Source organism: Choloepus didactylus, chromosome 4, assembly GCF_015220235.1.
Source record: "Choloepus didactylus isolate mChoDid1 chromosome 4, mChoDid1.pri, whole genome shotgun sequence".
NCBI classification, from domain to species: Eukaryota; Metazoa; Chordata; class Mammalia; order Pilosa; family Megalonychidae; genus Choloepus; species Choloepus didactylus.
Window position 1 is genome coordinate 70,489,567 of NC_051310.1, and position 144,179 is coordinate 70,633,745.

General features: G+C 39.6%; 1 protein-coding gene and 1 pseudogene across 1 annotated transcript; both read left to right on the forward strand.

The window, feature by feature from the left end:
• Positions 1 to 1,019: 1,019 nt before the first annotated feature.
• On the forward strand, positions 1,020 to 69,819 carry LOC119532681 (annotated as a pseudogene).
• Positions 69,820 to 136,308: 66,489 nt separating this feature from the next.
• LOC119533230 (60 kDa heat shock protein, mitochondrial-like) lies at positions 136,309 to 138,539 on the forward strand. Its single transcript, XM_037835319.1, has one exon. The coding sequence runs from the start codon at positions 136,359 to 136,361 to the stop codon at positions 138,084 to 138,086; it is 1,728 nt and encodes a 575-aa protein (XP_037691247.1). The 5' UTR covers positions 136,309 to 136,358; the 3' UTR covers positions 138,087 to 138,539.
• Positions 138,540 to 144,179: the final 5,640 nt, after the last annotated feature.

Here is a 144,179-nt window from a genome sequence, read left to right on the forward strand (position 1 = left end):
TCTCTTCATGCTACCTCCCACTCTTCTTTCCTTTCAGTGTGGCACTGGAAATGTCGATTTAGGTAAATCTGTGCTTTGTAAAATCTCCCACTACCTTGATGACTGATCCAATGTGGAATACCTATAAAACCTTTCAAGGGGACCAGTGTGATATTCACAATCCACTGCCCTATTTGCAAAGTAATTTATGGATTTATGAACTGTTTCCCTAATATATTGCACACTTCATCTCTATTTTCATAAGCACAAGTGATTCTACTCTATTTACTGAGCAGAAGCTCAACGTTTGCTGGTGATGATGACTCAGAATTGCTGACTTGCCATTTTCTGGATTTTTCCAACAGAGCCTCCATTTTAATCAGGGTCTTCCTATTTTCCCAGTTTAGAATTTTTCTAAAAGGATTTTTGCCCTCAATATGGAAACTCAAAAAGTTTAGGTTTTACCTATCATTGAGCATTTCAACTTTAAAAAAAACAAAAATCTGAGAAAGAAAGGATACTGCTTTTTTGCAAGAGTATCCTGACTCTGCTACATTGTTACTATTATGAGCCAGAAAAGCTCAGGAATTTATTAAAAGTTAAAATAAGCCTTATAATCTATTTATAAGGGCTCCCCTGTCTGCTTGATCTTCTCTTCCTATTATTATCAAGTCACCTTTGGTCCCAGCTTATATAATACTGGGAGCTGCTTGCCTGCAGTTATTTAGCCCTTGATATTGTCCGAGTGGCTTGTGGGAGCCTTTTGTAAAACCAAAGCACACGCAGACTGAATCCAGCCTTCAAAAGCAGAGCACGATTTAAATAGAGCAGAAGACGCAGAAGGAGGCAGACACCGGAGGTTCCTTTGCGCGCAGAGCTGGGAGGGGGGCTCAGCTCTCTCCCACCAGCCTCCCACCCTCCCCACGCCGCCTGGAATTTTCCAGCAGGCAGGGTCGCCTCTGCTTCCTTACAGCCCTGACCCCTTCTCTTCTCTGCGGGGTTCCCTCCCACGGTGACCCACGGGCGGGACCGACAGCGCCATGTGCAGCGCGGCCAGCCCTGGGGGGAGGAAAAGAGGCCCCTTCCTGCAGCCCTGGACCCAGACCCAGAAGCAGAAGCCATGGCGGCTCTGTCCCTTCCCTCAGTCTTCGGGGCCAAGCTCCGAGCCCCCTGCTGCGGAGTTCTTCTCCCCACGCTTCTTAGCACTGATGGCCATCAATGCGTGGCCAGGGCTTAGCTGCAGAGTCCAGCCTCACACGGCTGCGGGGACCAGGGCCCTTGCATCTGCTTTTCGGTCCCTGCTGCCCTTTCCAGTCTGTACTTTCTCTCTCCGTCCACACCCCACAGTCGTAGCTTCCTTCGAGGTCTTATGGAAAGGGTTGCATTTGAAAACATTTTTCCTCCTTTCAATCATAGTATTTAATTTTAGCCTCACATTAAATAACATCTATGAAGTAGGTAAACGGGGACTGTTATCCCACTTCACAGATAGGGGAACTTAAAGCCAGCTAAAAGGCAAAATGCTCAAGTCCACACAGTGAAGAGATTTCCTTGGCTCTTTCCTCTGAATGAGGGATCCCCAATCCTGGTCTGCAGACCCCTGGAATTTGGAATTTCAAAGGGGCTTCCAGTCAGTAAGCATCCAAGCCCTGTGCTGGCAAGGAGCTGGGCTGGCAGGCTCAGGAAAGCCCCAGTCTTATCTTTGCTGTCACGTTCTTATGACAATAAGTTATTCTGAAGTAATTGAGGCAATAGTCAGATACTCAAAGAACAATCAACACCTAGGGGAAGGCTACAGAATTTTTAAAATCTACATTCAAAAGGGCTCTTCACAAAAGCTACATGAGAATCCCTGGAAGGACAAGAAATTTACCCATTACCATTTTCCCAAAGTGGGGTATGTATTCTACTTCTAGTACAGGGTTAATTTTAGGAGCTGCACAGGCATTTTTTTACTTACATGTGTTAGCTTCTATTTGTGAAAGTAGTATTAACTGTTATTTTTTTTAAAATATTCAAGTAGAAAAGTAGGTTGACCTAAAGAAAGTTAAGTGAGTAATAGTGCAGGTAGTAGGGGGCTGTCTCAGTTTCCCAGGGATGCAATGACAAATGAGAATTTATTGGCTCACAGTTTTAGAGGCCAGAAGTCCTAAATCAAGATGTCGGCAAAGCCAGTCTTTTTCCTGGGGTCAGTTGCATACTGGTGACGGCCATCCTCCATGGTTGTGTCGTTGGTTACTCCTCTGGCTTTGTCCGACTTCTGGCTTCTGCATCTTCAGGCTTCTCTGATGACACCAAAACTTCCTGTCTTTATAAAACCTTCAACAATATGGATTAAGACACACGCTGATTCAGTTTGGCCACACATAAATAGGATTTTAGAAGATTCTATTCATAAATGAGTCCACACCGTAACAAATAATACATCTTCAAAGGGTTCTACTTACAAATCAGTTCACTACCAAAGGAATTTGGATTAAAATCAAGAACATGCCTTTTGTTGGGGCTCATGATTCAGACTACAACAGTGGCCATGACAATAATTTTTAAAACCCAAGGCCATTCTGGGGCATGTAACTAGGCAAATGGAACTTGAAAACAGTATGTTGAGTTCAAGGGAACTCAGGATTCAGCTGGCTTGTGGCGGCACACATGCTTCCTCCATGGAAGCCCATGGGGTGCACTGCCTAGAGGCAGGGGTGCTGCATGGAAGTGCCAGGAGCCCTACACCAATCCTAGGGACTTGTGGGCCCACAGCAGAGGGAGACTGTGGGGAATCTGTGCTGAAGGGTTAGACATGTGCTGCAGACCCAGGTATTCCAACTGCAGACATGGGAATGGCTGGGAGTACTGGGTCTTAAAGTTGCGTTCCTGCCAAACTGCACAGGGCACACCCCCCACCCACAGGGCTGGTGGTCCCCACTGCATGGAAAATTGGTGCACTGATTTGACACCCACATGTTTTGGACCCCCACTTGATGCATAAACAAAGTTGGGAAGAACTGGCTTGAGGGAAGAGGTGGCTCAGGAGCACTGTCTGTGGGTAGGTCAGGGAAAGTGCACCACACCAAGCTATAGCTCTGTCAGATTATAGATAATTGTTTAAATAAGCCTGCATATCCTAAAAGAACCCTATCAAGATAAGCAAATGCCAAGAGGCCAAAAACAACAGAAAAGTATAAAGCACATGAAGAAACCAGAAGATATGGATAACCTAAACATCCAAATTAGAAAGTAGAGGAGACACAGAACTTGGAGAAATTAATCAAACAAGTAGTCACAAACACCAATACCATGGCTCAGGAAATAAAGGACATCAAGAAGACCCTAGAAGAGCATAAAGAAAAATTTGCAAGAGTAAGCAAAAAAATAGAGAGGATCTTATGGAAATAAAAGAAACTATTGATCAAATTAAAAAGATTATTGAAACACATAGTAGTAGATAGATGAAGTAAAGGAATGAATAAGCAAACTTGAAGAAAGTATTTTGGAAAGTGAAAACACAACAGAGTGAATGGTGAAAAAAATTAAAAAAATTTTTAATGGATCTCAGGGATAAAATGGACAACATGAAGCATATGAAGATAAGAATCATTGGTGTTTCAGAAGGGGAAGAGAAGGGTAAAGGATTAGGAAGACTATTCAAAGATATTGTTGGGGAAAACGTCCCAACCCTTCTAACTTACATAAATACACAAATCATAGATGCCCAACAAACTCCAAACAGAATAAATCCAAATAAACCCATTCTGAGACATATTCTGATCAGACTGTCAAATGCTGAAGAGAAAGAGCAAGTTCTGAAAGCAGCAAGAGAGAAGCAATTCACCATGTTCAAGGGAAACAACATAAGAATAAGTAGTGACTACTAAGTGGGCACCATGGAGGCAGGAAGGCAGTGGTATGACATATTTAAAATTCTGAAAGAGAAAAATTGCCAACCAAGAATTCTTTATCCAGCAAAGCTCTCCTTCACATTTGAGGGAGAGCTTAAAATCTTCACAGACAAACAAATACTGAGAGAATTGGCTAACAATAGACTTGCCCTACAATAAATATTAAAGGGACACCTACCAGCTGAGAAAAAAAGAAAGGAGAGAGAGGTATAGAGAAGGGCACAGAACTGAAGAGCTTTAGTAAGGGTATGTTAAAGGAAATAAGGAGAGTGAGGGGGAAAAAATATATGTATATGAAAAACAAAAACCAAAGGATATGATGGCTGATTCAAGAATTGTCTTCACAGTAATAGCATTAAATGTGAATGGATTAAATTCCCCAATTAAAAGATATAGATTGACTGCATGGATTAAAAAATATGAACCATCAATATGTTGCTTACAAGACACTTATCTTAGACCCAGAGGCACAAACAAATTGACAGTGAAAGGACAGAAAAAAATATTTCATGCAAGATATAGCCAAAAGAAAGCAGGAGTAGCAATAATAATCTCAGATAAAATAGACTTTAAATGCAAGGATGTCATAATAGACAAAGAAGGGCACTATATACTAATAAAAGGGACAATTCAATAAGAAGAAATAACAATCATAAATGTCCATGCATTCAATCAAGGTGCCCCAAAGTACATGAGACAAACACCGGCAAATTGAAGGAAGCAATAGATAGTTCCACAATAATTGTGGGAGACTTCAATACATAACTCTCTCCTACAGGTATATCAGCCAGACAGAGGACCAATAAGGAAATTGAAAACCTAAGCAATGTGATAAATGAATTTGACTTAGACATATATAGAGCATTACATCCCAAATCACCAGAATACACATTCTTCTCTAGTTCCCATGGAGCTTTCTCCAGAATAGATCATATGCCGGGCCAGTAAACAAGCCTCAATAAATTTCAAAAAAATTGAAATTATTAAAAGCACATTCTCTGATCATACTGGAATACAACTAGAAGTCAATAACCACCAAAGATTTAGAACATTCACAAATATCTGGAGGTTAAACAACACACTCCTAAACAATCAGTGAGTTAAAAAAGAAATAGCAAGAGAAATTGCTAAATATATAGAGATGAATGAAAATGAGAGCACAACATATCAAAACTTATGGGATGTGGCAAAGGTGGTATTGAGGGGGAAATTTATAGCTCTAAATGCATACATTAAAAAGGAAGAAAGAACTAAAACAAAAGAACTAATGGAACAACTGAAGAAGCTGGAAGATGAAAAAAAACTAATCCTAAACCAAGTAGAATAAAAGAAATAACAAGGATTAAAGCAGAAATAAGTGACATAGAGAACGAAAGAATAAATAAAACCAAAAGTTGGTTCTTTGAGATGATCAACAAGATTGACAAGCCCCCAGCTAGACTAACAAAATAAAAAAGAGAGAAGACCCCAAAAAACAAAATAATAAATGAGAGAGGGAACATTACTGTGGATCCCAAAGAAATTTAAAAAAAAATCATGAGGACACTATGAGCAATTGTATGCCAATAAACTGGACAATGTAGAGGAAATGGACAATTTCCTGGAAACTTAAGAACAACCTAGACTGCCCAGAGAAGAAATAGAAGACCTCAACCAACCAATCACAAGCAAACAGATCCAATCAGTCATCAAAAAGCTTCCCACAAAAAAATGCCCAGGACCAGATGACTTCATAGGGGGATTCTATCAAACTTTCCAGAAAGAACTGACACCAATCTTACTTAAACTCTTTCAAAAACTTGAAGAAAATGGAGCACTACCTTACTCAGTTTATGAAGCTAACATCACTCTAATACCAAAACCAGGTTAAGATGATACAAGAAAGGAAAATTATAGATCAATCTCCCTCATGAATATAGACACAAAAATTCTCAACAAAATACTTGCAAATCGAGTCCAAAGACACATTAAATAAATCATACACCATGACCATGTGGGGTTCCTTCCAGGCTTGCAAGGATGGTTCAACATAAGAAAATCCGTCAATGAAATACAACACATTAACAAATCCTAAAGGAAAAATCAAATGATCATGTCGATAGATTCTGAAAAAGCATTTGACAAAATCCAGCATCCTTTTTGATAAAATCACTTCAGAAGGTAGGAATTGAAGAAAACTTTCTAAATATGATAAAGGCCATAAATGAAAAACCAACAGCTAACATAGTCCTCAAGGGTGAGAGACAGAAAACCTCTCTAAGATCAGGAATGAGACAAGGATGCCCGCTGTCACCACTATTATTCAGCATTGTGCTAGAAGTGCTAGTCAGAGGAATCCAGCAAGACAAAGAAATAAAAGGCATCCAAATTGGAAAGGAAGAAGTAAAACTGTCATTATTTGCAAATGGTATTATCTCACATTTGGAAAACTGTGAGAAATCAATGACACAGCAACTTGAATAAACAAATTTAGCAAAATAGTGGGATACAAGATTAATGCACATAAGTCAGTAATGTTCCTACACACTAGACATGACCTAACTGAAGAGACACACAAGAAAAAGATTCCATTCTCAATAGTAAATAAAAAAATCAAATACCTAAGATTGAACTTAACCAAGGATGTAAAGGGCTTATATATAGAAAATTACATAATTTTACTAAAAGAAATAGAAGGGTACCTCAAAAGGTGGAAAAATATTCCTTGTTTCATGGATAGGAAGGCTAAATATCATTAAGATGTCAATTCTACCCAAACTCATCTACAGATTCAATGCAAATCCTATCAAAATTCCAACAACCTAATTTGTGGACTTGGAAAAGCTAGTTATCAAATTTATTTGGAAGGGAAACATGCCTCAAATTGCAAAAAACATTCCAAAAAAGAAAAGTGAAGTGGGAGGACTTACACTTCCTGGCTTTGAAGATTACTGTAAAGCCATAGTAGTCAAAACAGCATGGTACTTGCACAAAGGTAGACATATTGACCAATGGAATAGAATTGAGAATTTGGAAATAGACCCCCAGATCTACAGTTGGCTGATCTTTGATAAGGCCCCCAAAGCCACTGAACTGGGACATAACAGTCTCTTCAACAAATGGGGCTGGTCAAACTGGATAGCTGCATCCAAAAGAATGAGAGGAGCCCTACATAACACCCTACACAAAAATTAACTCAAAGTGGATTAAAGACCTCAATATGAGGGACAGTACCAGAAAACTCCTAGAAGATAATGTATGGAAACATCTTCAAGACCTTGTATTAGGAGGCTGTTTCTTAAACCTTACACCCAAAGCACAAACAATAAAAGAAAAAATTGATAAATGAGAATTCCTCAAAATTAAAAGCTTCTGCACCTCAAGGGAATGTGAAAAAGGTGAAGAGGCAGCAAACTCAATGGGAAAAAAATATTTAGAAACCATGTATCTGACAATAGACTGATATCTTGCATATATAAAGAAATCCTACAACTCAACAACAGCATTACAAACAGTGCAATTAAAAAGTGGGCAAAAGATATTAAAAGACATTTCTCTGAAGAGGAAATACAAATGGCTAAAAGTACACATGAAAAAATGTTCATCTTCGCTAGTTATTAGGGAGATGCAAATTAAGACCAAAATGAGCTATCATCTCACACCAATTAGAATGGCTACCATTAAACAATCAAGAAACCATAAATGCTGGAGAGGATTTGGAGAAATTGGAACTCATTCATTGTTGGTGGGACTGCATAATAGCACAGCCACTCTGAAGGACCATCTGGCGGTTCCTGAGAAAATCAGATACTGAGTTAACCTTTGATCCAGCAATTTCACTTCTCTATATATTCCCAGAAGATATATCTGACTCCCTGGCATCTTCTTTGATCTTAGGACTATGTCAACCCAAGCCCTTCAAGAGCTGGATTGGAACACATACTGATGTTCATAGTGGCATTATCCACAATTGCCAAAAAAAAAATGGAAGCAACCCAAGTGCCCATCAACTAATGAATAGATAAATAAAATTTTGTATATACATGCAGTGGAATATTATTCACCTGGAAAAAGGAATGAAGTCCTAATACATGTGGTCTTATGGATGAACCTTGAAGACATCATGTTGCATGAAATGAGCAGACACAAAAGGACAAATATTGTATGAACTCATTGATTTGAAACAATTAGAATAAGCAAATTCATGGAGTCATAACTTAGAATAAAGGCTTCCAGGGGATGGTTCAGGATAGGGAATGGGAATTTAAGGCTTAAAATGTACACAGTTCCTATTTAGAACAGTGGAAATGTTTTGGTAATGGATGGTGGTGATGGTAGCACAATATTGTGGATGCAATTAACAGCATTGAAATACACATCTCAATATAATTAAAATGGAAAATGTTAGGTTGTATATATAGTAACAGAATAAATTTTTTTTAAAACATCCCTGGAGAGGAACTCCTGAAGATGGTGAAATTGTGAGGCATGACTTTTAGTTAGTCCTCTGGGGCAGCTGCTAGATAGCCAAGAACTGTGTGGAATGGATGCCTCACAGGAATGTGAGTTTGGACACATGGCACACAACAGTTTCCAGCATGTGGACCAGCTGAGATCAGCAACATCTGTAAGTTCTTGTGGCCAGAAGGTCCATGCCTCTCCCTGCCAGACATAACAGACAGCTTTGTGACTGGTATCCCAAGGCAGGAGGGGCTGCCAGTGCTGGGAACCAGGAGGGAGAACTGCAGTTGCAGCACTGATTAACAAACTCAGATTGCTGAACAAAAACTCCAACCATAGATAATCTGAGACCAGACACTGGAGAATCTGGGAGCAGTCAGCCCAGCAGAGAGGAGAGAGGGCTAGCAAAAACAACAGAAAAAACAAGAACACAGACAGAGACTTTTGGAGTTGGAGGTGAAAATAATATGGAGAAGGGCTGGGCTCAAACAGAACCTGGCACATTTGCAAACGGGAAACTTTCTCTGAAAAGTTGGTTTTCCTGATTTCATGTTTGCTACTTAATTGTCTTATCTTTTTACATTTCAATAGCCCATTAGAACTTCAAGGACAGAATTAAGGGCTTGTCTTTAAGTAGTCTAAACCAAGCCTTTCTTTTTCTATTGTTTTTTTTTTCATCTTTTTTTTTTTTTAAATAACTATTCTAAGTAATCCATTACAGAGAGCCTCAAAGACTTGCAATTTGGGCCCAGGGAAGAGCAGAGCTAAGATAGCTCTGAGAGACAAAACAATAAGTCTAGTGAAGGAGAAAACTCACTAAGGACCATAACTTCCCAAGAAAAGTGGGGGGGGGGGGCATGGCCCAGAGACACTGGCAGCTCTCCTTCAGGGATCTCAGACACTAGGGGTTGGAATTCAGAAATGAGCTTCAGTCAGCCATGCCCCCAACAGGGTCAGGGTCTCCTGGAGAAGTAAAGAAATGGTGCCTCCTCACAATGGTGTGGGAGCTGTGGGACAGCATAGGAAAAGCACTGATTCTAGAGGCCTCACAGGAGGGTCTAATTCTCAAGGAAATTCCATACCTTCCTTCTGAGACCTGGGCCTTTCTGGACTGATAAAACCTCACTAGGGTTGACCATATATGAGGAGATGCTCACACAAAAAGGCTACATAGAAGACAGGGCAAGAAACAGAAAACCAAGAGGTGAAAAACTCTGATCAACTAAACAGAATCTAAGTTAGAGGTCTAGAATAAGCTGAACTGAACACTAAAGGTTAGAGAACAAAGCCAACCAACAAGAAAACCATAGATAAAAGAGTGAAAATGAACTCCAGGATAAACTAATCAAGAAAGTCAGATGCCTAGACAGTTTAAGATAATGAGCCATACTAGGAAACATGAAAATGTGGACTAGACAAAGGAGCAAACTAAGAGCTCAACCAAGATACAGGAGTTGAAGCAATTATTGCTAAGTCAATTCAATGAACTGAAAGAAGAACTAATTGGAGATGTTCAAACAAATCTAAATTAGTTCAAAAATCAAGTCAATGAAATGAGGGAAGACGTAGCAAAAGAGATGAAGGATGTAAGAAGGACACTGGATGACCATAAGGAAGAATTCATGAGCTTGGAAAAGAAAATGGCAGAACTTTTGGGAATGGAGGGCATAATGGAGGAAATGAAAAAGACAACAGAGGGAAACAACAGTAGATTTGAACAGGCAGAAGAAAGTATAAGTGAATTGGTAGACCAGACATCTGAATACACACACACAAATGAACAGATGGTGAAAAGACTGGCAGAATGGATTAAAAAACAGGACCCATCTATATGCTGTCTATAAGAAACTCACTTCAGACACAAGGACAAAAATAGACTGAAAGTGAAAGGCTGGAAAAAGATATTTCACACAAACAACAACCAGAAAAAAGCAGGAGTAGCTATATTAATACCAGACAAATTGGACTTCAAAAGTAAAATAGTTAAAAGAGACGAAGAAGGACACTATTTAAAAAAGGGTCAATTCACCAAGAAAATATAACAATCCTAAATATTTATGCACCAAGCCAGAATGCCCCAAAATTCATGAGGCAAACACCGAGATCACTGAAATAAGAAGTAGACACCTCTACAATAATAGTTGGAGACTTCAATAGAACACTGTCATCAATAGATAGAACATCTAGACAGAGGATCAATAAGGAAATGGAGATGTTAAATTGTATGATAAATGAACTAGACTTGACATTTATAGAACCCTACACCCCCAAGATACACTTTTTTCTCAAGTGCTCATGGAACATTCTCTAGGTTAGACCACATGCTGGGTCACAAAGCAAGTCTCAACACATATAAAAATATTGATATTATAAAAAACACTTTCTCAGGTCATAATGGAATGAAGTTGGAAATAAATAACAGGCAGAAAACTGTAAAATTCACAAATATATGGAAACTAAACAACACACTCTTAGAAAACCAGTTGGTAAAGGAAGAAATTACAAGATAAATTAGTAAATACCTCGAGGCAAATGACAACAAAACAGAACGTATCAAAACTTATGGGATGCAGAAAAGGTGGTGCTGAGAGGGAAACTTATTGCCCTAAATGCCTCTATTAAAAGAGAAGAGAGGGCAAAAATTGAGGAATTAGCTGTTCACCTGATGGAACTAGAGAAAGAACAGCAAACTAACCCACCAGCAAACAGAAGGAAAGAAATAACAAACATTAGAGCTTAAACAAATGAACTTGAGAATAGGAGAAAAATAGAATCAACAAAACCAGAAGTTGGTTCTTTGAGAAAATCAACAAAATTGATAGACCTCTAGCTAGGCTAATGAGCGAGAGAGAGAGAGAGAGGGAGAGAAAGAGAGAGAGAGAGAGAGAGAGAGAGAGAGAGAGAGAGAGAGAGAGAGAGAGAGAGAGAGAATGCAAATAAATGCAATCAGAAATGGGAAAGGAAACATAACTACTGACCCTGCAGAAATAAAGGAGATAATGAGAACATACTATGAGGAACTATATGATAACAAACTGGAAAACTTAGAAGAAATGGACAACTTTCTAGAAAAGCATGAACAACCAGCCTTGACCTGAGAAGAAATAGGTGACCTCAAGAAACCAATCACAAGGAAAGAGATTGAGTCCATCATCAAAAAGCTCCCAAAAAAGAAAATCCCAGTACCAGATAGCTTCACATATTATTTCTACCAAGCATCCAAGAAAGAATTAGCATCAATCCTGCTCAAACTTTCCAAAAAAATTAAAGAGGTGGGAAAGCTACCCAATTCATTCTATGAAGCTGACTTCACCCTAATACCAAAATCAGACAAAGGCACTACCAAAAAAGAAAATTTTAGACCAATCTCTTTAATGAATATAGATGCAAAAGTCTTCAACAAAATACTTGCAAATCGAATCCAGCAGCAGATTAAAAGAATTATACAACACAACCAGGTGGGGTTTATTCCAGGTATGCAAGACTGGTTCAACATAAGAAAATCAATTAATGTAATACACCACATCAATTAATCAAAGCAGAAGAACCACATGATCATCTTGATTGATGCAGAAAAGGCATTTGACAAAATTCAACATCATTTCTTGATGAAAACACTTCAAATGATAGGAATAGAAGGAAATTTTCTCAATGTGATAAAGGCAATATATGAAAAACCTGCAGCTAACATCATACTCGATGGAGTGAGACTGAAAGCTTTCCCTCTAAGATCAGGAACAAGACAGGGATGCCCACTGTCACCATTGGTATTCAACATTGTGCTAGAATTTCTGGCTAGAGCAATTAGGCAAGAAAAAGAAATAAAAGGCATCCAAATTGGAGAGGGAGAAGCAAAACTTTCACTCTTTACAGATGACATGATTATATATGTAGAATAAAATCCAGAAAAATCTACAGCAAAGCTATTAGAACTAATCAATGAATACAGCAAAGTGGCAGGTTACCAGATCAACATGCAAAAATCTGCAGTGTTCTTATACACAAGTAATGTGCAGCAAGAGGAGGAAATCAAGAAAAAAATTCCATTTGCAATAGTAACCAAAAGAATGAAGTATTTAGGTATAAACTTAATGAAGGCCACAAAAGACCTATACAAAGAAAACTATAAGAAGCTGCCAAAAGAAATCAAACAGGACCTTAAAAAATGGAAGGACATACCATGTTCATGGATTGGAAGACTAAATATGATTAAGATGTCAATTCTACCTAAACTGATTTATAGATTTAATGCAATGCCAATTAAAATCCCAAGAACTTACCTTGCAGAAATAGAAAAACCAATAACCAAATTCATTTTGAAAGGCAAGGTGCCCCAAATAGCCAAAAACATCTTGAGAAAGAGGAACAAAGTGGGAGGTCTCACACTACCTGAGTTTGAATCATATTACAAAGCTACAGTGCTCAAAACTGCATGTTACTGGCATAAGGACTGAGATACTGACCAATGGAATTGAATTGAGTGTTCAGAAATAGACTCTCACATCTATGGACAATTGATCTTTGATAAGGCAGTCAAGCCAAAGCAACTGGGACAGAACAACCTCTTCAATAAATGGTGTTTGGAGAACTGGATATCTATTTCCAAAAGAATGAAAGAGGACCCGTATCTGACACCTTATGCAAAAATTAATTTGAAATGGATCACAGCGGTAACATTAGTGCTAAGACTGTAAGACTCCTAGAAGAAAATATAGGGAAATTTCTTAAAAATCTTGTGATAGGAGATTGTTTCCTAGACCTTACACCCAAAGCACAAGCAACCAAAGAGCAAATAGACAAATGGGATCTCCTGAAAATCAAACACTTTTGTAAATCAAAGGACTTTTTCAGAAAGATAAAAAGGCAGTCTACACAATGGGAGACAATATTTGGAAACCACATGTCAGATAAAGATTTAATAACCCAAATACATAAAAAGATCCTACAACTCAACAACAGAAAGACAAACAACCGAATTTAAAAATGGGCAAAAGACATGGACAGACACTTTTCTGAAGAGGAAACACAAATGTCTCAAAAACATATGAAAAAATGCTCAACTTCACTGGCTTTTAGGGAAATGCAAATCAAAACCACAATGAGATATCATCTCACACCTATAAGAATGGCCATTATCCAAAAAACAGAAAATTACAAGTGCTGGAGAGGATGTGAAGAATGAGGTACATTTAATCAATGCTGGTGGGAAGGTAGAATAGTGTAACCACTCTGGAAGACAGTGTGGTGGTTCCTCAGGAAGCTAAGTATAGATCTGCCATATGACCCAGCTATTTCATTGCTAGGTATATACTCAAAGAAAATGAAAGTTAAGACACAAACAAGCATTTGTAAATCAATGTTTACTGCAGCATTATTCATGATTGCCAAGAGACGTAAGCAGCCCAAATGTCCATCAATGGATGAGTGGATAAACAAACTGTGGCATGTACACATGATATTATACAGCTATAAGACAGAAAAAAGACATGGAACATATAATAACGTGGATGATCCTTGAGGACATTATATTGAGCGAAGTTAGCCAGAAAAAGAAATACTGTATTGTCCCTTTAATATGAACTAACATTAATAAACAAACTTTGAGTGTTAAAAGCTGATAACACAGGCTACCAGGAGATAGATAGAGGGTAGAGATTGGGCATTTGATGCTGAAGGAGTACAGAATGTCAGCAGAACTGATTGTATTGATCCAGAAATAACATAATACTGTGTAATGTAGCACAATGTTGTACTACATTTGAACAACATGTCCATGAACAAAGATGTCCATGAGTAAAGCTGAAAGACATGGGCTAGGGGCATGAATAACACCTGAGGTAAAGATAGAAGATAAAGACTTGGACCATTTAACTTAGCAAAAACTGGAGTGATTGGGGATTGTGCCTAAATGCACAAAGAGAAAACTGTTCTTGCATGTAGGAGAACAGATGAATATCAAGCATGCAGAGAGTTGGAAAGGGAATGGTATTGGGGAAAAGTATAATCAGGGCAAACTGGAGTCTGTGGTCAGCAGTGACACTGTAATATGCTTCCATTGAATGTAGTGAAGTCAGTATACCAAAGCTAAATGGGTATGAGGGGGAATATGAGGGAGGGATATGGGATTCTTGCTAGTGGTGTTGTTTTCTGTCCTTACTAAAATATTATATTGTATGACACTTTATTTTTCTTTTTATTATCTTTTTTAATATTTGTTAAAAAAACTTTTTTTTTTGTAGTAATTGATATGTTAAGTGCTAACTGTGGTGATAAATGCACAACTGTATGATGACACCATGACAAACTGATTGTACACTGTGGATAATTATATGGTATGTGAATATAGCTCTGTAAAATTGTATGAAAAATACAAACAAGAATAAAAGTGCTGGAGAAAACATGGAGAGAAGGATGTATGTATTTACTGTCAGTTAGGAGGTAGAATGGTATAGCCCTTCTGGAGGACAGTGGGGTGGTTCCACACGAAGCTAAGCATGTAGGTGCCATAAGGTCCTGCAACCTCATTAGGGAGCATTTACTTGGAGGATCTAAGAGCAGGGACATGAATGGACATTTGCACACTGGTGTTTATGGGGAGAGTAAGCTTGATTTGCAATGGGTGGAGGTGGCCTAAGAGTACATTGACTGGGGAACAGAATTGTGAACTGTTTTATGTGCATACAATGCAATATTGAGGAACTGCAAGAAGGAGTGAAGATGTGAGACACACAATGAGGTGAATGGAACCTGTAGACAGCATTTTGAGTGAACTGCACAAGAAACAAAGGCAAACTCTATAATGCCAATATGGACTAACTACAATGTGTAAACTCAGAATTGAATCTTAGAGCACAGCCTAACAGGGGAATAATTATTGTAATGGTCCCTACATTGTAAGCTCTTACAGCAGTCAAATCTATTCCTGAATAGTAATGGCTATCATCAAACTCTGAGATGCTGATCCCTTTGTGTATAACCTGATTGGTCTCTGGAACTTTGGCTATCTGTGTGACACCTGAAACTCAGAGCTAGAACTCGGCAGATATGAATGTCAGTATTAGAACATATAGCAACTGTTAAAAAATCTGAAAATGAGTCCAGACTTCAACTAGAGATATGAGTGAAGCAGATGTGGTTAGGACTAGAGCAAATCAGGCCAAAGGGTAAAGGACAATACTGACTGTATTTTAATACCTCAAATTCCAAGTAAGACCAAGGGAAGAGATGTTTAGTTGGTGCAAGAGCTATATTTTCTAAACAATTTAACTCATACAGTTTGTTCAAATACCATAATTAAATGGAACTTTTAATAGGAAGTGAGACCTGGTAGGTTTGCATAGGTTAGTGTGAAATAGTGACACATCCCAAAGTAATTTGGGCATGGAATACAAATGTATATGCAGGGCCCCCCAGAGGAGTTGGGGGAAGGTGCAGAGGTGTTGGGCTTCCTCACCTGAATTGTTGCTGATGTTCTCACAAACACTAATGATGGTTTGATGTGCTGAGCCCTCTATAACAGGACTTGCCCTTATGAAGCTCATCACTGCAAAGGAGAGGCTAAACCTGCTTGCAATTGTGCCTGAGAGTCTCCCCCTGAGTACTTCTTTGTTGCTCATATGTGGTCTTCTCTCTCTAGCTAAGCCAACTTGGTGGATGAACTCACTTCCTGCCCCCTACATGGGACCTGACTCCAAGGGGTGTAAATCTCCCTGGCAATGTGGGATGTGACTCCCAGGGATGAATCTGGACCCAATACCATGTGATTGAGAACATCTTCTTGACCAAAAGGGGCATGCAAAATGAAATGAAATAAAGTGTCAGTGGCTAGAGGTTCCAAATGGAGTCGAGAAGTCACGCTGGTGTGCATTCTTATGTATTATATAGACAGCACTTTTTAGGTTTTAATGCAGTGAAATAGCTATAAATACCTGAAATTATCAAACTGCAACCCAGTAGCCTTGACTCTTGAAGGCGACTGTATAACATCATAGCTTACAAGGGGTGACTGTGTGATTGTGAAAGCCTTGTGGATCACACTCCCTTTATGCAGTGTATGGATGGATAAGTAGAAAAATGGCAACAAAAGACTAAAGTAAAGATAGGGTGGGGGGGGAAGATTTGGGTGTTCTTTTTTACTTTTACTTTTTTTATTCTTTTTTTCACTTTTTCTGGTACAAGGAAAATGTTCAGAAAATAGATTGGTGTGATGAATGCACAACTATATGGTCATACTGTGAACAGTTGATAGTGCACTTTGGATGATTGTATGGTATGTGAATATATATCAATAAAAGTGAATTAAAAAAAATCAGCTGCCTAAATAGAGATTAGTCTCAACTATTTTTGCTTGTGGAGAAAATGAGGCTTAAATGTAACTCAGAAGAGTGCCAATAAAAGATTTGGTAGAAAAAAAAAGTCCCTGGAACTACTCTATACAAACAATGAACTCAAAGTTAAATCATGGATTTTAATAGTACAATAATAAAAATTGGCTGTTATCAATTGTAACACATTTCCCACACCGATGCAAGGTATTGGTGGTAGGGTGGTGTGCCAGTTTGGATGTATTAGGTCCCCCAAAATGCCATTTTATTTAATGCAATCTTGTGGGGACAGATGTATTAGTATTGATTAGGCTGGAATCCTTTGATTGTTTCCATGGAGATGTGACTCAATCAGCTGTGAGGTAAACATTTGATTGGATTATTTCCATTGAGATATGGGCCCCACCCATTCAGGATGGGTCTTAATTTAATTGCTGGAGTACTCTAAAAGAGCTCACAAACAGAAGGACCTCAGAGCAGTTGAAGCTGAGAGAGACATTTAGGAGAACACCATTTTGAAATGCAACTAGGAGCAAGCAGACACCAGCAATGTGCCTTCCCAGCTAACAGAGGTTTTCCAGATGCCATCAGTGTTCCTCTGTGAAGGTACCCTACTGTTGATGCCTTTCTTTGGATATTTGCACAGCCATAAGGCTGTAACTTTGTAACCAAATAACCCCCTTTATATATTTCTGGTATTTTGCATAACAGCAGCATTAGAAAACTGGAACAGGTGGTATATGGGAATCCTATATTTTATGCATGATTTTTCTGTAAGTCCACAACTTCTGTAATAAATGAAAAAATTAAGTAGGCATTAACAGAATAATTGAGCGTCAAAAAATTATAATACTTACAAAGACTAAATAGCCAAAGGAAGTCCTGCATTATCAGCAGTGATTTTAAATATAAATGAATTAAACTTTCCAGTCAAAAGGCAAGGAGTTAATTCTTGTTTTATTGCAATTTAATTGAGATTCGTTCACACACCATACTATCCATCCAAAGTAATTAATCAATAGCTCACAGTATCATCACATCATACAGTTGTGCATTCATCACCACAATCAATTTTAGAACATTTTCATTACTCCCCCCAAAATATTAAAAATAAATAGATAAAAGAACACCCAAACCATCCCATATCCCTTTCTCCATCTGTGATTTCTATATTTTTGTCTTTATTACTCATCTGCCCATACACTGGATACAGAAAGTGTCAGTCACAATGTTTTCACACACAGTCACATGACAGAAGCTATGATCTACTGTTAATAGTATACTTATAATACTTTTGTTTCATTATTTATAACAAAGGTACCACTCTAATACAAAATGTTAATAATATGGAAATCTTTGGGATGGTATAAGGGAACTCTATACTTTCTGTAAACCTACAACTACTCAAATAAAAAAAAATGATTTGATGGATTCTACTCTAAGAAAAGAAAGTAAGAAGAAGCCCTTTTTGCAAATAATCACCTCAAAGCAGATGACACCTGGAGGACATATGGGAATGAGGGCACTGCTGAATGGGGAGATGCCCCCTGTGACCTCCTTATGGCGCACCCGACACAGGGGTTCTGCCCAGCACCCCATTCAATCCCAGGTCATACCCATGTCTCCTCAAGCCTTGATATTTTTCCCCTTCTACACTTTGAATAATGAGAACAAAATAGCCTCTTGTTTCTCAGTGCCTGTCCTTGCTGTTGTTCACCAAAGGCATTTCACATTGAGACTGCAATCATCAGAATTCTGCAAGGCTATGTCCCTGGAGGCAACTTCAAAAAGCACCCAGGTGTAAAAGGGGTAATTTCCACTTGCAGCAGCACCTTCCAAGGAGATATCAAAACTGAACACTGGCCCACCGTGGCTATTTCCAACCAGCCCAAGGGGGATGCCAGACCCTCACTGGGGCTAATGTAAGATGCTTTCTGACCATGAACTACAGGACCTGTAACCAAGCATTTAATCCAGGGTGTCACCCTCAATCCCCAATTAGCATGACCACGATAAATCCCCTTTCCTAGAGTGTAAACATGCCTGACCTTTTCCTCTGAGAGACACTTGGGGATTGGATTTTCTCACTAGCGAGGAAGGCTGTGCCTGCTATGTAATGCTCCCAACTCTTCCCTTTCCATAGAGCCCCATGGAGCTCCTCATCTTTCCTTTGCATAAGGAAGCCTCAAATATGGGTTAGGAGTGGTCAGCCCCAAGAAGCTCATAGTCAAAATCCAGAGATCGACATGAACTGAAAATAATACTATTCATGGTTATCATTGACTGTGTTCTTACTCTGTGCCCTTCATGGAGGGGAACCCACATATTATCTATTTCAACTTAACCCCCCCAACATTGTGGAAATCAAAGGCCAGTAGAGTTTGGTAACCTGCCACAGTCACAGGGTCATGGCATGGATCAGCTGAGATTCAGGATCAGGTCTTTCTGGTTTCAAAGTTCTCCCCTCTTTGCTGCACTGTCTCTTTCAGTAGGGGGAGTGGACTTTCGCATAAGAGAGTGTTACCCAGCTGCACCACCAAGGCTTATACGTTAAGGGTAAGTAGCCAACTTGGAGAAAGAGGGCCTCAGAGTCAGGGCTGGATCCCAAAAACCAAGGACCACTGGGTGAGCAGGACAGGACAGAAAGCCCCTCTGCCCCAATAGCTGGCTGGAGAGTTTGTTGCAGATGTGTAGCTCAGGATAGAGAGGAGCTGGCTGGGGACAGGCTGGACCTCCAGGGGTTGGACAGGGCAGAGCAGTCTAAAATCCAAGAAACCTTTGGGGAGAGGCAGGTATGAAAGCATCTCCCTTACATAGGGCACCTCAGTGCAGAGCAGAACCCACAGGGCATGGTGTCAATGAGTGGGAGCTGAGAGCAGCAGGAGGCTCCTCTGGAGAGAAGAGGGGAAGATGCTGGCTGTATGAGATGCACTCACCTGACCTGTTGTGGGGCTCACTTCACTGAACCTGTTTCAGTTTGCTAAAGCTGCTGGAGTGCAATATACCAGAAATATGCTGACATTTACAATGGAGATTTATTAGTTTACAAATTTACAGTTTTAAGGCCATGAAAAAATCCCAATTAAGCCATAAACAAGAAAATACCTTCTCTGAAGAAAGGCCACTGGCATCCAGGATTCCTCTGTCAGATAACAAGGCACATGGCCAGCATCTGCTCATTCTTCACTCCCAGGTTCCATTGCTTTCAGCTCATGGTTCCTGTGACCTCCTCTCTGAGCTTCTGTGGATCCTTTTTTTAACTCCTCTGTGGCTTTTCTTTGTAAGCTCTCTCTGGGTGTTTCTCTCTAAGCTCACTGGGCTTTTTCTGTCTTTTAACCTCATAAAGGATGTAAAGGATTAAGACTCACCTTGAACTGGGAGGGTCACATCTCAACTGAAACAACTTTAATAAAAAGGTCCCACTCACAATAGATCTGTACCCAGAAGAGTGGATTAAAGAACATGGTCTTTTCTGGGGTACATAGCAGTGTCAAACCAGCACACTGAGTTAAGGGTGGGGCAGCTTGGCTGAGCTTCTCACCAGGTGGCACTGAGGGAAAGAACCAGGCCTGGGCCCCAGATGGTGTGCAGTTCAGTAGCATTAAGTACATTCACAATGCTGTATAGCCATCACCAGAGGTAACAGAACATCCAGAAAATATTCCAGAATATTTTCGTCACCCCAAAGAGAAACCCCATACCCATTAAGCAAAAACTCCCCATTCTCTCCTCGCCTGGATACTGGTATCCTCTAATATACTGTTTGTCTCTAAAAATTGGCCTATTCTGGATACCTCATGTAAGTGGAATCATACAATATTTGTCCTTTTGTGACTGGCATGTTTCACACAGCAGAATATTTTCAAGATTCATCCATGTTTTAGCATAAATCCAAACTCCATTCCCTTTTATGGCTGAGTAATATTCAATCATATGAATATATAACATGTTTACCCATTCATCTGCTGATGAACATTTGGGTTTCACCCACCTTTGGACTACTGTGAATAATGTTGCCATGAATATTGGGGTGCAAATATCTGTCTCAGTCCCCACTTTCATTTCTTTTGGGTTATATGAAAATTCTATGTTCAACTTTCTGAGGAACCACCAAACTTTTTTCCACAGTGGCTGTGTCATTTTAGACTCCCACAGCACACAAGTCCCAATTTCTCCACATCCTTGTCAACATTTATTATGTTCTGTTTTATGATAATAACCTCCTAACTAGGTGTGAAGTGGTATCTCACTGTGGTTTTAATCTGCATTTCCCTAATGCTAATGTACCCCAGCTTTTAAAGCATGTGTATTTCCTTACATCCATGAATTAAAGAATTGCTCATGCTTAGGGCCAAAGACCTTGGCCCATCATAGTGTGGTTTGGGCAGAGAAGTCCCTTTCCCAAACACGTACAGATGTCCATGCTCTTGAGACACAAGCTGCCCACATGCACCTGCTTGTTTGACTCTCTGTCCTTGCCTGGAAAGCCCATGGGGTTGGTGTCCTCATCCCATGATCCTTGTATTCCAAGGGTCTCATGCAGCACCTGTAATACAGCAGCGGACACTCAGGATTTAACAGATCTCTTGATCCCAAGCATGCTTTCTTCAGACATTCCTACCTGCCATCCCCAAATCAGCAGTACTTCATGTGAGGACAGCTCACAGATCATTACAACTGAGTTAGTTAGACTATGTCTTTATAGACCTTGTATTAGTTAGGGTTCTCTAGGGAAACAGAATCAATGAGAGATATCTATGACTATAAAATTTATAAAAGTGACTCATGCAACTGTGGGTATGCATGAGTCCAAATTCTGTAGGGCAGTCAGCGAACTGTCAACTCCAAGGAAGATGTCTGATGAACTCCTCAGGAAACGAACTGGCAACTTTGACGAACTCCTCAGGAAATGAACTGGGATCTTCAACGAACGTGTTTGATGAACTCCTCAGGAAATGAACTGACAACTTCAATGAACTCCTCAGGAAATGCTTCACTGGGGAGCCGAAGAAGAAGAAGAAGAATATCCTTTATCTGTCTTGCTTATAAGTCTTCAACTGATTAACTGGATTAAATCCAGCCAATTGCGTTCTCTCACTGTGGAAGGCACACCCTTAGGTAAGTCATCAGTCACAGCTGCTGTCAATTGACTGATGATTTAATAAACCAGCCTGTTAGTTTATTAACCAGCCACAAATGTCCTCACAGCAACAGTTAGGCCAGTGCTTGCTTGACCAGACAGCTGGGTACCATTACCTGACCAAGTTAACACATGAACCTAACCATCACAGATCTCCTCTTTCATAATTCTCATAATTTCAAATGCAACATTTAAATTATGTTAGCTATCCGCCAAATGCCTTTTCCCCACAAGGATCCTTGACTTTTGATATTCATACCCTTATCTAGGCACTTATCTTATTGAATCAAGGCTGGTCTGTGTGACTAATAAAATACATCAGAAGAGATGGTGTATAACTTCCAAGACTCGTCATTGAAGGCCCACAGCTTCTGCCTTGGCCTCTGGAATCATTTGCCCTTGAAAAGCCAACTGCTCTGCTTGGAGGACACAAGAAGGCCCATGGAGAGGCCCATGAGGACAGGCAAGGAGTCCTCCTGCCAATAGTCAGCACGATTTGCCAGCCAGCCACCTTGGAAGTGGACCGTCTGGCCCCAGTCAAGCCTTCAGGTGACCACAGTCCTATCCAACATCTGGCTGCTAGCTCTTGAGAGACCCTAATCCAGAGCCACCCAGCCAAACCATTCCTGAATCCCTGAACCACAGATATTGTGAGGTAATAAATGTTCATTGCTGTTTTAAGCTACCAAGTTTGGGGTAATTTGCTGTGAAGCAATAGATAAATAATACATTATTATAAGAATATGGGTAAAATAAAGATCTTTGAAAATTTTATTACTTTCCAGGATAGGCAATTCAAAAAATTATACATACATATAAAATGCCTAGTTTCAGAGAAGTAACTATTAACATGCAATTGTAGCAATGCTAAAGTTGTCAGGTGATTTATAAGAAGTTGCTAACCTTAAAGTAAAATACAGACCATGCAAGGTGACCCTTAGAATACAGAATTCACATTAATAGCCCCTTCTATATCTTATTCTTTGACAGTCCTAAAGGAGACTCCATCAAAAGGTAATCATCCAAGTTGAAGATTAATGGAAACACCTTAAAAGGGCAAGCAAGAAAGGCACTGTTGGACATTCCTGAAAGAAAGACAGATTGCCTAGAAAGTGAACAGAAGTGTATTTTCTTTTATGTATGAACTGTTTCTTGGTTGCTTCCTGACGTCTTGAGTTTGAGTCTATGTTGGAATCCTTTCAAAGACATCATCTTTCAAAGACACACTCCTTTCTCCTTCTACTCAATGAGACCAAGTTTCTTTGCATTTTTTGAGGGTGAGTTCTTTACCCACTTGTGTCACCATTTGGTAATAATTGTAATAATAACCATTAGGCTGCCCATCAGACTAGATCAGAGAAGGCATGTGCCCTTGACTGGGTCATGTTGACACAGCCCTGTCCTGTGTCCAGAGGGAAGTTTCCTGGTTGTGATGACAAGGGAATTACATGTGGAGTGGGCAAGGGACGTGCCCCTTTCTATACCTTTCCTGGGAGGGTCATGCAAGGCAGAGGACTGGGGCTCATCTTATTACAGAGACATGCAGAGATGGCTTCACGGAAGGAAGCAAGGCAAAGAACACATCTGAAGAAAAGGATGTCTCAGACTTTCTGCAGATAGGTTGAGCTGTGTCTCAATGGTTTGAAGCACCAGTGGATACGTGTGGCAGTAATGGCAACTGGGACACCACCAGTGTGAGCCAGATCAGGGGAGATGAGAGCGGCTGGCCTGAACAGGTATCCAGAGGCGTGTCCTATTCCCTGGACATTTAGTCCTGTCCAGAAGCCCTGGGTGAGGGCAGAGCCAGAGAAATGTAACTCCATGGTAGTTAACACACCATAGAACATCCTGGCTAATGTCCATCCTGAAGTCTTGATGTTTGGAATGTTTGGTTTGCTGGGGAGTTTCAAAAGAGGGAATAAAAAATTGAAATTGTTAGAGCCTGTCTTAATTTTAAGGCTCAATTACAATATAAAGTGTTGGTTTAAACAATAGGAATTTATTGGTTCATGGTTTCAAAGCTAGAAGATTTCTCCCTCCCAGGGTCAGTATCATTCTGGCAGACTGACAGTCCTTGGGGTTTCTTGACTTTTCTGTCACACGGTGATGTCCTCTCCTTTCTCTTTTGGGTTCTGTTTACGTCCAGCATCTTCCCATGACTTCCTCTCTCTATGCCTGAATTTTACTCTGCTTATGAAGGACTCCAATGTCTAGATTAAATCCCAACCTGATTCAGTTGGCCAAACCCAAACCTTAACTAAAAACATCATTTTCACAAGGTCCAATTTATAATGGATTCACATCCACAGGATTGAATTAAAATTAAGAACATGTTTTTTTCCTAGGGTATTGTTCCAGTTTGTTAATGCTGCATTAAGCAAAACACCAGAAATGGATTGGCTTTATAAAGGGGGTTTATTTGATTACAAATTTACAATCTGAAGGCCACGAAAATGTCCAAATTAAGGCATCAACAGCAGTATGCCTTCACCAAAGGAAGGCCAATGGTGTCCAGAAAACCTCTGTTAGCTGGGAAGGCTCGTGGCTGGCATCTGCTGATCCTGGGTGGTGTTCCGGCTCCTCTCTCAGCTCCTGTGCATTCTTCAAAATGTTCCACTCAGGACTTTTTGTCCTTTCTTAGCTTCTCCAGAGAAAAGTGTCAGCAAAAGTCTGCTTTCGATGGCCATCTCCAAAATGTCTCCCTTGGCTGCAGCAATGAGCTCCTTCTGTCTGAGCTCTTATATAGGATGCCAGTGATTAAATCAAGACCCACCCTGAATGGGTAGGGTCCACATCTCCATGGAAACATCCAATCAAAGGTCACACCCTAATGAAAAAGAATAATCAATCTGCCCCCAATAGATTGCATCAAACAATATGGCATTTTCTGTGGGACATAATATATACAAACTAGCACAGGTACATAATTCAGCCTATCACAGTCCACTCTCTCTGGACCCCAAAAATACATGTTCTTCTCATATGCAAAATACATTCATTCCATCAGAACATCCCAAAATCTATGTCAGTAACAATGTTAAGTACAAAATCTCATCAAAATCAGTTATACATGTGGTCTGTTCTGGGACAAAATTCCTCTCTGTCTGCTGAACCTGTAAAACATAGAAAACAAATTAGGTGCTTTCAATATACAATGGATGGGCAGGCATAGAATAGATATTTCCATTCCAGAACAGTGAAATTGGAAGGAAAACAGGGGTATGCATCCCAAGCAATTCTGAAACTCACCAGGACAAAGTCCATTAGATCTCCATGAGATCCACAGTCATCTGGGGATTAATGGTTTGTCCTCTAGGCCTGCTAGAATGGCAGCCTCATCATTTTCAAGTGATTGCACAGCAGCTATGCTCCTCTGAACCCTGGATGTAGACCCTATACTCTCTGAGCATCAGAATCCAGCCAGGCTCTTCAAGACCTCTGGGATACAGACCCCACCCTCTCCAGACATTGGGATGGTGGCCAGGGATGGTGCCTCTCCATGAGTGTCAGGGTGCAGGCCCAGCATCTGCAGGAAATAGGGCAGAGACACTTTACCTGAACATCAGGAGCAAGGCCTGCACCCTCCAAACACAGGGACAGATATAGTATTTCCACACACATAGAAAGACCTGCTTTCTTGGCCACAGGTGAGTTTTTCAGTGTAGACATTTACTTCCATAGTTCTGCCTTTTAGGTCATTTTTCCTGCAATTTTTCTCTTCTTTGTCCCTTTCAGTTCAGGCTGGCCGTAGTTCCATTCATACAAATTTTGCAAAAACCTTGCTGGCTTTGCTGTTCAAGAGGATTCAAACCATCAGACAAAATGACTTTCCGCAGATCATTCTGGGATAATTTCATTTCCAAACCTGACTTCCACTGAAATGGTTAACTAGATCTATATCCAGGCACAACCTCTTTAGCAAGAGTTGCTCAGTTAGACCCTCACAGGGAGCCCTGTCCTCTGGGGGCTCACTACCCAGAAGCTCAGGGAGGTCCCAGACAGAGCTGCTGCTGGCCCCAGCCTCAGAGCACTCTATCTGGATAGGCTTGGAATTTTCCAAATCATCAGTTTATGGGTTCCTTTGCATTTAAAAATTTAGTTCTCAGCTTATCTCCTTCCTCTTGCATTTTACTATATGCTGCAAGGAGAAACCAAGCTGTACCTTTTAGACTTAGCTTGGAAATCTCCTCAGCTTAATATCCAAGTTCATCGCTTTCATGTTTTGTCTTGCAGCTGACATCAGAACTCAATTTTGTCAAATTCTCTGCCACTTTATAATAAGGAAGGCTTTTCTTCTAGGTTCCAGTAACACATTCATCACTTCCTCCTAAGGCCTCATCAGAGGTAGCTTTACTGTCCGTATTTCTACTGACAGCCTCTTCAATGCAATCTAGACTTTTTCTATCAAGTGTCTCAAAATTCTCCCAGCATCTACCCATTACCCGATTCCACAGCTGTCTCTACATTTTTAGGATTTGTAACAGCACCACCCCACATGCAGTACCAAAGGCTGCCTGAGCTTCCCAGCTGCTATATGATTACTATGCAATGGGTTGGCTTCAACAACAGGAATATATTGGCTCATTGCCTCAGAGGCCAGAAGCTTGCTTCCTCCCAGGGTCAGTATTGTTCTGGCAAGCCAACAATCCTTAATATTCCTTGGCTTTTTGGTCACATAGTGAAGTCCTCTTTTTTCTCTCCTGGGTTCTGTTCACTTCCAGCTTCTAAGGACTTTCTCTTACTATGTCCAAATCTCATTCTGCTTATAAAGGATCCCAACAATCCAAATTAAAGCCAAACCAACTAATTTTTCCAAACCTTAACTAAAAATAACATCTTTAAAAGGTCCTATTTCCAATGGGTTCACACCCACAAGAATGGATGAAGATTAAGGACATGTCTTGTGTTTTTTTAAATTTTTTTATTTTATTTTCCTGGAGGACATAATTCAACCTGCCACAGAGCCAGACTGTGCTCCTCATGTAAGTGGTGATAGTCTGGTGTGAAATCTGCTCTGGTGAAAGTTTATTTCTTTTGCTTCTCAGGAAGATGGCATTGCTGATGTTTTTGTCATTGTGTATGTAGTAAGCAGAACCACACAGTGACAATGGATCCTTCCTTCAGTAAGAATTAGGACTAGAATGTGAAGGTTCACCATGATCTTGGTGCCTGCTGAATCTCTTTTGAGGGTTGGAGTAGTGCCCCCATCGTTCAGTGCTGACTGGAGGGCCAGAGATGTCTGGAGGAACTTCTTAGGTGAAATGTCCCTGAGCTAAGGACCGACAGTGCCAACTCCTCCCAACTCACTTGGTAACACAGCCTCCCACCCCGTTGTGACTGTATTGGTTCCTGCAGTTCAGAAAAGGGTTACTACTGGAGAAAAGGGCCTTGTGGGGGCCAAGTACATCAGGTATGACATGTCCACATTTGGGATAGTTTCCAGGCTTCATGTCGTCTACATCCCTCAAAGCACATAGACCTCATAAAGATAATAAATATCTCCAGATTTTTACAGAACAAATTCCAAAAGTTGATGAAGCAATAAAAGAGTATTTATTTCAGGGGGATATCCTGGCATTATGAAAAAAATTATTTTGATTGCTGTCCTCAATACTTCTAAAACTAGCAATGCAACAATTACCTTAAAAATGTCAACAGACTTCAAAAAGCACTGCAGTTTCCTGGCTTGTATGAGAAGCAGTGAACCCCAAGTGGGCTGATAAGATGCACATCAAAGCTTTCTACTGGCTTGTCAGTATTTCATCCTATCAGAGCAAGGTTCCAAAGGAAACACCCCTGCCAGGAGCCCCTAAACATCAGTGTCCAATGCAGAGATTGTGTCTTAGATGGATTTCAGGGACAAGGCCCAGATTCAAGGATTTGGGTGAAAGTAGTGCTTTGGGGAGGCAATCCCAGGAAAGAGTGACAGGGGAGTGGAGAAGCAAGTCAGGAGAGAGAAGGCAGCCAAGCAAGTAATCTCTGGGGCAACTGGAGTTCCATTCCACTGGGGAGACTAACTGGCAATAGAGAATATTCCCCCAAATTATTCCAACCAACGGATGAAAAATAAATGTAAATTACTACCATAAACTTTACCATCCATTTTTATATTGTGCAATACTAGTTTTAAATGTAAATTATACAGAATCACTGAAATTATAGTTCATATTTCATTGCTCATACATGCATACGTATTGCTTACAGAAAAGTGGCTGCACAAAACTAACTCACCTGATTTTGCTTAACTTCTTGGTAGGCATACATTCCACAAACTTCCCTACTTCTGACTTACTGATGATCAAGGAAGGACTGACAGGAAAGGAACTCTGAGTTGCCCTATCTTTCCCTTTCCTTCACATCATCATTTATCTCATAAGTGTTTGGCTAATGCAGGGAACACAGGGTTCCTTTGTCACTCCATCTCCCTCTGCGTTTGAAACAAGCTCTAGTGTGGCCCATGGGCCGTCAGCCTCCCCTTCATTCAATGGTGACTTTGTGAACTACCTTTTGCTCACTTTCTCTCTTTGAAAGCCCACACCATGGGGCCCACTGGAATTCTGTGCCTGGAGGCACTGGGAATGCTGTGTTGGAATGGAGTGGCCAGGATAGCAAGGGACAGGCACATGGCGCTATCTCTTCTGCTGATGCACATGCTCCCTCATCCCATCAGGCTTCGTGCATGAACACAAGTTCAAAGACAAAATTATAAACAATGTCAAAACGGTGGTTGCAGAGCTTTAAACCATGCATGGGCCCTTCTGAGTGTGGGGTCCCTGAGACTGCATAAGCCACATGACTACACAGCAGTCCTGGCTGGGGAGTTACACACCAAAGCCCCATTCTTTTCTGGTGCACAGCTGCTTCTGTGCATGCTGGCTGAGTTTGCAAGTTTCCTGCCTGTGTGCAGGTGGGTGCTGGAGGAGACATGTGGGCACTAACCTGTCCCCTGGCATCCCTGAAGATGAAGGTGTCACTGCCGAGGGAGAGGAGTAAACATAAGAGAGTGTGCTTCAGAATTTGTTGCATGCTCAGGGCTCACAGCTCTCTTAAAAGTAGATATAAGTCAGGACCATTATTTTCAAAGAGCCAGTTTTATCCATCTCAGTCCCACTGAAGTGGCCACATATGTTTCTACCACCCATCAGCTCTTTTGGACAATTTCTTTGCTCTGCAGTGCATTGTGCACATTTAAGAGCTGTCACTGGCTAACGGGGTATTCGTGAGGTGCCTGTAGCCCTAAGCAGTGAGTTCTGCAGTTTGGTCCAGGGGGGCTTTCTAGATAGGCCAAGAGATCTACTAGAGCCCTAGGAGAGCTCTTATTATTATAAGAAATAATAATAGAAGACTGGATTAGTTTCCTAGAGCTGCCATTAACAAAGTACCACAAACTGGAGGTCTTAAAATTACAGTTATGCATTGTCTCACAGTTCTGGAGGCTGGAAGTTCAAAGTCAGGAGTTGGCAGGACCACCCTGGGCCTCTGACACCTGCAGGGAGAACACTCCTGGTGGCTGCTGGCAAATCTCCACATACCTTGGCTTGCAGCCACATCTCCACAGTGTCTACCTCTGTCATCAGATGCCATTCTTCCCATGTATGTCTGTGTCTTTTCTCCTTTTCTTAGAAGCACACAAGTCATATTGAATTTAGGGCCCACCCTAACTTGTATACATCTGCAAAGACCCTCCTTATTTTCAAATAAAATAAAGTCACAGTTATAAGTAGCAGAGGTCAGGACTGGGACATTCCTTTCGAGGGGCATTTTATATGTTCACTTCTAATCTTCATAATAACTCTGAAACCAAAGCTCAGGAGGTAGAAGAATCAGCCAAATTCACACAGCCTGGAAGCAGCAGAGCACTTGGGCTTCTCCTCTCAGGCTCACTTCCCCAGCAACTTGTGGATAGGGTTTCTGGAGACTTGCACCCATAGCTACCTCTTGGGACAATGCTGCTGAATTGGCCCCAGTGGGTCCTCTGTGAGACAAGTGGCACCATCAAGTATCAAAGGTTCTCTCCCTATGACAGGAAGATCCTTTTGATGGAGGATCCAGTGCTTTGGTGAAAGGAGCTTGGAAATTACCCAGTAATGAAAGAAGAGACAGTAGTCAGGGTTTACCCCAATCCCTGGGGCCAGTGCACCAATATTTAGAAGATAATTATGAAACCAAGCTCATGTTGAAATTTTCAGTGGACTATTTTATCACATAAACTCGATTTACTAAGAATCTATTAAGTGACTGTTATGTGCAAAGAGCTGTCAGATGATCTGTAATTATTTTGCCAGTGCTAAAGAGAGGCCAAAGAGATTTTTGCCATAGACACCGGATGGCTGGATTCTCATCAGAGCTCAAGGCAGAAAGTACAGAGGACTGGTCAATTTTGAGGTTTCAGCACAACTGTGAAAATGGCTGAGTGCAGTAGCATCCTATATCAGAAATAGTTTAAACAAAATTTTCCACTGTCCAGTAAGTATGATGCTCAATCAAATTGTTTTTCCTGCTCATGGAGCCTGGGGACTACTTTTCTTGGAGAAGAATCCCTCTGATACTTGTTCTGAAACTATGAGGAGGATTTTGCATGGGTGCCATGTTGTGGCAGCACTTAGACCCTCTTTGTGTTACAGTGAGGTCACAGCTGGCAGGGTGAAAACCCAACAGAAACATTACAGCAGTGATGACGAGAGCCTGGTTCAGCTGGGGCTCGCTGATGTCACCATACTGTGCATGACATCTCCGATACCTGCTCCAAACTTTGCAGCAAGAAAAATTTTTACTAGAGTGTTGATGACCCAGAAAAATGAAATTCAAATCAATTATCAAACATTTATTGAAACCCTACCAGATACAGGAGGCATCAGCATACTGTTGAATAAAATATGATGGAGCGTTTGTGCTTTTGGAACTTATAAAGTCAGTAAGAGACAACACAAGCAAGCAAACACTATCTGATTTGACAGCTTTGGAGGGTCCAAAGGGAACCACAAAGGGTTACTGAAATACAGAGAAAGGAGATGATGCATCTGGTGGTAGCAGCCACCTCAGAGGGAAGTATTATTAAAGGGAGACTTGAAGGATCGTAGGAGTTATTGTATTTTCATGTATGAAAATCTCCCTCAAAGCCTTTTCACTGTATGAATTATTTATCTTTACTGTGTAAAACTCAGAAGTATAGATTAAAAGAATTTTAAATGACTTTCAAACCCAGACTCACTCACAGATAAGTCCTTTTATTCTCGGTACATGTCCTTTTAGATTAGACACATAAAAATGGGCTTGTATCATAATTACTGTTTATTTTTCTATTTACCACTTTGTGGACATCTCTTCATTGGCAAAGTTATGTCTACACCATCTTTTTAAATTTCTGCATGTTATTCCATCATTAGGAGATACCATCATTTATTTGATTAATCCCTGTTTTTGTACATTCAGATTGTTTCCAAGTGGTCATTATTATAATTGAGTATATATCTTGGTGCACTTCTTTAATCATTTATTGGGGATAGTCCCTTAAATAAAAATGAACAGGATGTACAGATGATGGAGAGGGCCCAGCCTTCCATGTGGAGAGAATAACAGAAGCAAAAGAGCCCGTGAAAGCTGGAGAGAACAGAACTTGTCAGTTCCCAGCACATGCTCAGCCTAACTGAGAAGTTGAGCCTGCACAGGGGGGAGCAGGAGGTGGTTAGAAAATGTTCCCTCTGTCCTAATTCCAAGAATTGGAAAGGCATTGATGAGTTGGGCTGACAGCTGGGGAAGATTATAAATTTCTACAGCCTTCAGGGTAAGCAATTTGGCAATATGTAGTTAGAGTTTTAATAATGTTTATGCCTCTGTGCTGGAATTACACTCTTAGGAATTATTCTAATATATGTTTATTTAATATCATTTGCACTAGGGAAATTGTAAGCCATTCAATAATAGAAAATTCTTCCAAATTTTCAAAAGAAGGAATGCTGTGTAGCCAAAAGAAAATTATGTTCTACAGTAATAGTAACCTAGCAAAGAGGTCACAATTAGAGTGACCACGTGTTCCCCTTTCCCATTAGAGTCTTGGTTTATGTTTCAAGTCTTGAGTGTAACCATCAGTGTTGGGCCCTCACTCTCTGAAGTTCCTGGTCACTCCATCTTCAATGTAATAACTGGACACAGCAAGCCATGGCACTGTGTATACCGTGTAAGCCAGCAGTGGCTGGTAAAGGCTTAAAAAAGTGACTCTCTCAGAAAAGTGTTCTGATCTGTCACTTATGCTCATTTCCATGGTGTAAATACTCCACTATGATTGATTTTAAGCCACCAGTGTGAAGTTACTGAAGGTGGATTTGGGGTGAGACTAGCACAGTTGGCACTCCCAAGCTCGTCTAAGCTGACTCGGCACTTTGCTGGGTAATTTCAGCTCCATGTGGGTTAATATTCCACAAGAACAGTGGTTATCTTTATTTGTATGGTAGGAAGTGATTTTGTTTTCTTCCTGAGGAGTCTGACACACACTGGCCCATTATATTAGTTTGCAAGGGCTGCTATGAAAAACACCACACACCAGTTGGCCAAATAATGAATTTATTGACTCCTTGTTTTGGAGGCTGGAATCCCAAACTCAAGTTGTTGGCAAGGCATGCTTTCTGCATGAAGCCTAAATTGCTCTGGTGCTGCTTGTTGCAATCCTTGAGGTCTGTTGGCTTGCGTCTCTGCCCCCTGTCACATGGAGAGCTCTCTTTCCTTGTGTCTGCTCCTCCAGTTCCCCTGAATTCCTGCTTCTTTTTTATAAGGCCTCAAGTAAGGCTCACCTACTCTGATTCAGTTTAGGATCTCAAAAAGTATTATTCACACATAAGTCCACATCTTAACTGATGCTACATCTTCCAAGAGTCCTATGTACAAATGGCTTCACGCCCACAGGAATACAGATCAAGATTAAAAGCATGCCTTTTGTTGAGGTACACAATGCAATCTACTGCAGCCACCATCTCTGACAAGGGCAACTGCTGCACCTCTGAGGCTGGGCTGGCAACCCTGCTGCCTTGCAGGGGTGTGTGCCTGCAGCTCTGGGGCTGCTCTAGCTCCAGGGCAGGGGCTCCCCTCACCCCAAGTGCCGCCACCATCAGGACAGGAGGATGAGGCTCTGAGCTCACTCTGTCTCCTGTGACACCAGCCTTCTTGAGCCGGGCAGGATAAGAGTGAGGAGCCACTGGGGCCAGCAGATGCATCAGGATGTTATTTAACAGCACAGATGGGAGGGAATGAGCATCAGAAGAAAGAACTTGCAAGGACATATAAAGGAGAGGAAAGTTGTAAGAAACTCTGGGCATTCTTCTTCCCTGTGCCTGGTGGATAGAAATGGGGAAAAGCCTAGCTCTTTGGCAAACTTCCCAGTCAGAAGTTTCCAAGTTATACAGCCATGTCACTAATGTGCATTAATAAGAGCCCAAGTGCCAACTAGTTGAGACCCTGTGAAAGAAGCAATCTATGAATGTCTGCCTTTGTTGGAAATCTTCACCATTGGTGATGCCAGACTCCACTGAGTCCTGCCTCTGAGATTCCGTCACAAGGTACAGACTCACCAAAGCCCTGACATTGCCTCGGCACTGAGCAGGGGTGTGCAGGGATGGCCAGTGTATCTCCGTGGGAACTATTCTGAGTGCAGCCAAAGTACAGTGGCATTTATATTTTCATACATTCCTTCACTCTTGAAATATTTAATAAGCACCCAGTGTGTGCCAGACACTGCTCTAGGCACTTGGAATACACCAGTGGACATAAAATAGACAAAATCTCTGTCTGCTCTGCACAGATCCATTTCTTTGTCTGGGGAAGACAGACGGTAAATTATGTACTATATTGAAGGTGATAAGTGCTTTGAAAAATAATAAGGCTGGGTAAGAGAGAGAGTGGGAGTATTTGAGGGAAAGGTTGCAATTTGCCTTGTATTTTAAATCCTCAACCCCATTCATGATTGAAATGGCTGTAACCTTTGGTAGGGGACGCTAGGGAGAAGAGCCTCAACTCTCTCACTTCTGATAGATTTCCCTTCAGTCAGTCAAATAATTCAATGACTTGATGTGTTGGTCTAATACATCTCCAACACACAGCCCTCACAGGTGCTAAGGCCATGTCTAGACTTCTGAGTGTGCATCTGAATATCACTGTTTTGGAAAGCAAGTCCTCTCTGAGGGATTTACTGAAAGGTAATAATGATGCAGGTCAAAATTTATCACCATAAATAGTCACAAAGAGGGGGAAATGCTGTTCATCAAGTTCCTACAGCTGCCACTGAGATGCTGGTGGGGTCACCCTTCCCAAGAAGCTATGTCTGGTGGCAGAAAGGGGAAAATTGTCACAAACAAGGGTAGGAGGTGCAAAATAGCAGAAGGTTCTGGAGTGTGTGGGTGGGTGTGGGTAGCGGGGGAAATGTCAAGGAAAATATTTCAGGGAATTTCCTCTGAAACTAACCCTTGGAAAACGGAACATTGCCCAGAGAACAAGGGAGAGAACATTCTGGCAGAGGAAACACTTGAAGCCTTTCTTTTCCTTGCCTTTTTCCCCACAGATAGCAAGGTCCCTGAGGGCAAGGTCTTTCTCTAGTTCACTCACACTTTCCTTCATTCCTAGCACACTCAAAAGGACAGTGTCAGTGCTAAATACTTATTTTGAGGAAGAAAGGAAGGAAAAAACTCAGAGACCTTAATTTCAGGGACTATAGCTAGTATAGTATAGCTTATAGCTGCAGTATAGAAGCATGAGAAGCCAGGGTAAGAGATGAAATTAGAACCTCAGTTGAGGCCAGATTGTGAAGAATTTTGTCTGACATAATAAGGAATTTGTGCTTTAACCTGAAGGAGTGTTGGGGACACCTTAGAGTATTGTAAGAAAAAGGAAGAGACATGGTTGGCTTTGCCTCTTGGAAAGTTTGTTCCGAAAGTGATGGGAAGGAATGATGGGGGTGGAGGGGATGAGGCTGGAGACAAGGGTATAAAGCTGGAGAGAGCTGGAATAGGTTGGAAGAGCTGAAAAGGAGTGTCCAGTCTCGGGGAGCAGTGGTGGGAATGCAGAGCTGGGGCACAGAGCATGACTGCCATGTTACTTAAAGATGCATGTGTTTCTTAAAGGGTTGTGACTCCACTTTAAAAATATTTTTTTTATCCATCCTTATTGGCACTCCTCCTGTGCTGGTTTGGATTTGCTATGTACCCCAGAAAAGCCTATGTTCTTTTAATCCAGTCTTGTGGTGGCAGATCTATTGTGGGTGGGATGTTTTGATTTGGTTGTTTCCATGAAGATGTGACACACCCCCCCCCCCATTCAAGGTGGGTCTTAATCCTCTTAGTCCTCTATGAGAGGATAAAAGGCAGACATTTTGGAGAATGCTCATAGAAGCTAAGAGATGTAATCCAGAGTTCATCCCTGGGAGAAGCAAGGAGGACCCACAGGAGCTGAGAGAGCCCTTTTGAAACTAGAATCTGGGAGATCAGCTGATGTCAACATGGATCTTCCTATGTAACAGAGGGACCCCAAATGTAAGCTGCATTTCCTCAGATAAATTATCTTCCCCTTGATGCCTTAATCTGGATACTTCATGGCCTTAGGACTGTAAATTTGCAATGTAATAAATCTTTATTGAAAAAGCCAACCCATTTCTGGTATATGGCAGTATGGAAGCTTTAGCAAAAGAGCATACACACACACACACACACACACACACACACACACACACACATTAATTAGAAATGTGTGGTGATGTAGAGTAAAACCAGGACAAAAACCAAAGGACATCAACAACTGTAGCACTTTTGCATTAGTTTAGCCTCTTTTTGCAGGATTAGAGACCCAGCCTACCCTCTGCCTAAAAGTTCTCCCACCTGGTTTCAACCTCCTTGGGCAGGATGTCGTAGGTGCTGCCCAAGGGCAGTTCTCCTCCCTGGTTTTTGATAATGGTGTTGGCGTTTGCTCAGTGTTGCCATCAGATTTTAATGGCATGGCTCCTTTGGTTGTATTCTCCTTCCACTCACCCTCTGGGAGAAAGATTCAGAGTCAAGGACAATGCGAGTAACTTCCACCTTTCCGTTCTCCAAATTCTCTTTTCAAGCCAATCTTCAATTATTAACATTGAAACATGCTTGCGAGCTCTCACTCTCTTCCTTAGGTGAATTTCTTTTCATGATGTTCCTTTTCAAGTGAGCAGGGTCTTCAGGAGGTTAGTCCCAGAGAACTATTTAGCAAGGAGTTAGTTTGTAGTTCAGGACCACCACAGGGTAGCAACTTGACAATTAATTTCCCCCCAACTTTCTGTTATGAAAATTTTAAACATAAAGAAAAGTTCAAAGAACACTACAATGAACACTCATCTACCAACGAACTATATTCAACATTTGACATTTTGTCACATTTACATCTCTATCTGTCTAATACATCTATACATTTTTTGCTGGAAGTAAGTTTCAGGTATGACAGGTTACATCTTCATCGTGCATCTCCTAGAAAAAGAAGATTCTTTTCCATGCCCACAAGAGCATGATCTCACTTACAAAATGAACCTTGATTCCCTAATGTCATTTAGTACCTAGTGTTATGGGCTGAATTGTGTTCCCGCCCAAAGATATGTTGAAGTAATAACCCCAGCACCTCAGAATTTTACCTTATTTGAAAATAGGGTCATTGAAGATGGAATTAGTTAAATTAAGTTGAGGCCAGACTGGAGTAGGACAGGTCTCTAATCCAACATGCCCAGTGTCCTCAAAAGAAGAGGATTAAATAGACAAAAAAAGACAATGAAGGCAGAGACTGAAGGCCTGCAGCTGCAAACCAAGTGACTCCCAGGGTTGCTGGCAAACACATGGAGCCAGAAGAGACCAGAAGATGAGGGTCAATTCTCCCTTATAGGTTTCAGCAGTGGCACAGCTCTCCCGACCTCTTAGCTTTAAACATATAGCCTCAAGAACTGTGAGACAATACATTTTTGTTATTTTAAGCACTCAGTTTGTGGTACTCTTTTAAAGACAGCCCTAGGACACTATTACATTTTGCTACTCATGTCCAAGATGGTTTTTAATAACTCATAATTATTATTTTTAAACATGGTTACAACCAAGAGTCACATATTGCTTTTGGTTGGTGCATCTTTTTAGTCTCTTTTGATCATGACATTAAAGAAGACATTTTGAAGAGACCAGGAAAATCGTCTCATGGAATGCCTGCATTCTGGAATTACATGGTGATGTCATTTGGGCATCATGTAACTTGGTGCTCTGTCCCTGGTATTTCCTGTAAATAGAAGTCAGTCCTAAAGGCTCATTTAGATTTGGTATAAATATTTTTACCAAGAACACATTAACTTGACTATTAAAAATATTTCCCAAGCTATATCATACCAAATTGGGTTTGATATTTCTAGAAATAGCGTGAAGTCACATGTCAGTGTTGAAGGGTTTTCCTCATCCCTGCATCTCTGCCTGATGTCAGCAACATGATAAGTTAACACACTGAGCAATCCACAATGTCAACACTGTTGATCTTACTGCTGATATGTGTTCAAAATGTTTGGACCAAAATAACCTGGGAACTTCAGTTTAACACTTTGGTTCCTTGAGTTTTCTTTAGAATAAACCCTAGACTGATTTCTAAACTTTTCAGAAATCTCTCCTCATCTCTTTCCACATCAATGCCTTCTAAGTTTACTTGAAGAAGCAAAACCAAAGCTGACACAAAACTCATGATTTTCTTCTAATGCTGCTAATAAATACTGCAGGCACATTAAAACTGATTTCTTTCAAATTATAAAAGTCCAACAAGGACAAGGGGATTTTTTTTTTTGTAACGGAACAAAATGATACTCCAGCTCTTATAAAGATGGTGCATGTTCTTATATAAATGAATCAAAGTTGGCCTCTATGTATTGGCCTTATGTGTTGCTCACTTCATTACAGCAGGCTGGGACCATTAGCCCCAAAGCCTGCCAGCACCAAACTCAAGTTCTTACACACCGAATTGTTTCAAATACGGTTCAAATAAGCATGTTTTTAGCCTTTTAGAACCAGCTTGATTTGCATATCCCACAAAACTGCCCCCAGCATCTGCTAGCCATGTATAAGATGCGTCCTGTGGCTAGAAAGACCCCAAGTTCCATCTGCCCTTTGGAGTTCTCTACCCCAGAGACTCTCCCTTGTGCTGCTGAATGAAATCACCTAGACATTAAGCCGCCTTCTCCCGGGAGTTTCCCCTGCCCTGCCTGATTCCCTTCTTGGTGGTCCTCACACTTCAGCCTCTGGAAGGGCAACCCATCCTAGCAACAAAAGAATAGAGCTTGTTGTGTGCTGCTGCCACCTCATGGTCAAATATTTTTTTTTTTTGATCAGCCCCTGAATCCTTGAATTCATACCAGTTGTATGCAAATGCAAATCTACCAACACAGGTAACCTCAGAGTGAATGCAGTCAGCCAAGGATCCTCAGCTAACTCCTGCACCATGAGCATGATTTAATGTATAAGAGTCCGAATTAATCATAACCTTCAGGCAAAATAAATATAACAGATGATGAAATTTCTGCATGTAATAAGAAAGAAACCACAAGAACAAGCCACACCTGTCATGAAGGCCACCTTTTTCTTCAAGCAAATAGAGCATATGAAGCAGCTCTCAGTTTCCAAGATGATCATCTCAGAGAACCTAACCTCATCAGGGCCCACCAGAACACTTCTAAATTGAGCTGGGGTTTTGGGGGAGTATTCCAGGCAGAAGGACAGCAAATTATAAGAATCAATGTAACAGATGACAAAAACATTCAGCAAAGCTGCTGGATCCAGCAAGGTACAGATTTGGGGGAGATTTTATTAATAGGAAATAAGGAGGCAAATTGTAAACACTGGCCCAGACATGCTAAATCAAGAGTAAATCATGCCAACTCCAAGGACACAGAACGCTAGTCCACGTGCCAAGCCACCTTAAAAAGGCAAAGGGGAGCCCAGCAAGTCGTAAGCTGCTCTGGGCTTTCTTTTTAAAATTATTTTTCTTTTCCAGTTTTTATGCCTTTCCAAAATTGTACCAGAAATCTGAGAAGAGTTTTGACCTTTAAGTTGGTGATAAAATGGGCTCAGGAGGAGGAGAAAGAGGGAGGAGAAAGAGGAGGAGGAGGAGGAGGAGGAGGGAGGAGACGGAAAGGAATACAAAGAGAAAGAGAGGGGAGAGAGAAGGAAGAAGAAGAGGAAGAGGAAGAAAAGGAGGAGAAAGAGAAGGAGAAGAAAGGGAAACTAAAATCTGAAGGAGGGAAAAACACAAACAAAACAAAAGAAGAGGTGAGTAAATGGATGGCCGTGTGTGTGCGTGTGTGTGTGTGTGTGTGTGTGTGTGTGCGCGTGCGTGCGCGTGCATGCATGTGCCAGTTTGGATATATTATGTCCCCCACAAAGCCATGATCTTTTAATCCAACCTTGTGGGATATTTGACTTCACCCAACCATAGGCGATCATTTTGATTAGATGATTTCCATGAATGTGTGGCCCTGGGTCTCCATTAAGTTGACTGGAGTCCTTTCAAAAGAGCCATCCCAGGCCCAGGCTGCTGCAGCTGAGAGAGACATCTTGGAATAGGCCACTGAAAGCAGACTTTTGCTAGCCCCGAGTCTGCCTAGGAGAAACTAATGGAACACCCCCAGATGCCTAGAGAGAAACGTCCTGGGAGAAAGCCAGTTTGAGACTGGAACCCCACAGCAGATGCCATCCACGTGCCTTCCCAGCTAACAGAGGTTTGCCGGACACCATCAGCCATTCTTCAGTGAAGGTACCTCATGGTTGATGCCTTGGTTTGGACACTTTATGGCCTTAGGACTGTAACTTTGTAACCAAATAACCCCCCTTCATAAAAGCCAATCCATTTCTTGTATTTTGTGTAATGGCAGCATTAGCAAACTGGAACAGTGTATATTTCCTTATCTAGAATCAGTGGACTCCCTATGCCAGTAGATGTGTTGAAGGTAGATGTTGAGCAGTAACATCAGAGTAGAACGTCATGTATGATCAACCAGTCCTTCTGAAACAGTCTGGCAAAGGCATGTAAGACCAGCACAGGAACCGTGAGGGGTTGCCCCAGAGACCTGGGACTTCTGCCCCCTGCCCTCTCGGCCACCCACCTCCACCCCCAAGACCGTTGCTCAGCACACAACCTGAAAATCAGAGGTTCTGGAACATTTTCCAGACAGAGTGCTTGGGAGTGCTCAGCAGAACCATTTCTCTGAAGACCAACATAACAAAGCAGAACTCTTGTGACTGCAAAGACCCATGTCTGCAACTAGAATTACCTCAGCATGGAAAGGATTTTCTCTTGAGGTGGGACGATGTCACATACATCCACATTTCCTCTCTGCTGTTGTAATTCACGCTCTATTTCTCTCCATGTGGACAGCAGCTGGCGTCCTCCAGAGGAGCTCAGTGCACACAGATGCTGTAAAACCAACAGGCCCATTCACACTAACTCTCCTGCCATATGGAATCAGCAGGAAAGTGAGCCAGATGGGCCCTGCACCTCTTTTCAACAAAACCAAGTGTTTCTGCTCTTCCCCACCCCCTACCTTCTGGGTTCCCACTCAGCCTCGCTCACCATCATAGCATGGGAGGTTTCAGGGCAGAGGGATGGCTGTCTCAGAAGACAGGTGGGGACATCTGCTGTTCAGCTCCCCACGCTCTGAGGCAGCCTGGGGCAGACAGATGGGACAAGGCACTGCAAGAGGACCCGTGTCTGCTCCATTCTCATCAGGCCTCCTTACCCTGTAGTCAGGCTGCAGCCATCCTGACAGCTGCTTGCAGCTCTCCTTGGGAAGCAGACCAACCACACTGCCAGACATGGACCTCTCGTCTTTGCATCTCAGCCAGGTATGATCTGTGCAAAAGAGCCTCCTCCTTCACTGCTGAGTGCCTCTATCTCATCACCCAGAGCTGCAGCATCTTCAGAAGATCCTCAGTGTGGGCAGCGGGAGACCGCCTTGGGCTCATCATAGTTGCATACAAAATCTGATTAAGCTGTCTTCGGATGTGTGCTCAGTGGCCATGAAGGCCACAATTCTTTTTTATTCTTCATTTTGTTGAAACATATATATATATAAACATATATATATATATATAATATAAAATTTGCCCTTTTAACCACTTTTAAGTGTACAATTAGTGGCATTAGTTATATTTACAATGTTGTGCAACCATCACTGCCACCCATCACAAAAACTTTTTCATCATCACAAACAAAAACTCTGCACCCATTAAGCAATAACTACCCCGACCCTCTCCCCTTAACCCCAGTAAACTTTAATCTACTTTCTATCACTGTGAATTGGCTTATTCCAGATAGTAATACAATAATTAATATACAAAGTAGAATAATACAACATTTGATTTGTCTGACTTATTTCATCTAGTATAGAGTTTTCAAGGTTCTCCCATATTATAGAATGTATAGGAACTTCATTCTCTTTATGGGTGAATAATATTTCATTTTGTATATGCCACATTTTGTTTATCCATTCATCTGTTGATTGCACCTGCATTGTTTCCACATTTTGGCTAGTGTGAATAATGTTGCTATTAAGTGTGCAAGCATTTGTCCAAGTCCCTGTTTTCAATTATGTACAGCATATTCCTAGCAGTGCAATTGCCATGTTATATTGCAGTTCTTTATTTAACTTATTAAGGAACTTTTTGACTGTTTTCCATAGCAGCTGCACCATTTTATAATCCCACCAGTGCATGAGCATTCCAGCCACAAAGTAGCAAGTACCTAGTAAAAATTAACAAAATATGTTTAAAATACTGTGGGAAGGAGGATTGTGGGAAGATGGTGGGGTGGGAGCTACAGGACTCAGTCCTTCCACCAGAACAACTATTAAACAGGAAGGAACTGTCTAAAACAACTATTTTGAAATACCAAAGGCTGTAAGAACACCATAGAGCATCCAGGGAAGAGTGGGGGCAAGATGCTATGCCATGGTAAAGAGCAGTAAATTGTTGCCCCTGCAAGGCAGCTACTGGCACCCACCCCCCTCTCTTGCCACAGGGTGCCTTAGGGTCTAACCCCTGGCTAGCTCACTGGTGATGGGAAGAGACATAAAAGTCCTTCCCCAGACTGGTGCTGGGAACAGCTAATCACTGATCGTGGCTTTTGATTAGCGACTCCAGATCACTGGGGTCCCAGCTCTGAGAGCAGCCATTGTTTCAGCCCACCCCAGACAAAGATTGTGGTGACCATTGTTTCAACCCACCATGGGCAAAGGCCATGGCTGAGGAGACTTGCAGACTTTAAGCTTCCTCAGCGCTGCAGGGAAGAGTTAGTTGAAGGGCTGCATTTGCTGGGCAGGCCAAGAAAGCTCAGCTTTGGGGATCCATGGAAGAAGCTCTTAGCACTCTTCCTGATCCCATCCCCAGGACACTTTGGAGTCAGACTGTGCCCCTTTCATGGGTCTCTGGCCTGTTTCAGTGGGGAAAGACTGACTTAGAGAAGTTCTTTCCAGTGTGACCCTGCTCCCAGAATTTGCCCACCAGGCAAAATCAGCTTGAGACAATGAAAGCTGTAGAAGAAACTACACAGGCCGATAGTCTGGGGTAAAGGCTTGCTGGCTTTAAACACCTCAGGGAGGGAGTCTGTCTCCTGAGAAACAGACAGGATATCCAAACTCCTGTAAACAAGGGGACTCCAAAACAACTAACTAGCAAAGCCCAGAACAAGACACAGGCTCAGAAAGACATGGAAAACCCTGCACACTGCATTCACCTTGGGCAGACCTTCACAAGAGGAAGGCTGAAGCACAAGAGAATCTCTGTCTTCTCACCAGCTGGTTGCAAAATCAAGAAACAGACTCCTCAGAGAATAAAACTGATTAGAAATCTGCCATAATCAAAACAGCATGGTACTTGCACAAGGACAGAGATATAGACCAATGGAATTGAATCGAGAGCTCAGAAATCAACCTGCATATACATGATTTTTGACAAAGTGGCAAAGACCACTCAACTGGGAAAGAATGTTCTCTTCAACAAATGGTGCTTGGAAAATTGGATCTCCATTTGAAGAAAAAAAAAATAGTAGGACCCCTACTTGACAGCTTATACAAAAATTAACTCAAAATGGATCAAAGACATAGATATAAGAGCCAGAATGTTCAAACTCCTAGAAGAAAACATAAGGAAGCATCTTCAAGACTTTGTGTTAAGCAATGGTTTCTTAGACTTTATACCCAAAGCACAAGTAAGAAAAGAAACATTGTGTAATATACTAAAATACATATCTGAATATGATTAAAACGGGAAATCTTATACTGTATATATAGTGTGCTGGTTTGAATCTGTTACGTACTGCATAAAAGACAATGTTCCTTTAATCCATTCTTGTGGGGCAGATGTATTGTGATTGAGTTGTTTCCATGGAGATATGACCCACCCAATTGTGGGTGGGATCTTTTGATTAGACTATTTCCATGGAGATGTGACCCCACTCTTTCAAGGTGGGTCTTAATTAGATTACAGGAGAGAGCGAGCTCAGAGCCAACACAGACCCAGACACCTGGAGATGCAGACAGAAAGACATTTGGAGATGCTAAGCTAAGAGATGAAGCCCAGAGTTTGCCCTGGAGAAGCCAAGTGAGAACCTGTAGATGCTTAAAGAGAAGGCTGCTGGAATCAGAAGCTGAAAGTAATACAACGTGGGAGCAAAGGGCCAATGGACATCAGCCACATGCCTTCCCAGCTGACAGTGGTGTTCTGGACACCACTGGCCTTTCTTCAGTGAAGGTATCCTCTTTTAGATGCTTTACCTTGGACACTTTTATGACCTTAGAACTATAGGTTTGTAACATAGTATGTCCCCTTAATAAAAGCCAATCCATTTCTGGTATATTGCATCCTGGCAGCTTTAGCAAACCAAAACATATAGTAATGGAATAAATTAAAAAAAAAATTCATGGAACTACACTACACAAATAATGAACCCTAAGTTAAACCATGGAATATAGTGAATAGTACAATTATAAAAATGTGCTACCATCAATTGTAACAAATGTTCCACACCAATACAAGTTGTTAACAATAGGATAGTATATGGGAATTCTGTATTTTATGCATAATTTTTCTGTAAACCCACAACTTCCCTAAAAAATAAAATGAAATGAAAGATACAGTGGGAAAATTATAGAACTTTGTTGAGAGCCATTTAAGATAGATAGATAGATAGATAGATAGATAGATAGATAGATAGATAGATAAACACCATGTTCAAGATTCGGAAGACAGAATATTGTAAAGATATCAGTTCTTCCCAAACTAACTTATAGATTAAATGCAAATCCAACCAAAGTCCCAAGAGAGCTTTTTGTGGAACTTGATGAGTTGATTCTAAACTTTACATCAATCTACCAAAAGCCAAAACTTGGAAGACCCTCTGGTCTTGGAACAAATGCAATTTGTGAGTTTTATTAACTTATAAAGCAAGAGTAACTAAGATGGTGTGGTACTGGTGCAGAGATAGATGAAAGGACCAAGGGAATGCAGCATGCTTCAGAGATATTGCAGCTTTAATTCCAGACCAGCACAATAAAACTAATATCACCATAAAATGGGCCACATGAATATTTTTCCCAGTACATATATGAACTTACATTCACACTGTATTGTAGTCTATTGTGTATAATAACATTATGTCTAAAAAACAATGTACATACCTTAACTTAAAAGTACTTTATTGCTAAAATTTGATGCCATCATCTGAGCCTTCAGTGAGTCATAATCTGTGGCTGGTGGAGGGTCTAGCCTCAATGTTGCTGGCTTCTAACTGATTAGGGCGGTGGCTGCTGAGGGTTGGAGTTGACTGTGGCAATTTACTAAAATAAGACAACAGTGAAGTTTGCTGCATTGAATGACTTTTCACCTCACGAAAGATTCCTCTGTAGTATGTGGTGATGTTTGATAGCAAATCCAGCAGATTCCTTTTTACTCACAGTAGAACTTCTTTCAAAATTAAAGTCAATCCTCTCAAATCCTGCAACAGCTTTGTCAAATAAGTTTATGTAATATTCTAAATCCTTTGTTGTCATTTCAACAATGTTCACAGCATCTATTTTTTTCCTTATTAGAGAATTTGTGGGTTTACAGAACATTCATGCATAAAATACAGGATTCCCATATACCATCCCACCACCACCACTTTGCATTGGTGTAGAACATTTATTACCATTGATGACAGCATATTTTTATAATTGTACTGCCAACTCTAGTCCATGATTTAACTTAGGGTTTACTGTTTGTATAGTATACTTCCATGAATTTTTTTAAATTTTTTATTCTATTACTATATATAAATCAAAGATTTCCCCTTTTGGTCACAATCAGTTTTATATATTTCAGTACTGTTAATTAAATTCACAATGTTGTGCAACCATCCCCATCATCCAATACCAAAACATTTCCATCATTCCAAATAGAAGCCCTGTACAGTTTAAGTCTTAACTTCTCATTCCTTATCCCCATCCCAAACACTGGTAACCTGTATTCTAGATTCTGACTCTACAGTTTGCTTATTCTAATTATTTCAAATCAGTGAGATCACACAGTTGGTGGCCTTTTGTATCTGGCTGATTTCACTCAACATGATGTCTTCAAGATTCATCCATGTTGTCACACATACCAGGACTTTGACTGTTAATGAGTTTGTTATTTTATTTTTAAATGATTTAATTAACATATTTAAAACATTTCCCAGTTTAAATTTGTAACATGGTAAATATTCAAAGATAAGTCCCTAAGAAAAGTTCTTTGGTATCTGCAATTATTTTCAGGAATCTCAAAGTTTCTTAAAACCAAAAAGTTTGAGAAATACTGATTTGGCAGATGATTGCCATTTCTAAAGTGACAATAATCTTAGAATGTGTAGCGGATTAGAAAGGTAAAATCTGGAGAGAGTCAGGAAAGAGGCAACTGGGTCCAGACTGGGATGGTTGTATAGGCATGGAAAAGAAGGGAGGGCTACGAGAGGGGATTTGGTGACAAAACCCTGAAGATCAAGACTTGGTGATGGACAAGGAGAGAGAGATGGACGAACCCAAATGACCCCATTTTGAAACTTGGTTTTGACTGTGAGGTTGGCAGTGCAATGCCAGATATTTCAGTGGCTAATAATATTGGCCCAAACCAGAAAGGGGTAGACCAATGACAAGACAGTCTGCAGACCATCTCAGAGCTGTTTTTTCAGGTTGACCAAGTCATCAGTTGACCAAAATATTTCCCTCTTCCACCCACAGCATGTTGGATGTGTCGCTCTCCTTATAGTCTTAGATGGCTACCACTGCTTCCAGGCATCCACATATTCACAGGACAACATCCAAAGTGGAAAGGGAGGAAATAGATTTCTCTGCCCATAGCAATAACTCTTACCAGGTAGACAAAACATTCCCAAAGTACTTATCACACTTCCTCTTATGTCTCCGATAAGGCAGAGGGGATGAAGATCTTCCAAGACTTCCAAGACTGCCATCCAGGCAAACATCAATCATTACATATTCAGCAAAATAGGGCAATACTGCCAGAACAAAACTGGGGTTTTGTTAGCAAGGAAGAAAGGAGAAACATGGGAGTTAAGACAGAGAGCTCATTGGGCAGTTGGAATAGTAGATTCTGCTGTAGCTATGGTAAGACTAGTAACCAAGAAAAATTACTCAAGAGCATTTATGAAAGTTCAGGTTAAAATCTACTAGAGACGCATATTCAGGAGGAATCTGAGGAGCGGAGCTGTTAAACTTATGAGGAAAAATGATGTTCTAGGGGGATAAAAATGAAAGAAGGAGCAACGGAGATCCAAAGACTGAACCTTAGGGGATTTCCATAGTACCGAGATGGCAAAGAAAGGATAATCAGTGACGGAGGAGGGGAAGAAGGTAGACAACCAGTATGGTGAATTGACATGCACACTTCAAAAAGGTAAAGGCAATAAATTGGTGTCAACTGCTATGAGAAAGTCGTTAGCTGTCACATCAGGAAGTCACTGTCTGCCTTCAAGAGTCAAGTTCAGGTTTTTAGTGAGGAGAAATTTGCAAAGGGCTGAAGAAGGTATAATCATAGGGATGCTGTAACAATGTACCACAAACTGGGTGCTGTAAAGACCAACAGACATTATGATATCACATTTCTGGAGGCTAGAAGTCCAAAGTCAAGGTGTTGGCTGGGATGTGTTCCCTCTGAAGTCTGTGGGGGAAGAATGTGTCCCCTGCCTGTCCCTGGATTCTGGTGGTGGCTGGCAACCCATGGTGTGCTCTGCCTCAGTCCTCACAGAGTATGCATCCCTCCTCTGTCTGTCTGGGTCCAGTTCTCTCCTTCTTATAAGGACACTAGACATATCGGATTAGGGTCCACCCCCCAATCCAATTTGACTTCATCTTAACTAATCACATCTTCAAAGACCCTATTTCCAAATAAGGCCACATCCTTGAGACTGAGGGTTAGCACTTGAACATGTCTTCGGGGGGACACATCCAACCCATGACAAGTGGTTATGAAAGAACGCAGTACACATAGCCCAGATGTCTGAGAATTTTGAGCAGAGGATGAATGTGGAGAATGATGATTTTGCTAACTTGAGCAATGACGGAGTCAAATTCAGAGTTTTTTTCAGGGAAAAGGAGATGACTCACTGTTAAAAGCAAAAGAAGAAGTGTCAGTAGAGAGGGAGAATATAAAGTCTGTCTCAGAGAAGGAGTGACTTGGTTTATCAAGATAACCCTTCTGCTAAGCCTGGTTGAAAAGCCAAGAGATATTCCATCCAATATCTGGAAGGGTAGACAGGAAAGAGACCATGGTTTTCTGAAAGAATAGCCTTAGTTTTCTCAGTAATGTAAGAGAGGCAATTACAAGCCATTGAAGAGATAAGGTGAAATCTCTCTGAAGCTCAAAGAAAATGAAAAAGGAAGAAGTGCTAAGGGAATTGCATCCAGGAATCACTAAGTTATGATAAGTCATACTTGCAGGGCAGACAAGAAGCCCAAACTTCAAAGCCTTGTGGATTCCTACAGTTAGGCTGGTAATACGTTACTCATGAGTCTATAAGAGAAAGAAACAAGGAAGCAGTGGTAGATGGGAAATGTTTTTGTTGTCTAAATCCAATTCATTCTTGAAAATTTATATAGGACTTCTGAGAAAGTGAAAGCCCATACAATTATTGTAAATGTAAAGATAATAATACATTTCCTAGACCCAACCCTAAACACCTATTGATTTCCCCAAATACTGCTAAAACATTTTTAAAACATACGTAACAACTCATCATGTATTTTCTGCATAATGTGGCATTTGAAAGTCCGAGTAGTTAATAATTTAGCACTTACGGGCTCACTAATGAGAATATTTATGAGCACTGTGAATAAATCCTAACTGTATCAAATATGGATTACACTTTCTTGCTACATGGTGATAAACATATACTTAATGTAAATAAATAATGAAATAATATATTAAAGATAAATAGTGAATGCAATAGCACCTGGCAGAATAAAACAATCAGATAATTTTTTTAAATTGGTTGCTTCCTGATTTCCTTTTCCACCTCCAGCCATAACAAAGTATCTGATATCAGACTTATTCTCCTGTTATAATAACTATAAAATCTGGGCAAAATATATAAAGCAACTGCCCACTGTAGCAGCCTTGGGCAGCAGCCATTGTAAAGCTATAATCCTTGAAAGAGGGGGAGTACCCCAGGTGAGCCTACATTCACCTGTTTTACATGTTTTACCTTTCCAAATGGAAGCACAGAGAAATAACATATGCAAAGAGTAGCAGCTTCTCCAGGTAGAGAAAACAGAGCCCAAAGACTTGAGCAGCTAAGGCAGCTGGGATAGGGGTCAGACACTGGAGCCTCTGAGAAAGGGCACTGAATAAATCTGGGTAAAAATACCCTTTTGGTCCTTGCCTATATGATGCAGTCTCCAGGAGGCTGGCAGAGAACAGCTGTTGGGAGAAAGGATGTGAGGCAGAGATTTCAGAGCTCCTACAGTGCTGGAGAGACAAGGATCTCCCATCCAACCAGAGCTGAGATACTTTGGTGAAAATACTGGACATTCATGGTGACCCCAGAAAGGCCATACTTAGGAGTAAGGGCTATGTCCTAGGAATGAAAGCTACATCTCAGTACTAAAGACAAAGCTGAAATAGATCAATCCTAACAAAGCCTAAAACCAAGCCTTGACAAGATCAACAATCAAAGAATAAATAGTCAATGAGGAAACCCAGAGACAATCCAGATTTGGGGGTCAGCAGACCAGGATGTTGTGATGGTTGGAGGTTTTATGGATCCCAGAAGATTATGTTCTTAAAGTCAATCCATTCCTGTGGGTGTGAACCCATTGTAGGTGGGACATTTGACTAGGTTACTCCAGTTGGGGCATGGCCTAGGGTGGTTCTTAATCCTTTTATTGGAGTCCTTTATAAACAGGATGAATAGACAGAGAGAAAGACACAGAAGCTGAGAGAGAAAGCCATAGAGACAGGGGAAGCCACTGAAGCCAGAAGCTGGAAACAATGAAACCTGAAGTTAGAAGGGAGAGACCACCAGATGCTTCCACGTGCCTGGTCATCTGACAGAGGAGTCCAGGATCCTGGCAGCCTGTCTTCAGGAAGAAGATATCTTGATGATGCTTTGATTTGGACATTTTCATGGACTTAGAACCATCAGCTTATAAATTAATAAATTTCCATTGTTAAAAGCCAGCCTATTTCTCATATATTGCATTTTGGCAACCTAGCAGACTAAAAACAGATGTCAAAATAACTATGATTAACATCTTACAGAAAATAGAAGAAAAGGAGGAAAATCAATGAAAAGATGTATTTCAAAAAAATAGACACTATAAAAAAAGAATTAAATGAGCATTCTAGGCCTGTGCAATACAAAATCTGAAATTAAAAACTCACTAAATAGCTTTACAGCATTTTGGACATAGCAGAGAAAAGCATTAGTAAAAACAAAGACATGTTAATAAAAAATACCTGGAGTCCTGGAGTACAAAGAAAAAATGATCAAAAATAAAAAGCATAAGGGTTTGAGAAATGTAGGACACACTAAAAAAAAAAAAAAAAATTAAGATAGGTGTAACTGGAGTGCCAGAAAGAGAAAATAGAGAGAATGAGACAGAAGAAAAATTGAAAGAAATAATGGCTGAGAATTTTTCAAATTTGATGAGATGCATCACCTCACAGTTTTAAGAATCACAGAGAATTCCAAGCAGGATTGGCAAACACACACACACATGTGAACACACTCCCAGGAGCACTAGAGTCAAAAGGCTGAAAAACAAAGATAAAGAGAAAATCTAGAAACAGCATGAGAAAAAAAGATAGTATTTCCCCTATTGTTGTAAGGGAACAATAATAATAGAATTCATAGACATTAGAATATCATCTAAAAAAAAAAACCTAGAATTCCAAACCCCAAAATAAAGATGAAATAAAGTGTCACTCACAAACAAAAGCTATGAAAACTCATCTCCGGGAGACCTACATTATAAAATATACTAAAGGGAAACTCTTCAGGCTGAAGGAAAGTGATATCAGATGGAAAAATAGAAGTTTAAGAAGAAGTGAACAGCACTGGAAAGAGTTTAAATGTATAAGAATATGTGTACAAATATAAAAGACTGTAATGTTTAAAAAGCAATAATAAGAATAATAATAATGTTTTGTGACATTTATAGTTTATATAGAAGTAAAATACATGACAACAATAGCAAAAGAGGAAGGGACGGTAAAGGGAGTTATATTGTTGCAAAGTTGTTATGTCACTTGTAAAGTGTTAAAATACTAATTTGTTTTGGCAATGGATGGTGGTGATGGTAGCACAACAGTGTGAATATAATTAACAGCACTGAAATATAGATCTGAATATGATTAAAAGGAGTAATGTTAGATTGTATATATGGTAAGAGAATAAAAGTTTTGTAAAAAACCATGGCAGTAAATTACACATTTTAACTTATATAAACTGTAAGTTACATCTTGAACTACAGTTAAGGTACAATTATAAAAATGTGCTATCATCAGTTGTAACAAATGTTCCTCACCAATGCAAGATATTGGGGGTGGGGTGCTTTATGAGAATCCTGTATTTTATGCATGATTGTTTTGTAAACCCACAACTTTTTTAATAAAGAAAAAATAGTAATTTCAGGCAAATTGTAATAAGTTAAGGATACATTTTGTGATTTCTAGGGTAAGCATCCATCAAGAGAGTGAAACTAAAATGAATAACAAAATGCTAATAGATATGATAAAATACAGTACAAAAAAGCACTTGATTAATACAATGGAAGGCAGGAAATTAGGAAAAAAATAGATGTTAGGGAAAATAGATAACAAATAGCAAAATGATAAACTTAAAGCTACCATATAAGTAATTAAAATAATTTTGAATGGAATAATACCCAATTAAAATACAAAGTGAGTCAGATTGATTTTTAAGAAAAGCCAAACTATATGGTATTAACAATAAACACATTTTAAATATATATTTACAGATAAGACTAAAGTAATGGGATGAGAAAGATGTATCACACAAACAGAAGCAAAAAGAAATCTAGCACAGGAAAATAAATATGAATTAAAATACACTTTAAGACAAGAAATATTCTGTCAGATAAGTGGTGGCATTTTATAATGATAAAAAGGTCAATTCAAAAGGAAGTCATAGCAATCCTAAATCTGTATGCACCTAACATCAAAATTTCAACATGTCTGAAGCAAAAGCTGAAAGAACTAAAGAGAGAGATAGATGAATCTGCATCATAGTTAGGTATATGGACTCACCTCTTTTAGTAACTGATGGAGCAAACAGACAAAATCACATCAGTAAGGATAGGGAAGATTTAAACATCACAATTAGGCAATATGATCTAATGGATGTATTAACAACACCACAACTCAAATCTGCAAGCAACACATTCTTTTCGAATATCTATGGGCCATTTACCAACGTAGGACATAATTAGGACCTTAAAGAATCGCTCAACAAATTTTAAAGTAGTAAAGCATACAGCAAATGTTCCTGACCTCTGTGCAATTCAGTAAGAATGCAAATGCAGAAAATCTCCATTTTTTAAAAATGAGGAACAAAGTTCTGAATTAAACATCAAAGAATCATAATTGCAATTAGAAAATATGTTGAATTAAATAATAATGTAAATATTTAAATAATAATGTATATATTTAAATAATGTAAATATGACATGCAAATTTGTGGACAGCTAAAGCAACAGTTAAAGAGAAATTTAAAGCTTTAAATTTATACATTAGAATGGAATAAAAGGTTATATGGCAATCTTCTAACATTCCAAGTTAAGATATTGGAAATAGAGTAACAAATGAAACTCAAAGTAGAAAGAAAAATAAAAAATATAATAGGACAAAGCAATGAAATAAAAACATACACATGACAAAATCAAAAGTTTATTCTCTGAAAGATTTTTAGAATTTGATAAATCATTAGCAAAATTATTAAAAAAGAGAGAGAGAGCATATATTACCAATATCTGGAATGAAAAATGGAATAATGAAATATATAATTGATATTGTAGACATTAAAAGGATGTCGTACAGACAGTAAGAGGATAGTAAGAAGATATTGTAATCAGCTTAATGGCAATAAATTTAAATATTGTTTTAAATTTAACAAATTCATCAAAGAATACAATTTACTGAAAGTGGTGTAAGAAATAGTTCTAAATATATTAAAGCAATTGAATACATAATTAGAAACCTTAATCCAAAGAAAACTCAAGGACCAGTTGAATTCACTGCTTAATTTTCCCAACTATTTAAATAATAAATAATTAAGAATTTAATATAATTAAATAAAACAAAATACCTCACACAAGCACACAATTTTCAGACACTAGAAAAACAGAAAACTTCCCAACTCATTTTATGAGGCAAGCACAATCTTGGTACCAAAACCTGAGAAGGTAACAGATAATTACTTTGCCTGAATATAGACGCAAAGATTCTAAACAAAATATTAGTATGCAGACTCTATCAATGTATAAAAAGAATTATACAACATGACTAAGTGGGGTTTATTCAAGAAGTGCAACATTGGTATAACATACAAAATCAATCAATGCAATCCTTCATGCTAATAGAATAACAGAGGAAAACATGATTATGTAAAGAAAAGAATATTTTCTAGTAGACATTTGTTTAAATCAAGAGCATACTAGAAGGAGAAAGGAATTTCCTTATTCTGACAATGACCACTAGACTCAGTGGAGAAATAGTGAATTCCCCTGAATTCAGCAACAAAGCAAAGATGTCCACTATTACCATTTCTGTTTAGCTGGTGTATTAAGGAAAGAAAAAGAAATGAGACAAAATTATTAAAAGGAAGAAGTAAAACTGTCATTATTTACAAATGAGGTAATTCAGTTTGTAGAAAATTCTGAACAATCTACACATATGTACAAAATGATGAAAGACACACAGTTGAATATCTTCATGATTTTGGGGTAGGCTAAACTTTTTAAAAATAGGATATGTTGTCATTTCCTAAAGCTGCCATTATGCAAAATACCAGAAATGGATTGGCTGTTATAAAGGGGATTTATTAGGTTACAAATTTACAGTTCTTAGGCCAAAAAAGTGTCCAAACTAAGGCATTGACAAGAGGATACCTTCACTGAGGAAAGGCTGATGGTGTCTGGAACACCCCTGTCAGCTGGGAAAGCACATGGCTGGCATCTGCTGGTCCTTTGCTCTCAGGATGTGTTTCAAAATGGCTTTCTCCAAAATGTCTCTGGGCTTCTGTCTCTCTTAGCATCTCACAGCTCTCTGCTTGATTCTCCTGGGCATTTCTCTCTAAGCATCTGGGAATTCTCTCTTAACTTCTCTGGGGCAAACTCTGGACTTCATCTCTTAGCTTAGCATCTCCAAACATCTTTCTATCTGCATCTCCAAGCATCTGGGACTGCATTGGTTCTTAGCTTCTCCCGGGGACAAACTCTGGATTACATAGCTTACCTTCTCACCAAAATCTCTCTCTCAGCTTTTCTGAGCTCCTTCTCTCCATGAGCTTTCTTAAAGTACTCCAATTAACTAATCAAGACAGGATACAAAAAACACTAATAACAAAAGAAAAAAACGATAAATTCTTCATTATAAGAACTTCTTTTCAGCAAAAGACATCACCAAGAAAGTGAAGAGGGAAGACAAACTGGGAGAATATATTTGCAGAACATACATATGACAAAAGAATTGTATCCAGAATATAGGAAGAATGGCTACAAATAAATAATTAAAATATGAGCAATCCAAATAAAAATAGGCAAAAGGTTTGACCATGCAAATCACAAAAGAGACTACCTGAAGAGTCAAATAACTATTAATAATAACAAAAAAAAACTAGAAATAACCTGAGTTTTCATTAAAGCATAGTGGATGACTAAATAGGGGTATATTCATACAATGGAATACTACACAGCAATAAAGAAGAACACATGAAGATATAGCCAAGAAGATGGATGAATTTCAAAAATATAATGAATAGGGAGGAGCAAGATGGTGGCATAGAGAGGAGCAGAATTTAGTTAGTCTCCTGGAGCAGCTAATAAACAACCAGGAACAACTAGTAAATAACCTGGAACAACTGCTGGGAGACAAACATGACTGTCCACATATCGTACACCAAACAGGATTGGGTGGAATGGCTGAGATCACAGCATAAAATCTGTAGTAAAAACTGCGGACCTGTACCAGGAGCCCCCTCCCTCCATGGCTGGCTGAGCTACAAGACCTCTCTGCAGGAGAAAGCAGCATTCCCAGAGCAAGTGAATATAGCTCAGCTCAGCTCTACTGGGGGTTTTAATTTACAAATGTGGACTGCTGAATACAAGCTACAAACTCCAGTGTAGCTCACAGTAGAGAGGAGGGGGGCTGATGGAAAAAATTAATTTAAAAAAAAGAAGGAAAAATACAGATGCTTTTAGAGACTGACCTTAAAAAAACAGAAAACACCTGTACCTCAGAAAGGGAGCCCAGAAGACCTGGTGCTCTTTTTGACCAACAGGTGAAACTGGAGGGCTGTGGACTGGCTCTGAAAGGGGACTCTCTTTCCCTTTTTCTCTCTCTTAACATGAGTAGCTCAGTGGAGAGAGCCTCAGCAATTTTCAGTTCGCAGCTCTCTGACCCAGATAGGGGTGGAGTTAACAGAGCCAGAGAGACAAAGGAGCTATTCAAATGCAGAAGATAAGATAACTCCCTAAGGGGGTGTGTCTTCCCTAAGAGGAAGGAGGTGGGGCCCAGCTCAAGGGCTAGCCCTCCCCTCAGAACTCAGACTCCAGGGCCTGGGGAAAACAGTCAAAGCAGAAACAAACTAAGCTAAGAATTAAAGGGGCCACACCTCCTTATACCAGTTGGGAGTGACAGGCTGACAGGCCCCACCTGCTGGGCAGATGAGGAAAAGCACAGTAGCTAGAGGCCTCACAGGAAAGTCTGTCAATCTTTTAAGACACAAACTCAGGGAGACTTGACTCTGAATATAGTTGTACTCTGAGACCTGAACCCTTTCTTGTCTGGGAAAATCTGATTGGGGTAACCAAGGAAACCAAAAGCATAGACAACAGAAAACTACAAGTTGCATTAGGAAAAATGAAGATATGGCCCAGTCAAAGGAACAAACCTATATCTCAATTAAGATAGAGTTGAGATATTATTTCATTTTAATGAAACAATCAATTAAAGATTTTCAAAGAAATATGCTAAATCATATCAAAAGCCAAGACAATGAGGTCAGGGAAGAGATGGAAAAGGAAATGAAGGATATAAAGAAAACACTGGGCAAACATAAGTTAGAAATTGAAAGTTTGAAAAAACTACTGACAGAATCTATGGAAATGAAAGGCACAACACAAGAGATGAAAAACACTATGGAGACACACAACAGCAGATCTCAAGAGGCAGAAGAAAACACCCAGGAATTGGAGAACAAGACACCTGAAATCCTATACACAAAAGAACAGATAAGAAAAAGAATGGAAAAATATGAGCAATGTCTCAGGGAATTGAATGACAACATGAAGTGCATGAATGTATGTGTCATGGGTGTCCCAGAAGGAGAAGAGAAGGGAAAAGGGGCAGAAGCAATAGTAAAAGAAATAACCAATGAAAATTTCCCATCTCTTATGAAAGACATAAAATTAAGATCCAAGAAGCTCAGCATACCCCAAACAGAACAGGTCTGAATAGACCAATGCTAAGACATTTAATAATTATTATCAAACATCAATGGCAAAAAGAGAACTCTGAAAGCAGCAAGAGAAAAATGATCCATCACTTACAAAGGAAGCTCGATAAGACTATGTGCAGATTTCTCACTAGAAACAATGGAGGCAAGAAGGAAGTGGGGTAATATATTTAAGATACTGAAAGAGAAAAACCACCAACCAAGAATCCTATGTCTGGCAAAACTGTCCTTAAAATATGAGGGAGAATTTAAAATATTCTCTGATAGACAGACAATGAGAGAGTTTGTGAACAAGATACCTGCACTACAGGAAACACTAAGGAAGCACTGCAGACAGATAGGAAAAGACAGAAGTGAGAGATTTGGAACACAATTTTGGGTGATGGTAGCACAGCAATTTTATTACACTGAACAAAGATAACTGTGAGTATGGTTGAAAGAGGAAAGTTAGGAGTATGTGGGACACCAGAAGGAATGAGAAAAGATAAAGACTGGGATTGTATAACTCGGTGAAACCTAGGGTACTCAATGATTGTGCTAAAACATACAAATATGTTTTTAAATGAGGGAGAGCAAATGAATGTCAACCTTGCAAGGTATTAAAATGGGGTAGTATTGGGGAAAAAAATACAGTCAATGCAAACTAGAGACTATAATTAACAGAAACATTGCATTATGCTTCCTTTAATGTAACAAAGCTGTGCCAGTTTGGATGTATTATGTCCCCCAAAATGCCATGTTCTTTAATGCAATCTTGTGGGGGCAGACATGTTAGTGTTGATTAGGTTGGAACTTATTGGTTCCATGTTTCCATGGAGATGTGACTCAATCAACTGTAGGCCAGTACTATCCTTGAATAATTTCTATGGAGATGTTGCCCCACCCAGTCAGGGTGGTTCTTTATTGGATCACTAGAGCACTTTAAAAAGAGCCACAGAGGCCCAGAAACAGAGCAGCTAAGAGGGAAATTTTGCTAGAGCAGCTACAGCTGAGAGACATTTTGAAGAAGGTCATTGAAAGCTGCAGCCTAGAGAGGAACGTCCTGGGAGAAAGTCATTTTGAAACCAGAACTTGGAGCAGATGCCAGCCATGTGCCTTCACAGCTAACAGGGGTTTTCCAGATGCCATTAGCCATCCTCCAATGAAAGTTCCCAATTGTTGATTCCTTACCTTGGACACTTAATGGCCTTAAGACTATAACTGTGTAACCAAATAACCCCCCTTTTATAAAAGCCAATCCATTTCTGGTGTTTTGCATTCTGGCAGCATTAGCAAACCAGAGCAAAAGGCGATATACCAAAGCTAAATGCCTATAAGAGGGAGATATAAGGGAGAGGTATGGGACTCTTGGCATTGGTGATGTCTGATTCTTTTATTTTACTTTAGCTTAATTCTATCTTTCCTTTTGTTGCTTTTTAGCTATTTTTTTTAATTTCTTTTCCTTTTTCTTTTGTCTCTTTATCTTCTTTGACTCTTCCTCCTTCTTTGTGGAAGAAATGGAGATGTACTTATATAGATAGCAGTGAAGGTGGTGAATGCATAAATATGAGATTATACAGGGAACCATCAATTGTTTACTTAGGATAGAATGTATGGTGGGTGAACAAAACCATCTTAAAATACAATAAAAAACAAAAAATCAGGTTGATGAAGAAACCTTGAGGGCACTATATCGAGTGAAATAAGTCAGACACAAAAGGACAAATATTGTATGGTCTCACTGATAAGAACTAATTATAACATGTAAACTCATGGACATGAAATATAAGTTACCAGGGTACAGAACAAGGCTAAAAATAGGGAGTAGTTGCTTATTATGAGCAGAATGTTCAACTAGGTTGAACCTAAGTGTTTGGAAATGAACAGAGATGACAGCAGCACATTATTGTGAGAATAACTAACAGTTCTGAATGGTATGTGAATGTGGTGGAAAGGGGAACCTTAGAGTCATATATGTCACCAGAAGGAAAGTTAGAGGTTAAAATATGGGAATGTATAAAACAGTGAATCTTGTGGTGGGCAATGTCCATGATTAACTGTACAAATATTAGAAATCTCTTTCATGAACTAGAACAAATGTATGACACTATAACTAGAAGTTAGTAATAGAGGGAAATATACCTATCGCAAACTATGTACTACAGTTGGAATATTTTAACATTCTTTCATCAACAGTACCAAATGTACCACACTAATAGTATGAGTCAATAAGGGAGGGGGGTGGTTAGAGGTATGGGAGGATTTGAGTTTTCTTTTTAGTTTTTATTTCTTTTGTGGAATAATGGATGCACAGCTGTATGATGATACCATGGGCAATTGATTGTGCACTTTGGATGATTGTATGGTATGTGAACACTCTCAATAAAATTGAATTTATATATATATATATATATATATATATATATATAACGAGTAAAAGAAGTCAAATGCAAAAAAGGATGTGCGTATATGAATATACATATATGAATGTACATATTTATATAATTCTATTGTGTAGTTCCAGAACTGACAGACTTAGTCTATGATAAAAGAAATTAGATTAGTGGCTACCTCTAGGGGTGGGTGGCACTGACAGGGAAGGGACAGGGAGGAAACTTCTGGGGTGATGAAGAGTTCTATTTCTTGATCTGTGTAGTGTTATGTGGGTATATACATATGTGAAACTTTATCCAGCTATACTGTTAAGATTTGTGCAATTTGCTACCTATAATTTATATCTTAATGTAAAGTAAATGTTATATTGCTTTCAGTATTAGTTTTCTATTGCTGCTGTAACAAATAACCAGGAATTTAGTGGCTTAAAACAAAATAAGATTTTTATCTTACAATTCTGTAGGTCAGAAAACCAGTTCAGGTCTCACCAGACAAAAATCAAGGTCTCGGCAGGCTGCATCCCTTTCTGGAGGGTCCAGGGGAGACTTTATTTCCTCTCTGTTTCCAGCTTCCTGAAGCCATGTTCATTTTTTGTCTTGTGGCCCCTTCCTTCATCATCAAAGCTAGCCATCTCACATCTCTCTGACCCTTCCTCCACCGCCACATCTCTCTGAGGACTGTGGGAAAGTCTCCACTTTTAAGGCTCATGTAATTAGATTGGTTCCACTGGATAATGCAGCATACTCTTCCCATCTCAAGTTTCATAAACTTAATCACATCTACAAAGTCCCTTTGGACACATAAAATAACAATTTTCACAGTTCCAGGAATGAGGGTATAGGTATCTTGGAGGGACCATTTGTTCTAGCTTGCTAATGCTGCCATTTTGCAAAACACCAGAAATGGACTGGCTTTTATAAAGGGGGTTTATTTGGTTACAAAGTTACAGTCTTAAGGCCATAAAGTGTCCAACGTAAGATATCAACAATTGGGTACCTTCACTGGAGAATGGCCATTGGTATCAGGAAAACCTCTGTTAGCTGGGAAGGCACATGGCTGGTGTCCACTTGCTCCCAGGTTGTGTTTCAAAATGGTGTTCTCCAAAATGTCAGCACCAGCTTTCAATGACCGTCTTCAAAATGTCTCTCTAATCTGCAGCAGCATCTGGGCCTGTGTATCTCTTTTTAAAGTACTCCAGTGATGTAATTAAGACCCACACTGAACGGTGGGCCAACATCTCCATGGAAATAATCCAATCAAATGTATCACCCACAGGTGGGTGGGTCTCATCTCCATGGAAACAACCTAATGCAAAGATTCCAAACTAATCAACACTAATACATCTGCCCCCACAAGATTGCATTAAAGAACACGGCGTTTGGGGGGACATAATACATCCAAACTGGCAGACCATTATTCTGCAGACCACATTTTATTTATTAATTGAAAAATTGCTTGAGTAAGGTGTGTCAGCAAGAGGAGAGAGATGGAGGCTGTGGCTCCAGATGAGATGGTTGGCAGGTGAAGCAAGGGAGAGAACGTGTTGGTGAAGAAGGGCATGAAATAATAAAGGCCTAAGGTTTATTTCTGTTTGCATACAAGGAACTGGTGGGCTGTCTCCTCTTCTTGTCATTTGGGTCCCCCAAAGATGGCCTTGAACACTTGTCTGAAGCCATCAACAAAGCAATGTGTCCAAAAAGCAAAACAAAACATAACTCAAATGGGGTATGTTTGTGTTCCTTTTGCTTACATTGTACAGCTGCTTGTACCATGCGGTTGCAACATAATTTCATTTGTAACTATGATACTTACTCTAATGTCATGATGCCACATCATCATTTTATCTGTATGATTTGATATTTCTTTTGAAGATTTTGCATACAGTACTTGGGGCTTTGTGTCTCCCTCTTTGAAGCCCTTCTTTATCACTTCCTACATTTTTTCTAATGCTTGAGCCTTTTGAGGCTTCTTAGTCTCACCTACTTTCTTCATAAACTTTTCAACTGAGACAGAGGACATTTTTACACAGTAATATGGGGGAGGTGGTAGCAGAACACATAGCGCCTTTAAATAAGCTCAAGACACAGTTCTAGGGGGAGAGCAGTGAAGACTCCTGCAGGGCACTCTGCTTCCACTCACCCACTCACAAACTCAGCACACACACTTCTGTTGGCAGATTTATTCTACAGGAGTTTCAAATTGGATAGTAAACTTTGGGTAAAAGAAAAATTTACAAGTCATTATGTGAAAGGTTCAGTTAGGGAGAACTCAAGGACTAAATCTGAGAAATTATTATTATATTTAGGTGTTCACTGTAATATCCTGAAAATAAATATCTTCAATTTTATTTCAAGACAGTCAACTGGAGTTACTTTTTTTGCCTGAAACATTCTTGTTAGCTACCCTTATGCAACTCCCCAACCCTCCCTTAGTTACAAACACCAGTCTGATCAAATAAAGGTATCATTGACAAAACTTTAGGATATTGTGTCTGATTTAAAAATGCTATCCCTTCAAAATATACAAGACACAATGTTTTTTACATTTCCTTAATAGACATAGATTCTTTTTTTAAAAAAAAAAAATCGATTCTTTACAATGTATTCAAAAATTCCTGACTTCATTGATCATAAAAAAATTAAAGCTCACATACTCCAGAGGAGTCAGGAATACCTCAGTTTAAATCCAGGCTCTGTATTTACCAACCTTGACAGGACTCAGCTTCACACGCCTGCTAACCTCCCTTCACCTGCTAAGTCTCCCTGCTCCCTCACGTCTCCTCTCTTATATGCTTCAGGAACAATCATCTCACCCCAGCTCCAAGAGCTGGCTGTGATTAGCCTTACATGATTAACTAATGTAATCCCACATCCAATCCTTGCCTAATGATTGGCCCCTTATCTAAGTCCATCAGGACACGGCATTTTTCTGGACAAAAACTCACTTCAGGAATGGGTGTGCATCCCATTTGGACCAATGTAATGGAAGGGAGATTGCTGAGTGCCTTCTGGATGGTGCATTGTGAGGTTTAAAGTCTAGAAATACGGTAGCCACTTTACCACATTTGGGAGAGGTGATGGTTTGGAACTGTATATACCCCAGAAAAACATGTCCTCCATGTGGGGATGAATCCATCGTAAGTAAGACCTTTCCATGAAGGCTACTTCTGTTAAGGTGTGACCCACCTCAATCAGGGTGGGTCTTAATCCTATTACTGGAGTCCTTTACATGAGAATGAAATTCAGACAAAGAGAGAGAAAGCTATAGAAGCAAGAAGCTGAAATCAATGAAACCCAGAAGAGAAAGGAGAGACCAGCAGATACTGCCATGTGCCTTGCCATGTGGCAGAGGCATCAAGGATCACCAGCAGCCGGTCTTCAGGAAGAAAGCATCACCATCATGATGCCTTGACTTGAACATTTCTTCAGCCTCAAAACCATGAGTGAATAAAGTCACATTGTTTAACCCGACCCAAGAAATGGTTCTCGCTTTGAGCAGCCAAGGAAACTAAAACAGGAGGGTAGAAAGAGAGAATGGAACTGGGTCCACAATGACTGCTGAGTCACTGGATCAAATCCACCTTGAAAATTTTCTGTATCAGTTAGGATGGGCAGGAGTATGTGGTCATCATAAACTGTGATCTCAGTAGTCTAGGTGATGCTCTGGGTCAGGTGTCCTCCATGAGCAGGCTCAGTATTCCCGATGGCTTTGACCTTGGGACCCCACCACATCAGCAGATGACTCCACGATCATTCTAGTAAGCAGGAGAGCATGGAGGCTCACATGGTTCTTAAATGCTCCCCTCAGAACTGGCACACCTCACTTTTGCTGCCTGACTCCAAAAGGGCACATGCCTGGAAGAGAGATTTCGATAAGTGCTACTAACGCCTACCTCTCTACATTGCTCAAGCCAATACTCCCCTTTTGGTATAAAGTTGGTTAGAATTTAGATTAGTTTGTTACTTTCAACCAAAAGTATCTTTTATCTTAATGGAAGCAATTGCCACAATTTTCATTCAAGGGCTGAGGAAATTTCTAAATATGCTAAAGGCTCAGCTGGGTATCCATTTCTGGATTCTCAAGCATGGAGGAAAATGTAGCTAATGTGGGATCAGCAGTGGCCACAAGCCAGCACAGTCTCTCTCCAGGCCACAGTGACAAGTTTCAAATAGAAACCTGGCATCAGGAAATGCATAGCTTTGGCCATGAAAACACAGGGTTATTCCAAAGCATTCCGAAATGAGGCTGGCATCCACATTAGCCTATTCTGAGGCAGGTTTTAAATAAGAGTCCTGGCAGTGGGTCCCTGAGCTGTATCCTCTGATCAGTCACTCACCCCTGCTCTCTGAATACAGCCAAATCTGTGTGTTCTCAACAGCTCAGTTCTTCTTTGTGTGAACCTAAGAGTTGAACTTTCTAAATATATATTTTAATGGCACACCTCCTGATAAAGGTAAAATGTCTACTGGCTGGTTTGAGCATCTCTGACATCCTAAATGGTGCCTGGAACTAAAAAAAGCACTCAGAAGCATTGCCCACCTGCCATGTGCACAGGCAGGGTTCAGTTCCTGTTCAGGGGTCCAAAGGTCCAAGTCTCCAGGCACCATCTCATCTGAGTGATGACTGTGGGCTCCAGCCAGGACACTATCTAAGTGATTCTGCTAAGGTATGTGCAGAAGCCCTTTTAGTCATCCCCATGCACCTTTTCTTTCCACATAGCTTCAAAATGTATGCACACACACACAAACCTGGCTTACAAGGAATGAGATTCTATAAAGTGCTTACCAAACGTAATGGTATATAGTGGAATCTAGAATCTTGAAATTCATCATCATGTCTCCAACATTGCCCATTTAATCAAGGATAAACTTGGGAAATATTCCCATAAGAGCCAGGCTGTCCTCACATGGGGTGGGCATCAGCATCCCCTCCTGCAGGAGGTGTGTTGGTTTGGCCTCATCCCTCCCATAGTCTGGACCACCCTCAAAACAGCCTGTCTGATGCACTAATTGGATCAACCACACTATGAGGGATAAGCCTGTACATGGAGTAGACACATCACTCTTAAATGCACAGAGCTCTGTCTTGCAGGAATTTCTGCTGGCCTTCCTTGGCTCACACATAAAATATATTTTAATTCCTTTACAGCATTACAATTTGAAAACCAGGTTAGATCCAATGGAATCATTCACAGGTCAAACAGCAGTCAGTCAAGGGGGTTTTCCTGTAGGTTCAAGTTCAAGACTCTGCTGAAAAATCCAGGACTACAGGAGAGGATGGACTGTTTCTGACATCCATCTAGGTGCTACAGTTCAGGGTCATCCATAGAAATCCCCTGTCTCATACCCCTCTTTTGATTGTACAGCCTCAGTCCCTTTCTGACTTCCTTGTCTAAATTCCACATGAATTGTTCTCTACCATACCAGTCTTGTCTTGCCACTGAATTACACATCGCTCTAAGCCAGAGACAATGCTGGGCACAGAGTTGTGCATGTGTTTCTGGTGTTGAAACACTTAAAAAAAAAACCTCTGCAGTGACTCTTAATGATCCCTCATTGGCATGACCTAGCCCCTATCTAAGACCTGAGAGATAAACTGCTCCAATCCACTTTTACTGGATGTGGGCTTAATGAGCAAAGCTGCAGGGGCACTGAATAACTAAGAGTTCACCCACACCAGCAACTTATTTCAAGATGACTCCCAGATCTCAGCCTAAACATCTCCCTGACATTGCATCTTTTCATAGCATATGAGCACAACCTCATCATTCAATGCCAGGTAAAATTTCAATATTCAGTATATGAAAATTAAAGCATCCTTATGCTTGGATATTTTAATGAAGCATTTTATGTGTCTTACAGACAAATGATAATTACATGAAATCATATTACCTATTATATGATATTAATCTCTCTGAATGCAATTTATCCAATTTCCACATTGTAGGAAGGAGGAAACAGAAATACAAACAAGTATGCTTGCACTGCAACTCCAAGAGCATTTCGGAGGCTATGAGGGGATGATGTCTTACTTTCCACTCCTCTGGTTTTCATGAGGAGGAGATGGAGGGAATGGTAAGTGAAAGCCTACTGCTCCACATTTCTCAACTGGACAAGAAGTCTTGGGCTAGGGGGAAGTGAAACACTGTCCCTTTCCTACCCTTGTACCCTAGACTACTTCAAGGCAGTGGACATTGCTCACCATTGCCCTCTGGTGGGTTGTTTCAAGGTCTATACTGGGAAGTCTGAGAGCAGGAGCTTAAAATTATGCAGTACTACAGGCATTCAAAATATGTAAATGTGCACAAGACATACCCAGTGGTACCAACCACCACAGCCCCTCTGAAAGGCAGCTCAGGTTCGTTTTGGAGGCCATCTTTCTCTGGCTAGGGATGACTCAGATCTTAGTCTCTGATACTGGCTGCTCCAAAGGTTTGACAAAGGTTTCTGCTTAGCTTCTCTTTCTCTTCTGTTGGGCAGTTCAGATGATACTCCCACAGCTCAGTGGTTTCCAAAGTGTGGCTCCTGGGCCAACAGCATCAGCATCACTTGAGAATTTGTAAGAAATGCAAATTCTTGGGCCCCATCTGGGTCAGACCTACTGAATCAGAGACTCTGAGATGGGGGCAACAATCTGTATTTTAATATGCCCTCCAGGTAATTCTGGTGCACCATAAAATTTGAGTCCCATTGTTGGGCTCCAGTAAGCAGTGAGAGTATATGGAGCTTATGACTAGATGAGTGGAAAAAAAGATCCCTTGAAGCTAGGAAAACCAGAGATTGCCTGGGGGTAGGGAAGGGAAGGAAACTGGCTGCCTGGGATACAAGGAATTTGTGGGGTGATGAAAATGTTTCACGTGTTGTTCGTAGTGATGGTTCCACAACTGAACACACTTTTCAAAAATCATTGTGCTGGCTAATTTTATGTGTCATCTTGATGAGGGCTATGGTATCCAGTTGTTTGGCTAGACACTAGCCTACATGTCCCTGTGAAGACATTTTGTAGATATGATTAGCATCTACAATCCATAAAGGAGATTACCCTTCATAATGTGGGTGAGCCTAATACAATCAGTAGAAGGTTTTAAGAGTGAAGAACTAAGGTTTCCTTAAGAAGAAACTCTCCCTCATGATTACAACATCAACTCTTCTTGAGTTTCCAGCCTAATGGCCCCTACAGATATCAGTTTCAAGACTGCAACACCAATTCTTGATGGAATTTCCAGCATGCTGCCTGAACTACAGATTTCAGACTTACCAACTCTGTAATCGCATGAGCCAATTCCTTAAATAAATAAAAATGATATGGAGATAAAGACAGAGATATAATATCCTATTGGTTCCATTTCTTTAGAGAACCCTGACTGATACACGCAAAATGGATAAATTCATTTTAAGTAAATTATATCTCATTAAGTTGAGAGGAAAGAAAAGCTAGAGAAGTCTGAGACTGGCTTGTTACAACCTGGCAGCAGCAATGTCATGCAAAGCTCAAAGTGTCACTGAAGAAGCAGGTATATAAAAAGACCTGCAACCCCCCTTGGCTGTTCTGAGTCCAGACAGACATGGGAGCTTTGGATCCAGTAAAAGGGGTCCTGGAGGACAAGACTGCACACTGGGTGAGAGATGGAGGGGCTTCAGGCTGGATAGCAAGCATCTCTCAGTCTCTTGCAGACTTCTATACCTGCACCAGGAGCTGGAACCAGTTTCCCTGGTTATCAGGACAGTCATGAAAGGCTAAGTGTATATGTGCTTGGATGGTCACAGAGGAGAGGAAAAGGCAGCTTTCTTCAGCTAATACACTGACCTCCAAAACTCACCATTTCTGCAGCTTTGTTGCCTACTCTATGTCCTCACAGACTTTCTGTGGGACTTAAATGAAGTCATATATATGAAAGCACATAGAATAGAGGAGGAAAATAGAAAGAGCACTTAGAGTCAATACGGAAAAATGAGGAAAGGCCACAAATAGGGAATTCACAAAGTGAAAAATACCAATGAGGAATAAATATTATTTAATGTTTATTAAATAACACCAGTGTATATCAACATGAGTATATGATTCCATTTTACCATTGATTATTGACCAGCATGGGAAAGGGGAAACTTTCAGTTATTTCTTGTTCGGAAATAAATTATTACAATATTTATGGAGAACAATTTGGTGATATGTCTCAAGACCAATAAAAAATTGTGCTCTTTAATCCAGTGACTCAACTTTAAGGAATTCATCCTAATGAAACAGTCAGAAGTTTGCTCAAATATTTATGGATAATGATGATCAGCAAAGCAGTATATGTAGTCACAAAAACTGTAAATATCCAACTAAAACCCTGCAGAAATTAAAAATGCTGATCCTATAGTAATATTGTGGCATGGAACAATGATCACACTATGATAGTATTTAAAAAATTTTAAAAACAGCATAGGATATGAACCAATTGTCTTTAAAATGTGTGTGATTACATATAACTTTCTTATAAAAGTAATAAACCAAGTATCAATAGTAAGAAGTTAGCAAAAGAACAGCAGTATAAATCAAAGAAAAATAATGAAATAATGACGATATGAGCAGGAAATTTTTTTTAGAGAAATTGTAGGTTCTCAGAAAAATCATCGGTAAAATACAGAGTTCTCATATACCATCCTATTATTAACATCTTGCATTACTGTGGTACATTTGCTACAATTCATGAAAGAATATTTTTATAATTGTACTTTTAACTACAGTCCATAGTTTACAATAGGGTCCACTATTTGTGTTGTACAGTTTTATGTTTTTTTTTCCCTAGTAACATATATGCAACCTAAAATTTCCCCTTTTAACCACATTCACATATACATTGTGAAATAGAAAATAATTATAAAATGTAGGGAATTCACTAACTTCTGGCAACACTGATAAAGAAAACAGAAAGACCCAAATAGACAATATTAAGAATTAGAAGTGAAAAAGAGAGCAAACCTCAGATGCTACAAAGACTAAAAACATAAGAAGACATTATGAATAACCTATATGCTGATATATTTGAAGACTGAGATGAAATGGATAAATTCCTAGCTAAACATGAATTTTCAAAGCTGACTCTAGAAGAAAAAGAAACACATAATATTTCTATAACAATTAAAAATAGGAATCAGCAGTTAATAATCTTCCCCCACAGTCAAAAAATTTCAAAGAGCAAATAATTCTAAATTTTATAAAACCTCTTCTAGAGAAAAGGAAAAGAGGAAACATTACTCATCTCATTAAATGAGTTCAGTTTTACCTTGAAACCAAAGCCAAACAAGGGCAGTATGAGAAAGGAAAGCTGTGCACCAATGTCACTTATTAACATACATATAAAAGTCCAACAGAATATTAGCAAACCTAGTCTAGCAACTTATGAGACGAGAATATATCATGACCAAAAGGGATTTGTTCGAGGTTTGCAATCTTGATTTAATGTTAGAACAACAATTAATACATTTTCAATAATAATAGACACAAGGCAAACAACAGTTTTATCAATAGCTGCAGAATGGATATCTGATAAAATTCAACATTCATTCAAGATTAAACAAAAAAATCTTACAATCTAGGAAAAGAGGGTGTTTGTCTTTATTGTTCTATTATTTATATTATAAATGTTAACAATTATTATATTTAAAAAGTTAACAATTTTAAAACAATCTTGGTGAGAACGTGGGACCATGGGTGACAGGTGAGGCCACATGTAGAGCCCTGCCAAGAGTGCTACAAGCTGTCTCTGGTCTGTCTGAACTCCTCGCAGGCTCGGTGTGAGATCACAACTGTGTCACAGCTGTCAGCCTTTCCTGACCTCTACACGGACATGAATTCCAGCATGTTCCAGTTTGCTAAGCTGCCTTTTTGCAAAATACCAGAAATGGATTGGCTTTTACCATGGGGATTTATTAGTTCACAGATTTATAGTTTTAAGGCCATAGAAGTGTCCAAACTAAGGCATCAAGAGGATATCTTCACTGAGGAAAGGCCAATGGTGCCCAGAACACCTCTGTCAGCCAGGAAGACACATAGCTGGTATCTGCTGGTCCTTTGCTCCCAGGTTGCATTGCTTGCAGCTTTTGATTCCAGTGGTTTTCTCTTTAAGCATCTGTGTGTCCTCACTTAGCATCTCCAGGGCAAAGTCTGGGCTTCATCTCTTAGTTCCACATCTCCAAACATCTTTCAGTCTGCATCTCCAAGCATCTGGGTCTGTGTGGACTCTGAGCTCTGTCTCTCTCTCTCTGAGCTCTCCTGAGGACTCCAGTAAACTCATTAAGGCCCACATTGAATGGTTGGGGTCACATCTCCATCAAAATAATCTAAGCAAAAGACCCTATCCACAATTGGGTGGGTCATGTCTCCATGGAAACAATCTAATCACAAGGTCCCAACCACAATGTGTCTGTACCCACAAGATTGAATTAAAAGAATATGGCTTTTCTTGGGTACATAATAGATTCAAACCAGCTCACAGCATAACCAACATGTGAATTTCTACAAATGCAGGAAACACATAGTCTTTATGTGGGCTTGGTACCATTAGTAAGTCCCAATCTTTTTAATTGCCCCAGCTTCATATGGAAAAAAGAAGGGCCTCTTACAACTGGCCCCAAAGGGAGTTACCAGAGCTGGACAAAATGGACATTCCTACCTCAAGGAAAGGCTCTGGTGGGTAGGATTACTATGGGAGCAGGAGAAGTTGTGAATTTTGCACCTTATGCTTTTGTACCTGCCACCTTGGTCACCCACTGGGTGCCCTGAGTGCTCTCATAAGTGCAATATTGTCTTCTTATTTTTAAAATGAGCACCTGAGCATTCATGGGGAAATAGGCTGCATAAGTATATTGGGATCAACTGTGATGGTTATCCATGCCCCAGAAGAAGAGAAAGTCGCTTCTTTGCATGAAATGGAAATGCAGTTGAGATCCAGGATTTATTTTCTTTGCTGTGATCATAACTGTGATCTTCTTGGTGCTGATTTTGGTTGTGGCTCCCAATAATGGACAGAAAAATATATTGCCTACATTTCAATCTGTCCATTGATTGTAGCACTTTCAGTTTCTTCTGTCAAAGGCCTGGGAATTTCCAGTAAAGAACTATTAGAATGGAAGCCAGTTTACAATCATCCTCTGGTCTTTGTTTTGCTGACTGTACTTGTACTTTCAGTGACAGAGATTAACTACCTCAGAAAGCACTGGACACCTTTAATCCACCACTTCTGACTCCCATTTATTATGTCTTCTTCCAGTCCATGGTAATGACTTGCTCTCCATCTTATCCAAGAGTGGTATGGCATGAAAGCTGGAGATATCAATGGACTTTGAGTGGGTTCTTCACCATTATCAATGGCATCTTCCTTCTACATGCTTTTAAAAATGCTGGCATTTCCTGGAGTCAACTGATTTCCACTGCTAGAAAGATGTGATCTCTCTGAATGGTCATAGAGACAAATATGCTTTACTATAGAATGTGATATATGATGATAACATTATCTTGATAAGCAGGACTGATGAGCAAAGTCTCTAGAAACCCTGAACTTTAACCAATATGAAACACTTGGAAAGGAGTAGTAATACTTCCTACTTGGAAGAACTATGAGGAAAGTTAGCATTGGCTAGTAATTTAGATGTGAGGCCAGGTAAAAAATAATGCCTACATTTTTGGCCATCAAATTTGAAAATCAGGTTTTGGTTCTTCTCCAGAAGACTCCTGCTTCTTTTTATTTCTGTAAATTTGAAATATTCCCTGAGCATAAAGAAGTGGAGGAGTAGTATGAGGCTCAGAATAATCTTTTTTCTGGCCACAGTATATTTAACTCAGCCAGGTGGCTCTTTGTTTCTTTGGTTGCTATTCTTAGCCTCACAGTAATTCATGGATAAAGTTAACTGCATTCTATAAACAGAGTATTGATCATCATTCCCAGAAGAGTCATAGTTTCAAATCACAAAAACTGAGAAGACATTACTGATGCTTTGCCCTCCTCTTCTACAACTTCCTCCCTTTTAAACTAGATGGCTAAAGGGTAAAGTGTTAAAGGAAAAAACAGGACTGCTTTGGAAATCTACTTCTTAGTGGGCTTGAATGTACAGGACTCATCCAATCTTAAAGGGCTTCTAGACTACTGAATGACTACATAATGCAATGTGAAATGTTATTTATTTTCATGTCATGGGAGATATTACCAATTAAAAAGGGGAGATGAAGGAGGGAGAAAAATACTTTAGCTCTTTGGTGAATGAAACACAAATGCTTTTTTTCTTTTCCCAAAACCACGAAAACAAGTGATTAGTTCACAGGATCTTTTTAACTGGGACCTGGGTGACATTAAATGAAAATCGAGTTTCTGCGAAGGATGAGTGTTCAACAGACTATTTCAAAGCAATAGAAGAATCTCCATGAAAACCTTGAATGAATTATCATGATTTTCTTGAAATTAAGCACTTGTACCCTCATTGAGGAAATTATAATTAGTTACTAACATGTGTGTGTGTATGTATGTGTGTGTATCTCCTATCACAGTAAGTGATAGATTGTTTTTTTTTTCTGTTAAATTTTATCCTGACCATGTTTTATAGATATTTTACTGGTAAATGTTTTGATTTGTGGAGATAAGAAGGATGTTCACATCCTGGAAAACAAAATATTAACACCTCAGGGGCTACTACAGCAAAATCCTTTTGCACATTAAAACATTCATGAATTTTTCCTGTCTCATTCAAGTGCACAGCAGGAGTAACAGTTTTTGATGCTTTTAATGTATGTAGACAGAGTTCCCATCACTCACTGATTTTTATGGAAAAAGAAATTGACTGTCTTATTTCTAGACTGAACTTATTTCTCTCAAAGCAGAATAAAAGTCTTAACCAAAGTGTTCCATCACGTTTTTAAAGTATCTTCAGGTTGACTGTGTTTTCTCCACTCTGTAAGTTTATAAGGTTTTCTGTTTGGTTGGTTGGTTGGTGTTTTTTGGTGTGTATGTTTTTTTATCAGCAAGCTCAAGCCTACCCAAGGTGCCAACAGTAAAATCTGTTCTTCGGAATTCTGTAAACTGACCAGCATTTCTCCACTTCTGTTCAAGTGACTGATGTACCCAGTGACGATCTGAAATGATTGCAAAGTCCTAAAGAGCCATTAGTGTTGAGCACAATTCAATGCATTTGAAAATTTTAAAAATTGCTAATCCATGGAAGATAAGTGGGTTGATACCTCAAGTCAAATATGTATTTACTCTGTTGATTGCTGTTTTACTTTAATTGTGTATCAGATATATATGAACATATATTTATATAAGAACACAAGTTTGCAGGAAAGGTATCTTTTGAAAAGGTAGTATTTGGAAATAGTAGAAATTATTTTAAAGTCTTTCTTTTTTCTATTGAGACCTCCATTAATTACCCCAGGACACCTTCTTGGTGATGAAATTAATGGCATTTTTCTTGACATCCAACTTGAGGCTGTGGTGGTTCTCCACTTTAGGGAATTTTAGTTTCAGACATTTCTTAAGTGTCATCTGCTACAAAACTTTGCCTTTGGTACATTTGGCCAGGCCAAAGTTTCCTGGAACAGAAGGACCCATTTGTAACCCTGGGTTGGAAAAAGAACTGGTGTTGACATATTTGCTCAGGAGGAAGACTGAGAAAGACTTAACAAGGTGCAATGTGTTGAGAAACAATGAAATGTTTGAAAAACTCTGTGAAATCACTGGTGGCAATATGCATTAAAAGACCAAAATGTTATTGCGTATCTATAACTAAAAATTAATTTTTCCCAAATAGGAAGATACTGTCTTAAGGAACAAAACAAAACATTTCTGGATCTTCATATTCAGACTGACAATGTTAGTCTTAACTGGTAGTTTCAAATATATACATATATAAACTATATATATATATATATATAGATAGATAGATAGATATATAAACTATAAATATATACTACATCACTGTAAATGATATATATATATATATATATATATATATATATATATATATATAAATAACATCACTGTAGATATCTCCTTAATATTTATTAGGTGTATACCTGCACATATGTCATTAAGGATTACAAAGTTGTACTTACACAGGTCAAATTGAAAGCTTTTCCTAATTCTATAAAGATAATAGTTTAATTTTCCATTTTGGTTTACAATTTAGGTCAAGGGTTAATGATTTTATTTTTAGGTCAGATTGTAGAATGTGCACAAAATATTTTAGATTTAGGAAGATGAGATTAAATTAATACTTATTTTTAAGAGTATTAAATAAAATATGTGGAAAGCAACTTGAATCATGCCTGATACATAATAGGCACTAGGGGAGGACCATTGCTTGCCAGTTTCATACATTCTGATCATTTCTCAATTTGAGTCACATTAGCCCCCTTTTAAATAATCCAAATAAAAGTAAATTGTCAATATACTATTTCAACACCAATACAAAATGATTCAAATGGAAGTATTTTCTTTTTCTTAATAAAACCAGTAAAAAACTAAACTAAATGCTATTTTCACCTTTCAACTAAGCTTTGTGGAAAAGTAGTTTATATAAATATATATGAAATGTTCTCATACGTTTTGAGTAAACTATAGTCATAAAATTTTATATCTTTCAAATGTTTATAAGTACTGCTGATTTTAAAAAGTTTAAAAATTTTAAATTAATGTTTCTGCCTAGTTATCATTTGCAATAAAATAATTTTGGTTTTTAAAAAAACAATAATAGTCGTTGTGGGATTATAGATGCTTTTAATTTTCTTTTAGTTTTCTGTATTTTCCAATCTTTCCCACAATGAATTTGTGCTACTTTTCTAAACATATGTAAATGTAAGAAAAAGTGGAGAAGCCTTATTAATGCCAGGTGTAATAATTAACAAGGTTATTTACTATAAAGTTATTATAATGTGGTGGCTTCATAGGTAGTTAACAATTTGTACGTTAATCTACAATTTTTTTGTTCCCAGTCCTGTCTCTATCATGGGCAACTTTGGATAGAGATTATTCATTCATTCACAGCATTTTTGTTGACACCTCCTCTATGCCAAGCACTGTGATAGACTTTGGTGGTCCAAGTCTGGTAGGGGAGATGAGCAGCGTACAAAATAGTCCAAACATCTCTCCTTCCCACTTGAGTTCGAATGTCTAATGCATAGTATCTAAGGTGGCAATGTGTGCTATGGAAAAAATTTAAGTGGAAAAGGGGCTAGGTGATGGGGAGAGCTATAATTTCAAAAACTCTATCGCAAAGTACTTGGCTTAAACCATTCCATGCTTCTCTCCTGGCTGCTTGTAGTGGCTAGCAATCCATGGTATTCCTTGCTTCTCCCTTTATCACATAGCCAACTCTCTCCCTCTTCTCCCTCTGCCTTTGTGTGTGTGTGTGTGTGTGTCCAAATTTCCTCTCCTTACAAGAACACCAGTGGACTAGAGCCCATTCTAATCCAGTTTGGCCTCATTTTAACTAACATTGTCTTCAAAGATCCTACTTACAAAAAAAATTCACATTCACAGGAATGACAACTAGAACTTGAATATGTCTTTGGGGAGGGGCACAATTCAATCCATAACAATTATATTTTAGAGGGATCACACTGGTAGCTGTGCAGAGACTAGATGTAAGGAGCAAGGATGAGCAGACAGATCCACTACGAGGCTGACTACTGAGAAATACTCTATGTCAGAGATGATATTGGCTTGAAGCACAGCCACAGCAGTAGAGGTCAGCAGTGGTTAGATTCTGGATCTATTTTGAAGACAGATGTAGGGTGTGAGGGAGATTGGAACCACACCTCCACAGCTTATAGCTTTGGCAACTGGAAAATGGGGCTGCCATCTAAGGTGGGGCAAGTTTGGAATGAGCTGGCTGGAGGGAAAGATCAGGGAGTTGACTCTGGCTACATTAGGATTGAGATGCCTGTAGTAGAGCCACACAAAGATGGTGAGTAGACACTTGGATACACAGATCTGCAGTTCAGGGAGGTCCAGGCTGGAGATATAAATATGGGAGCCCTCATTTCCTGTGCAATCTTTAAAGTCAATGGACTGGGTGAGAACACTGAGAGAGTAGGTATAGATGGAGAAGAGAAAACATCCAAAGATTGAGCCTTGGGGCTTCAATTGGCATTAAAATGTGGTGGAGCTCATGCCCCTCCCCTTCCCTTCTCTTCCTGCAAAATCCAGCACCTTGGTAACTAGAGACCAAGCAAAGTAGGTCTCTGTGTAGGGGTGCTGCAGGGACCCAGAGATGAGTGTTGGAACCCTAGGAAAGGAGGGAGACTTCCACTCGGAGCAGGTTCCCAGTGGGGGTGGGGAGAGGGGTGTAAAGCAGAAGCTGAGCCAGAGCCCCCAGTGGATGCCCATGGAGGTCACAGTCTACACCATGGAGGGGTTAACCTGACATGGTTTCCAGGGCCAGAGTGGGGTTAGGAAGTCATTCCTACACTCATAGCTTCCTCAGCCTGGACTATCTGAATGGGTTGCTTCTAGTCTATTTCTATATACCACTGTCTCAGTGAGTCCTTCCCTGGTGACTTGACAACCTCCTTTAAAATTACTCTCTGAGCCTCACTGCCAGCATGCCCCTTTCCCTTCCTGCTTCGTTTTGCTCCTTAGCACTTGGCCCTGTGACTTCTCATTCTGTTTGATTATTGTCCACCTTCCACTCCTGGAATGGAATCTTCCATTCACTGCTGTGTCGTCAACACATGGTAGGGGCTCCATAGAGCTTCTGAATGAAAGAAGGATTGAGGAAGGTTTCCTGGAAGTATGGAGTCAAAAGTTGAGTGGTATTCAAAAGGCAGCAAAGAAAGAGGTCCTTCTAATGAGGGAAGTGGGTCTGGCACTTACCCTGCTTCAGGCACTCGCTGCTAGGCTAGAAAGGGAATAGCAGAGGCCCAGAGGTGGAAAATCTAGGACAGCTCCTAAACCATTAAGGCCATTCAAACATCCTTGCTTTGTCTTAGGAGGACAGAATATTTCTCATATTTCTCCACAGACTGTCCATCAAAATAACCCACAGGTAACCTGACTCCTAGGGGCGTAAATCTCCCTGGCAACATGGGATATGACTCCCGGGGATGAAACTGGATCTAGCATTGTGGGATTGAGAACATCTTCTTGACCAAAAGGGGAATGTGAAATGAAACGAAATAAAGCTTCAGTGGCTGAGAGATATCAAATGGAGTTGAGAGGTCACTCCGGTGGAGATTCTTATGTACTATATAGATAACACATTTTAGGTTTTAATGTATTGGAATAGCTAGAAGTAAATACCTGAAACTACCAAACTGCAACCCAGTAGTCTGGACTCTTGAAGACAATTGTATAACAACGTAGATTATAAGGGGTGACAGTGTGATTGTGAAAACCTTGTGGATCACACTCCCTTTATCCAGTGTATGGATGGATGAGTAGAAAAATGGAGACAAAAACTAAATGAAAAATAGGGTGGCATGGGGGGATGATTTGGGCATTCTTTTTTACTTTTATTTTTTATTCTGATTCTGATTCTTTCTGGCATAAGGAAAATGTTCAAAAATGGATTGGGGTGATGAAGGCACAACTATATGATGGTACTGTGAACAGCTGATTGTACACCATGGATGACTGTATGGTATGTGAATATATCTCAATAAAACCGAATTAAAAATAATAACCCACAGGAACCACTGCAGATGCTGATTGCAACTCAAGGGTTCTTAGGGCAGCAGAGAAGCCATTGACTCTAAGCTCGACTTGAAAAGTCTGAGTGAAACTTAGGAGGAGAAGGAGGTGCTGTGGAGCTGCTGGAGGGAGCAGACCCAAATGCAGCTGCATGCAAGCAAGGCCTCGAGCACATGGAGCCATCAGGGGTTTATGCTATGGAGAAGGTGGAGAACCCCTGAGTGATGGAGCTGACGCCTCAACCTCGTAACTGGAATCAGACTCCCAACTGTGAAGAGATGAAGGGGGATGTCCTTCCCACAGTCATGACTGTTTTCCATGTGGGAGTGACAATGGTAGAGAAGAGGACTTGGGACCCCACCCTCCCACTCCTCAGTGGTGACATGAACTCTGGGAACACGTGGCATCGGTACCGTCCCTGGGAAACACTGTGTGTTCAAGGTCTGCTTCACACAGAGGGGCTGAAGACCAGGGGCCCCAGCAGTGACCATGGGAGCCACTGACAGGAAATGTCCTGAGACCCACATGGACAGCAGAGACCTGGGACCTGAGACCATGTACTGTGCGCAGCCTTGGAAGTAGACCTATCTCCAATGTAAAATTTCTTGAACTTGAGAGCTGTACTTAAGGTGGTTGCACAATGAGTGTCCTTGTTCTCAGGAAATGTACCATGAAAGTGTCAAGTGTTAGAGGAACATGATGAATGCAACCTACTCTAAAATGTTTAGAAAACAGATAGAATGAGAAAGAAAGGGAGAGGTGGGGAATGATACAACCAATGTGGCAAAATGTTAATGGTAAATCTGGGTATCTGGGTAGGGAGTATGTTGAAGTCCTATGTACCAGTTTTTGTATTATTTTTGTAAATTTTCCATAAATTTGAAGTTATTTCAAAATAAGAAGTTTTTTTTTAAATGTAGGTCTGTCTATTGCATGTGGAGCTGTGTGCTGGATTTGAAATTATTCCACTTGTTTTATGTTTTTCTTCCCCACTGAATTAAAATTTCTGTAGTTCTGTAAGGACAAAACTCACCCTGCCTTATTCCCTGCTGTTTCAGCAACACTTATTTCAGTATGTAGTCATCAGTAGGCCGCCAATGAATGTCTTTCTTTTTTTAAACTCAACTGTAATTGAGTTCTAAAGTCTTGCCCTTTAGAACATATTCAGACCACTGTTCACTGCAGATCATACGATTTTCCTTCTCACTCCCACCATGTCCAAGAATTCAACTTTCTTGGTTGGGGCAATTGTTTTCACTGTGACATTGAAGGTCATTAATGGAGTAACTTGTAGGCCATCAGAAGTGGATTTCTGATGCTCTTCCATAAGGAAGAAATGAGCAGATCCTCCTGTGGCAGAAACACCTGTCTTCAGGCACAGCACAGGTGATTTCCTTGCTTGGCACCAGCAGGTGCATCCTACAAGGCAGGGACACAGATCTGTAGAAGCTCAAGCAAGTGATAGCAATAAAGAAAGGGATTTTGTATTCCATTCAGCTGCAAGGAAACCACAAAATTAATATAATGTTCATTGAGGGAAAGAGAAGGAAAAGGTTACTGGAAAGTGTTCAGAACAGGAAAATTCAGAAAGGTATATTTGTATGTGTTTTTTTTTTCCTACCTTTAGAATTTATCAGCCACTACTCAAATTTTTGTTATATTTAAGTAATTACAAAAATATAAACTGCACATACACATCTTTGACTGTGTAACCAAAGACCTTTTCATTTGAAATTACAAACAAGCATTGGAACTCAAGGCATATGCAATTTAGTCCTCATTTTTGGTTTTGTTTTTGAACTTTTTATTTTGAGATAATTTCAAACTTATGAAACAGTTGCGAAAATAATACAAAACCCATACAGAGAACTCCAACATTCCCATCAGATACCCAGATACACCAGCTTTTAACATTTTGCCACATTTTCCATATCATTCTCTCTCTCTCTCTTTCTCTCTCAACTCTATCTCTCTTTAAAACGTTTTATTGTAGTAACATATACAACTCAAAATTTCTCATTTTAACCACTTTCACGTGTACAATCCAATGGTATTAATAACAATTGCAAAATTGTGCCACCATCACCAACATCCACTATCTCAACTTTTCATCCCCTCAAACAGAAACACTGCACCCAGTAAGCAATAACTAGTCCTTCCCCTCACACCCTCTCCAGCCCTGGTAACCTGTAATTTACTATCTGTCTCCATGTATTTCTTATTCTATGCAACACTCACGTTTTTGTTATACATAAGTGTTATAGATTGAACTGTGCCTCTCAAAAAGCTAAGTCCTGACTCCCAGTATCTCAGAATGTGACCTTATTTGGAAATTGGGTTGTTGCCATTGTAACTAATTAAGATGAGGTCGTACTGAAGTACAATACCCTGTTAAACCATTATAGCAAGTGTCTTGTTAGAAGACGAGAAGTGAGAGACCAGACGGAGGGAAGGAAGCCTTGTAAAGAAGAGGCAGAGACTGGTCTGATGCAGCCACCAGCTGAAGAAACCCTGGAGCCACCAGAAGCCAAAAGAGAGGCATGGGTGGTTCTCCCCTAGGACTTCAGAGGGCACTCAGCCTAGCCGACACCTTGAGTTTGGACCCTACCCTTGAGAACTGTGAGGCAATAAATTTCTGGTGTTGAGTCACCCATTGGAGGTACTTTGTGGTGGCAGCCCAGAGAACTCAGACAGTGAGCATTAGCAGTGTCATGGAAGCAGTAAGCATGTGCCCAAGGTCCCCGCATCAGTGTCCCCACCTTCTGACCCTCCCCTAAATGACAAGATGCCATGGCACCACATGAGATCCGGGAAAGCCTCTGTGGTTGGGAGCCCTGGGGGCAGGCTGCTGGGGCTGAACCAGATTCCACGTTGCCGTGGGCAGTGCTGCAGTGTCCCCAAGGCTGCTTGGCAACCCCAGAGGACTGAGGAGGGCTTGCTGCTGCCACGTCCCTTCTCCCCCTTCTCCTCTCTCCACTGACTCTATCCCTCACTTTTCCCTTCCTAAACCTCTGCCTCTCTGAACTGTGCCCTTCAGCTGCTCGCTGTTGTTTTGACCACAAATGCCTACAATACTTCCTTCTTGTCAAATTATTTGGCCATTTCTCTATCCTCATTTTTATTTTATTTTTGACAGGGTGATATATGCAGAAAGGTCAGAATTAAAAAACAAGTCTCCCTCACAATTCTGGCCACCAATTCTCTTCCCTCAGGGGCAGTTACAGTCATCAGTTTCTTGTGAATCTTGTGACTAGAGGCAGCCCATGAATAAACAAGCTTTTATAGTCTTTGTGTTCGCTTGCTTTACTCACATGGTGGTCTGCTTTATTTGTGATAAAATGAACATAAAATAAAATAATTTGAACCATTTTTAAGTGTATGACATTAAGTATATTGACAATGATGTGTAACTTTCACCACTCTCTATTTCCAGAACATTTTCATCACCCCAAACTCATGTCCATTTAACAAATAGTTCCTCATCCCCCCTCCCCTTTGCTGCTGGTGATCACTAATCTACTTTCTGTCTCTAAGAATTTGCTTATTCTAAGTATTACATGTAAAATAAATCATACAATATTTGTCCTACTGCATCTGGCTTATTTCACTCAATGTGATGTTTTCAAGGTTCAACCATGTTGTACCATGTATCAGGATATTGTTTCTTTTTCTGGCTGGGTGATATTCCATTGTACGTGCATACCACAGTTTGTTTATCCATTCATCGGTTGGTGAGCACTTGGCCTGCTTCCATCTTTCGGCAATTGTGAATAATGCTGCCATGGGCATTCATGTACAAATGTCTGATTCCATGTTTGCAGTTTTTTTTGATATATACTTAGACATGGGATTGCCAGGTCATATGGTGATTCTCTACTTAACTCTCTGAGGAACAGCCAAATTGTTTTCCACAGTGACTGCACCATTTTACATTCCTAACAACAACGTACAAGGGTTCCTATCTCTCTGCATCCTCAGCAACCCTTGTTATTTTCCATTTTTCAGATAATAACCATCCTAGTGTGTGTGAAATGATATATCAATGTAGTTTTGGTTTGTATTTCTTTAATGGCTTTACCACACCTTTTCCACTTCACAATACCTTAGTGATCTTTTCATATTAGTTCATATAGTCTACTCCATCTTTTTTACTAGATGCAAAGTTTTCCATTCTATGGGTATGTCATGATTTGCTTAATGAGTCTCCAATGTATGAGACTTTAGAGGCCATTTCTAATGTTTCCCTTTTACAAAAAAGCTTCAATGGCCACCCTTGTACATACATAATTTCACGCATGTGCAGACCCATCTGCAGGATAAAATCCTTGAAATAGAATCACACAGTAAGTGCATTGCTAAATTTCCCTCCATAGAAGCTAGAGCAGTTCACACTTGCATTGGCAGTGGATAGGCAGATCAGTTTCCCACAACCTTGGCAACACAGTGTTTAGTCAGACTCTGAATATCTGCAAATCTGGTCAGTGAAAACTGACATCTTACAGATTTAATTTATAGTTCTCTTATTGTGAGTGAAGGAGTGTTTACTTCATCATTAAACACTCTGTATGTGTTGCCCATTTCTATATTGGTTTGTAGTCCTCATGGATATTAAGAAACCTTTGTCGGTGCTATGAATCGCAAATATAGTTTCCCTAGTTGTCATTTATCTTTTGATATTGTCTAAGGTAATTCTTCTCCATGCAGTTGTACTTGAGTTTATCCTTCCTTCCTTCCTTTGTTTTTTGTTTGTGTGTGTGTGTGTGTGTGTGTGTGTGTGTGTGTGTATCTGTATATATATATTTTTTAGCTTCTTGATTTTGAGTTATTCTCAGAAAGTATCCCAAGACTCAGATATTAAATAAGGCCTCATTTTTTATTTTGGTACATTTATGGCTTGATTTTCAAACCAAATCTTTGGTTTCTTTTGCTGTAAAATATAAGGTATCAATCCAAACTTTTTCCACATTCCTCCCTAGTTATCCCAACATTATTTTTAAAAAAATCCATACCCCCTATCAATTTCAACTTAATTACATATTCAGTTTATTTACATTGATCATTGAATTATTCATATTCCATAGGCCACAGTTTTAATTATTGTGGCTATAAATTATACTATTTTAAAATTAATGGTTGGATTTATTCCTTCTACATTACTTTTCTTTTATATGATTTTTCTAGTTATTATCATTTATTTATTTTTCTATATAAACTTTAGAACCAGCTTTATTCTATCCTAAAAAGATCCTATTGATATTTTTATGATTATGTTAAATCTATAGATTAACTTAGAAAAAAAATGTTTTATAATGCTGCATCTTCCCATGCAATAAATGTTATGCATTTCCATTTTTAAAGAATCCCTTAGTCTCTCACATTGGCATTTTAAAACTTCCTTCATACAGTGTTTGCAATTTTCTGCCAAAGATTATTTCCAAATGTTTTAGTATTTTTAAACTATTTTAAGTGGGATATTTTTATGCTTTGTATCATCTAACTTATTCTTGCTTATAAATTAAAGATTAAATTTCTGCATGTTATTTTTTTGCCCAGACATCCAACCAACTATTTATATCATTTGTGATAATTTCTTATTTAATTCTCTTGGATTTTTCAAATAAAGACTCATGTCACATGCAAATAGCATGTTTACTTTTAAACTTTCTTTTCCAATTTTTATAACTATTATCTCTTTTTTTAATCCTTTTTTACAATTCCTTGGATTACAATTTCCACAGCAATGCTAAATAGTAGTGGTGATAAAAGATGAACTTGTCTTCCTCCTGACTTTAATATCCCTTCCTGTTTTCCAGGTTCCCTGTTAAACACAATTCTACCTTTTGTTTGAGATAGAACTATTTCACTGTGACATGTTAATTTCCTGAGTTGATTCTTAATTTATTATTATTCTTCCTTTATATTGATTAAATATTTAGAGCTGGAACATTTCCTCTGAGTTCTGCTTTAGCTGTATCTCATAGTCTCTAATATTTAGTCTACTTTATTATATACATTTCCCAAATGATATCATTTCTTATTTCTTTTTTGTTTAAATAACTTCAACAGAGATTACACGGTTTTTAGAAGAGTTATATATAATGGCTTATAAACATATAACACCCCAGGCCATCATTGGTTATAGTTTGAGAATTCACAATAAATTTTAATATTAGCCAAAGAAAGATAAATTAAGAAAAATTCAATCTTTTATCTGGATTACCTGTCCCCAAAATTCCCTGAAACACTAGAAAATGACATTTTAAAAACTTTCAGAAAAGGCACTTTTTTTTTTTTTCATTTTTACTCCCTCTACTGCGTCCACAATTTCCTTGCTCAATCCTCTTGGGTCAAATTGGTTATATTTTAGTACTATGGATATGTCATATCTGCATTCATATTAATTATTTTTTTAAATGAAATTTTATTGAGATACATTCACATACCATACAATCATCCAAAATGTACAATCGTTTGTTCACAGTATCATCATATAGCTGTGGATTCATCACCACAATCAATTTTTTGAACATTTTCATTACTCCAAAAAATAAAAATAAAAGAGAACACCCAAAATATCTCATACCCCCTGTGCCAGTTTGAATGTATTGTATCCCCCCAAAGCCATTATCTTTGATGTAATCTTGTGTGGGCAGATGTTATCAGTGTTGATTAGATTTCTTTGAGTGTTTCTTTGGAATGTGCCCCACCCAGCTGTGGGTGATGACTCTGATTGGATAATTTCCATGGAGGTGTTGCTCCGCCCATTCAGTGTGGGTCTAAGTAGAGTCACTGAGGCCATATAAATGAGCTGATGGACAGGGGGAACTCAGTGCAGCTGTGAGTAACATTTTGAAGAGGAGCTACAGCCAAGAGGGACACTTTGAAGAAAGCACAGGAGCTGCAGATGAGAGATGGTTTGAAGACAGCCATTGAAAGCAGACTCTTGCTCTGGAGAAGCTAAGAGAGGACAAATAACCCACGTGCAACTAAAAGTGAAATTTTTGAGGAACTGCAGCCTAGAGAGGAACGTCCTGGGAGAAAGCCATTTTGAAACCAGAACTTTGGAGCAGACGCCAGCCACGTGCCTTCCCAGCTAACAGAGGTTTTCCGGACACCATTGGCCATCTCCAGTGAAGGTACCCAATTGCTGATGTGTTACCTTGGACACCTTATGGCCTTAAGACTGTAACTGTGTAACCAAATAATCCCCCTTTTATAAAAGCCAATCCATCTCTGGTGTTTTGCATTCCAGCAGCATTGGCAAACTATAACACCTCCCCCCTATTATTCATTTACTATTTGCCCCATTTTTCTAGTCATCTGTCCATACACTGGATTAAGAGACTGTGAGCCACAAGGTTTTCATAATCACACAGTCACACCATACAACCTATAGAGTTATATGATCATCTTCAAGAATCAAGGATGCTGGGTTACAGTTCAACAGTTTCAGGCATTTCCTTCTAGCTATTCTAATAGACTAAAAACAAAAAGGAATATCTATATAATGCATAAGCGTAGACTCCAGAATGATCTCTCAACTCCATTCGAAATCTCTTAGCCACTGAAACTTTATTTTGTTTCATTTCTTTTCCCCCTTTAGTCAGGAAATCTTTCTCAATCCCACAATGTCAGGTACAGGCTCATCCCCGGGAGTCATATCCTGCATTTCCTGGGAGATTTACACCCTTGGGAATCAGATCTCATGTAGGGGGGCGGGCAGTGAGTTCATCTGCCGAATGGGTTTAGAGAGAGAGACCACATCTGAGCAACAAAAGAGGTTCTCTGGGGGTGACTCTTGGACACAATTATAAGTAGGCTTAGCCTCTCCCTTGCAGTAACAAGCTTCATAAAAGCAAGCCCCAAGATCAAGGGCTAGGCCTACTACAATGGTAGTCCCCAATGCTTGTGAGAATATCAGGAATTCTCCAGGTGGGGAACTTTAATATTTCATTTTCCATAGGCCTTCAGGGGGCTTTGCAAATAGATTTTTATTCTTTGCCAAAATTATTTGGACATACCAGGATTTCATGCTAACGTGTATAAACCAACCAGACATCATCCCCTATTGAAGGTTTCATGTAATTATGGTATTTGAATAAACTGACTATACAAATTAAATTATATAGCATGCTACAGAAAACATAGACTTTTCACCAAAAAAAAAACCACACATTTTTTTTCCTTTGTTCTCACACAGAAGTTGAGGTTTTAAAAAACAGTCAGTATCATCCTTTTCCCTTTAGTCTGGTTTACCTTAGTTCTAATCAAGTCCATTTAGTTCATATCTCTAATTTAAGTCTGATCTCTTTTACACTTTCTTTAAAATTTGCTGTATGGGGTAATGCTGACATTCACAGCTGCTGAACTATGGCTCTGAGTCTCCGATGTCACACAAGTACTCAAAGTTCCAGAGACCCACCACATTATACAAAAACAGCTCAGCTTCTCAGAATTTAGATAGATGTGACTGCTGTAAAAGCTTACAATCTAGGAACAGATTCAATTCTCAGAGTTGCACATTATAGTTAGCCCATATTATTGAGGCGTTATAATGTTTGCCTTTTTGATTCTGGCTTATTTCACTCAACATACTGTCCTCAAGGTCTATTCACCTAGTTGCACACCTCATAACTTCATTTCTTCTTGCCGCTTCTCAATATTCCATTGTGTGTATACACCACAGTTCAACATTCCATTTATCAGTCGATGCACCCCTAGGCCACCTCCATCCATTGTGAATCATGAATACGGCTGCCATAAACACCAGTGTGCAATGTCCACTCATGTCCCTGCTCTCAGTTCTTCCAAGTATATACCCATTAGTGGGGTTGCAGGACTAGATAGCAACCCCAGCATTAGCTTCCTGTGGAACCACCACACTGCCCTCCAGCTGGGCTGCACCATTCTACTTCCCTACCAACAGGCAATTGGTACATCCCTCTCTCCACATTTTCTATAGCACATGTATCCCTCTATTTATTTTGTAAACAATATTATTCACACACCATAGAATCCATCCTAAGTCAACAATCAGTGATTCCCAGTATGACCACAAAATTATGCATTCATCACCACAATCTATATGAAGACTTTTCCATTTCTTCTGCAAAGACAGAGGAAAAGGAGAAAAAAATGAAGAATAAAAATATGAAACACACAAAAAAAATAAATATAAAAAAATACAGTGAAAGGGTCAGACAACAACACCACCACCAGGAATCCCATATCACTCCCTTATATCCCCCTTCTATAGATATTTAGTTTTGGTATATTTCCTTTGTTACAATTAATGAAAGCATCTTACAATGCTACCATTAACTATAGGCTCTAGTTTGCATTGATTGCATTTTTTCCCTTATACCATCCAATTTTCAACACTTTGCAATGTTGACATTCATTTGTTCTCCCTCATTTGAAAGCATTCTTATATTTGTACAGTTAATCATCACCATTGACCACTATAGGTTTTGCTAAGATATACATTCCCAGTCTTTATCTTTTTTCTTTCCTCATTGTGTTATACATGCCCCTAGCCTTCCTCTTTCAACCATACTCACACTCATCTTTGCTCAGAATACTTAAAATATCATGCTACCATCACATACTATTATGCTATCCATACCATTTCTGGATCTATACAATCATCCTGTTTAAACTTCTGTACTCCTTTAGCATCAAATGACTGATCTCTAACCTCTTTCTGTCTCCTAATAATTTGTGTTCTCAACTCTCAAATTTCATTTATCAATGTTAGTTTATATTACTGAGACCAGACAGTATCCATCCTTTTGTTTCTGGCTGATTTCAATCAATGTAATGTCAAATGTCTACCAATTTGTCTTTTGGATTTTATACGTCATATCTTATTTTATTTTTATTCTGCTTTCTTCTCTCTCTTTTTACCCTTACTGTTAGTCTTCATTTCTATACTCTTCTCCAAACCTCTCCCTCCTCTCTTTTCCTATCTGTCTTTAGTATTTTTTGTAGAGCATGTATCTTTTTTTACAAACTCTCAGTGTCTGTTTTTCTGAAAATATTTTAAACTCTCCTCATTTTTGAAGAACAGTTTTGCTGGATATAGAATTCCTGGTTGACAGGTTTTCTCTTTAAGTATCTTAAATTTATCATACCACTGCCTTCTCACCTCCATTGTTTCTACTGAAAATTCTACACATAGACTTATTGCGCTTCCTTTGTACATGATCATCACTTTTCTCCTGCTGCTTTCAGAATTTGCTCTTTGTCTTTGACATTGGATAATCTGATTATTAAGTGTCTTTGGGTTGGTCTATTCAGATGTATTCTGTTTGGGGCACTATGTACATATTGGATCTGTAATTTTATGTTTTCATAAGATATGGGAAATTTTCAGTGATTATTTCCTCCATTATTCTTTCTGCCCCCTTTCCCTTCTCTTCTTCTGGGACACCCATGACATGTATACTCATGTGCTTCGTGTTCTCATTCAATTCCCTGAAACCCTGCTCATATTTTCCCATTCTTTTCTGTGTATAGGATTTCAGATGACCTGTCCTCCAGTTCATGAATCCTTTCTTCTGCCTCTTGAATTCTGTTGTTGTATGTCTCCATTGTGTTTTTCATCTCTTGCATTGTGCCTTTCATTTCCAAAAGTTTTGCCAATTGTTTTTTCAAACTTTTGAGTTCTTCCTTATGTTAACCCAATGTCTTCTTTATATTCATCATCTCTTCTGTCATATGTTCCCTCAACTCATTGATTTGATTTTTTAATTGATTTAGCATACTTTTTTGAAGATCTTTAATTAGTCGTTTCCACTCCTGTAACTCATTTGAAGTGTAAGTTTGTTCCTTTTGGCCATATCTTCGTTTTTCCTAGTGTGATTCATAGCTTTTTTGTTGTCTAGGCATCTGGTTTCCTTGATTATTCCAATCAGATTTTCCCAGATCAAACAGGCCCAGGTCTTAGGAGGAGGTTGTAATCAGTATCAGGTTTCCCTGAGAGTGAAATCCAGTAGATTGGCAGACTTTCCTTTGAGGCCTCTAGACTCAGTGCTTTTCCTATCCTTCCCAGCAGGTGGCACTTGTCAGCCCTCAGCTCCCCACCAGCATGCAGAGGTGCAATACCTTTAATTCTTGGTGGACCCCATCCTGCCCAAGGGATGAGGGTGTCAGAAGCCAAGCTTAAGCTGTTTCTGTTTCTTCCCCCTAGGCCCAGAGTTCTGAGTTCTTTGAGGGAGGGCCACCACTTGGGCTTGGCCCCCTTCCTTTTCTTATGGAAAATAAGCCCTTTAGGGAATTATCTCTTAAACTTGAGTTTTTCTTTTGACTCTGACTCTCTTCACTCCATCCTTGCCTGGGTCAATGCTGACAACTGAAAATGCCTGAAGCTTTCTCTAATGAGTTACTTAGAATGGGAGAAAAAAAAAAAGATAAAAGAAAGAAGTCCCCTTTTCACAGCCAGTCCTCAGGCCTCCAGTTCACCAGGCAAGAACCAGAGATTGTACCCAGTTTTGTGTGCTCCTTTTCTTGAGACACAGCTGTTTACCAGTATTCTGAACTCAGCCAACTCCAAAAGCCTCTGTTATTATTTATTTATGCATTTTTTTCTTTCAGCCCTGCCTTCTCTCTGCTGGAAGAAACCTCTGGATTCCTTACCTGCTTGCTCCAGGTTTCTCTGTGCTCATAGCTTGTATTCAGTAGTCCAAATTTGTTAATTAAAACCATAGCTGGAGCTTGGTTGATCTACATTCCCTTGCTCCCAGTAGGGACTGCTTCTTTTTCAAATGCAGGCTCTTCTTTGGGCTTCTCTCAGCAGCTAAGGCTTTCATAGGACTGTTAACCTCCACCTGTGTCAAAGAATGAAATCCTGCCCAGCGAGGAGGAAGAGGTGCTGAAGGAAACTCAACATCAGCCTAAAAATATCCTGTGAGTCCTGGTTCACAGCTTCCTGACAGGACACACAGACTGCTGACCCCAGAACAAGCAGGGTTTGCCAGGAACTTTTGCCAAGGCCCAGATGTGGGGAGAGGTGTTTCCCAGAAGTGTGAATGGTCAATTCATGGAGCACAGGATTCAGGTAGATTAAACCCTAGTCCAGTTTTATCACTTGGTAAATCTGAGGTGGAACCCATTTAAACATCTCTACTGACAGCTACCTCCCGGGAGTGGGTTTGGAATACGGGAGGCCAGGTGGTACAAAGCAGGTACCCAGTGACAGAGGCTGTTTTCTGCAATCACCCCACATCCCTGAGTCCATTTCATCATCTCTGATACAGAAAGAGAGAATCCATACAATACTTCTTTATATCAGTTGCCACTTTCTTCCCTCAAATATATGCATTTTCCATGGATGGGAAGACTATAACCCAATCCCAATACAACACAAATGTTGTTACATGATTGTATTCCCAAGGTCAAGGTCAAGACAGGGAGAAGGTGAAAGACAGAGGCAGTGACCACACAATCCTTCTGCCAGAAAAAGGTACATGGAAGTGTTGTGTTAACAGAGCATGATATATGTAACCTACTCTCAAATGTTTAGAAAATATAGAGAGATATATAGTGAGATAGATGACAGAACAATATAAAAATGTGGCAAAATGCTAGTAGTTGGTATATCCAGTTATCTGGGTGGGAAGTACGTTGGAGTTCTACATATTGTTTCTGTATTATTTTTGCAACTTTCCTGTAGATTGAAGTTATTTCAAATTAAAAAGCATTTTTTTTAAAAGGGAGAGCCTCTTAATTTTGCCAATAAGAGAGAGAAAGAATATCTTAACATCAAAAAGTTAAGTATGAAATAATCTCAAACTTACTAGATTTTCATTTTCTGGAAACTCTACATTGCCCTGCCCTATCTGCTGTGATGGAGGCCAGTGAGAAGTTCAGCAGCATTGGACACTGTGCATGGGCTAGGACCTGGGAACCATCGCTTTGGAGATTTTTTTTAAATCAAAAAAGGTAAACAGCTATCTTCAAGTCAGCTGATGGTAAAAAGAACAAGGTCATGCCAAATCCTGTGTACTGACCATCTACATGCATCTCAACACATCTCTAAGTATTAGCTTGTATGTTGCCTATATACTATAGAATATGTTCTATGCGTATGTATCATTCATGCATATATAGATATACACACACATACATGGATGTGGGTCTATCTATCTATCTGTCTATGGTATAATGAAAAACTTGGCTGGTCTTTGTCCAACTGTAGAAATAACCTCTGAATATTTTGAATTTCCCATAATAGGAGGGTCCACTGCTATTCATGGAGGGCCTAGGGCCATACCTGACAGTTCATAGGCTAAGGGGACATCAGGCAGGGGCCATTCTCACCTGCAGACTTTGGGAGGGGGCTGCCCCCACTGGAAAGGCCAACCAGGTGATTAGGGAGTTGGGCCTTGAGCCAGGTCATATCAGCCCACCTCCCAGACCTCTGGGGATGGAAGGAGCAGATTGAGTTCAACCACATGGACGCTGATTATATCAACCACGCCTACGAAATGAGACCCCATAGAAACTCAGGATGCTTGAAGCCCTGATGAGCTTCCACAATTGAGAAAGCACATCACTGTGCTGGGAGGGTGACGTGTTCTGACTATGCCTGGAGATGACTCAGATTGCATTTGAGACCCTCCCAGACCTCTCCCTGTGCATCCCTTCTTTTGGCTTCTTCTTATTTCTATCCTTTTACTATAATAAAACCATGATCATAAGTACTGCACTTTCAGTGAGCTCTGTGAGACATTCTAGCAAATTACTGAATCTGAGAGGGTGGTGGAAACCCTGAATTTGTACCAGCTTGTCAGAAGTGTGGGTGGCCTGTATCCCTGAACTTGCAACTGGTGCTCGAAGGTCAGTCTTGCAGAGAATCAACCTTAACCTGTGGAGTCGGGTCTAACTTTGGTACTTAGAGTCAGAACTGAATTGACTGAGTGACTCACCAGTTTTTGGAGTTGGTGATGGAAGCTTCTGACACTTTGTACTATCTAAGATATACATTTGGATGGCAACACTAGAAACCTCCATGTCCCTGTGTTATAGAGGAGCCCAGGAGGGTCCAGACATAGTAGAGTGAACCACACTGGCCAGCCCTGGGCAGGATGGAACCCAATGCCCTCTCCACCACCGCTCCACATGTCCCCCTATAATAAACTATAATAATAATTAAAAAAAAACATGTCCTATTGGTATGCTTGGGGCTTAGTACATCTTAGGTTCTCAAAAAATGTTTGCTGGATCAATTTGAGAGACAGATGAGCAAAATACTCATCAAATGAATTGATGACTAAACAATATAAAATTCCAGATGTACTCAAAGGGCAATCTACCAAGCTTTGGAAGCAACAAGGTAGTGCCTCCTCACCCCAGCAGCTGAGGGCTGGGGGCATAGATGTCTCTGAGGGAATCCCAACCCTTTCCCCAAATATCCAGTACTCCCATCTTGGGTTCTTGGTAATCGTTGTTCATGTCAAGTTGCTCAACTTCTCCAAGGCCTGAAAAATTGCCCAGGCTAAGACAGAGGAACCTGGTAAAGATCAGAGGTTTGTCATGAGAATGAAAATGCTGAAGAAGGTGCTGTGGACTTGTACAGACCCGGAACCACCAGCTCCCCCACCCCCATCACAAAGGGCTGTGCCTGACCAGTGTTGGATAGCATTTGAAGAGTTCTCTGGGGGTCCAGCGTGATGTTCTCTGCTGTCCTACCACTGTTCCAATAAGCTCCCCTCATTCTGACCTTGCACCCCACCCTATAGCTCAACTGGGCTCCCTCAGTTTTCCAAACCTTTCCCATAACTGTTCTATCTATAAGCCAATACTCTGCTAAGCCCCTGAAGCCAATCTCTGGTTTTCCTACCCCCACTAAGTCCTCTCCACCCAACACAGAATTTAAAAATCCTTGGCCCACTTCTGAAATCCCTGTGGCCAGCCCCTGCCTTTCCAGAAGAGGGTCTGAGCCCACAGAGAAAGCCTCTATACATGAGATCCCAGAAGAAATGCTGTCTGAGAGCCCCATGGAGCTAGGAGTGACTATCTGTAATCTTATTTAAAAGTAAGATCAGTTGAGAACAACACTGATTTATGAATGCCAAATTTCAAGTCTTGCAAGTCTACTGTTCCTCTTTCTCCGTTGGCACATTCCCGCACACCCTCTGAGATTGCACATGAGCATCACTCCCTTGGAGAAGCCTTCATTGACACCCCAGGTGCCCCCATGCCCTTGGTCCACACTGCTGGAGGGGTGAGGCATTCTGATATGATAATCTGTTTACACGTCTGCAGCCCTACAGGACTGTGCACGCCTAAACAGAGGAGAGAGGGCAATGTCACCCATTTTTGTATTCCTGTGTCTGACATCAGCAGAAGGCTCTAAATAAACGTTGGTGGACCAACAACTTTGTTGCTGCCATCTACATACCCATCAGAATTATGTCTCTCATGATAAGTCAATAAGGGAAAGATGTGGTTTTATACTACACACACCCACAGATTATGCTAAGTGAAAGCAGAAAACAGATGAAAGTTTTTTAACCAAGTGTGTGTTAAAAGAAGGTCCTTTCTCATTCTACACGTGGGGCAGAGGATGAGAAGAGCCCGGCCACTTCCAACTAGGACAGAGACACACACACACACTCACGAGGATGGAGTAGTATACCACATGATGGTTGTTTGTGTCCCAGCCTTTCAGATATTGCTTGGGATCCTTGACTGTGAAAAAGCGGTTCAAGACCATAGGATTTTAGAGCTGTGAGAAAAACTAGAATGCTGTGTTCCAGTCCTAACTGGTGCACACATGTCTCTGCATCGGCCATTCAGAGGGTGACAGCATTTCTTCTGAAACCATGCAAAACCCTGACCATTCAGGAATGCTCTCCAGGGCAAAAAGCTGTCCTAAAGGAGAGCTGTTTCTGCAGCCCCTACTTTGCATATGCTCTTTGAAAGAGGTAGAAGATGATCACTCCTTAGGCTTTATTGGAACTGAAAATTTAAATGTCTCGCTGCCTTTCTGGGGTGCTCTGTAATTAGCTTAAATTCTCACTAGCACTTCTCAGAGGTCCCAGGATGGCTGCTTTTTTGTCTTCTGGTATTAACCTTTTCAGATGAATCTCAAGCCACATAAACCCAGAATATTCTCAAAGGCGCAATCCGTTATTTGGCTTGTAAAACGGGCAGACAGGGATTCGGCTACTGGTAATTGATGAGCCTGTTTCCTAAGTGCAATGGCAGCTTTATGAGTATTTACCATTCCTCCTCCTGGTCGTTAACACCCAGACACACGGTTAGGGACTGTGGCTCTGGCACAAAGGGTCCAGAAACAAAGGGTGGGGCGCACGCACGCTTTCAGAGCTCCCAGCAGTGAGTAGGCGGGCCTCAATTTCACTCTCCTGCGCCTCATCTCTGCAGCTGCGCCCCTCATCCTTTACGCGCCGCGGTGCCTGGGGCTGGCAGCAGCCTGCGTCCCTGCGCCTCTTTCTCGCGGGTGGTTCCAGGCGCCCGGGAGCAGGGCCAAGAGCAGCTTCTGCAGCTGCAGCGCATCCCGCAGCGCGGCTATTTTTAGTCTTCCCGGAGTGGAGTTGCCGTGTCTCGGCCTCTGCCGTCTGACCCTCAGAGCCAATCTGGAAAAGGACCCTGTGCCCCTCCCTGCTCTGAGAACGCGCCTCCCGCAGCCCCTGGGTGCCACCACGGAAACCTCCCTTTAGAGGCAGCTTTGGGCTCCTGTGAAAATGCAAATGTGCCTAAGAAGGTTAATCGTGTTTATTATTGTGAAAATAACAATATTCAGTGGTTTCACCTTCAACGGGTGCCAGGGAGAGAGTTAGCCCCCGTGCAAGTGAGGCGGCAGGAAGCCTGTGGGGCAGTTCTGGGAAGGTTTCCACAAAGGCTCAGCGCTGGGGTCTCGCCCTCCCCAGCCAGGGCTCCCGTTTCTTCCATGACTACTGACCTCACACATGTGCAAGTGGCGTCCCCGTGACCCACCTGGCTGTGGAGGCGCCTGCAGTGCCCCGGTGCTGAGGAACCCCAGCCCTGTACTCTCGGGCACCCTTCCCGGCTCGCTGCTGGGGATCCTCCCATGACCTGGTCAGCAAGCCTGTCCTGCCCCAACACCCCCAGGCGCCCCACCAGACCGCCTTTGGCATGTGCTCTGGCATTTAAACAAGTTTCTTAGCACTCCACGTCAAGTATAGTCAGGTAAATGAAACCAAGTTGTGTAAAGTACTCAGAAATCAATTGGAAGTGTTTTGTGATTTTGATTATCTAACCTGGGATTCTTTGGGAGAATAAATATGGTTGGTCTACGAATTCAAAGGTTTTTGTATTGTATTTCTAAGCCAGATTTTCTTTTCAATCACTAGATCTAAGGAGCTTAGAAGGCAGGGGGAAGTATGTGTGTATGTGCACGCTGTGTCTAGAGAGATATGTATGAGAGTGTGAGAGCACATAGGTATGGAATCCAGGTTATCATGAATTTGTAGATGCCCAGGCTGAGGCGCCGCTGTTCACCCAATGAGCTATTGTTTATTAAGGCTGGACTATGTGAAATGCTTTGGCCAGAATCTGGAGATAAAATGGTAAATCAGTGACATTTCTGATTCTCCCCAAGATTTAAGGAGTAAAAGACTGACTGGACTTAGGGATAATGATTGCCAGAGGCATGAGTGCTAGGAGCACAAAGGCAGCTGGAGTGTGAATGACATAAAGACTTAGAAGAATGAAAGGAAGGCAAACCATAGGGCAGCTGTTCAGGCCCACCTACAAAATTAGTAGGGCCTAGTGCACGATGAAAATGCAAAATCCCTTGACAAAAGGTGACTTAGAATATTTGAGAAGTTACTAAGAATTTTAACAGTTAAGAAATTATTAAGAGTGTTTGTAAATTGTAGAAGTTAAATTTAATTTTGGATATTATTAAGAATTTCAAGATGGTGCCAGCAGAACATTAAATCAAGCAGGGGATTTTGATTGACATGTGTGACTGCCCAGGTCACAGCCTATGAAGCCAGTATAGACCCTGTTTTACCTACAGAAATGCTAGAAATGCAAAGAATCCCCAGCAGTGGTCACAGAAGTGTGGTAATAGGCGGCAAGGAAGCAGGTTTGTTCAGGGAAATGCTTTAGCAGCTGGGAGGGAACAGGAAAGTAAGAAGAGGTGACTCAGGGTATGCTGTTGGTAACTGTGGTTCTGCTGAGGTGCCCAGGTAAGACCTGACAGGACCTGGTAGGGGCACATCAGCTGTAATTCTAGGGAGACTAGTCCTACTAGGGCACATCCTACTCAGAAAGAGCAGGTGACAGTGGGTGTGTTTCCTGACAACCTGTGCGCCGGGGTAAAATCCTTCCATCTCTGGCCCATCCCCAAATTTCCAACCAGTGATGCAGAGCTTGATTGTTTATAGTTTTGTTTGAGGGCTGGCAAGGGAACAAGGAAGCCTGGATTGTGTCCTCCCTGTAACCTCATTCCTACCTAGAAGTTTCCAGAAGTGACTTTCTTATTGCTCTGTTCCAGTTTGCTAAAGCTGCCATTTTGCAAAACACCAGAAATGGATTGGCTTTTATAAAGGGAGTCTATTTGGTTGCACAGTCACAGTCTTAAGGCCATAAAGTGTCCAAGCTAAGGTGTCAACAACAGGGTACCTTCACAGAAGAATGGCCAATGGTGTCCAGAAAACCTCTGTTAGCTGGGAAGGCACATCGCTGGCATCTGCTGATCCCAGGTTGTGTCCCAGCTCCACTCTCAGCTCCGGTGCATTCTTCAGGGTCCCTCTTGGCTGCAGCACCTTCTTCTGTCTGTGAACACTTTTATAGGACTCCAGTGATTCAGTTAATACCCACCCTGAATGAGTGGAGTAACACCTCCATGGAAATTATCCAATCAAAGGTCTTGCCCAACATTGATTGAGTCACATCTCCATGGAAACAATCAAAGGATTCTAACCCAATCAACACTAATACATCTTACCCCACAAGACTGCATCAAAGAACATGGCATCTGGAGAGACACAGTACCTCCAAACTGGTACAAGCCCCAAACTTGTTATTCTGTTTTCTCAATAAGCTGATAGTAGGAGATAATATGGATGCATTCACACTGAGAAATCCTGACATGTACACCCAAAATGAAAAATGTGACTTGCTCTATAGCCTCTAGTCTTTCATTCAAATGACAAAAATGGACCCTCTGAAATACCTTGCTATGTTCTGTTTATACTGATAAAAAAGCCTTGGGACTTCACACATGCTTGCTCAGGACAATTTCTTCTCACTGGTTTTTTCAATAATATACAGAAAGCAATTTTACTTGAAAAGATGCCTGGACCTTTGTTTTCCCCATAGTCAAAAACATTTGAATGTTAATTGAACCTAAGAAGAATAATCCTTCAGCAAATAATGCTTCTTATTATAAGCATATGAGAGAATTATGTAAATAGTTTCCTTTGAATACTTTTAATATAACTAAGCAATCCATCTGGACTGAAAGCTTCCCCTAGATCACTCAGAGAAGAGAGAAGGAACTTGCTGGGAACTTCCAAATACCTGTTCACCCCACAAGCATTTACTGAGAAGATAGTTGTGAATATTCATTGGAAATGATCAATTCCCACTCAACACTCAGTTCCAGAGGATTGGATTTTGCTGAGTGAACAATAAAGTGGGAAGGTGTTTTATGTGCACCCAATACTCTCATTATAAAGGTGTAAAACGTGTTTTCTTATATCAGATTTCTTCATGAAGCTCCTTGTTAGAGTTCTATAGAAACCCCAAAGTGGAAAGAGACAGTGACAAGACACCAGCCTCCTCTACCCAGGCTGTTATTCAGCACGTTCTGCTCTCTATACCCAGTAAAATGTCCTTAATAGTCTACTTGTCCTGATCCTTCTCAATTCAGAATTTGTGTTAATTTAGACAGAAAAGAGTCATAGTGGTAAGCGAAGAATGGGAAAATGAGGGTCGTAGAATTGAAAGAAGGGAATGTCGAAGGAGGAGGGTGTGTTCATGGGTGGGAAATTTGCAAGGAGGCCAATAAAATAATAGCAGTTAACACATGGCATTTACTCCCTGCCAGGGACTTTTCTGCAGATGAAGAGACTGAGGCAAAAACATTAACTTGCTTATATCAACAGCATGTAAGTGCGTGGACCAGGAAACATGCAGGCTGGTAGTTCATGTTCTAAATCTAAGTCATCACATTCTACAGCCTCTCTGGGACAGCGGCTGAACGGGGGAATAAAATGGTTTGTGTTCAACCTAGCTGAAATGTCAAACATTCTGAGAACTTTAATCCCAGGAAAGGTATTAGTTTCCAATTTTTATGAGGACTCCCAGCCCATTAAATAAAATATCACAAAGATGGAAATATGTGATTATTTCTGGTTCTAGCCAAGATGGAAGAGCCTCACTCACCTCAGGACCTCTCTTACAACTAAAAATCCCTGGACATAATGCAACAAATGAGCATAGGAATGCTCTGGAAGGTAGAAGGAGGAAGGTTGGCTGCCTAGGGACTTTGGGGGTTGAGGACCCTCACAATGATGAGGTCCCTGGTTTTTTTTTTTTTAATTGTGAGGCATATATCCCAGGCAGGGGGCTGCAGGAGCCTCCAACTCTGAAATGCCCACAAGCACAAGAAAATAAAATAAAAGTAAAACTCCAGGAAAGACCTGCTCCCCTAAGCCAAAGGACCAAGAAAAGAATGGGCTAATAGTAGAAAAGATTTTTGGTAAAACCTGCCCTACTTCAGGTAAACACTAGTGAAACAACCATTCCTACTCCACAGAAGCAGGTGAAATCACTTTAAACCCAGAGAAGCCAGAAGTCAGAAAAAGTCATAGGAGAAAACAAGAACATTGACTTATGATGAAGGATGGCCATCACCAGAATGCTATAAACTTTGGGAGAGAAGCATGGTCTTACCAACATTTTAATTTTGGACTTCTAGCCTTAAAAACCATGAGACAATAAATACTTGTAATTTAAGCCAACTCATTGTGTGGCATTTGTCATAGCAGCCCTGGCAGACTAAGACAGAACCAGGCAGTGCTCTGATTCCCCTGCCAGAAGGACCCAGAGGTAAGCTGAGCTTTCACTGCCACACAGATTTAACAAGGTTTAACAAGGAGGTACAAGGTAGGGCTAATCAACATTCCACTTTCTCAGTTCTGTAGGACCCAGTGGGGAAATGAACTTACTTTCACCCAGCATTAATGAGACTGAACAAGGCAGTGAGGGTCTGACTGGTGTGCACTCCACTTTCTCCACACTCCTAATGTCAGTAAGGCTAAGTGGAGAGTTTCTCCATCCTCACCCTGCAGCCACAAGGCAGTGTGTGTTGGCCCTCTACTTCTCCCCTTCTTGATGCTAGCAAAACACAGCAGGGAGCTGAGCTTACACCCCCAAATTTGAGGAAATGAGGTAGTGTGAGTCAGAGAACCACACTCACTGGGAAGGTGTCAATGGGCAGGGGAAACCTGAGATTTCACCCCACTCATCTGCAATGAGGAAGTGTAACTCAGGGCTACACTTTTGCTGAAGTGGTATTGATCGGGTTCAGTGGGAAGTTATCATGCACATTTCCCAGGTCAAAAGGGGGGATGCCTGCTAAAACTAGATGGCTAAATAGGATCTAGAGTCCCGTAATATAATGTCCAAAAAGTCAGGATACAATTGAAAATCACTCATCAAACCAAGAACCAGGAAAACCACAATGCAAATGAGAAAAAGTAATCAACAGACACTAACACCAAGATGAATCAGATCCTGGACTTATCTGACAAGGATTTAAAAATAGCTAACATAAAAATGCATCAACAGCAAATAAAAATTTTCTTGGAAAAAGTAAAAACTTTAGAAAATCCCAGCAAAGAACTAGAAGCTATAAAAAAGAACCAAATGGAAATCACAAAACTGAAAAATATAATAAACAAAATAAAAACTCACTGAACGAGTTAAACAGTAGAGTAGAGATGATAAGACGATAGAATCAGTGAACTTGAGAAAAGATTAATACAATTAATCTACTCTGAAAAATACATAATCAAATAAAAAAATGAACAGAACAAAAGTCATAAATGAAGGTGTCAGCCGGGCTGTCCTCCCTCTAAAAGCTGTAGGGAACGATCCTTCAGACCTCTTCAGCTTCTGATGGCTCCAGGTGTTCCTTTTTTTCATGACTAGAACATCCCAATCTCTACCTCTGTGGTCCAATTTTCTTCCCCTCTTTATGTCTTTTTCTTTGTGTGTCTGTCTTCTCCTCTTCTCTCTTGATGGCATTTAGGAACCAACTGAAATAACTCAAGATTCTTAACATCATCAAAGACCCTTTTTCCAAGTAAGGTCATATTCCCAGGTTCCAAGGACTTGACATAGATATCCTATGAGGGTCCATTTTTTCCCTACCACAGCAGTCAATAGTAGATTACTGTCTGTGCTGGGTATCTCATTATGGTTTTGATTTGCATTTCCCTAATGGCTAATGAAGTTGAGAATCTTTTCATGTGCATTTTGGCCATTTTTATATCTTCTTTGGAGCAACGTCAATTCAAGTCTGCTGACCATTTTTTGATTGAGTTGTCTTTTTATTGTTGAGTTATAGGATTTCTTTATGTATTCTGGATATTAAACCTTTATCAGATATAGAGTTCCAAATACTTTCTTCCAGTCTTTAGATTGTATTTTACTTTCATGAAGAAGTCTTTTGATGCACTAGAATTCTTAATTTTTATATGTTCCCATTTATCTACTTTTCTTTTTTTGCTTTTGCTTTTGGTGTAAAGTCTAAGAAACTATTGCCCAACACAAGGTCTTGAAGATGCTTCCCTAGGTTTTACAAATTTTATGGTTATATTTGGGCTTCCATCCATTTTAAACTCATTTTGGTTATGGTGTGAGGCAGGGGTGCACGTTCATTCTTTTACATATGAAGATCCTGTTTCCCAGCACCATTTGTTGAAGAGGCTATTCTTTCCCCATTGAATGGATTTGACAGCCTCATCAAAAAGCAACTGGACTTGCAAGTAAGGGTTTATTTCAGAACTCTCAATTCAATTCCATTGGTCCTTGTACCAATGACATGCTGTTTTAATTACCAAAGGTTTTTAATAAGTTTTAAATCACAAAATGCAAGTCCACCAACTTTGTTGTTTTTAAAGATGGATTTGATATTTGTGAACCCTTACCCTTCCATATTAATTTGATGATTGGCTTTTCCATTTCTGCAAAGAAAGCTGTTGCAATTTTGATTGAGATTGCATTGAATCTGTAAATCACTTTGGGTAGCATTGACATTTTAGCAATATTAAGTGTTCCAATCCTTGAACATAGAATGTTCTTCCTATTATGTAAGTCTCCTTTGATTTCTTTTAGCAATATTTTCAGGTTTCTGATGTACATGTCCTTTACATCTTGGTTAAATTTATTCCTACATATCTGATTATTTTAGTTGCTATTGTAAATTGAATTTTTTATTGATTTCTTCTTCATATTGTTCATTACTATTGCATGAAAACAATATTGATACATGTATTTTGATCTTCTACCCTGCCACTTTGCTGAATTTGTTTATTAACTCTAGTAGCTTTGTTGTGGACTTCTCAGGATTTTTTATAAATAGGATCATTTCAACTGCAAATAGGGGAAGTTTTATTTCCTTTCCAATTTGGTTGCCTTTTATTTCTTTTTCTTGCCTAAATTCCCTGTCTAGAAGTTCCAGTATAATGCTGAGTAACAGTGGTGACAGTGGGCATCCTTGTCTTGTTCCTGATATTGCTATAGCTACCCCTAGCTCTCATTTTTTTTGACAAGCCTCATCCATGATTTATTGTAAGTAGATTATTATAATTGATAGCTTTCTTTTGATGGGATTTCAATTTTCATTTGTTCTTGCTAGTCTTTTTAAAGGAACAGATGCAAACTGTTAAGACAGCTAGAGTTTTGAAGGATATACAATGATTACCACAGAAGTGCTAAAAGGTTTCACTGTTTTAGAAGCTTTAAGGAAGAAAGAAAACTTCAGAGAATAAAGGGGAGTTAGAATACATGAAGGAAGGACAAGGCCCTATCTGGCAATGTGATAAAATGAAAGAATATTTCTATTAATATAAGATAATTAGCATGATATTGAGTTAGTAGGAATAGGAGGAAGGAATATTTCAGCCACAATTCTTCTTTTAATTAGAGAAGACTACCTGACTGCTCTTAAAACCCACTGCATTACATAGAACATTTACTTTTTCACTAGCATAAAGAATTACTTATTTTGGACCTGGATTGAAGCCTACTATTGGTTTTATGTTTGTCATCAGGTTCAATTTTACTATTTTATATGATCTACTTGAGTTCTGACCACTGCTTAACATGTAATACTTTTGGATGGTAGATTTTTTTTAAGCTTTCTCAGGTTTTAGAGGTTATATTAAAATAGAAAGTGCTCTATTACTGAAGGGGTCTTAAAAATTCCTGTTTTATGCTTTTTGTTTGCGCTATCCCTAATCTCTCATTCCAGACTGTACTTCTTCAGGCCCAAAAGGACTCTTTCAAGGGCTATTCCTTCCTGTTTGAAGAATACTTTTAACAGTTAGGGTGGAGGGAATTTACCAACAGTTATTCATTTATCTATTATTTTTAAAATATACCATAATTGAATTATTGTGATCAGATGGGTGGATTTTTAAAGATGGACTACACTAATGAGAGTTCTTATCTATTTTTCCAGTTTGGATATATTATGTCCCCCACAAAGCCATGATTTTTTAATCCAATCTTGTGGGATATTTGGATTAGGTTGTTTCCATGGAAATACGACTCACCCAACTGTAGGTGATAATTTCGATTAGATTATTTCCATGGAAGGATGGCCATGCCCATTCAACATGGGTCTTGCTTAGTTTATAGGAGCCCTAAAAGAGCTCAGACAGAAGGAGATCTGTGCTTCAGCTGAGACAGGCATTCTGGAGATGACCATTGAAAGCAGACTTTTGCTGACACTTTGGAGATGTTAGCCGAGAGTTTGCTCTGGAGAAGCTACGAGAGGACAAAATGCCCCAAAAGCAACATATTGGGAAACACCATTTTGAAACACAACCTGGGAGCAAAGGAAGAAGATGCCAGCCACGTGCCTTTCCAGCTGACAGAAATATTCCAGATGCCATTGGCCATTCTCCACTGAAGGTATCCTGTTGTTGATGCCTTAGTTTGGACACCTTTATGGCCTTATTGCCAGTTTGTATATTTATGTCCCCCAGAAAAAGCCATATTTTTTAATGCATTCTTGTGGGGGCAGACTGATTAGTGTGGATTGGGTTGGAACCTATTGATTCAGTGTCTGTGGAGATGTGACCCACCCAACTGTAGGTGATAACTCTGACTGGATAATTTCCATGGAGGCATGGCCCCACCCATGGAAATTGAGGTCTGGAGTCAAGAAATCTCAGCTAGAAGAGTAGAGCAACCCATGCATGTGGAAAGACTGAGTTTGCCCCAGAGGCAGAGGGTGGGCCTTCCATCTCGCTGCTCAGGAAGGGTGCTGCCACCCCAGGCTTCAAAGAGCACATTCCCTCGGGGTTGGGGAGAGCCTGGCCACAGCCCCACTGTTCAGAGAGACAGAGACTGGGTGGCACTCTGATGCTTGAGGAAGATGGAGCCAAGAAAAAGGTGGTTTCCCCAATGTGTAGATATATTGGAGCATTCACCCCAGCATTTGGAGAGAAAAGAGCTGCTGCAAAAGTCCCTAGGAATGTGTGGGACTGCCGCTCTGTCAAGCCCCAAGGATAAAATGTAGCTCTATAAATGACTCTCAGACTTTGAAATCTAATGGAGTTTGCCCTGGGATATGCTAAGATAGGACCCCCAGGTGCTTAGGGAGAAATGTATTGGGAGAAAGAACAAAGAACGCAAGGAGCTAGAGAGGAGTAGAAACCAGAACCCCAGAGCAGATGCCAGCCACGTGCTTTCCCAGCTGACAGAGGTTTTCTGGATGCCATTGGCCAGTACCCTATTGTTAATGCCTTAATTTGGACACTTTTATGGCCTTAGGACTGTAACTTTGTAACAAAATCCCCCCCCCCCCCCCCCGTATAAAAGCCAGTCCATTTGTCCATTTCTGGCATTTTGCATAATGGCAGCATTAACAAACTGGAGCATCTATTAATAAACCTAACATCAGATGAAGGCCAAAGGAGGGCCATATAGCAAACACCTTTCTGAGATGATGTGGTGCCATTCAGTACCAAACTGATGTCTTGGCTGCTTATTTCATCAAAGTTTTTAATGTTGGAATACCCCTGAAGGCAGGTTTTTTCCTTCATAATCTTGATCCTTGAAGTGGTGGCTAGGTGTAAGTGACTTCCACCTACCCATGGATTCTGTACGGTGCACATACATTGTCATTCAGTGGGACAGCAGCACATACATTCCCACGACCCTGAACAGGAAGAAAGAATGTGGGGCACCATTCACCCCATCTCAGTAGGGATGACCATATAAAAAGACCTGAGTGAGGAGCAAGCTCACTCATACTGAAGTATGCATGTCCCATTCTCAAATTCCCAGGAAGGAATATGAGGGCAGGCAGCCCAGGTAGTTGTAGAATCAATTCACCTACACTGAGCCTTCACTTCAAAGGGAAAAACTCAAGAAGATTTCGCTAATACACTTGTTTTTCCATTTGGCCCTTGCATTTCAACCATCAGTCACCAAGTATAAAATAGACTAAATAATCAGGAATCTGCATTCTCATTCCCCCAATCTGGGAACAACTCTTCCATTTCCTCTGTGTCCAGCACTAAGTCCTCATCTTGAACTGACTTTCCTGGAGATTTTTTTAAATTTTTGATAGCAGCCAAAGTGGTCCATCTGTTAACAAAAACACTCTTTCCTGCTTGGCAGCCAGCTATATATACCACTGTCCAGCCACAATATCTCTGCCCATAACAGTGGAAATAATCCCTTTGTCATAAGTGGTCCCCAACCCTTGTCTTTGAAATATGAACTTCAAGTACTTTCTCTCTCATTGGTCTCAAAAAGGTTTTGGTTCAAAGCCGTTTTCCCGCTTAACTCATGGCTGTGCCTCTTTAAATTGTTTTTTGCTGCTCATTGTCCCAAGCTCTCTTTTGGTTGCTATTTATCTGGTATATTTTTCCATCCTTTCACTATCAACCTACATATGTCTGAATTTAAGGTGAGTGTCCTGTAAACTGCATATAGAAGTTACATCATGGTTTTTTTAATCCATTCTGACAATCTCTGCCTCTTTAACTACAATTTATTGAAATATATTCATATACCATACAGTCATCCAAAGTGTGCAATAAATTGTTCAGAGTATCATCACATAGTTCTGAATTCATCACCACAATCAATTTTTGAGTATTTTCATCACTCCAAAAAATAAAAATGTAAATAAGAATAAAAATTAAAATAAAAAAGAACACCTAAAACATGCAATTCTCCTCTGCCTCCCCTGTTATTTATTTACTTTCTCTCCCCATTTCTCTACTCATCTGTCCATACACTGGATAAATGGAGTGTTAGGCACAACGTTTTCACAATCACATGGTCATACTGTATAAGCTATATAGTTATATGATCATCTTCAAGAAACTACAATACTGGATTGCAGTTCAACAGTTTCAGGTATTTCCTTTTAGCTATTCTAATAAACTAAAAGCTAAAAAGGATAGCTATATAATGCATAAGAGTAACATCTAGAATAACCTCTCAAATCCATTTGAAATCTCTCAGCCACTAAAACTTTATCTTTATTCATTTCATTTCTCTTCCCCTTTTTGGTCAAGAAGGCTTCTCAATTCTGTGATGCCAGGTCCAGGATAATCCCCGGGAGTCATGTCCCAGATTGCCAGGGAGATTTATACCCCTGGAAGTCATGTCCCACATAGTGGGGAGGGCAGTAACAAGCTTCACAAGGACAAGTTCCAAGATCAAAGTCTTCTCTACTGGTAGTCCCCAGTGCTTTAAAAAAATCAGGAATTCCCCAGGTGGGGAAGTTTAATATTTCCACATTTTCCTCCAGTCCCTCAAGGGGGCTTTGCAAATACTTTTTATTCTCTGCCCAAATTACTCTGGGATATATCAGGGCTTCATTCTAACCTGTACAAACCAAACAGATCTCATTCCCTAGTCAAGGGTCCATGTAATTATAGTGTTTCAATAAAGTGACCATACAAGTTAAATTATACAGTGTGCTACAAAAAAATATATAGATTTTGCACCTAATAAACATCTCTTCCTTTTCTCTAACAGAAGTTGAAGTTTTAAAGCACAGTCAATATCATCCTTTACCCTTTGGTCTGATTTACATTAATCATAATGAAGTCCGTTTCATTCATATCTCTAATTGAAGTCTGATCTCTTTTTCAGCTTCTTTAACAGTTGCTGTATGGGGTAGTGTTGACATTCATAGCTGCTGAACGCTGGCTCTGAGTCTCAGGTGTCACACATATATCTGAAGTTACAGGGACTGACCAGGTTATACACAGCATCTCAGAATTTAGAAATAACCATTAAAACTCATGAATAGTTGTGACAGCTGTAAGAGCTTACAATCTAGGAAACTTTAAATTAAGCCTTCCCCTAATAACCTGTGCTCTCAGATTCAATTCTCAGAGATTGTACATTATATTTGGGCCATATTAGTGATTCTGATGGTAGAGATCAATCTATTCACATTTAATGTCACTGTAGATAGTGTAGAAAACTATATAATGTAGATAGTGTAGAATTTCTGCCATGTTGTATTTGGTCTTTGTCAGCCTTATACCTTTTAGTCCCTCAATGCTTCCATTACTGCCCAATTTCAGATTTATGTGTTTTTTTTGTTTTTTTGTTTTTTTGTAGTGAGCAAGTTTGAATCCATTCTTATTTCCTTGTGCATATTTTTCAGATATTTTCTTTCTTGTTTCATGGGGCTTAAATTTAACATGCTAAATGTGTAACAATCACATTTGACTTGATACCAACTTAATTTTTAAAATATCTTTATTGTGAAATATAGCATATACACATAAAAGTGATAACTTTTAAAGTATGATTTAACAAGTACCAACTTAATTTTAATAGCATGCAGAAACCATGTACCTATACACCTCCATCCCCCCACCTTTTTGTAGTACTTGTTACAAATTATATCTTTATATATTGTATGTCCAAAACCACAGATTTATCATTACTTTTTATGCATTTGCATTTTAGAACATGTTAGCAGTAAAATGTTAAGTTACATATCAAAAATACAATATAATAGTACTGGCCTTTACAATTACCCATATGGTTACATTTAACAGAAGTCTTTATTTATTTATGCCACTTTGATCCAATATATAGTATTTTTTCAGTTTGAAAAATTCCCCTTAGCATTGTTTGTAGGGCCGATCTAATGGTGATGACCTTCTTCAGTTTTTGTTATCTGGGAATGGTTTAATCTTTATCATTTTTGAAAGACAGTCTCACCAGATATAAAATTTTGAGTAGTTCATCCATTTCATCAGAATTGGCAAATTTATATGTGAAGACATATTTTTAATATTCACTTGTAAATTTTTGAATGTCTGCCATTATGGGAAAATGCATTGTTTTAGATCAAAATATTTGGAGATTTTCCTATCATTCTATTATTGATTCATTTGTGGTCAGAAAACATACCATGTATGATTGCAATTCTTTTAAATGTCTGAGGTTTGTTTAATCCTATAGGAGATAGTCAACCTTTATACATGAGCGTACTCAAAATGAATGTGATTTTACTTTTGTTGGGTGGAGGGTTTTGTAAATATCAATTCGATCCTAATGCATAATAATTTTTGAGTTCTATACCCTTCCTTATTTTCTGTCTAGTTATTTTACCAGTTGTTGAAAGAATTGTGTTGATGTCTCTAAATTTAAGTATAGATTTGTCTACTAATCCTTTCAGTTCTATCACGTTTTGGTTCATATATTTTGCAGCTTTGTGGTTTGATTCGTACTCATTTAAGATTGCTATGTCTTCTTCATTGGGTAAACATTTGGTCATTATGCAATGTCCTTTTCTGTCTTTGGTAATTTTCTTTGCTCTGAAGTCTACTTTATTGGATATTAATATAGCCACCCCTGCTTTCTTTTGTGAATGTTCGCATGATATGTTTTCCATCCTTCTACTTTCAATCTGCCTATATAATTATACTTTGAGTGAGTTTCTTCTTAACAGCATACAGCTGGATGATGTTTCTAGATCCATTCTACCATTATCTATCTTTTGTTTGATATAGACAATTTGCAGTTAAATATTCCATTTAATTTTGTTTTCTGCCTGTTCTCCATATTTTTAACTTCTCTGTTTTCTTTTCCCTGCCTTTCTGTTGGTTTCTTGAGAAGTTTTAGAAATCAGTTTTATTATCTATAGTGTTTTTAGTACATCTCTTTGTATACATTCTCTAATAATTGCTCTAGGTATTGCATTATAGATATATAACTTGCCACAGTTTACTGGTGTAAATATTTACCAATTAACATAAAGTGTAGAAATGTTCCCTCCATTTGTGTGCCTTTACCTGCCTCCATTTTAAGGTAGTCATCTTAAATGTTTTCCCTGATACATTGATACCCACATTTGACATTAATACAAGTTTTATTTCAACCATCAAACATAATTTAGAAATCTCAAGAAAAGGAAGAAAGTATATTTTATTGACCCATATTTTTTGCTTTCTGTTGTTTTACCATTCTTCCTCATATTTTAATATTCCTTGTTTTAAAGAACTTCCTTTAACCATTCTTTTTAGACTAAGTCTTCTAGCAACAAATTCTCTTAATTTTTCTTCATATGAGAATGTCTTAATTTTCCCTTCCTTCCAGAAGGATATTTTCACAGGATACTGACTTCTAGTTTGACAATTCTTTTCTTGCAGAACTAAAAATTGTGTGCCACTTCCTTTTGCCTTCCATGATTTCCAATGAGAAATCTGCTGTCATTTGAATTTTTTCCTCTATATGTAATTTTTCATTTCTCTCTGGCTACTTTTGAGGTTTTGTTTTTTTTTTTCTCTCTTTTTTTTTTCTTTTTGGTACTATCTAGTATTTGAATATTATGTATTTTGGTGTAGATTTCTTTGGATTTATCCCATATTGGGTTTTCTCAGTTTCATGAATTGGTAGATTTATGTTTTGTGCCATTTGGGAATTTTTCAGCCATTAATTCTTCAAATATTCTTTGGTTTCCACCTTAGTTATTCTTTTCTTCTGGGATTCCAGTGAAACAAATATAAATTTTTTCTATACTATCCCTCGTCCCTGAGGTTCTGTTTAATTTTTCAGTCTATTTTTTCTCCATTGTTCAGACTATGTAATTTCTCTAACTCTGTCCTTAAGTTCACAGATTCTTTCCTATTGTCTCTTCATTTGGGGACTGGAATATTCCTGGTTCTCAGTATGATGAGAGATTTCTCTTATCGAAGCCTGAAATTTTTTATGATTGTGTTATGAAACCCTAGATCTTATTTAAGCCTTCTGTTTTAGCTATATTTGCTTGAAATCATGTTAGCAGTGGGAGTGGGTTGGTGAGAATTGCCACCTTATTACTGCAAGTTGTTGGTAAAAACTCAGGTTCACCATTGACACCTGAGTAGCTGACTCTTTTTTTAACTGTGTAACAGTTTGCAGGCATTCCAGCTCCCAACTAGGCCTCCACAGGTACATCCCTGCCTGGGAGGGAGTGGGAATCTTTTACTGTTCCTCACATGGCCTGAGTCTCTGGGAATTGGCCTTAAGAGAATTGCATTTCTGATTCTTATATAGATCTCCTCTAACACCAACCCTCTAGTGTTTTCCAAATTGACCACAGCAAGTGTGGAAGGTGGAACAACCAGAACTCTCGCAGCCTTTTTTAGTTGGAATGTGAAATGAAACAACCATTTTGGAAAACATTTTGGCAGTCTTTTAGGTACTTAAATATACACTAAACATATACCCCAGCAATCTCACTCCTAGTCATTTACCCAATAGAAATGAAAATATATTCTCACAGTCTTATATACAGACATTTATAGCAGCTTGTTATAGACCCCTACCAGAAGCAGCTCAAAACATTCATCAAGAGGTGAAACAAATTGGGGTATATCCATTAAAAGGGCTATTAATGAGCAATAAAATTTAGCAAACCATTGATGCATGCCAAAACATGGAAGAATCCCAAAATTATTATGCCAAGTAAAATTCTAGACAAAACAAGTACATATTGCAACTGTCACTAGTGATAGAAATCAGTTCATATTGCCTGGGAGAAAGGTTGCAGGAAGGGGCAAGAAGGGGTACTCCAAAGGAACACAAGGCAATTGTGGGTTCATTATTTACCTTGATTATTGTTTTTGTTTCAACTACTCAACAAAGTGTTCACTTTAAATCCATTCAGTTTAATGTCATTCAATTACATCTCAATAATACCAAGAAAATAGTAAGCTCATGGCTGTGTGATGATTTAATGAGACAATATGCAGAACAACTGGCTAAATGCTTGGACATCATTTTTTATTGTTCTTCTCCTCTGTCTCCATCTTTCCCCCTCCCTCAAATTAAATTTTAAATGAATGAAGTGCAAAACAGTGTGTTTTCCTTCATTTTCCATAGAGCCTGACAGAGTGTTCTGAGCACCACAGATATTTCCTCAAAGCTGAACCTGACTGTGTCAGCAGGAACATTATGTTGGCTTACAATCAGAGACGTCACAGAGTAAGAAAAAAAATTGCTGTTAGTACTGAGCCCTTGATTAAACTATTTTAATTAAAGGACATTCTAGTCTCCTTTTCCTTACTTTTAATTCCTTGCTGCTGAGTTAACTTCCTTAAATCCCCTTTATTTTCCTTTCCATTCCTACATCTACTATAGTTGGTTCTGTTAAGATCATCCTGAAATCTTTTAAAATTCCTTATTCCTGAGTTTCCTTATTCCTAATTTTCCATGTGTTTTTCACATGATACTTAAAAAAATTCAACATTTAATTTTAAAACCCAGTACAAATATTTTATTCATTGACTATAGCATTGTTGACAGAAACTTTTCATTATTTCTTTATACAACTTAGTATTTTCCTTTCCTTCCCTTGGTTTCCCTATCTTTCTTAGTGAATCTGTACATGAACATGTAGATACTCTTAAACAACTGTGGAAATCAGCATGTGGTGGGAGGGATGTGACTCATTGCTCTATGGACAGTGAGTCCTGAAAAATCAGATTCATGGTAGGAGTTTAAATAACCCTTATTGGCAAGGAATTCAACGTGATTAATTGGATTTACCAAGTAGAGGCAATCATCCACAAATGTTTGTTCAGCACCTTCTGGAGCTGAGGCAGTCACTGTGACAAGCCTCTTAGGAAACAGAAATTGTATAAATGCCTCTAGAATCCTAATTCATGTTGTCAAAGAGTATGTACACTTCAAAAGCAGTTTCAATCCTGTTTATACATCCACTGAAACCTGGAGGTTAAGTTGAAGGGAATTTATGATGGCATTGTTTCCAATATCTGCATTTTTCCACCAGAATCACTAATTTTATCAAACCTAACACAAAACATATAGCCACATAGAGCAGCTGTGTTGATTTTTCCAGGGAATTTCATTAGTTTGGCAGTGTTCTACATCACATACTCATTGGTAAAGGAAGAGTGGATGCTTGGCAAAGTTACAATATTTATTGTTTAAATGGTTTAATAAGCTAATGAAATCCTTTAGAAAGTTACTTTCTCTGGAATAGCAGCAGGACAATTTGAGTCAGGCCCATTTCAGACCTTACCTTAAAATTTCTTTCAAGAAATTTTATGAATGACGATTATATCATATAAGTGTATTTCATGAGTTATGGTTCAGCCTTTGGCCTCACCCCATTATAAAGTGTCATTGAAATAATTCTATGTCAGTTCCTGAAGGTGGCCTCAGGTCACCTGCAAGATAATAGGATTCAATGAGACCCAACCAGCACTTGCCCATCCTAATTATAAAATTTCCAGCTCAGAACACTTTCTTGCTACTTATGGTAGAGTGGACACATTTATCCACTCTATTGCTAATCACTTGATTTATGGACGTATTCTTAAATCACTTAACTACTGTGTATGTCAATTTTATGTCACACACCTGATGCTCTTTTTTTTTAATAAAAAGTATGAGAATTAATTGAAAAAATCTTGGGAAAGTCCATAAGAAAAAACTTAACATGCTGGAGAACAGAAGTGGCATCTTCATTTCTACATTCCCAGCACCTGGTACAGTCAGGAAACAATCATGCACTCAATCAATAATCAGGTGAATGAATGAATGAATGAGCCACAATCATGACTATGATTGTCATGATCCCTCTGGTGGTCAGTCTTCATGTTGCCGATGTGGGGTTAGAGGCATTTCAGCACCATGTAGAAGCTGAGCTAACTGCATCTAGAGGCCCCTGCTTATTCTGAGATATTACTTTTCCTTTAAGGTCCTTGAATGATGCCAAGATTTCTAAGGCACAAATAAAGAAGAAAGATCAAAGGAAAATGAAAAACAGAATCAAAGAGAAGAGAGAATCATGAGGAAAGAGAGGGAGGAAAAGAACAGCAGAGGCAGGGAAAGAGAGACTGACTGAACTAGATCAATTGAAGAGGGGGGAGGCAAGAGAAGAGGAAGGACGAGAGCAGGACAGACACTGCCTTGAAGGGTGGCAAGTTGAAATCTGACAGGTGAATGAAAGGCCAGGCTTGTGTAAGGAGTGGATTACTGAGCTAGAAGGAGCATCCCATTGGCTCCTGAGCAGACTAGGGTCCCTTGTCAGATCTATTTCAAGGGTTATAAATAGCGTGGATAAATGTGTCCTCCTTGCCTTAGATGCCATTTAGTCTGACCCAAATGAAACAGAGAGGAGGAATGACTCTTTCCTCATGAGTTACATTTTGCCAAACACTGGCTCACAGCCCAGACCTTGGAAATAGGCCATCTTTGATAAAGCAATGCAGCCTGCAGATAAAGAACAGATCTTAGACTCTGGCTAAATTACAGGAGAGAAAAAAAAAGCCAAGGCAAAAGGGATCTGCCAAAAAACATCATTTCCTTCAATTAGTTCAGAGTACTTCCCCCTTAGGATAAATACAGAGATGTTCTCTGCTCCTATTTCAGTTCAGGCATTGAAAGATGGAATGGCCTGCTTAAAGTTTGTATAGTTAGTGATGAAATTAGAAAAGGAAGTTAAGAGTCTTCAATTCTAAGGCAAATTTTAATTTTGTCCTTCCTTCCTTCTTTCCTTCCTTCCTTCCTTCCTTCCTTCTTTCCTTCCTTCCTTCCCTCCTTCCTTCTTTCCTTCATTTTTAATTACTCAACTGTCTCTTTTCATCATAAACCCATGTTTGATTTAAAATCACCACTATCATTCACAGTGACAATTTTAAACTGTTAGATATCCCAGGAAAGACTATGTTCTTTCATGCAATCTTGTGGGGGCAGACTTATTGTGGGTGGGATCTTTTGATTAGGTTGTTTCCATGGAGATGTGACCCATCCAACTGTGGGTGAAAACCTTGATTAGATTATTTCCATGGAGTTGTGACCCTAGCCATTCAAATTGGGTCTTGCTAAGTTTACTGGAGTCATTTAAGACAGCTCACAGAGAGAAGGAGCTCAGAGAAGCTGAGAGAGACATTTTTCAGAGAAGCTAAGATATGTAATCCAGAGTTTGCCCCCTGGAGAATCTCAGAGCTCACAAGGACCCAGGAACTTGGAGATGCAGACAGAGAGACATTTGGAGATGCTAAGCTAAGAGAGGAAGTCAAGAGTTTGCCACAGAGAAGCTAAGAGAGGACCCCCAGACACATAGATGCACAGTGGCTGAAGAAGCTAAGAGTGACAGAAGCCCAGAGACATCCCGGAGAAAGCTGTTTTGAAACCAGAATCGAAGAGCAAAGGACCAAGAGATGCCAACCATGTGCCTTCCTGTCTGACAGAGGTGCTCCAGATGCCATCAGTCTTTCTTCAGTTAAGCTTTAGCAAACAAGAACATTTACTTCATGGAAAAACTTGGAGGGTTTCCAGAGATCACCTGCTTTCACTTATTCTCTGCCTTTGTGTAGCATCTGATCTAAATTATTCATGTGTGCCATAAAGTTGATGTAGAAATATGCTGAAAAAATCACACGGGTAGTCTCACTCCATCCTGAATTTTCATGGTGCTTCCTTGTGGAGGAAAGAGAATTTCATTATTTGAATTAGTCACTGTTGACTGGGCCAGAACTACTCATGAGACAAAATTCTTTATTAAAAGATGACAGACAGAGGGAAGGGAGGAGGGAGGTAGAGGAAGGGAGAGAAGGAAAGGGAGATGGAGAGAAAGGCAGATTCTATGCTAATGACCAGCATAACACAATTTTATACTTCATGAAGAATTTAAGCTCTGAGATAGATTTAGATGCTCAAGTAATTGGTCCATATTTGGTTTGTCATGGGTATTTTTATACTTTCCATTGCCCATAGTTATCCAATGTCAATGTCAAATATATAATTTTCTTACCCTACTTTACAAATTCAAGTCAAATAATAAATGTTTATTGTACAGAGCTCTATTTTACTGATCTTTGTGAGGAATTGCAGCAATAAGTACAATATGTTCTCTGCTTTCAGTGTATCAGAATCACCTGCTCTTTTTTTCTAGGGAAAACTTTTGATGCATCAAACTAAAAGTTTAATTAAAATAAAGACCAAGAAGCAAGGTGATAAAGCTTTAAACATTTCACTTTTAGTAAGATGCTTTAGAAAAAGTTTAGAAGATTTGAAGGGAAATTGGAGTTTCTAAACTATAGCCCATTCCAATGTGATGTTCTGTCATCATGCTTTCTGAGGCCGTGGCCCAAGCATTGGAAATTATAACTGATGCAGTGGACTGGCTTAAAAGTACCAGCTGCCAATCACAAACTCGCACTACTCCCAACACTACAATGGAAAGGCAGCTCTTACTGACAGAAGGGCATGCTCACCTTTTGGAAATAATCTCTGGGAAAATTCTCTTGCTAATAGGGCAGATATTGCTGGAGTCACACTTTTTCCCACTCTTTGCTGCCTGCCATGCAGCTTAGATGCCCAGAGTGTGGCTGCCATCTTGTGACCATGAGAGAAAGACGAAAGGAATGACAGAAATGCAAATTGTGACATTGAAATGTTGAACCAATGCCAGCAGCAAACTAATTCAGCTTTCTTATTGGATGAGAAAAATTAATCTTAATTTGATTAAACAATTTTTCAAAGGAAATTTTGTGTAATGTTTAAGAGAATGATTTCTTGAACCAGACTTCCCAGATACAAATACCAACAGCACTATTTCCTGGATGTGTGAGCCTAATCAAGTCACTTAATCTTTCTCTGCCTTGAGGTGTTCATGTGTTAAATGAGGATAATAGTACATTATTAGTACTGATTACCACAGATAATATTGCTCTACTGGGAAACTGATGTCAAATTACAATCCACTTGTGATACATCTATAAGAAAACTTGAAACTATTTCTTGTGTCAGAGTTTTCAGAATCTTTATCCTGAGATCTGCTCCAAATGGGTCAAAAGTTCTGAAGAGTCACCTCTGCAACTATTAGGTAAAAAAAAAAACAAAAAACAAAAAACAAATAAACTCTAGATCAGTGGCATGAATTGAGACAAAACACCACTTTTGGAATTTGTCACATATTTCAGATGAATTTACACCAGAAAAAATAAAGTGATTTTTTGATCATGTTGTAGGAACTTGTATCAATATTGTGTACTATGAACCTATAAGTAAAACTAGAGTTTCTTTTATTTAGTTATTTAGAATTGCAGTATTTTTGGTATTACTGACATTTTTCCCTTTGTTTCAAGACAGTTTCATATTGAAAAGTACAATAGGTAAAAATGAAGTTCTCTCTAAATTTATGTACCCACACTCAATAAAAATGACAGTAAGTGAAAGGCATTAATAATATAATTCTAAAATTTAAGTGAATTAAATTTAATTTTGAAACACAAAGAGTCAAGAGCAATCAAAACACCCTGAGAGAAGAAAAAAGAGGGAGTATTTCCTCTTCTATATATCATGATTTATTATAAAGCTTTCATAATTAAGACATGATGATATTGACCCAATCATAGATAATATTAATAGATGAAACATACAATACATACTAATGGATCATACAAGAAAGCCTAGAAACACTGATGCATATTTGAACACTTTAGAAAAGTTTTATAACAAACAATGGATACAAGGATAATATTTGAAATAAGAAGTACTTGGTCAATTGGATATCCTTTTGAAAGAGAATTAAACTTGACCTATGTGATGGTTAAGTTCCTGTGTCAACTTTGTTATGGTGTCCAGTTATTTGATCAGGAAAGCACTGGCCTGATTGTTATTGGGAGGATATTTCATGGATCTAAATCATCTGTCAGTTGATTGCATCTATAGCTGATGACATCTATAACCAGCTGAGGAGATTGCCTTAAACAATGACAGAAGTCTCATCCAATAAGTTTAAGGCCTTAAAAGGAGAAGTGATTTTGGCAGTCAGAAGGGATAATTTCCATCTCTGCTTCAGCCAGTTGGCTTCTTCTGGGGAATTCATCAAAACCTTCATCAGAGTTCCCAGGTTTGGCCTCCCTATGGAATTTGGACTTGCCATTTCCCTCAGAATACATACTACATATATATGTGGGTGTGTATTTACATATACATATATACATATATATATACATATACACATATACATATACATATATATATACATATACACATGTACATATACATATACATCCTGTTGGTTCTATTTCCCTGGAGAACCCTGACTAATACACATTTCAGTATCAGGAGTGATTCCTGAGAAACAGAATCTTAGGGATGAGATTTCTGAGTTGGTTCTGGGGTTTTGGAATGGGTTCAATAATCTGATTAGATTCAAAGGCACTGACTCTATATCCAAGGAACAAGATTGCCCTGACAGTCCCTGGCATGAGTTGGCAATAGAGATACACAAAATGTCACTACTGGAAACAGCTACTCAAATGGTTTTAAGAGGCAAGGCTGTGGGTAGTGTGTTTTCGATACCTTGACAGTTTTGTGGCATTAAAAGGTATAATGATGTTGGCTGGTTTTTCCTGAATATGCTGTATACAGTTATAAAAGAAAATGATGAGTTCAAGTTTTCAAATTCCCAACTTGAGCACTGCATTAAGGACAGGAAGGTTTCTATGTGGTCTTGAAAGAAAATCTCATTTCATGTAGCCACAGACTTGAGATTACTGAAAACCAGACCCAGAGTCTCATTGTTTAGGTGGCTGAATTATAACATAAATTGAATCCCAGTCTTGCAGGGTGTCTTAAAGTAAGGGCATTTATTGGAAAGGAATGGGATCCTGAAAATTGGAATGGAGACATGTAAGTTGATAATAACAGTGGGGACAAAGATTTTGCTGAATCTTTGCTAGATAAACCTGTAACGGTTTTCCCTGACAAATCAACAACCCAATCTCCATTCTGCCCTGAGGAATAAGCTATCCAACATCCACCTGAAGAGATTAACCCTGCTGGGTCTGATAAGCCTGTAACCACCTCTTCTGAAGAAACATCCATCACTCCTCTGTCTAAAGAGATTAACCCTGATTCACAAGATGAAACTTCAGTGGAATGCCCTGAGAGAGTTGGCTTGCAAGACACTTCTAATTTTTCTTGTGACCCACCCCCACAACCACTCTTTTCTTCCAGACCTATAACTAGACTGAAGTTCAACACCCTAAAGGCTAGGTACAAAGTGCAACCTATGTGGTGTGCTATAACCTAAAAGAACTCCAAGAGTTTTCCAATTTATATAGACAGAAATGAGAAGAATTCATGTGGAAATGCATATTAAGGGTGTGGATTAATGGTGTAAGGAATATAAAATTGGATCAGGCTGGATTTATTGAAATGGACCCACTAAGCTGAGATTCTGGATTTGATGGTGAAGCTCAAGGGATTAGAAAAGCCTCTAAAAGTTTGTTTGGGTGTTTGGCTGAAGCATGGACAAAAAGATGGCCTGCATTGCCTGAAGTCAAAATGCCAGAACTGCTCTGGTACAATGTAGATGAGGGGATACAAAGGCTTAGTGACATGAGCATGTTAAAATGGGTTTATCATGAAAGGCCTGCTCAATCAACCTAGGAACGTCTAGATGACACACCTTTTAGAAGGATTGTGAAGAATAAATTTGTGAGATGAACTCCATCATCCATGAAGAGCTTTGTGGTTGCTCTTCTCTATAGGTCAGCTATTACTGTGGGAAATGCAGTCACTGAACTTGGATGCCTAAACACAATAGAGATGATCAGATCCTGGGTTGGCAGAAGCCAAATGGAGCATTTAATTGACAAAAACCAGGTAGGCATGGCTACATAATGGACAGCAGACTCAAAGCAGCAATCAAAATAATCTGACTTGCCTAGACCTATGGTGCTGGCTAGTTGATCATAGGATAGCTAGAAGTAAAATAGAAGGGCAGTCTATTGCATTTTTACTTGTAGAAGTGGAAGTGTTCTGTATAAGCAGAAGAGGTCAAGTGAATGAAAATCTTACTTGAAATACAAAAACAGAGAGGGGGGCGGGGCAAGATGGCAGACTGGTGAGCTGTAAGTTTTAGTTACTCCTCCAGGAAAGTAGATAAAAAGCCAGGAACTGCGTGGACTGGACACCACAGAGCAATCTGTCTTTGGGCATACTTCATACAACACTCATGAAAACGTGGAACTGCTGAGATCAGAGAAATCTGTAAGTTTTTGCGGCCAGGGGACCCGCGCCCCTCCCTGCCAGGCTCAGTCCCGGGGGAGGAGGGGCTGTCAGCTCTGGGAAGAAGAAGGGAGAACTGCAGTGGCTGCTCTTATTGGAAACTCATTCTACTGATTCAAACTCCAACCATAGATAGACTGAGACCAGACACCAGAGACTCTGAGAGCAGCCAGCCCAGCAGAGAGGAGACAGGCATAGAAAAAAACAACATGAAAAACTCCAAAATAAAAGCAGAGGATTTTTGGAGTTCTGGTGAACACAGAAAGGGGAAGGGCGGAGCTCAGGCCTTGAGGCGCATATGCAAATCCCGAAGCAAAGCTGATCTCTCTGCCCTATGGACCTTTCCTTAATGGCCCTGGTTGCTTTGTCTATTAGCATTTAAATAACCCATTAGATCTCTGAGGAGGGCCGTTTTTTTTTTGTTTGTTTTTTGTTTTTTGTTTTTTGTTTTTTAAATCCTTTTTTCTTTTTCGAAAACAATTACTCTAAGAAGCCCAATACAGAAAGCTTCAAAGAATTGCAATTTGGGCACGTCAAGTCAAGAGCAGAACTAAGAGAGCTCTGAGACAAAAGGCAATAATCCAGTGGCTGAGAAAATTCACTAAACAACACAACTTCCCAAGAAAAGGGGGGTGTCCGCTCACAGCCACCATCCTGGTGGACAGGAAACACTCCTGCCCATCGCCAGCCCCATAGCCCAGAGCTGCCCCAGACAACCCAGTGTGACGGAAGTGCTTCAAATAACAGGCACACACCACAAAACTGGGCGTGGACATTAGCCTTCCCTGCAACCTCAGCTGAATGTCCCAGAGCTGGGAAGGTGGAGCAGTGTGAATTAACAAAGCCCCATTCAGCCATCATTTGAGCAGACTGGGAGCCTCCCTACACAGCCCAGCAGCCCAGAACTGCCCTGGGGGGACGGCACTCACCTGTGACATAGCACAGTCATCCCTCAACAGAGGACCCGGGGTGCACAGCCTGGAAGAGGGGCCCACTTGCAAGTCTCAGGAGCCATACGCCAATACCAAAGACTTGTGGGTCAGTGGCAGAGACAAACTGTGGCACGACTGAACTGAAGGATTAGACTATTGCAGCAGCTTTAAAACTCTAGGATCATCAGGGAGATTTGATTGTTAGGGCCACCCCCCCTCCCCGACTGCCCAGAAACACGCCCCACATACAGGGCAGGCAACACCAACTACACACGCAAGCTTGGTACACCAATTGGGCCCCACAAGACTCACTCCCCCACTCACCAAAAAGGCTAAGCAGGGGAGAACTGGCTTGTGGAGAACAGGTGGCTCGTGGACGCCACCTGCTGGTTAGTTAGAGAAAGTGTACTCCACGAAGCTGTAGATCTGATAAATTAGAGATAAGGACTTCAATAGGTCTACAAACCCTAAAAGAACCCTATCAAGTTCAGCAAATGCCACGAGGCCAAAAACAACAGAAAATTATAAAGAATATGAAAAAACCAGACGATATGGATAACCCAAGCCCAAGCACCCAAATCAAAAGACCAGAAGAGACACAGCACCTAGAGCAGCTACTCAAAGAACTAAAGATGAACAATGAGACCATAGTACGGGATATGAAGGAAATCAAGAAGACCCTAGAAGAGCATAAAGAAGACATTGCAAGACTAAATTAAAAAATGGATGATCTTATGGAAATTAAAAAAACTGTTGACCAAATTAAAAAGATTCTGGACACTCATAGTACAAGACTAGAGGAAGTTGAACAACGAATCAGTGACCTGGAAGATGACAGAATGGAAAATGAAAGCATAAAAGAAAGAATGGGGAAAAAAATTGAAAAACTCGAAATGGACCTCAGGGATATGATAGATAATATGAAACATCCGAATATAAGACTCATTGGTGTCCCAGAAGGGGAAGAAAAGGGTAAAGGTCTAGGAAGAGTATTCAAAGAAATTGTTGGGGAAAATTTCCCAAATCTTCTAAACAACATAAATACACAAATCATAAATGCTCAGCGAACTCCAAATAGAATAAATCCAAAAAAACCCACTCCGAGACATATACTGATCACACTGTCAAACATAGAAGAGAAGGAGCAAGTTCTGAAAGCAGCAAGAGAAAAGCAATTCACCACATACAAAGGAAACAGCATAAGACTAAGTAGTGACTACTCAGCAGCCACCATGGAGGCAAGAAGGCAGTGGCACGATATATTTAAAATTCTGAGTGAGAGGAATTTCCAGCCAAGAATACTTTATCCAGCAAAGCTCTCCTTCAAATTTGAGGGAGAGCTTAAATTTTTCACAGGCAAAGAAATGCTGAGAGAATTTGCTAACAAGAGACCTGCCCTACTGGAGATACTAAAGGGAGCCCTACAGACAGAGAAACAAAGACAGGACAGAGAGACTTGGAGAAAGGTTCAGTACTAAAGAGATTCGATATGGGTACAATAAAGGATATTAATAGAGAGAGGGAAAAATATGGCAAACATAAACCAAAGGATAAGATGGCCGATTCAAGAAATGCCTTCACGGTTTTAACGTTGAATGTAAATGGATTAAACTCCCCAATTAAAAGATATAGATTCGCAGAATGGATCAAAAAAAATGAACCATAAATATGTTGCATACAAGAGACTCATCTTAGACACAGGGACACAAAGAAACTGAAAGTGAAAGGATGGAAAAAAATATTTCATGCAAGCTACAGCCAAAAGAAAGCAGGTGTAGCAATATTAATCTCAGATAAAATAGACTTCAAATGCAGGGATGTTTTGAGAGACAAACAAGGCCACTACATACTAATAAAAGGGGCAATTCAGCAAGAAGAAATAACAATCGTAAATGTCTATGCACCCTGAGAGGCGGGGCAAGATGGCAGACTGGTGAGCTGTATGTTTTAGTTACTCCTCCAGGAAAGTAGGTAAAAAGCCAGGAACTGCGTGGACTGGACACCACAGAGCAATCTGTCTTTGGGCATACTTCATACAACACTCATGAAAACGTGGAACTGCTGAGATCAGCGAAATCTGTAAGTTTTTGCGGCCAGGGGACCCGCGCCCCTCCCTGCCAGGCTCAGTCCCGGGGGAGGAGGGGCTGTCAGCTCCAGGAAGGAGAAGGGAGAATTGCAGTGGCTGCTCTTATGGGAAACTCATTCTACTGATTCAAACTCCAACCATAGATAGACTGAGACCAGACACCAGAGACTCTGAGAGCAGCCAGCCCAGCAGAGAGGAGACAGGCATAGAAAAAAAACAACACGAAAAACTCCAAAATAAAAGCAGAGGATTTTTGGAGTTCTGGTGAACACAGAAAGGGGAAGGGCGGAGATCAGGCCTTGAGGCGCATATGCAAATCCCGAAGCAAGGCTGATCTCTCTGCCCTGTGCACCTTTCCTTAATGGCCCTGGTTGCTTTGTCTATTAGCATTTCAATAACCCATTAGATCTCTGAGGAGGGCCGTTTTTTTTTGTTTTTTTTTTTTTTTTAAATCCTTTTTGCTTTTTCTAAAACAATTACTCTAAGAAGCTCAATACAGAAAGCTTCAAAGAATTGAAATTTGGGCACGTCAAGTCAAGAGCAGAACTAAGAGAGCTCTGAGACAAAAGGCAATAATCCAGTGGCTGAGAAAATTCACTAAACAACACAACTTCCCAAGAAAAGGGGGGTGTCCGCTCACAGCCACCATCCTGGTGGACAGGAAACACTCCTGCCCATCGCCAGCCCCATAGCCCAGAGCTGCCCCAGACAACCCAGTGTGACGGAAGTGCTTCAAATAACAGGCACACACCACAAAACTGGGCGTGGACATTAGCCTTCCCTGCAACCTCAGCTGAATGTCCCAGAGCTGGGAAGGGGGAGCAGTGTGAATTAACAGAGCCCCATTCAGCCATCATTTGAGCAGACTGGGAGCCTCCCAACACAGCCCAGCAGCCCAGAACTGCCCTGGGGGGACGGCACTCACCTGTGACATAGCACAGTCATCCCTCAACAGAGGACCCGGGGTGTACAGCCTGGAAGAGGGGCCCACTTGCAAGTCTCAGGAGCCATACGCCAATACCAAAGACTTGTGGGTCAGTGGCAGAGACAAACTGTGGCAGGACTGAACTGAAGGATTAGACTATTGCAGTAGCTTTAAAACTCTAGGATCATCAGGGAGATTTGACTGTTAGGGCCACCCCCCCTCCCCGACTGCCCAGAAACACGCCCCACATACAGGGCAGGCAACACCAACTACACACGCAAGCTTGGTACACCAATTGGGCCCCACAAGACTCACTCCCCCACTCACCAAAAAGGCTAAGCAGGGGAGATCTGGCTTGTGGAGAACAGGTGGCTCGTGGACGCCACCTGCTGGTTAGTTAGAGAAAGTGTACTCCACGAAGCTGTAGTCTGATAAATTAGAGATAAGGACTTCAACTGGTCTACAAACCCTAAAAGAACCCTATCAAGTTCAGCAAATGCCACGAGGCCAAAAACAACAGAAAATTATAAAGCATATGAAAAAACCAGACGATATGGATAACCCAAGCCCAAGCACCCAAATCAAAAGACCAGAAGAGACACACCTAGAGCAGCTACTCAAAGAACTAAAGATGAACAATGAGACCATAGTACGGGATATGAAGGAAATCAAGAAGACCCTAGAAGAGCATAAAGAAGACATTGCAAGACTAAATAAAAAAATGGATGATCTTATGGAAATTAAAGAAACTGTTGACCAAATTAAAAAGATTCTGGACACTCATAGTACAAGACTAGAGGAAGTTGAACAATGAATCAGTGACCTGGAAGATGACAGAATGGAAAATGAAAGCATAAAAGAAAGAATGGGGAAAAAAATTGAAAAACTCGAAATGGACCTCAGGGATATGATAGATAATATGAAACGTCCAAATATAAGACTCATTGGTGTCCCAGAAGGGGAAGAAAAGGGTAAAGGTCTAGGAAGAGTATTCAAAGAAATTGTTGGGGAAAACTTCCCAAATCTTCTAAACAACATAAATACACAAATCATAAATGCTCAGCGAACTCCAAATAGAATAAATCCAAATAAACCCACTCCGAGACATATACTGATCACATTGTCAAACATAGAAGAGAAGGAGCAAGTTCTGAAAGCAGCAAGAGAAAAGCAATTCACCACATACAAAGGAAACAGCATAAGACTAAGTAGTGACTACTCAGCAGCCACCATGGAGGCGAGAAGGCAGTGGCACGATATATTTAAAATTCTGAGTGAGAGGAATTTCCAGCCAAGAATACTTTATCCAGCAAAGCTCTCCTTCAAATTTGAGGGAGAGCTTAAATTTTTCACAGACAAAGAAATGCTGAGAGAATTTGCTAACAAGAGACCTGCCCTACTGGAGATACTAAAGGGAGCCCTACAGACAGAGAAACAAAGACAGGACAGAGAGACTTGGAGAAAGGTTCAGTACTAAAGAGATTCGGTATGGGTACAATAAAGGATATTAATAGAGAGAGGGAAAAATATGGCAAACATAATCCAAAGGATAAGATGGCCAATTCAAGAAATGCCTTCACGGTTTTAACGTTGAATGTAAATGGATTAAACTCCCCAATTAAAAGATATAGATTCGCAGAATGGATCAAAAAAAATGAACCATCAATATGTTGCATACAAGAGACTCATCTTAGACACAGGGACACAAAGAAACTGAAAGTGAAAGGATGGAAAAAAATATTTCATGCAAGCTACAGCCAAAAGAAAGCAGGTGTAGCAATATTAATCTCAGATAAAATAGACTTCAAATGCAGGGATGTTTTGAGAGACAAAGAAGGCCACTACATACTAATAAAAGGGGCAATTCAGCAAGAAGAAATAACAATCGTAAATGTCTATGCACCCAATCAAGGTGCCACAAAATACATGAGAGAAACATTGGCAAAACTAAAGGAAGCAATTGATGTTTCCACAATAATTGTGGGAGACTTCAACACATCACTCTCTCCTATAGATAGATCAACCAGACAGAAGACCAATAAGGAAATTGAAAACCTAAACAATCTGATAAATGAATTAGATTTAACAGACATCTACAGGACATTACATCCCAAATCACCAGGATACACATACTTTTCTAGTGCTCACGGAACTTTCTCCAGAATAGATCATATGCTGGGACATAAAACAAGCCTCAATAAATTTAAAAAGATTGAAATTATTCAAAGCACATTCTCTGACCACAATGGAATACAATTAGAAGTCAATAACCATCAGAGACTTAGAAAATTCACAAATACCTGGAGGTTAAACAACACACTCCTAAACAATCAGTGGGTTAAAGAAGAAATAGCAAGAGAAATTGCTAAATATATAGAGACGAATGAAAATGAGAACACAACATACCAAAACCTATGGGATGCAGCAAAAGCAGTGCTAAGGGGGAAATTTATAGCACTAAACGCATATATTAAAAAGGAAGAAAGAGCCAAAATCAAAGAACTAATGGATCAACTGTAGAAGCTAGAAAATGAACAGCAAACCAATCCTAAACCAAGTACAAGAAAAGAAATAACAAGGATTAAAGCAGAAATAAATGACATAGAGAACAAAAAAACAATAGAAAGGATAAATATCACCAAAAGTTGGTTCTTTGAGAAGATCAACAAGATTGACAAGCCCCTAGCTAGACTGACAAAATCAAAAAGAGAGAAGACCCATATAAACAAAATAATGAATGAAAAAGGTGACATAACTGCAGATCCTGAAGAAATTTAAAAAATTATAAGAGGATATTATGAACAACTGTATGGCAACAAACTGGATAATGTAGAAGAAATGGACAATTTCCTGGAAACATATGAACAACCTAGACTGACCAGAGAAGAAATAGAAGACCTCAACCAACCCATCACAAGCAAAGAGATCCAATCAGTCATCAAAAAGCTTCCCACAAATAAATGCCCAGGGCCAGATGGCTTCACAGGGGAATTCTACCAAACTTTCCAGAAAGAACTGACACCAATCTTACTCAAACTCTTTCAAAACATTGAAAAAAATGGAACACTACCTAACTCATTTTATGAAGCTAACATCAATCTAATACCAAAACCAGGCAAAGATGCTACAAAAAAGGAAAACTACCGGCCAATCTCCCTAATGAATATAGATGCAAAAATCCTCAACAAAATACTTGCAAATCGAATCCAAAGACACATTAAAAAAATCATACACCATGACCAAGTGGGGTTCATTCCAGGCATGCAAGGATGGTTCAACATAAGAAAAACAATCAATGTATTACAACACATTAAAAACTCGAAAGGGAAAAATCAATTGATCATCTCAATAGATGCTGAAAAAGCATTTGACAAAATCCAACATCCCTTTTTGATAAAAACACTTCAAAAGGTAGGAATTGAAGGAAACTTCCTCAACATGATAAAGAGCATATATGAAAAACCCACAGCCAGCATAGTACTCAATGGTGAGAGACTGAAAGCCTTCCCTCTAAGATCAGGAACAAGACAAGGATGCCCGCTGTCACCACTGTTATTCAACATTGTGCTGGAAGTGCTAGCCAGGGCAATCCGGCAAGACAAAGAAATAAAGGCATCCAAATTGGAAAAGAAGAAGTAAAACTGTCATTGTTTGCAGATGATATGATCTTATATCTAGAAAACCCTGAGAAATCAACGATACAGCTACTAGAGCTAATAAACAAATTTAGCAAAGTAGCGGGATACAAGATTAATGCACATAAGTCAGTAATGTTTCTATATGCTAGAAATGAACAAACTGAAGAGACACTCAAGAAAAAGATACCATTTTCAATAGCAACTAAAAAAATCAAGTACCTAGGAATAAACTTAACCAAAGATGTAAAAGACCTATACAAAGAAAACTACATAACTCTACTAAAAGAAATAGAAGGGGACCTTAAAAGATGGAAAAATATTCCATGTTCATGGATAGGAAGGCTAAATGTCATTAAGATGTCAATTCTACCCAAACTCATCTACAGATTCAATGCAATCCCAATCAAAATTCCAACAACCTACTTTGCAGACTTGGAAAAGCTAGTTATCAAATTTATTTGGAAAGGGAAGATGCCTCGAATTGCTAAAGACACTCTAAAAAAGAAAAACGAAGTGGGAGGACTTACACTCCCTGACTTTGAAGCTTATTATAAAGCCACAGTTGCCAAAACAGCATGGTACTGGCACAAAGATAGACATATAGATCAATGGAATCGAATTGAGAATTCAGAGATAGACCCTCAGATCTATGGCCGACTGATCTTTGATAAGGCCCCCAAAGTCACCGAACTGAGCCATAATGGTCTTTTCAACAAATGGGGCTGGGAGAGTTGGATATCCATATCCAAAAGAATGAAAGAGGACCCCTACCTCACCCCCTACACAAAAATTAACTCAAAATGGACCAAAGATCTCAATATAAAAGAAAGTACCATAAAACTCCTAGAAGATAATGTAGGAAAACATCTTCAAGACCTTGTATTAGGAGGCCACTTCCTAGACTTTACACCCAAAGCACAAGCAACAAAAGAGAAAATAGATAAATGGGAACTCCTCAAGCTTAGAAGTTTCTGCACCTCAAAGGAATTTCTCAAAAAGGTAAAGAGGCAGCCAACTCAATGGGAAAAAATTTTTGGAAACCATGTATCTGACAAAAGACTGATATCTTGCATATACAAAGAAATCCTACAACTCAATGACAATAGTACAGACAGCCCAATTATAAAATGGGCAAAAGATATGAAAAGACAGTTCTCTGAAGAGGAAATACAAATGGCCAAGAAACACATGAAAAAATGTTCAGCTTCACTAGCTATTAGAGAGATGCAAATTAAGACCACAATGAGATACCATCTAACACCGGTTAGAATGGCTGCCATTAAACAAACAGGAAACTACAAATGCTGGAGGGGATGTGGAGAAATTGGAACTCTTATTCATTGTTGGTGGGACTGTATAATGGTTCAGCCACTCTGGAAGTCAGTCTGGCAGTTCCTTAGAAAACTAGATATAGAGCTACCATTCGATCCAGCGATTGCACTTCTCGGTATATACCCGGAAGATCGGAAAGCAGTGACACGAACAGATATCTGCATGCCAATGTTCATAGCAGCATTATTCACAATTGCCAAGAGATGGAAACAACCCAAATGTCCTTCAACAGATGAGTGGATAAATAAAATGTGGTATATACACACGATGGAATACTACGCGGCAGTAAGAAGGAACGATCTGGTGAAACATATGACAACATGGATGAACCTTGAAGACATAATGCTGAGCGAAATAAGCCAGGCACAAAAAGAGAAATATTATATGCTACCACTAATGTGAACTTTGAAAAATGTAAAACAAATGGTTTATAATGTAGAATGTAGGGGAACTAGCAGTAGAGAGCAATTAAGGAAGGGGGAACAATAATCCAAGAAGAACAGATAAGCTATTTAACGTTCTGGGGATGCCCAGAAATGACTATGGTCTGTTAATTTCTGATGGATGTAGTAGGAACAAGTTCACTGAAATGTTGCTATATTATGTAACTTTCTTGGGGTAAAGTAGGAACATGTTGGAAGTTAAGCAGTTATCTTAGGTTAGTTGTCTTTTCTTACTCCCTTGTTATGGTCTCTTTGAAATGTTCTTTTATTGTATGTTTGTTTTCTTTTTAACTTTTTTTTTCATACAGTTGATTTAAAAAAGAAGGGAAAGTTAAAAAAAAAAAAGAAAAAGGAAAACAAGGAAAAAAAAAAAAAAGATGTAGTGCCCCCTTGAGGAGCCTGTGGAGAATGCAGGGGTATTTGCCTACCCCACCTCCATGGTTGCTAACATGACCACAGACATAGGGGACTGGTGGTTTGATGGGTTGAGCCCTCTACCATAAGTTTTACCCTTGGGAAGACGGTTGCTGCAAAGGAGAGGCTAGGCCTCCCTATATTTGTGCCTAAGAGTCTCCTCCTGAATGCCTCTTTGTTGCTCAGATGTGGCCCTCTCTCTCTGGCTAAGCCAACTTGAAAGGTGAAATCACTGCCCTCCCCCCTACGTGGGATCAGACACCCAGGGGAGTGAATCTCCCTGGCAACGTGGAATATGACTCCCAGGGAGGAATGTAGACCCGGCGTCGTGGGACGGAGAACATCTTCTTGACCAAAAGGGGGATGTGAAAGGAAATGAAATAAGCTTCAGTGGCAGAGAGATTCCAAAACGAGCCGAGAGGTCACTCTGGTGGGCACTCTTACGCACACTTTAGACAACCCTTTTTAGGTTCTAAAGAATTGGGGTAGCTGGTGGTGGATACCTGAAACTATCAAACTACAACCCAGAACCCATGAATCTCGAAGACAGTTGTGTAAAAGTGTAGCTTATGAGGGGTGGCAGTGGGATTGGGAAAGCCATAAGGACCACACTCCACTTTCTCTAGTTTATGGATGGATGAGTGGAAAAATAGGGGAAGGAAACAAACAGACGAAGGTACCCAGTGTTCTTTTTTACTTCAATTGCTCTTTTTCACTCTAGTTCTTGTTCTTGTTATTTTTGTGTGTGTGCTAATGAAGGTGTCAGGGATTGATTTGGGTGATGAATGTACAGCTGTGTGGTGGTACTGTAAACAATCGAAAGTACGATTTGTTTTGTATGACTGCATGGTATGTGAATATATCTCAATAAAATGATGATAAAAAAAAAAAGAAGATAACAAAGGGGCAAATCTGCATGACCTTGGATTCAGCAGATTTTTAGATGTGACACCAAAAGCATGAACAATGAAAGAACTAATGGATAAATTGAATTTCATCAAAATTAAAACTTTTGTGCATCGAAAGATATTATCACAAAAGGGAAAAGAAAGCTTACTGAATGGGGGAAAATAGTTGCATACCATGTATCTAATAAGAGCTTAATATCCAGAATATATGTGGAACACAACACAACAAAAAACAACCCAGTTAAAAAATGGGCAAAGGGCTTGACCAGACGTTTTTCCAAATAGGATGAACAAATGGCCAGCAAACATGAAAAAGTGCTCAAAATCATTGCCATGAGGTAAATACAAATCAAAGCCTTGAGTTATGATTTCATACCCACAAGGATGGGTATTATTTAAAAAATGGAAAAATAGGTGTTTCAGAGGATACAGAGAAATTGGAACCTAGTGCACTGTTTGTAGGAGTATAAAATGATATAGCTACTGTGGAAGCAAATGCAGTGGTACCTTAAAAAGTTGAAAATAAAATTACTGTGTGACCTGGCAGTTCCATTCCTGGGTATATACCCAAAGAAGGTGAAAACAGGGATTCAAATACTTGTACACCGCTATTGGTAGTAGCCTTCACAATAGCCAAAAGATGGAAACAACCTGCATTTCCATGAACAAATGAATGGGTAAATAAAATGTGGTACGTGCACACATGGAATATAATGTTACTGTTAGAAGAAATGCAATTCTCAGACATGTTGCAACATGGTGGTACTGTAAACAATCGAAAGTACGATTTGTTTTGTATGACTGCATGGTATGTGAATATATCTCAATAAAATGATGATTAAAAAAAAAACAAAAAAAAAAACAGAGAGTCATGGCCCCTTAATCAATTCCCAGATTTGAGACCGTTTATAGACCCAGAACTCCTTGAATGAAGGGAAGGACAGGGCCACTTGGGGAAGGACCCTGCTACACTGCCAAAAATGTATATCGTTAATATTCCTCCCAGCCTTACCGAAAGAGATCTACAGTCTTTAATCAGGAGAACAGTGCATTGGAGACAAGAAAATGATCAGTTTTTTTTGAGTGGTTATTAGACACCATCTTGGAAGTGACGTTAATTCCAGAAGACCCAAAATGTCACTGTGGTCTACCAGTCAGAGTATGGGCTTATGGAAGTCAGGTGATCAATGGAGTTTTAGTTCAGGTCTGTCTCACAGTGGGTCCAATGGGTCCCCAGACCCATTCTGTGTTCATTTCCCCAGTTACAGAATGAATTATTGGAATAGGCATACTCAGCAACTGGCAGAATCCCCACATTTGTTCCCTGACAGGTGGAGTGGGGGCTATTATGGTAGGAAATGCCAGGTGGGGTGAAGCCACTAGAACTGCTTCTACTTAGAAAAATAGTAAATCCAGGGCAACACCATATTTTTGGAAGGATTGTGGACATTAGTGCCACCATCAAGGACTTGAAGGATGCAGGGGTGGTAATTCCTAACACACCCCCATTCAACTCTCCTATTTGACCTGTGCAGAAAATAGATGGATCTTGGAGGATGATGATGGATTATCATAAACTTTTCCAGGTAGTGACTCCAATTGCAGCTTCTGTTCCAGATGTGGTATCATTGCTTGAGTAATTCAACACATCCTCTGGTACCTGGTATGCAGCTATCAGTCTGGCAAATGCTTTTTCCTCAATTTCTGTTAGTAAACACCACAAGAAACCATTTGTTTTCATCTGGAAAGCCCAGCAATATACTTTCAGTGCCCTACCTCAGGAGTATATCAACTCTCCAGGCCTATGTCATAATCTAGTCTGCAGGAAACTTGATCATCTTTCCCTCCCATAAGACATCACACTGGTCCATTATATTTATGGCATAAAGTTGATTGGACCTAGTGAGAAAGAAATAGCAACTACACTAGACTTATTGTTAAGACATTTGTGTGTCAGAGCGTGGGAGATAAATCCAATAAAATTCAGGGTCCTTCTTCCTCAGGGAAATTTCTGTGTGTCCACAAGTGTGGGACATGTTGAGATATCCCTTCTATGGTGAAGGGATAAGCTGTTACATTTGGCCCATCCTACAATCAAAAAGAGGCACAACATCTAGTGGCCTCTTTGGATTTTAGAGACAACATATTCCTCATTTTGGTGTGTTACTCTAGCCCATTTACTGATTGCCCCATAAAACTGCTAGTTTGGGGTGGATACCAGAACGAAAGGAAACTCTGCAACAGATACAGATGACTGTGCAAGCTGCTCTGCCACTTGGGCCATATGATCCAGCAGATACAAAGATGCTGTATCCCTGGCAAATAGAGAAACTGTCTGGCGCCTTTGGCAGGCCCCTAAACTCCTTTAGGGGCGATGGGCATTTGGGTCACTTTCTCATGTAAATCACTTGTGTCTACAGGGCCTACTTGAACTCTACCTCAGTGCAGACCCATAGGATATTGGAGCGAAGCCCTTCCATTCTCTGCAGACAACTGCTCTCCTTTGAAAAACAGCTTTTAGCCTGCTACTGGGCCTTAGTAGAAACTGAACATTTAACCATAGGCCATCAAATTACCATGAGATCTGAGTTGCCTCTCATGAGTGTTGTCTGACCCACAAAGCGATAAAATTTGGCACACAGCCAGACCGTCATAAAAAGGAAGTTTTATATATGAGATGGAGTTCAAGTAGGCCCTGTAGACACAAGTGATTTACATGAGAAAGTTACCCAAATGCCCATGGCCCCCACTCCTGCCATATTACCTTCTCTTTCCCAGCCCACAGCTATGACCTCTTGGGGAGTTCCTTACATTCAGTTGACTGAGGAAGAGAAAACTTGGGCTTGGTTTACAGACAGTTCTGCCTGATACACAGGTACAGCCTGAAAGTAGAGAGTTGTAGCTCTCGGGGAAATCTGGAGACATACTGGAATATCCCTGAAGAACAGTGGTGATGGGAAATCCTCCCAGTGGGGAGAACTTTGAACAGTGTACCTGGTTGTTAATTTTGCTGGAAAGGAGTAATGGTCTGAGGTGTGTTTGTATACTGGTTCATGGGCTGTCACAAAGGTTTGGCTGGATGGTCAGGGACTTGGAAGGAACATGGCCGGAGAATTTGTGACAAAGAGGTCTGGGGGAGAGGTATGTGGCTAGACCTTTCTGAGTGGGCAAAAAACATGAGTATATTTGTGTCCTACGTGAGTGCTCACCAGAGGGTGACTTCGGCAGAGGAAGATGACCCATTCTGTGGATACCAATCAGCCTCTTTCTCCAGCCACTTCTGTCTGTCCAATGGGCTCATGAACAAAGTGGCCATGGTGGTAGGGATGGAGGTTATGCATGGGCTCAGCAACATGGACTTCCACTCACCAAGGCTGACCTGGCCACAGCCACTGCTGAGTGTCCAATCTGCCAGCAGCAGAGACCCACACTCAGTCCCCAATATGGCACCATTCCCAGAGGTGATCAGCCTGCTACCTGGGGAATCTTGACTACATTGGACCACTCCCAGCATGGAAGGGGCAGCATTTTGTTCTAAATGGAATAGACACATACTCCAGATATGGGTTTGCCTTCCTTAAACACAATGCTTCTGCCAAAACTACCATCTGTGGACTTACAGAAGGCCTTATCCACCATCATGGTATTCCACACAGCATTGCTTCTGATCAGGGAACACACTTCACAGCAAATGAAATGTGGGAATGGGCATCTGGTCATGGAATTCACTGGTCTTACCATGCTCCCCACCAAACTAAAGGAGCTGTATTGATTGAAAGGTGGAATGGCCTTTTGAAGACTCAATTATGTTGCCAACTAGGTGGCAATACCTTGCAAGGCTTGAGCCATGTTCTCCAGGAGGCTGTGTGTGCTTTCAATCAGCATCCACTCTATGATGCTGTTTCTCTCATAGTCCAGGAATCAAGGAATGGAAATGGGAGTACCACCACTCACTATTACCCCTAGTGATACACTAGGAAAATTGTTGCTTCTTGTCCCTGCAAACTTAAGCTCTGATGGTCTAGAGGTCTAAGTTCTTGTAAGAAACTAAGAAAGAGTGCTTCCACCAGAAGAAACTGCAATGATTCCATTGAACTGGAAGTTGACTGTCATCTGGCCACTTTGTGCTCCTAGTACCTCTGAATCAACAGGTAAAGAGGGGAGTTCCTGTACTGGGTGATTGGTCCTAATTATCAAGAGGAAATAGGACTGCTACTGCATGATGAAGCTAAAGAATAGTTTGTCTGGAATACAGGTGATCTCGTATGGTATCTCAGTACTACCATGCCCTTTGATTAAAGTCAACGGAAAACTGCAACATCCCAATCCAGGAAAGACTGATAATAGCCTAGAAACTTCAGGAATGAAGGTTTAGTCACCCCACCAGGCAAAGAACCACGGCCAGCTGGGGCGCTTGCTGAGGGTAAAGGGAACATTGAATGGATAGTGGAAGAAGGCAGTGATAAATACAAGCTATGACCACATGACCAGTTACAGAAATGAGGACTGCAATAGTTATGGATATTTCTTCCTTGTTTTGTTATTTATGTTTGCATATTTGCATAGAGCAAATATTTTTGTTTTCTTCCCTATCTTATCCCCTTATCATATGACATAAGTTGTATTAACTATGTCAGAGTATTTAAGTTATAAGATACCAAGTTTAAGAGTGAACATTGCCCAAGGACATGCACCCTGTTCTGAGGAAATTAGTGTCTTGCCAGTTGTACACAAGACAGTTGAGTGTTGTTAGGCAAAAATATGACTGCTATTGTTTTTATTTAGAGATTAATTGTGGTTTACGGAGATGTGCATGGGTACCATGTTGACAAGGGGTGGACGGCCATGGTTAAATTCATGTGCTGACTTGGCCAGATGATGGTGTCCAATTGTTTAGTCAAGTAAGAAATGGACTGATTGTTACTGTGAGGGCATTTCATGGACTTAAATCTCAGTAAATGAATTGTATCTGTGGTTGATTACATCTACAATCAACTGAGAAGATTGCCTTTAACAATGAGAGAAGTATCACCCAATCAGTTCAAGGCCTTAAAGGGAGAACTGATTATTTTAGCAGTCAGAAGAGAGAATTACCATCTCTACTTCACTAACCAGCATTTCCTGGGGAATTCATCAAAATGTTTACCAGAGTTTCCAGCTTTTAGTCTGGCCTATGGAATTTGGAACTTGCCCATCCCCACAGTCATGTGAGCCAATTCTTACAGTAAATCTCATGAAGTTTATATAATACACATATATATATAATATACAAAATACACACACACACACACATATATATATCCTGTCAGTTCTGTTTCCCTAGAGAAGTCTGACTAATACAACCCCACATGTAAAAATCTAGCTCAGATGGATTGTAGATCCAAATATAAAAGGAAAAACAATAAATATTGAGGAAGTTAATATACGAAAATATTTTCATGATCTTTGGGGTAGGGAAGTATTTGTTGAATAGGACATATAAAGGGCTATACATAAAGGAAAATGTAAGTAATTCAAACTACACTAAAGTTAATACTGCCTATCTCTCAAAAGACACCATTAAGCAACTATCAAGATGAGTTGCAGAGTGAGAGAAGATATTTACAATTCATATGACCAACAAAAGGCTCATAACCAGAATATCAAAAGAGCTCCTACAAACCAATAAGAAAAAGACAGACTACTGAACTGAAAACTGGGCAAGTTATCTAAAGAAGGTTCTCCCAAAAGAGAATACCCTTAATGGATGGTGTGTGTGTGTGTGTGTGTGTGTGTGTGTGTGTGTGTGTATTTGAGAACATTTTCAAATAAATGTTATCAAATTTATTAGTAATTGGGGATTGCAAATTAAACCACAACAAGAAATATGAACTATCCTAAGTGTTGGTGAGGATGTGGAACACACGCCACTGTTGGAGCATAAATTACCATCATTTTGGAAACAGCCTGGCAGCATTACTAGAGTTGGAAAAGAGCATACACTATGAATAAGGTGACCATTCTCTTTAGAGTGAGTGGGGGGTGTAACCAGCAGAACCCCACAATAAAAGGCTTAATTCAGGACTGTTCCAGGCAACCAATTTGTACTGGCACAATTGTCACATGTTCTCTGAATGGCACTACCACTCCTAGGAACACACCCTACAGAGATGCATGCACATGTGCACCAAAACTCAACCTTGGGAAGGTGCACAGAGCATCATTTTGTAAGAGTCCCAAACAGCTAACAAACCAAATGGCCAGCAACATTAGTGTGTCTATATGAATTGTGTAGCCTCACAATAGAATATTATGTAGTAAGGAAAGAATGAACTAGAGTTACATACATGAATCTTAGACAATGTTGAGAAATAAAAGACATAATGGACATACAGTATAATTTCAGACACTACAACCCATAATGCAAGAATTGAAGAGGTTGTTAATGTGTAGACAGAGTAATGCCCTCACCCAAAACATATACACCCGAACCCCCAGAATCTGTGACTATGTTACCTTATGTAGTAAATGGGACTTTGCAGATGTGATTAAATTGAAAGGCTTTGAGATAGGGAGATTATCCTGACTTATCCTGTGGGCCCAATGAAGTCACAAGAGTCCTTAAAATGAAAGAGGGAGGCAGGTGGGTTAGAATCTGAAAAGGAGATGTAACATCAGGTTCAGAGTCAGAGTAATGCAATATGAGAAAGATTCAACTCACCACTGCTGGTTTTGAAGATGGAGGGAGGGGCTGCCAGCCAAGGAATACAAACCACTTCTAGAAGCTGGAAAAGGAGATGAAATGGATTCTCCCCTACAGCTGCTAGAAGAAACATATTCCTGTTGACACCTTGACATTAGCCCAGTGAGATCTGTGTCAGACTTCTGACTCCAGAGCTGTAAGATAAAATATTCGTGTTTTTTTTGAGCCATGAATTTTGTGGTAATTATTTGCAACAGCAATAGAAAATTAATACAGTTACTTTCAGGAGGATGAGGGTGAGGCTCTGGGTATCCTGGAAATTTTCTATTTCTTGGTCTATGTGGTATTTTTACCAGTATTTTTGCACACTTTTCTGTAAGTATGTTATGTTATACACATACATACTCACACAAAAGATAATTTTTTAAAACCTACTTCACTGGCATAGAAAAACAAGCTACTCAGAGCCACCATCACAATAGGTGTATATAACCCATCCGTAGGCATAATAGATGCCCAGGAAGGCAAGAGTTTCCCTGTTGCTTTGAATTACATGAAGGCAGGCCCAACTTTTATAACACAAGACATTAAGAGGCTTTCTGATGCCTCATTTCAAGCCTCTAGCAAATGACTACTTTACGAAGTCCTGAAATGTTATCTTTTGCATGTTTTATTTTTTATTAAAGAATTTGCAGGTTTACAGAAAAATAATGTAGAAAATACAGAATTCCCATATACTTCCCCAAACACAGAGCTTTTCCTATTTGTAACACCTTGCATCAGTGAGGTACTTACGTTACAATTGATGAAACAGCAATATTATAATTAAACTATTAACTACAGTCCATAAATTACATGAGGGTTTAGTATTTGTACTATAAAGTCCTATGTTTGTTTTTTTATTTCTCTTCTACTAGCACATATACAACCTAAAATTTTCCCTTTTAAACACATTCAAATAACTAATTCAGTGCTGTCAATTACAACACAATGCTGTACTACCATCACCACCAACCGTTACCAAATTTTCACATCACCCCAAACAGAAACTCTGTACCAATTCAGCACCTTTTACCACACCCCCACCCCTTGTCACCCGTATTCCAGTTTTTAACTCTACAGATTAGCTTATTTTAATTATATCATATAAGTGAGATCATACAATATTTGTCCTTCTGTGCCTGGCTTATTTCACTCAACCTAATGTCTTCAAGCTTCAACCATGTTTTTGTGTGTATCAGAACTTTATTCCTTTTTATGGCTGAATAATAATCCACTGTATATATATATTACAATTTGTTTATCCACTCATCTACTGATGTACACTTGGGTTGCTTCCATCTTTTGGCAATTCTGAATAATGACACTATTAATATCTGTGTGCAAATAATTGTTTGAATTCCTTCTTTCAATTCTTTTGGTTATATACATAGAAGTGGTATTGTCCAGTCATATGATAAATCCACGAAACTGTTTTACACAGCAACTGTAGTATTTTACATTCCCACCAACAAATAAATGTTCCTATTTCTCCACATCCTCTCTAACACTTGTTATTCTCTATTTTTCAATAGTAGCCATTCCAATGGGTGTGAAATTGTATTGTGATTTTGATTTGCTTTTCCCTAATAGCTAATGATGTTAAGCATCTTTTCATTTGCTTATTGGAAATTCTATATTTTCTTTGGACAAATGCCTATTTCAGTTGGTTGCCCATTTTTTCAGTTGCATTGCTTGCCTTTTTGTTGTTGAATTGAAAGATTCCTCCTTATATTCTGGATGTTAACCCTTTATCAGATATATGGTTTAGAATTAGTTTCTCCCATTCCATAGATTGTATTTTTTACATTCATGATGAAGTCCTTTGCTGCACAAAAGTTTGTAATTTTAGCGGTCTCATGTATTTTTATCATTTACCTATTTGCTCATATTTTTTTTGTAAAACTTCAGAAACCATTGCCTAACACAAGGTCCTGAAGATGCTTACCTATGTTTTCTTCTAGGGCTTATATACTTTGGATTCTCAAATTTAGATATTTGATCCATATCCATTCTTCTAACACCATTTGTTGAACAGACTATTCTTTCCCCATTGAGTGGACTGGGCAACGGTGTCAAAAATCAATTGGCGCCCTCACTCGCCGCTGACGGCTTGCCTCTTCGTCCGCACGCTCGGCCGCCGCAGAAATGCTTCGATTACCCACAGTCCTTCGGCAGATGAGGCCAGTGTCCAGGGCATTGGCACCTCATCTCACTCGGGCTTATGCCAAAGATGTAAAATTCGGTGCAGATGCCCGAGCCTTAATGCTTCAAGGTGTAGACCTCTTAGCCGATGCTGTAGCCGTTACTATGGGGCCAAAGGGAAGAACAGTGATTATTGAACAGAGTTGGGGAAGTCCCAAAGTAACAAAAGATGGTGTGACTGTTGCAAAATCAATTGACTTGAAGGATAAATATAAGAATATTGGCACTAAACTTGTTCAAGATGTTGCCAATAACACAAATGAAGAGGCTGGGGATGGTACCACCACTGCTACTGTACTGGCACGCTCTATTGCCAAGGAAGGGTTTGAGAAGATTAGCAAAGGTGCTAATCCAGTGGAAATCAGGAGAGGTGTGATGTTAGCTGTTGATGCTGTAATTGCTGAACTTAAGAAACAGTCGAAACCTGTGACAACCCCTGAAGAAATTGCTCAGGTTGCTACAATTTCTGCAAACGGAGATAAAGAAATTGGCAACATCATATCTGATGCAATGAAAAAGGTTGGAAGAAAGGGTGTCATCACAGTAAAGGATGGAAAAACATTGAATGATGAATTAGAAATTATTGAAGGCATGAAGTTTGATCGGGGTTATATTTCTCCATATTTTATTAATACATCAAAAGGTCAGAAATGTGAATTCCAGGATGCCTATGTTCTGTTGAGTGAAAAGAAAATTTCTAGCGTCCAATCCATTGTACCTGCTCTTGAAATTGCCAATGCTCACCGAAAGCCCTTGGTGATAATTGCTGAAGATGTTGATGGAGAAGCTCTAAGTACACTTGTTTTGAATAGGCTGAAAGTTGGTCTTCAGGTTGTAGCAGTCAAAGCTCCAGGTTTTGGTGACAATAGAAAGAACCAGCTTAAAGACATGGCTATTGCTACTGGTGGGGCAGTGTTTGGAGAAGAAGGATTGACTCTAAACCTTGAAGATGTTCAGTCTCATGATTTGGGAAAAGTTGGAGAGGTCATAGTGACCAAAGATGATGCCATGCTCTTGAAAGGAAAAGGTGACAAGACTCAAATTGAAAAACGTATTCAAGAAATCATTGAGCAGTTAGATGTCACAACTAGTGAATATGAAAAGGAAAAACTAAATGAACGTCTAGCAAAACTTTCAGATGGAGTAGCTGTGCTGAAGGTTGGTGGAACAAGTGATGTGGAAGTGAATGAAAAGAAAGACAGAGTTACAGATGCACTCAATGCTACACGAGCTGCTGTTGAAGAAGGCATTGTTCTTGGAGGTGGTTGTGCTCTGCTTCGATGCATTCCAGCCTTGGACTCACTAACTCCAGCTAATGAAGATCAAAAAATTGGTATAGAAATTATTAAAAGAACACTCAAAATTCCTGCAATGACCATTGCTAAGAATGCAGGTGTTGAAGGATCGTTGATAGTTGAGAAAATTATGCAGAGTTCTTCAGAAGTTGGCTATGATGCTATGCTTGGAGATTTTGTGAATATGGTAGAAAAGGGAATTATTGATCCAACTAAGGTTGTAAGAACTGCTTTATTGGATGCTGCTGGGGTGGCCTCTCTGTTAACCACAGCAGAAGTTGTAGTCACAGAAATTCCTAAAGAAGAGAAGGACCCTGCAATGGGGGGAATGGGGGGAATGGGTGGAATGGGTGGTATGGGAGGTGGCATGTTCTAATTCCTAGAATAGTGGTTACCATAATTAATGAACTGTGGGAAGCTCAAGGCAGTGTTTCTCAACAATAACTTAGTCATTTGAAGAAAATGGCGGAAGGCTGGCCAGTGTAAGAAAATCACTATAACCATCAGTTACTGGTTTCAGTTGACAATATATAATGGTTTACTGCTGTCATTCTCCATGCCGACAGATAATTTATTTTGTATTTTTGAATAAAAAGACATTTGTACATTCCTGATAACTGGGTACAAGAGCCATGTACCGGTGTACTGCTTTCCACTTAAATCACTGAGGCATTTTACTGATTCTGTTAAAATCAGGATTTTAGTGCTTGCCATCACTAGATGAGAAGTTAAGAAGTAGCCTTTCTGAGGAGAGTAAGAATAATTGTGTACAAAGAGAAATACCCAATTATGTGACAAAGCTTTGCGTAATAAAAATTTCTTTAAAGTTAAAAAAAAAAAAAAAAAAAAAAAAAAAAAATCAATTGGCCATACTTTTTCTCTTAGCCAACTTTGCAAATAAACTCACTGCCCTCCTCCTTACAAGAGACATGACTCCCAGGGGAGCAGATCTCCATGGCAATGAAGGACAGGACTCCCAGGGATAAGCCTGACCCTGGCATCATGGGATTGGGAATGCCATCTTGACCTAAAGGAGGAAAATAAATGAAATAAAATAAAGCTTCAGGGACTAAGAGATCTCAAATAGAGTTGACAGTTCCCTCTGGAGGTTATTCTTACACGTTATATAAATATTCCTTTTTAGTTTCTAGTATATTAGAATAGCTAGAAGGAAACACTTGAATCATGGAATGGTAAGCCAGTAGACTTGATTCTTGATGATAATTGTGTAACTATATAGCTTTTATCATGTGACTTGTAATAGTGAAAACCTGGTGACTGACACTCCCTTTAACCAGTGAATGGGCAGATAAGTAATAAAATAATGACAAAATAAATAAATAATAGGGGAATAGGGGTATGGGATGGTTTGGCTGTTTTTATTTTTATTTTTTTGTATTTTTAAATATATTTTTTCTTTATTTTGGAGGAATGAAAATGCTTGAAAATTTTGGCAATGAATGCACAAATATATGATGAGATTGGGAGTCATGGTTGTATATTTTGGATGGATTATATGGTGTGAGTATATATCAATAAAATTGCATAAAAAGTCAATTAGACATAGATGTGAGAATATATTTCAGAACTCTCAACTCAATTTCATTGTTCTATGCATCTATCTTCATGCCAGAACCAGGATGTTATAAGTTTTAAGAATTTTAAATCTTTTTTCAATTGGGAAGTGTGAATCTTCTAACAGTGTTCTTTTTTTTTAAAGATGGTTTTGCATATTCATGGACCCTTACCATTCCATATAAATTTGATTATTGGTTTTTCCATGTCTGCAAAGAAGACAATTGGAATCCTAATTGGGATTGCATTGACTCTTTGAATTTTTTTGGATATAATTGGCATCTTAACAATAGTTAGTTCTTCCAATCCATGAACACAGTAACCATTAATTTAGGCCTTCTTTGATCTCTTTTGGAATGTTTTATAGTTTTCTGTGTACAAATCCTTTAAATCTTTGATTAAATTTTTCTAGATATATGATTCTTTTATTTGCTATTGTAATGGAATTTTTCCTTAATTTCATCTGCTGATTATTTATTACTAGTGTATAGAAACACTATTGATGTGTGCACGTTGATCTTTTACACCACCATTTTGCTGAATTTATTAGCTCTAGGAGCTTGGTTGTGGATTTTTTTTTGGATTTTCTGCATTTAGGATCATGTCATTTGCAAAAGGTATACTTTTTTACTTCCTCCTTTCCAATTTTCTTGCCTTTTATTTTTTTCTTGTCTAATTCCTCTGTCCCAGACTTCCAGTGCAATGTTGGATAACAGTGGTGACAGTGGGCATCCTTGTCTTGCTCCTGATCTAAGAAGGAAAGATTTCCGTCTTTCAACATTGAGTATGATCGCAGCTGTGGGTTCTTCATAAATAACTTTTATCATGTTGAGGAAGTTTCCTTCTATTCTGAGTTTTCCAATTGTTCTTATCAAGAAGGAGTGCTGGGTGTGAATTTCTTTGACAAATAATCGTGTTTTTTTTCTTCATTCTGTAACTATGGTGGTATCAATTGATTTTCTTATGTCAAACCACCTTTGCATACCTGGATTAGATCTCATGGTGTATAATTCTTTTTAATGTGTTGTTGGATTCTGTTTGCCAGTATTTTCTTGAGCATATTCATAAGGGATATTGCCCTGTAATTTTCTTTTCTTGGGGTATCTTTATCTGGCTTTGATATTAGGGTGATGTTGGCCACATAGAAAGAGTTAGGAAGTATTCCTTCCTCTTCAATTATTTGGAAGAGTTTGAGCAGAATTAGTGCTAATTCTCTTTGGAATGTTTGGTAAAATTCAACAGTGAAGTCAATCTGGTCCTATACTTTTCTTTGTTGGAGATTTTTGATGACTGATTCACTCTCTTGTTATTGGTCTGTTGAGATCTTCTATTCCTTCTTGAGTCATTTTAGGTAACTTTTGTGTTTTAAGGAATTTGTCCATTTCACCTGGTATCTAGATTTGGGACATAAAGTTGTTCATAGTATACCCATAATCATTTTTATTTCTGTGAGGTAGATATTAATGTCCTCTTTCCATTTCTGATTTTAATTATTTGTGTCCTCTTTTTGTCTTTGACAGTCTAGCTAAAGGCTTGTCAATTTTACTGATCTTTTTAAAGAACCAACTTTATTTTCATTGATTCCCTCAATTTTTTTTTCCCTCTATTCCATTTATCTCTACTCTAATCTTTGCTATTTTCTTTCCTTCTCCCAACTTTGGTCTTCATTTTCTGGATCCTCTAGTTGTGAGGTTAGGTCTTCTTTTTTAATGTAAGCCCTTAGAGCTATAAATTTCCCTCTCAGAACTGCCTTTGCTTCTTCCAATAAGTTTTCGTATGTTCTGTTTTCTTTTTCATTTGCCTCAAGATATTTCCTATTTCCCTTATGATTTCTTCTTGATCCATTGGTTGTTTAAGAATGCATTGCTTAATTTCCACATATTCATGAATTTTCCAGTTATCCCTCTGTTACAGATTTCCAGGTTCTTTCCACTGTGGTCAGAGAAGATATATTGTATGATTCCAGTATTTTTTTAATTTATTGAGACTTGTTTTATGACCTAATGTATAGTCTATGCTGGAGAATAATAAATGTGCACTAGTGAAGAATGTGTATTCTATATCTATCTGTTAGATCTAGTTAGCTTATAGTATGACTCAAGCCTTCTGTTTCCTTACTAAATGCCTGTCTAGATGTTAAATTCATTGAACTATCCTACTATTAATATAAAATCATCCACTTCTTCTTTCAATTTTGTCATTATTTTCTTCATATATCTTTGAACTCTGCTATTGGGTGCTTACATATTTAAAATTATTATATCTTCTTGTTGAATTGACTCCTTTTTGGTATATGATGACCTTCTTTGTCTGTTATAACTGTTTTTGACTTAAAATCTATTTTATTTGACATTAGTATAGCTACCCAGCTCTCTTTTGGTTACTATTTGCTTGGTATATTTTTTCCCATCTTGTCACTTTCAACTAACTGTGTCTTTGAATTCAGGATGAATCTCTTGTGAAAAGCATAGTTTGGTCATGCTTTTTCATCTATTCCAGCTACCTCTGCCTTTTGACTAGAGAGTTTAACCAATTTACATTTAAAGTAATGACTGATAATGTAGACTTTCTTCTGTTATTTTGGTATTTGGTCTTTGTAAGTCAAAGCTTTTTTCCCTCAGTTCTTCCACTAATGCCTACTTTCATATGTGTTTGAATTGTATTATTATGGGTCCCTTTTCATATCTTTCTGTGTATATTTTTCATATACTTTCTTTGTGGTTACCATGGGGCTTAAATTTAACATCCTAAACTTATAACAATCACTTTTTTGATTTCATATCAACTTAACTTCAATAGGATACACATACACCGTTCTTATACTCTCCATCCCCCCAGATTTTTGAGCTACTTGTTACTAATCATATCTTTATACATTGTATACCCAAACCATTTACCATTACTTTTCAAGCACTTACATTTAGAACCTGTAAGAAGTTAAGAGGTGGATTTTCATACCAAAAATACAATACAATAGTACTGGCATTTGTAATTACCCATATGGTTACTGTTTTAATTTCTCTGCTGCTAAAACAAATACCAGACAATGGGTTTGCTTAGCAACAAGAATTTAGTGGCTCATGGTTTCAGAGGATAGAAGGCTTACTTCCTCCTGGGGTCAGTATTTTCTGGGTGGCCTTCAATCTTGGGGTTCCTTGGCTTTTCCACGCATAGCAATGCACATGGTGGCATTTTTTCCTTTCTTTTCGAGGTTCCCTTGACTTCCCACCTCTGGCTGCTTCACACAGCTTCTTCTGTGTCCAATTTCCTTTGTTTATAAGAACTTCAATGATACTGTATTAAAGCCCACCCTCATTCAGTTTGGGCACACATTAATGAGTTACATCTTCAAAGATATTACTTACAAATGGATTCACACCCACAGAAACAGCAGCTGGGACCTGAATATGCCTTTACATGATTTTATCCCCAACAGTTACCTTTACCAGAGGTCTTTATTTCTTTATACCACTTCAGTCCACTGTTTAGTGTCCTTTCCTTTCAGTCTGAAATAATTCCTTTACCATTGCTAGTGGTTACAAACTCCATCAGCTTTTGGTTATTTGAGAATGTCTTAGTCTCTCTCCCTCTCATTTTTTATAGGCAGTCCTGCTAGATACAAAAAAATTCTTGGCTGACAAGTGTTTTCTTTTAGCACTTTAAGTATTTTGTCCAACTCCTTCCTGCCTCCATGGTTTCTGATGAGAAATTGGCACTTAACCTAATTGGATGCCCTTGTACAGAAAATGCTGCTTTATGTTGCCTTGTACATAAAAAGCAGCTTGCACCTTGAAGAATTCTCTTTTGTTCTTGGCATTTGTTCTAGTTTGCTAGTGCTGCAGAATGCAAAACACCAGAGACGGATTGGCTTTTATAAAAAGGGGGTTTATTTGACTACACAGTTACAGTCTTAAGGCCATAAAGTATCCAAGGTAACACATCAGTAATTGGGTACCTTCACTGGAGGATGGCCAGTGGTGTCTGGAAAACCTCTGTTAGCTGGGAAGGCACGTGGCTGGCGTCTGCTCCAAAGTTCTGGTTTCAAAATGGCTTTCTCCCAGGATGTTCCTCTCTAGCAAGCTTGCTCCTCTTCAAAATGTCACTCACAGCTGCACTGAGTTCCTTCTCTTTGAGTCAGCTCATTTATATGGCTCCACTGATCAAGGCCCACCCTGAATGGGTGGGGCCATGCCTCCATGGGAGTATCTCATCAGAGTCATCACCCACAGCTGGGTGGGGCACATTCCGAGCAAATCTAATCAGCACCAAAACATCTGCCCCACAAGACTACATCAAAGATAATGGCGTTTGGGTGCCACATTCCGCCCCCTGGACCCCAAAATGACGTTATCTTTCCAAATACAAAATACATTCATTCCATCACAATATGACAAAAACTTAAATCATTTCAGTAACAAAAGTTAAGTACAAGATCCTATCAAAATCAATTACAGGTGTGGTGGGTCCTAAGGCATAATTCTCCTTTAGCTTTGGATCTGTGGACTTAGAAAAAGTTATATGCTTCCAATATACAAAGGAGAGACATTCATAGGATAAACATTCCCATTGCCATAAGGAGAAAGAGTAAGGAAAACAGGGCTAACAGGACCAAAACAGTTCCTAAAACCCGCAGGACAAACTCCATTAGATTTCAAAGTCTAAGAGTCATTTACAGAACAACGTTGCATCCTTGGGGCTTGAGAGAGCAGGAGTCTAACCCTTCCTAAGGGTCTTTGTGGCAGCCCTTTCTCTCCAAATGCTTGGGTGAGTGCTCCAACATATCCACACATTGGGGAGACCACCTTCTCGGCCCCACCCTCCTCAAACATCGGGGCAGCTCCCGGATTCCCTTCCATCTCCAGGGCACACACTCAACCCCTTCAGAACAGTGTGG

Bases quoted from the DNA above. Each gene is read 5' to 3' on its own strand.
- LOC119533230 (XM_037835319.1), top strand. From the start codon at position 136,359: ATGCTTCGATTACCCACAGTCCTTCGGCAGATGAGGCCAGTGTCCAGG.